The sequence below is a fragment of the Phodopus roborovskii genome, unplaced genomic scaffold (assembly GCF_943737965.1).
Source record: "Phodopus roborovskii unplaced genomic scaffold, PHOROB, whole genome shotgun sequence".
In the NCBI taxonomy this organism is placed as follows: domain Eukaryota; kingdom Metazoa; phylum Chordata; class Mammalia; order Rodentia; family Cricetidae; genus Phodopus; species Phodopus roborovskii.
In genome coordinates this window covers 21311823-21425062 of record NW_026126480.1, presented here as the reverse complement: position 1 = coordinate 21425062, position 113240 = coordinate 21311823, and the positions used below count along the sequence as shown (strand labels likewise).

Below are 113240 nucleotides of genomic sequence, written 5' to 3'. Positions count from 1 at the left end.
AGGGCAACAGGCAATGACTGAATTCCATGAATTATTAACAGATGGAGAAATGGGGCTTCAAAAAGATGGATAGAGGAAGAAATCAGATGGAATGGCATCTAGGGTACTCTGATTATTTTACTATCAAATACAGAGGTGTTCTTTATTCAGTGTCAAAACTTACCAGGGCCACTTTAGCTCATGGATTTACCTGGCTATGCGTGGAGGACTTGCTCAGAGCCAGGGCTTAGGATGTGCCCAGGGGGTTCCCAGATGATAGTACCAGCTCTGAAATCATCACAGTAGAAGGCAGGACACAGCTAAACCAAGAGATGACAAAACAGTCAACCCTGTAAGAAGCCCCCTCAGAGTGCCACAGCAAAGTGCCTAGCTTGGAGGGCTGGTACAGAAATGGGTTATTGGGAGGGTGGCAGAGGGACCTGGGAGGGGGAGGGGATGGATGGGATTCTCAATGGATAGTGTGACTGGAAGCCTGAGGCAAGTGTGAGAAAATACTTAGAGATGAGGCTGAAAATTGTTTCATCAAAAACAAAGGAAAAAGCCTATTGGGTACCTATCATGTATCAGCCCATCTCAGTGGTGAATGAGGAAAAACTAGGGCCCCCATCCCAGATCTAACCACCCTGTGAGAGGCCCGAATGCTTAGCTGAGACCACACCTCACCACTGTTAATGGACCTTGGGAAGAGCTGAGCTGAATGCAGCTCTTAACTCCCTGCCTGCTCTTTTCTTGGATTTGGTTCCTGCCAGGGAAGTAGTGGCAGGAGCTGAAGGTCTGGCAAAGGACCAAGCTGCCAAGAAGGGATTTTCCCCCTTGCATGACAAGAAAACCAGAACATTAAAGAGCCCCCCTTCCCCACCAGTAGGTGCTCAAAATGAGATGTTTGGCTTCCAGGCCCTCTGGGGAAGCTGGGAACTGCCAGGCTAACTTCCTCCCCAGTCTTCAGCTAGCATTTGCTTCTTAGTTTCTGTTTGGCAGTCCTTGACTGATGGTCCCTGTATGACTTTTATTATTTCTGTGGCTGTGAATACCTGACAAGAACGACTTAAGGGAGAAAAAGCCTAGAATTGGAAGGGATCGTCCTATCAGGAAGCAGAATGCATGGGAAGTGGGGCAAACCTCAAGGCCCACCTCCAGCCTCACTTCCACCAGCAAGACTCCACCTCCCTGATGTTCCACAACCTTCTGAGGCAGGGTTCAAAGACAAGCAAGTGGTGATGGTGCTTGTTTGAATGAGAAATGTCTCTTATAGTCTTAGACGTCTCAACACTTGGTCCTCAGTAGGTGATGCTGTTTGGGGAGGTTTAGGTGATGCAATCTTAGAGGAAGTATGCCACTGGGGGCAGGCTTTCTTGTATCTCCACAAACTGGCTCTAAGCATGCTACCTAAGCAGTGTGAGTTTGAAAACAGTGTGCTCAAATATGGGGAAGTTGGGGTACTCAAAAGCAGAAAGGGATATTATCTTCCAGTAATTTGGGAGGGGGTGCCAGTGAATTCCCAGTTCTAATCAGGATCAACTCTCTGGGATGGTTAGTAGCAGTAGGCGGCAGGGGTGACATACCTCTCAAAATGCCTTTGCCTTCCTACCTTAATCCTATTGATAGCTGCACTTTCTAAATGATCACACACATCATGAATTCTTGAGCTAATCCAATGTTTTTGGTAGCTTCCAAAAGCCAACTTATAAAAAAAAAAAAAAGAACCCAGGTCTAGGAATGATGGCTGCCCCTGCATTGGTTGCCCTGAAGGAGCATATTTCAATTTCGCATGTACTCAGCTGAGCAGTTAATAGCCTCTTCTGAGTCAAGAACTCCTTTGCAAACTGGATACAAGTCACCTTCTAGCTGCTTAGAAAACACCATGCCTACCATTTTGCATTTGATTCCAGGATTCATGGTATTTTTTAAAAAAAGACTATTAGTGACCCAAGTATGGTTTTGTTTTTCAAAAACTGTATAGAACAGTCTGGATGGAATACTGATCCACACTACTGAACACTAGACTATTAACTTGCAAGTCATAGGTTCGAGAATTATGAGGTGTTTGATGCTGAGCAGAGATGAGACCAGAGGAACACTGACAATTCAATGGCAAAATCCTAGAACCTAGCAGAGGATATTCCTGCATTCCTGAGTCACAGGTCATGTACAGATCTACAACCCACTACACTGCTGTGATGCTGGGCTCTCAAGTAGCTCAGACAATTAGGTTGCCTTCTGCTTCTGACTTTGGGTGTGTTGCCATACTCTCATAGCATGGCTGGCCAACAGTGGCTCTCCTATTTTCTAGCTGGGGCCTGGGATCATCCAACTTCCTAATTGTAGCGTACTTTCCAAGGCATTAACATTCCAGTGTAGGCTCCTTCATTTCATCACAATTACTGTCCCTTACATATATCCCTCCTGTAGGCCTGTTAAATGGGGCATAGCCATGAAACCAGAGCTGTGGGTTTCTTGACTAGAATATTCTTTACCTTAGCCAGGGCCTCGGAAATACGACCACATAGTTCTGAAAGTCTGCACTTGGCTGACACAATTCATCCGCCCTAATAAAAGCTCTTCAAAACATGTGACCCCTAGAAAATGGTCACAATTCAATTCATGTGTCCTACTTCCAGTTCAGAGACAAGCTTCAGGTTCTACCAATTCTCTGAAGCCCAGAAGGGCTGCTCCCCACTTGAGCGACTTCACTGTGAAAAGTTCCCCGCTCCTTGCTTTCATTCACTCCCATGCACTGAGAAACTAGCTCTTAAGCTTTTCAATGAAGCATTTCCTCTATTTTTGGAGTGTGCAATAGGCCGGCATTGACTCATACACAGCAACAACAGACACAGAGCAGAAGGCACACACCAAGGGGAAGACAAATGGGAAGAATTGTGCCAGCCATTAAGGATATTATGCCAAACCAGAGGAAAGGCAAGCAAGTCCACTCTACCGACTTCTGCTTGTTAGACAGCCAGTCCTGGGGCCGGGTGATTGAATCCCAGGTCCCAAGATATTATGGAATATCTTAGTTACACTGAAACTAGAGTCAACACTTGCTAATATTCTCATTACTTCTTAGGAAGATAAAGAGTTAAAAATGTTTCTGAAGAACTTTACTATAAATACACTTCATCAGAGAATGAGATACTTATGCCACACAGGTAACAAAGTGCCACATTTAAAGACAACAAATTCATTCTGTACTCAGATTCATGCCCCCAGAAGTGTAAAGACCAAAGTAACACAGCAACATGAACAAATGTTTTATTGGCGTGTTCATTGTTGTAAACAGCATCTTGCATGAAAAAGTTTTACCAAAACCTTTTTATTGACTTTTATAAATTAGATAGTATTTCAAAGTTTATGTAGAATTGTGTTCTTTGAAGTTGTAGTTAGCAGAGCAGAAGCCTGCTGACTCCAGCACACTCTGCAATGAATCATGTGGCACCAAGTCTACACCAAGGCCCCAGAGAAACTTTATTCCATATTATGGGCAGATGGTTCCCCAAAGTTACACTATAGAACTACAAATTGACTCTTAAAAATTAAAATGGGACTTTACAAGCATTCTAGAAGACTCAAACTTGAAGCAATTCATTGAAAATAAATGTACAAAGAAAAGACTGAAGCTACTGAACAGAGAACCCTCATTAACTAGCAAATACATCCTATGGCGTCTCACTGAGGAGTACATGGGCAGACTGCTGAGCTTCAGTGTACACAAATGTACATGACAAATGACAGGCAAAGAACCATGGCAAACAGCTGAGCTGTAGCCAGGAGAACTCAACAGGACCCCTTTATTTACATGCTGAGTGAAGGAGTGAGACACTTTCTACATCCATAGCTTAAGTACAGTTGGTTCTAATCACAAACCTGCAGCAGCCATAGTGCACCTACTGGGAGTGGCCTAAGGGAAACAGATATTGGGCTGTTTCGCTAAGGTTCTTAATACTTTATAACAAACAAAAATAAAAACACACCTTCCTAATTCCTCTGTGGGCTATGCTGGTTCTAAGAACTCCTCCTTCAGCTCCTCTTTGCTGCTTTCCAAGAGTCAACACAGTTGCATTTGCTTCAGAACTGTCAATGAGGTAATGTGTGTATCAATGAAATAAACAGAAGATTCATTCATTCATGGCCTTTGCACAGCTTTTATTATTAAGCTATGAGCATCCTGTTTGAGGCTAGTTTTACTAGCGGCTATGTGCACATTTGTCCGAAATCAATGAATCTGCTCATCCCCCTCCCCTTTCATAGTAGCAGGCTTTGCTTGTTTCTCTTTGCACATCCTTGGCTTTACAGTACATCTGACCATAGTGCACAACATGATTCCAAGTCAAGACAGTGGCCCACTGGGCACTGAGCTTCTGATTGGTGAAGGGCAGTCCAATCAGTGCTGGTGTCATGGGATTACCCCAACCATGTCCGGCCAAAATGGCACTACCCAGAAGTAGTGAGCCATCTACTTAAACCAACCCTCAGGGAAAAGGCTACACTGGTAGTCAGTCTTGAGCCACATCTTTATTTGGAGCCCCATCCAGGTAGATCTTGAGTGCCTTTTCTTTTCGAGGGGAGTATGTTACACGATGTCCAGTCTTCTGCAGTCGGCTGCTTTCCTTTTTCATCAGTTCATTTCTTTGTTCCTCTGTCAACTCCATTACTTCTTCTGTTCTATCCCTTTATGTAAAACACAAATGTGTTAGTCCAGTTGATTACTTACCTGTTCACTTACGTCTGATTGCTACCGTGTTCCTCTTCCCACTCTCATACACTCATACACTGGGATGTACTAGGTTAATAATGTGAATCACATGTGCACAGAACTCATTTCTTTCTTTCTTTCTTTTTTTTCTTCCCTTCCCCACGAGATAGGGTTTTCTGTGTAGCTTTAGAGCCTGTCCTGGAACTCACTCTGTAGACTTTGCTGGCCTTGATCTCACAGAGATCTGCCTGCCTCTGCCTCCCGAGTGCTGGGATTAAAAGCATGCACCACCAATGCCTGGCCATTACAGAATTCATTTCTTAAAATGGCACAAATCATCTCATGTGAGTATTAAAAGTGTTCCAAAGACTATTTTCCTTTGTATGTGTACTGTCCATCATGGTAGGTAGGTCCACACTGAGCCATCCTGGGAGTGTGATACACTGTATCTCTTAGACATCTATAAATGAAGAATGTAAGCTAACCCAAAATGTCAGTGACATCTGTAGTAACATTTTGTATGTACTGGTTTAAAATAATATTTTGCAATTATAATTAATCTCAACAACGGTTACTTTTTCGAATTTATTTGTTGTGTGCTATTGTGAAGGGACATATCTGTGTCATGGCATGTATGCTAAGATCAGAGGACAACTTGGGAGAATCGGTTCTCTCCTCCCATCATGTGAGGACTGAACTACCATGTTACCATAGTTGGTGGCAAGTGCCTCAGGCCATCTTGTTTGCCCTCCCTCACTTCTTATTGTTGTTATTTTTAGAGGAGAGTTTTAAGATAGGGTCTCACATAGCCAAGGCTGGTCTCAAACCCATTATATAGCAGAAACTGTCTCTTATTCCTCACCTTCCTTATTATTTACCTCTCTGTTGCTGGGGTCATAGGTGTATGTCTAAACCTCAAGCTGTGATATGCAGCACTCACTGTATTTTTACTGCCCAGTGGTGCTATGTCAAAACCACTGTAGAGGTACAACACCACAAATACATCAGCGTTAGCAGCAAAATCATTTACCTATAAAATATGACGGCACCATCATCACAGATATAAAGAGGCCAAACGTTCAGGGTTGAGACCTTGGGATTCCAGTCCAAATCTTGATGGATATCAAGGACAGAAATATCACAGGGGAAGGTTCCCCTACCCTAAGAAGAAAAAGAATGACTGAATGAGTCACACCACAAACTGCATGTGCAGTATACCAGTACTGGGACGCAAATGTTCTCAGGCTTTTTACCTTGGCAAATTCAATGTCCTCCAAAGGAATCCCACTGATTTCACTCAGCTAGAGAGAAAAAAAAAAAAAAAAAAAAAAAAGTCGTATTTAAGTTTATATTAAATTGATTTTTCTTGAGAAGTTACTTATCTTTTATAAAATTAGCTGGATTTAAAAACTAATATGTTTGATTTTAAAACCTTAGAAGCAGATAGCAAATCTGCTTCTTTGCTCATGATGCAAATCCCATGCTCTGGAACATGCTAGCACACTCCTCCCAGACTCAACTCTACACATAACACATTCACACATCTATAAAAGTATAAAGTTCTATTCGGCACAATCTCCACACTCACATCACACAACTAATGCAGAAAGAGAACTTATCAGAGCGATACGATCTTGGCCATCAGCCCCAAAGCTGAACAAGTGTAGGTATTATTTTAATTTTCTAAATCTTCACTGAGAAGAGCTCAAAAAGGGTGTTATTCTTTGCCCACCTTAAGAATAAGCTGCCTATGTCCTTTGTTAAGACAGTGGTTGCATTTACACTAGGGGCATTAGTGAGTGTGGTGCACACCTGTGATCTCAGTGCTGGGAGACACAGGTGGGAGAGCTCTGTGAGTTCAAGGTCAGTCAGGTCTGCAGAATGAGACTCTGATTAAAATAAAACTAATCAACCAATTCCCTACCTCGGAGGTACTGTGTTCCATGTCAATTTCAAATAATTCCCTTTTTTCTTGTCATCTAGCTTTGTTTTTGTAAGCTGTTTTTCTAAATTATTATTTGGTGTCATACAGAGCATTTAAGCTTTTGGGCAGTACGCCTTTCTTATCTGGCTTTTAGCACTATGATCAGAAAGGAAGCACATCTGTCCTTTTCCTTTACTTCTTCTGTACATATAATATACTTACAAGTATTTGGGAATTAAACTCAGGGCCTTGCACATGCCAGGCAACTGCAACTGAGTTACTTCCCAAGTGTGGAGACTGCAGACATGCACCGTGGACATGAATGTTTTACAAAATGCCCACTGAAGTAGTACCACTGATGGAGAGGGCAATTTCTCCTTCCCCTAGACACCTGAATTAATGTAAAATACAAAGTGCGTCTTCACTTTATTCAATTCTCCCTTTCAAGTACCAACCATGCCCAAGTTTGTTTAGCTTCTGTGACCAGATTCTACCAGGTATGTTCAGAGTAGTATGGCCTAGAATTTCCATTCAATTCTCTTTCCTTTGTTCATTTGGCCATATAGCAGTTTAATAACTTCTAACCTTACAAACTTAGGACAAAGTTGCCCAAGTAGTAAAAAGTGAAGGTCTTCCTCTAGACAAATGAAAACAAAGTAACTTCAAAACATAAGGGACCCTAGTGGCACAAGGCATGACAGAGACCAAGAAAGACTCCTAACAACAGAGGCTGGTACTCACTTTCCTACACAACAAAGGAAAAAACGTATTAGCTACTTTTGTTCAAATGACTTACCTTCTCTCGTAGTTCATCAACACTATTGCTTTCCAAAACAAGCTCCTGGAAGGGATCTAACTTCATCTCTGAAGGTCTCCACCGTTTTGATAGAATGGCAAGCTGTGACATAGACTTCATCTTCTCTACACCTAAGGACATGCAGGATCACACTCAGAATTCTATTTCTTTAAAGGCTTATTTATAATCTTACTTTTCTGATAGCTCCTAACCAAACACAAAGGTCTACTACTCTTTTTTTTTTATTCATTATTATCTTTTAAGATTTTATATATGTGTCACTATATGGTTAAGTGTATGTAAGTGCAGGTGCTCATGGAGGCCATAAGTTGCCAGATCCCTTGAGGCTGAAATTGCAGAAGATAGGTGAGCTGCCTGATGTGGGTGCTGGGAACCACACACAAGACCTCTGAAGCAGCAGCAAGATCTTTTAACCACTGAGCCAACTCTTCAGCCCCCTTTAAAAAATTATGTTTATTTACTATGTACAGGTGTTTTTGCCTATACATATTATCTGTGTATACAGTGCTTATATGTATTTCTTTGTCTATACGTATATTTGCCTATATGCATTATCTGCTGCCCTTGGAGGTCAGAAGAGAATATTATATTCCCTGTAACTGGAGTTACAATGGTTGAGAGGTGCCATGTAGGTGCTGGGAATAGAACATGGGTCCTCTGCAAGAGCAACAAGCACACGTAGCTGCTGAGCCATGCCTCCAGCTCCTGTTCTTTCTTTAAAAGGAGGTGTACACACAACCTTCCACTTTTAGAAGACAACTCTAAGCTACCACCTGGCTATCAGTGTTTCTAACTGACATTGTTTCCTTCTAACTCCTGTCTCACACTGCTTTTTTCAGTCACTCTCCCTTTAAGTCTTCAGCCTCCTCCAGTGCTAGTAGTAGCTGGACTCCAATCTAAACTATCATCATTCTATCCTTTACTCCATCCTCTCTATTCACCCAAACTATCATCAATCCCTTTCATCGAAGCCAGAACTCCAGTGTCTCAGTCAAAATTCAGCTCACCTGTCACTTACCTCTCTGGTAGATATATATATATATACAATTTATATTGTGGCTAGCTAGTCTCAGAAACTAGCAACTTAAGAGAGTGGTACACCCGCTGCTCCATTCCTTCTCCCAGACCGTGTACGTGGTGGACAATCTCTAGCTTATTCATGTTTATAGCACCAGAGACTAGCAGCATCTGGTAAATTATGGCTGAATAAATGTTGCTGAATAATGTTCATTTCTTATCCATCTATTTCGATGTTTAACTGTATGCTGACATGATACAATGATGGTACCCACTACCTAGTACCACTTTCTATGGCACTGGCCTATTTATGTGACCTTCATGATCCTGTCTCAGTCTGCTCAGACAAGGCTACTGTTCTTCAGTTCTTAGACATTCAAGAACACCTGTATGCAGCATGTGTCTGGTGCCCTGGTAGTTCTTTGCCTCCCCAGGTAATTAACTGGAAGTTTACCTAGTTAAAGTTAAACTGATTTAGATTAGAAACAGCTAGTAAGAAGGGCTACTGAACTCTTAAGAACTATGGTCCTTTTATCTAGAGTGTAGACAAAAGTGGCACCAAACACATAAAAGCTACCTGTTCACCTCAATGTGACCTCCCCGAAGCCAACTTCCCCCCACTACTGTCTTCTCAGGAGAGAATTTAGTGGGTCCCAGTGCTAAAAGTGAAAGTGGAAATTGTGGTGGACACCAGTGTTGCTTCAGGTCACTGCCATGGGCTCAGCTGCTTGCTCTAACAGACATGGAGTTCAAGTCCAAAAGTAACTCAGAAATAACTCAGAATGTAACATTATTACAGTTATGGAACCAAATTAAAATAAGTGGGTGGACCTCAACTCAAAATGACTAGTATGTTCTAAAAATGGGGAAGTTTGGGTATAGACAAGACCACATACACAGAGACCACCATGTAAAGATGAAAAGAAAGATGGGGTACAATACCTATTTGTAAGTCTAAGGTAGACCCCAAGCTTTGGAAGCTAGGGGAATGGCATGGAAGGTACACCTCCCCAATAAGATAAAAAAAAAAAAAAAAAAAAAAAAAAAAAGAAGAAACAGATCAACTAATGCCTTAACTGCTGACATCAGTAAAGTTGGAGCTTTTGCCATTAAGCTGTCCTGTTAATAGCACTCTGAAGTGGCACTACCCTAGGTCACTAACACAGCTGTTTTCAACATCTTTGACACATTTCCAGTAGATATTCTCAACATAAAATATGGAACAACAATAAAGAAAATAACAAGCATGCCTAAGAAAATACCAACAGAGCTTCTGCATAATGAACCAAAAACATATCAAACTTCTAAATTATAATTTTAATGTATGAGAAAATGAGAGAAAAGAATAACTATTAGAAGGCAAACGACAAGGGATATCTTCTATATTTTTGGTTGTGAGCCTAGTCTGAGCCATCTCTCCAGCCCGAGGGACAGCTTCTATAAATAATGCAAGCAGCTATGTTAGGGACAGGGAAAGAAAGAAGAATCTGAGGGATGGAGCAAGAATTTTATCAGTCCCCAAAGCCACAGCCTAATGTTGACACAAGGAAAACAATACTGCGTACTTCACTCAACTCAATCTGGGATTAGGCCCTAAGGGAGTAGACGTCTATTAGCTCTATGGTCTTTCTAATTGATACTTGATACTTATTTCTCAAAACAAAAAAAACAAAAACAAAAACAAAACCCCAAAAAACAGTGATAATACCATCAAGAACTTCCAAGAAAACTTCCCAGTTGCTGGAAATATTAATATCTTCTTCATAAATATGATAATCCAAAAAGACAGTGCCGGGGTTCTTCCAAGTTTTCTTCCTTAGACGAAACCTAAAAAGGCAATAATACTTAAATTTACATTGATTAGGCACCAAAAATGAACTGTATTCAAAGTACAAAATAAATGGTTATTCATTAAAATTCAGGGGTGATGCAGAAACAATGCCTCTAGTACTCGACATTCTGTACTCTCCAGGCAAATTCAAGGAGTCTAGCACTTCTGCTTACTAGTCCTAATCCACATTCCGGAGGAAAGGCACAGCAGAGTGAAAGGAGTCAGCTCTGGGCCTCACTTACCTGTCAATGCTGAGGTCTAAGCCACACTGCTCCCTGAGTTGAGGAATCAGTTCCTCTTTTGATTGCCGCACAGTCATGCCTTTAGCAAACACAGCATCTAGCAGAAACTTGCATGGCTAGGAATATAAACGCACGATTAGGGCTTGTGTGTCATAGTGAAGCAAGGGTTAAGAAGACATTTTATTTTTCTGGGCAGCGTGACAAGGAAGGGCTGGACGGAGTTTAAGAATCTGTCTCCTTGCTCTCAGTGTTAGCTCCATAACTTACAGGCTCAGCAGCTGTAAGCAGCTTGCTCAATAGCCTATGCCTCTGTTTTCTCATTTGTATATTGGGGACAGTGGCTTCCTTTTAGAGTTATTATGATGATTAACTAGGCTAATGCAATCAAATTTCCATATTTGTCACGAAACTGACAATTTTGAAAGTAACAGACACAGTTCCATGGATTTCAATGAAGGAATGTACATTCAATCTCCAACACATTAACAAAGGACTCAGAAGAAGCATAAGCATATGAATGAAAATAAAATGATAGATGATTGATAAAACATTGTTCAGTTAATGAAGGCATTGTATAAAAAGTTCACAGCTTTCAGGTTTGTCTTAATCACTATATGATATGCATGAGCATCTTGGAAATATTCCTCATCCTTTGGGTAATTAGGCCTAAGTCTTATAAACTGAAATATTCTGATTACTTCTTAAACCAGCCTGCTGAGAGCCTATACAGCATTCAAACTGTGACCCTGAGCAGGTTATCTAACTTCTCTGTGCCAGCTTCTTCATCTACAAACTGGGAATACTAGATAGGACTTACACCACAGAGCTAACTGATGGGGTTTAAACCAATGTCATACAATACACTACAGGGATGGCTCTAAAACCATGATGACCTTGGACATAGAAGATACCTCCATAGGCTAGCTGCTATCCTCTTGTATCACAGTACCATCTTTCCCAGAAGGCAACCATAAACACATCTATCTCCTTTTCAGTGTTGGAAAAGCCTATTTACTCCTGCAATGTGACAATAAACTATGCTTGTTTTGTAAATCTGACTGCACCGGATATAAGTCACTTGTATACTATCATAGCAGAACTGAGGACTGCAGAAGACATGAGACAACTAGAAGCCATCTATGTCTACCAGTAGGTGTTGGTACTGTCCTGCTATCTACTGTCACTCACCTCTTGCTCGTTGACTAAGAGCTGGCACACTTTAACTCTGTACTCTCCCTTCTTCAGTGCTCTTCCCAGTCGGATTGTGATCTGTGAACCAAGAACATTCTTTTAGAAGAACTGCCTCAGCAGGATAGCCCAGCTCACTCTGTTGTTAGCTTCTGATTTCCCAGTCCCCTACCTATCTCATGGGCTTCACCTCTGACTCCCCACCACTTAACTGTAACTGACACAGTTAACACTTAACCATGCATGTTGGGTGAACAAGCAAAAACCAATATAAACACCCAGTAGCCGCCAGCCTCCTATCCTGGGTGCTACCTACTTCACTTTCATTGGAAGGACTACAAGCTACTCTCAAACTTATTGCTTAAAATGGACTAATTCTAGAAGGATTATTGTAATCAACCTTAGTGTCATCTGAAAATGATGAAAGGGTCTCATTCAGTCGGACGCTCTCAAACTCTTGGTTGCTGGTGTACACTCGAAAAACCTTGAAGTGAGAAGAGAGGACTCCAACAAATGGCTCTAAATGTTGTTTGAAAGCTGCCAGGGTGATTCTCTTATCAACATGCACCATCAACCCTAAGTATAAAAACCAAACAAAACAGGAACACAAATGTGAATGCAGCCTTTGAGTGCTGTAAAGCAGACCACATTTCTTATACTTCGGTAATAATACTGAATTAAAAAAAAAAAGACAATATAAATAACCCAAGGGGAGACCAAAGATGTGATAGATATAATCTACCAAACCTCTAGGCCCGTGGTTCTCAAACTTTCTAATGCTGTGCCTCATACTACTACTGTTACAAATCGTAACGTAAATATCTATGTTTTCCAATGTCTTAGGTGACCCCCACTCCTACCACTCAAGGGTCACCCATAAGCTGAGAACCGCTGCTCTAGGAGTCTCTTAAAACACAAATGTTTCTAGTTTCACACAGTACTAGTTCTGGCCATGTGGCTAGGTCACACCATTGCCTCCGCTGCTTACTAGCCAGGAGATACAGGGTACAACTGGCTTCCATGTCCCTGTTTTTGTATAGGGAAAATGGAGATGAAAACATAGTGCCACAGTGCTGTGTATGAATTCAGTAAGCTCATACATTTATGAAGCTTTTAGCACAGTGCAAGATTTATAGCAGCTATTTCAAAATCTGGTAGCAATATCATCTGAAGTAATAATTCTGAGATTTCTACTAGGTAAAAAAATTGGACTAGCATATTGAGAAGCATGTTTATCGTGTGGTTGAACTATAGCAGGATTGTAAGTAAATGATATGTTGTTCTTCCCCCAGGCTTAAACTGAAACTCTCTTGGCATCATGACAAGATTACCTCTCATAAACTATTTTTTTTTTTTTTTTTTCTTCCTCAGCTAGCTCTGGCTGGCTGAGAACTCAGAGATCCACCTGCCTCTACTTCCATGCTGGGACTGAAGGTGTGCACTACCACAACCGGCCAATAAGCTATTTTTCTATATTCCTTCCTAATACCTACCCAGTTCAGCCTTCTGTACCTTATTAGTCACTTATAGAATGCATCTAACTATCTTGGTCTTCATATCCTAGCAAATACGGTTGCAGGTCTAACTCTTTTTGTCTTGTAATAAATAAGGCAGGTACCAAACCCAAGAGCAGCAATGCTTCCAGGCTGTCCCTCAACAGTCCTAAGGCTATCTTGTCAGTAGCCGCCCCCCCCCCCTTCTTTTCAACTTTACAAAAGGCCACAAAAAGTTCTGGTTTACATTCTCAGGCTAGCTCAACTACTGGGTGGATGAACATTATGGGCATGTTTTTCAAATGAATTAATCTTCATAGACTACATACCAGTTATGAAACACCAGTGGATGTTAAGGAGTGTAAACTAGAAGAAAATATGGACAGGGATGAGCTTGAGCTTGGTTTACTATATAATGTTTGAGGAGGCTTGGAGTCTTTTTTTTTTTTAATTGCTTAGAACCCCAAGCTTTAAAGGAATGCCACCAAATTAATCATATGGCAAACAAGTTTACACTTGCACTGTTCGATAAATCACTGAAGATTCCGACGGAGGTGTGTAATGGAAAGTGACTGGAAATCAAAAGCTCAGGGCTTGTAGGCAGGGGTCCAATCTGAGCTTCAGTTCTACCATGGGATCCTGAGCCCAACACAATACCCAACACAAGGCCATTAGGTTCCTCTCCTAGCTTCTGGTAATGCTGTGCACTAAGCAGGCTTGGTTTTAATGATCTCTTGGCTCCTTTATGTAGCCTGTAATTAGACTTTTTTGTACTTGCAGCCTCAGCAAAGACCCACTTATTTGCAGCGGTTGTAACTGTAGTAGGGATGACCATCACACCTTTTTTCCTTTCTGCCTCTAAAATCCACAGGATTCAGTCTCCTCATAATACAACTTGAAGTATTTTTAGCATACCAAAATTATACAAAGACATTTCAAAGCACATGTACTATACCCATTATTTGGTTTCCTTGTTCATACCTAAGAGCTATAAACTGCAACTAGGTCACACCAGAACACTGTTTTCACAGAGGCAATTATTACTCCTTTAAGGAGTTCCTAAAGCATACCAGGTGGCTTAAGGATCAGCATCTTAGATGCAGTTCAGTCACTGCCTAAGTCAGCTGCCAATGTTATGATGTTACGTATGATAAGTCATTCCAGGGATATGGAATTTTTGGTCTGCTAGACCTGACCACTATACCACTGTGAGTAGTCCATCGCTCACAGCCCACTGTATTCCTAGCACTTACTTTCAAGTCACTGAGGACTGCAGTGATTTAAGTCACAGCAGAGAGAGTTGGTAAGCCTGGCTGCTGGCCAACATTCCTCCCTCCATCTCCAAGCCTTTTCTAAACATCAAGATCAATGTAGAACTTTTCTTTGCAAACACGCCTTCTGTATGGTCTCTAGTAGCCTAAACAGATGGGAAAAGTTGTATCCCCTCACAGTCCTATTTATTATTTCAGTGAGAAGACTAGCCTATTACACATTTCCAGAAAGATTAAATTGGTCACTAACCTGCTTTTTAAAGAGTTTATTAACTCTCCAGAGAAACGAGACTTTAGATTTTAACTCCAAGTGTCCCTGCTGGATCTGTGCTGAGGTAGAGGTTACCAGCCAATTGATTTTAATTATTGTTCTCTGTCAACCAAAAATTTCCAAGCTCTTCCTCCAGAGAGTAGCTCTCCTCTTTCTCAGCACCTTTATTGGCTAGTCAATGCAGTTGCTACTTGCTAGTTTTCTTGTCAGGAAAAGTGACAGTGGCATCTAGGTGGTGGCTTATAATCAGGATGCCAGAGTAGAATCCTAGTAGCGTAACTTGATAGGAATATGAGCCCAGACAAGTGAACCTGTTTGAACCATGTATGTTACCAGGGGAAACAGAGGCTTTACACTGCTGCTGAGAGGACTCCATAAAATCATGTACACTAGTGAGCCTTTTGAGGTAGCCCTTGGAAGGAAACTTAAAAAGCACTAATACAATTATATGAAGCAAAATTATAGTGTTTCTATGTCACCATTTTGGGCAACAATCTACATTTTTACATTTGAGTTTCTACAGGACATATATACAGATGTCAAAGGTTTCTGGTGTTAGAACTCAGTAGTTACTATGCACTTTTATTACTGATTTCTTTACTTTCATTTAAAAGGTAGACCTTTCAGTCTACAAGTCATTTCTTTCTTTTCAGAGAGCAGTTTTCACATTTATTAACTTGTCTCTGTATGTGTAGGGGAACACAGAGGGCATGTGGAAGTCAGTGGACAACTTGCAGGAGTTGGTTATTTCCTTCTACCATGTGGGCTAAGGGGATCAAACTTAGGAAACACACCTGATGTACTTTCTCACTTGGCGAAGTCTCCTCTTTTTTTATGTGTACACATGTGTGCAAGTCTGCATGTACATGCATGCTGTCTGCTTATGCAGGCCAGAGAGCACTTTCAGGTATTGCTCCTTTGGAACTCTCTACCTTGTTTTTTGAGACAGAGCTTCTCATTGACCTGGAGTTTGCCAAGTAGTCAGTCTGTTTGGCCTGAAAACCCTAGGAATCTGTTTATTTCTGCCTTCAGAGCTGGGACTACAAGTGCAAGTGTGTGGTACCACAACTGTTTGTTTTTACATGGGTTTTAGGTATTGAATGTAGGTTTTCATGCTTGCAAGGCAAGCACTTTACTGATAGGCTGTCTCTCATTTCTACTTCTAATAGCTATATGGAGCCTAAAACCCAGAAGTTCTCTTCCAATGACAAAGGAAACATGCACATCCAATTAGAAGCCTCAGAGGGACTGGAAAACTGGCTCAGCAGTTAAGAGTGCTTGGTACTCTTGCAGAGGACCAGAGTTCAGTTCCCAACACCCATGCAGGGCAGCTCACAGCCACCTGCAACTCTAGTTCCAGGTGATCTGATTTCCTCTCTGGCCTCCTCATACTGCCCCCCCAATCCCAATATTAGTTAAAAAAAAAAAAAAAAAAAAAAAAGAAGAAGCCTTATACACTGTGGCAGTCTTGCGCTTACTATACAGATGTTATATATTGTTCTTTTTGCCATGCCTCCATCCTCTGTGAGCTTTAGTTCTCAAATATGTTAATGGAGGATACCAGGATTTGCTTTAGTATTTCAGAGGTATTTTGAGAAATAAACATTTGAAAACTAAAAACACAAGGGGAGAGTATTAATCTGTGCTTTCTTTGTGTTTTTTGAGACAGAGTCCTACTATGTAGCCAAGGGTGGCCTAAAACTCACAGAGACCTTTGCCTCTGCCCCTCAGTGCTGGGATTAAAGGCACATTTCAGCAAGCCAGGCTATTACATGCTTTGTTAAAGAGTAAGGCTAGTTAGTAAGTATTTAGCTTTTTGGAAAGCTACTTCCTTTTCATATTTGGGGAAAGAAATGTATGGATTTCTTTCTTTCCTTGCTTTTTATTTTTTCTTTTTCCCAGACAGGGCTTCTCTGTGTAGCCCTGGCTGTTCTTGAATTTAGAGATTTGTCTGCATCTGGCTGGGATTAAAGGTGTGTGCCACCACCACCTGGCCAAAGAAATCTACGTTGACTCTGGCTTTCTTGTTTGCTTCTGGCTAGTTCTAACCTGTGGTTATGTAAAAGTCCTTCTACAGTGTGGTTATGTCTGCTGTTACTGCCTGTCTCAAATGCTTATCTTTTTTTTTTGTTTTGAGATCTGTAACACTCAGAACTCTAGTCTATACCTTACCCATTATCAAATTAACAATTAACCAATCAAAAGGGTTGGGATATGGCTCAGTGGTAAAACACCAAGTTCCGCCCCTAGCAGCACACAAAATAAAAGTAGACCCAGTTAATAAATGAACCCTCACTCTCAAACCCCCTTCTTTTGCCAGTGAATATGGATGTTTAAAGGATGAAGGAAAGGAGTTGTTTGCTTTGGGACATATAACAATTTTTTTTTTTTTTTGAAGCCATCCAAACAATACAGCCTATTGCCACTGTTCTTGGTTATCTGCTATAATAGTAAGACCCTAGTGCTGAAGACACCATATATTTGAGTCATAGGACATGGTACTGACTTGAAATTTTCATCTCCGTTGGCTAACATTCAGTATGCTGGAAGGTTCCATGCATGCTACTAGGGTTGAAAAATAACCATATATCTTACCTAGCTGTGAATCTGGAGAGATAAAATAAGGGCAGGACTGGCAAGACTTGCCCACTGCTGCAATAGTAGCATATATGTTAATGGGGATACTAACTGCTTTGTGACTGGACTTAAGACTTGCTCACAAGACAGGACTCACGTTTGGTGCCATTAACTGGGCCAAAACCCAGTGGCTGGTTAGGTCACAGGCCCTAGGGGAGAACTTAGTACTGTCACTCTGCTACATGGACATAAACTGCCCCTTAAGTACTTACAACATTATGTTATAGAGTAGTACATCTCTCAACCCTCATCAGAGAAGCATCTTTTTGCAGCAGATGACAATTAATACAGAGACCCAATTGGAGAAAGAAGAATCAAGTTCTCCTCAGGGGTGTGGCCCCTGAGAGGCTATTCATGCTCCAGTATATGGTCCTATTACTATGCATATATAGACAGCACTAAGTGGACTCAATGGGCTTACATACAGTACATGAAGTTGGGAGGGAAAAGTCGTAGTGAGGAATAGAGAATGAATTGAAGAAGAGGGAATAGGGGGTAGATTTTATCAAAACACATTAATCTGCATACATAAACAAAATTAAATCTTTAAAGCATCTGGTTTCTTTAGGGATGAGGGTGTATATTACCTTTCAAGTATTCCTTAACATTCTTACCATAGACTTTTCTAATACTGGTTACTCTTCTACTTAGCTAGATACAATTACTGGCTAAAGTACTTCACTGCAGCAAATGAAAGAAAACTCAATTATCTCTCAGTCCATGAAGTTACCGTAAGATGGTCTTAGAGCTAAGCAATGGAATCTTAATCAAAATTTAAGTGAGAAACACACCAGTACCATTTCAAAGAGCCTTTCTCTCAAGTACATACATTTGTGTCCTTCCCCAGAGCCTTCATCTGCGGCGTAGGGGTCGGCTTTGAAGTACATGTATTGCATTTCCCCCCTGCTCTTGCCACTCTCGTCATATTCACTGTCAGTCCCAGAGTCTTCTTCGGCTGTGTCCCATGTCTCCTTTTTCCCTTCGTTTGCCTTAGTTCTTCTACTACTTGTGATACTGTGTGAATCAAGTCCATTGGCCAGAGGAATTTGAGAGCTGTCTGCATTGCACAAAGTGTCGCTGCTGTGACTGGAGCTAAGAATATCACTGTCGACTGAACTTGTACTCCGGTCATTATTCACATCTGAGTCTGAGCGTTCTTCAGACTGAAAGTTTTCTGGGTCAGAAGTCTGAATGTGCTGTTCCAGTTCTCGATTATCCACAGAGGTGGAAGAGCCCCTCTCATTGAGAGGGGACTCAATGTTCTCAAAGTCACTCGTCTCAGTGCTTTTGCTGCTGTCTCCATTGTCTCCATCCTGCTGCTGCTGCAGTGACAAGCTTTTGAGTTTTTCAGTGCTTTCTTCTAGAATAGCATCCACAGATTTTAAATTCCCTGAAGGTCCTTTGACTCTTTCACAGTCATCATCCACATTACTAGAATCGCCTCCAGCTTTCTGGTATGCTGTCCTTTTGGAATATGATCCTGGTGATTGTTCAGGCAGCAAAACAAATAATCGGATTGTATTTGCATGTCGATCCAGAAGTTTCCATAAGTGGGAGTCTGTGAAGGCTGCCTGGTGATCCAGAGTCTCAGAGCTTTCAACAAACACCTAAACAGTGAGAGAGAGTGTCACTCCATACAATGTTAGTGACATTCTTATTCTTCATAAGATCACATCAATACAAGCCAGAAAACAGTATGCTATAAAATTTGTGACATTATAATAAAACTGACCAGGCATGATAGCATACACCCAATGTCAGTATACTTGTAGGACAGAGGCAGGATGACTGTTACAGGCTAGCTTGATCATATAGTGAGTTCAAGGCCAGTTAAGGCAAATATATGACTCTGTCTCCAAAAAAAAAAAAAAAAAAAAAAAAAACAGAAGAAAAATTAACCATAAATTTAGCAATAATTAACAGTATGTTGGGTTTGCATAAAAAGATAAATGTATTACTATTTAATAAACATTATATATTAAGACTATTAGTCACATAAGGAAAAGAATGGGGGAAAAAGAATTGCTCTGGCACTCTTTGCCCTAAATTGGCATTATTATAATTTAAACATTAAAAAATTATATTTAAAAAAATCTGTTAGGCACACATAAGTGTGTATATGGTGTGTGGGTGTGTAGCACATTTGTAGAGTTCACAGAAAAATGAGGTAGTTATTCTCTCTTTCTGCCATATGTGTTCATATGTGTTCAGCCTCGACCACAAGCATCTTGTACCTGATGAGTGTTCTTGCCAGCCCATAGACTACATTTTAAAATTACATGCGCATGGGAATGTGCGTGAGTGTGCGGTCTCCTCCACCCCCCCCCCCCAGAATTAAGAAAATGATATTAAAAAGGTTAAGTGTGGTAAGTATAGATGTACTAAGATGAAAGATTGGCAAATGTGCTGAGCAGAAGGTAGCGAACAAGGAAAAGTCTGGATGCACCATGACACGGGGCAAGTCATGATAATGATGGCACACTGAAGATGGCAAGTCCTAAAACAAGCTTGACAACTTGTCTCCTCCCAACAGGGATGTGAGTAGGCAAAGGGGACAAGGGTGGGAGAGTCTCACGAGACACAACTCTAACTTGGTATGAAGGACTGTCTTGCCAGGGGACTCAAGGAAGGAAATTAGGAAGACAGTTACTGAGGAGGAAGACTCAATCACAAAAGCTTGGACGGTCAGGACAAAAACGAGAGCTTGAAAACTAAAGGGAAGGCACAGAAACAGGAAAAAGTGCTCCCAGGAAGAAGGCACAGGGCAGATGCAAAAGAAGCAGCAGCAAGGCTGAGTCAGGCAGAAAAAGAAGACTGATTGGATGACAAAGGAAGAAAAGTTGGGGAGGCTGTGTGCATTGGAAGGCTACTCTTGCACAGCAGATGGGCATAGTGCTGATTGCTGGAAGTCAGGCTTACAACACTCAACTTTACTCCATTTGTTACCACCAAAGAAGACACAATGAAAAGGTAAAGGCATACCTTGTTACTTCGAAAGAAGCCTTCAGCTTTCAGGGTCTTGCTGGACACATTGAGAAGACGCAGATCATTGTAGCAGCGTTCCAGCACTATCCGCATAGATTCTGATGGTAAGTGTGTGGCCTGCAACAAAAGGTCAGTACAGAATGTGCTACCCAAAGGAATTCTGGCTTGCTTTAGACACTAGAAGAAAAAAAAAACTGTAGAGTTCCTCAAAGCTGATGAGAGCAAGGCCCTAGGTACCAATACTAGCACCAACCCTCAACCCTCAAAAGAAGTGTCAAAGTAGAGATTTAACAATTTTCGGTGACTCAAAGGAAAAATTTTTAGTCATCTCCCTATCATTTAAGCTGTAAACTGGAACAAAGTAACACTTTCTAACTTGTAAGGCTTTTGTTTATGACAAAACTCTGTGACTACCATTGTTCTCTAAACCAACATTTCCCCAATAAGGCTATTAGCTTCATCAGAGAGTAGGCTAACATATTGCATTGTCCTCTTTAAAAACAAACAAACAAACCTCAGGGCTTATATTTTGCATTGGACTGAAACCGTTTGCAGGTGGCACTTATTTAAAATGTATAGAGCCATATGATCACCTGGCATCACATGTGAGCAAGTTAGCCACCAGGTAGGACAGTACAGTGTGATTTGTCTTCTGATGTAACTGCCAATAGTGATTGAAGTCTCTTATGTGCTACTGCTTAAACACAGTGACAGTCACAAAATCCTGACAAAACCCCTGACAACCAGAACACTAATTTCTGATGGTCAATAAAGCCCCAGATATTAAGCTATAAGACAAGACAGATGGTGAAAAATGTACTTCAAACTTTTTTTTTAAACTTGCATTCACTGGACAGTAAGGAAACCTGCAAAAACATTACCTGTTTGTGTGCTTAAGGTACACAGTATGGGACTCTTGAAAGAGAAGTCATTTGTCACACATGATCTAGTCCATTTGTCCAAAGAGAGCTAAATGATTTCATCATCTCACGTCTGCTCAGTCCTTCAGAATAGGCCTATGTTCTAAGCCACTATTTAATCACTCACTATCCTGTCATGTCTGCTTCCCTACTTCACTGTTGCTATTAACATGTCACTACCTGTCATTCAGCACTGAGATGGCCTAGCAGGTAAAGTCACTTGTCACTAAGCCTGAGTTCAAGCATATATACCACAAAATAAATAAATGCAATACAAATATTGAGGACTGGGTATGGTGGTACACACCCAGGAGGTGGAGGTAGGAAGGTATTTGGATTGAAGACTAGCCTGGTTTACATAGTTAGCTCCAGGCCAGTCAGGAGTACACAGTGAGATGCTGACTACAAAATAATAAAAACAAACAACTCACTGTGCTTCTGTCTTTGAAACATAGCAACCTCAAGCCTGGCAGTGTCTGCTTACAAAGGCACTCTTACACTCTTACACCTCACTGTCCCTCAGCTTTGGCCATATACCTTTACCAGAATGATTTGAGCAGTGCCACCCCAAACTCAGCTTTCATGTACCTCAAATGTCAGTTTATTGTTCCCGGCCTTCCCATTCTGTAGCACAGATCTAATACATCACTACAACATTTAAACAGAAAACAGGTCTACTTACTGCTGCACCAATGAGAACCCAATTAGTGCTCAAAGTATTCTGTGAAACAAGAAGTTTCTTTCAAACTACGGTAGTTTGAAAAAAAAAAAAAAATGGCCCCCAAAGAGAATGGCATTAAAAGGAGAGGTAGTCTTGTGCGAGTAGGTGTGGCCTTGTTGGAGGAAGTGTGTCGCTGTGAGGGTGGGTTTGAGGTCTCATATAATTATATATATGCTCAAGTCACACCCAGTGAGACAGACCACTTCCTCTTGCCTGTAAGATGTAGAACTCTCAGCTATCTTTCCAGCACCATGTCTGCTTGCATGCCTCCATGTCCCACCATGATGATAATGACCCTGAACTGTAAATCACCCAATTAAATGCTTTCTTTATAACATTTGCTGGGGTCATGGTGTTGCTTCATAGCAGTAGAAACCCTAACTAAGACATAAACTGAATTCATATACCTAGCATGTGTTTTACCCAACAAACCACAGTCTGTTTCTTCTACTTGAAGTGTCCCTTTCTACTTAATTGTGTTCTGCCTAAATATTGCCCCTTTAGAGCAGAATCTACAACTTTAAAGTGCCACACTGAGCCATACACACAGCAAGAACTAAAAAATATTCATGGTCTAATTTTACCACTTACCTTTGAGATCAGCTGTTTGAACTCTGTAACCGTCTGATTTAAATAAGCACGAACTGTTACAGGAGCAGCAACAGCCTCTGCCTTCAGATCAACAACATGCACTTTCACCATCACTTCTATCACATTGGAAAACATAAAAACATAGCTGAAGGTTATTTTTTCTAAACTGTTTTACATGGGCAGTGAATTCCAAAATATGGCAAAGAGAATATGCTTTTATTATTCAATATAGTAGATTTACTACATCCATCATTAAAAAGCATTTTCGATCGTATTAAATACAAATCCAAATATAATTTTAAAAATGTTTTATTTCCTTTTAAAATATAACACTACCTTCAAATTTTTTTGGCATACTAAGAATATAATCCATTTTCTTCTTGGTCTTCTTTTTAGGATCAAATGTAAAATACATATGTAAAAATATTCAAAAAGAAGGAAAAAAAAAATCACAGCACCAAAAGCATACATGGATGTAGAGACCACAAAATCAATACTAACAGGCCAGATGCAACCCTGACTGTTTATAAATAACCTCCTCAAACAACATACTTCAAATCCCACGGAAAATTCCATGCACAAAATGGTCTGATATATCATTTCTCTTTTGTTTTTAGATCATATTTATAACTAAATTTTAGTCACATGAAATAGAAATAGCCATCAAGAATTACATTTAGCAGTTATTTTGCTTTACCATCAATTTTTCCTTTACATTGTTTACTTAAATGACAATTATACTTTAGTCAGCAGAGCCACACAAAGAAGGCTTCCACAATGAATAGGAAAGGGAAAGAGGATGATAGAGAAAGATGTCAACAGAGATACCCTAAGGAGTTGAGCCAACGACTATAGGCATTTATATCATCTGGCAGACATTACATCATTTAACACTCCACATTAAAGAAGGAAATCCTACTGAGGTGTTTTCTTGTTGCCACTGTTCATTATTTAAATTCTGTGTATAGACATGGTATAGCAAATGTGCCCACTTGAACTTGTGATGTTCCATCTTAGGTCTCCCTACTGCTGGAGTCACAGCATGTGCCATCATAAGCAAGTAAAACTTAACTTCAAACTCATTACTGACTACTACTTAGACTGTCAAAATTATGCACACCTTAAAAACATATAAAAAAATTTAATTCATTCACTTCTATGAACAAAACATTTGCTCATAGTAATTTAAAGCCCACTGTAACTCAAGAGAGTATAAAATTGCTTACCTCCAGGTTTATAAGACTGGAAAATTTGATCGGGCTTTCTAGTCTCCAATAGCAGATCAAACATGTATGTGGACTTGACTCCTCCCAGGAGCAGCCCCATTGGTGTATCTTCTTCTCCCTCATATGATCGTTCCAGGTAATCATGAAACTCATCGTATTTTACCAGGCGACAACAGTCCAGTGGAATCACCTCTTCTAAGTCCATCATCTAACAAACACATTCCCCGACAAGACAAAAACAGTGCTTTAGTCTTGTGTGCAGTAATCCTAACAAGAGATCTTTATAAACAATGAAATCTATATACTTCTGGTTTTTATCAGAGTAACAGATATCAATTTTGAGAAAGACCCACATGTAACCCAGGCTGACCCTGAATTCACTATGCAAAAGAGGATGCTCGGAATACTTCATGTTATTGTCTCCACCTCTCAAATGCTGAGATTACAGCGTATAAGCATCCATGGCTAGCTTAAATATATTTATTGACCACCTTTGATTATTCCTAAAATAACACAAACTATACAATGACATAGTCGTGTCCTTATCACAGTTACTATTGCAGGATAAATTATATCAATATACTGCTGATTTCTTTTATGACATCTAAACAAAATAACTGCAAATCAAAGAAAAAATTTTTTTCTCAATGGATTATAAATTCCATGAGGGGACCATGCCTTTCCTCTGATACTTCTAATGGCTCATACAGAACGCACTCAATCGATAATCTGCTAAATAAGCAGAAAGCACAAATAAATGTGTTTCTAATTCTAATTCCAGGATTCAGACAGGTTAACTGGCTTTCAGATGAAGATGCTGGTGGATGGGGGATGATTAACAGGGTGTCAAATCCATTCAAGTACTTAGATCACCTATCTATCTCAACTATAAAACTTGGGTGCTATCAAAATTAAAATCCAACTGTACATAAGGCATACCTTATAAGCCATTTCCACTGCTTCCTTTAATGTCTTATCCTTATGAACCTCCAACTTATTTTCCATCATTACTTGTTTCACAGGATGCAAACAGAATAATTTTATCTACAAAACAGAACATATCATCATCAACTCACTAGGTCAAGTGTCACAGATGAATTCTTTGGCAGATAGCATATCTCCCCCCCACCCCTGTTTCTCTGTACAGCCCTGGCTGTCCTGGAACTTGCTTTGCAGACCAGGCTGGCCTTGAACTCACAGAGATCCACCTGCCTCTGCTTCTGCCTCCCAAGTGCTTGGATTAAAGGCATGTTCTATCACATCTGGCAGCAGATAGAATTTTTCTTCATTGTCAAAGAAAAACCAATTCTTTCTTTTGGTTTTTCAAGACAAGGTTTCTCTGTGTAGACCTGGCTGACTTAGAACTCAGAGATCTGCCGGCTTCTGCCTCCCAAGTGCTGGGATTCAAGGCATGCACCACCATTCCCACCTGTTTAAGGATTTTAAAGGGAGAACAGAGAGGGCAGCTGGAGAATAACTGAAGTGTGGCCTTCATTTCTGTGCATTTCTCAGTCCTTCCTTCATTAGGATATGGGGAATGCCTGCCTCATGCAGCTAGCTATGTAAGCACTGAGCACCATGCTATATATCACCATGCTTCAGTACAAAATTAGCTCATCCTTTACCACTGGTAAAGCCACACTGCCTAACGACCACATGGGCAGAACCAGTTCTGGGTTGCCACAAGAATGACAGCAGTCAGAGGAGCAAACTTCAACAGCATTTGTCAACCACAATCATGGAGTCAAACCTTGCATGTGTTGCGTTCAATTTCTCGTTGTCTCTTTTCCTGTTCTTCCAATTCTCTCTCTTTCTGCACCAGGTTCTTAATGTGTTCTGGGTACTCATCCACTTCTAGAAATTCTAGGAACATAAAATAGTGTCATTCAGAGCAGCTTCTTATAGTCTTTCTGTTCTACTGCACAGAAGCTTCTTCCAGGCAATAGTGAAGAAGTATTGATAGTGAAATCATATTCAGACTTAGTAAATGGCTCAAATCCTAGGAGAATTCAATGAGATTTCAGGTTTTTTTTCTTTGAGACAGGTCTCTCTGTGGCTTTGGAGCCTGTCCTGGAACTAGCTCTTGTAGACCAGCCTGGTCTCAAACTCACAGAGATCCATCTGCCTCTGCCTCCCGAGTGCTGGAATTAAACTTTTTATTTCAAATTGTGCTATTACCATGGAACCATTTGGCCTTAGGCAACTTTACTTGTCCAGACCTTGGCTGAAAAGTGCCTGGCCTTAGTTATTGCCTTGAATATACTGCAAAAGAGTAAAAGCTACTGTTGCTACATACGTGATTATTACTACACTCTAATAGCATTACTACCTTCCTTTCCTCCTCAATGTAGCCTTTAGCTGCCTTCTAACCAAAGAAGGCACAGGTACAAAACTGTAGCTACACAGTTACATGTGACTTAAAAGCACATAAGAAACAATATAAAATTAAGACACATGAATAAAGCCAATGAATGTTTGTTTGCCTTTAAGAAGAACAATGAGTATCAATATGCCCTATAAAGAGTAAAAATGCAATGTTTCTAGAAATCAGTTCTAGTTCAAACAAACAATCTTCTCTAGTTGGTTGTACAGGACACCTTCCTGTAATCAACTAGCTAAAAAGCATTCCAACCAGGTAACACAGCCATTTGCCCACCCCCTCCCCTAAACCAGGTGTTTACCATAGAACTAGAGTTGGGGAGTTAGCCAAGGGCTGAAGCACTGCACTGCCTACTGTGAAGCACATAGAGTACATGGTTTACAATCCTGGCTTTGTCACCAGTGAATCTAAAGGTCTTGAAATATACATTTGCTGAAATGATGGCTATGTTTTAAGCCTTGCATTGACTGAGTCTAAAAACTAACTTTTGTTCACAAAAAAATAATAGTTGAAACAGATATACCAAGAGCACACCAGCTCCTAAAAATAAACGTGGAGATCAAAGCTAGTGATTGTTTTTTTAAATTATGAAAAGAATATGAGCAAACTCATCATCTGTGTATGCATCTATAGTAAAACACACCCTAATGTTTCTAATATAGTGAGTCAGTAAGAACTGGCAAGAACAACAAACAAACAAACAAAAAACCCCTAAGAACTAAAGAGTTTAAAGCAATAACAATCAAAAATATAAATAACAAGGACAAATATACTTTATACTCAAGATTATTTCTGGGAATTCAGAGGGCAGCTTTGAAATCAGGCCATCAGACTTGGCAGCAATTGTCTTTTACCAGTTGAGCCATCTTGTTGGCTCCTGGGATTCTTAGTAAGATTAATATAATAAAGGATATGTATTAGATTCAGAAAAAAAATTTTAAGATCCTTAATTAAATAAAATGTGATACTTAATTCTCTATTCTAAGATATTTTTGAAGTATTTCAGGCCATGTAGAGTTCTCTCTCAAACTATGTAAATATTAACAAACCCAAAAAGCTTGAACCTGAAACAAGCAGTACCTAATTTGAGCTTTCACTGCATACTAGCTATGCTGCAAAGCTCTAAAGTGTTGTTTCATTCATGTGTAGCAACTATATAAGGTATCATATCATTATTTCCAATCTATAATTCTGCAAAGACTCAGAAAGGTCAAGTGATTTGCTCTAGAACAGGCAGTCAATGAGTTGTGAGTGCTGCATAGGATACAATCTTACTTAAAGTACACACCTAATTCATTTAATGAAGAGAAAGTGTATTACAAAGTATTCCAACCTGTGTGTGGGTGTGCTTGTAAGTGAATGCCTGCTTGTGTGTGTGACTATGTGTAGTACTGGTTATCAGAACTCTGGGACTTGTGAATGCTAATCAAGAACTCTATCACTGAGCTGTGGTCTGAGTTCCTTTAAAATTACTATTTTGAGACAAGGTCTTGCTAAATTATCAGTAGGCCTCAGACTCGTAATCCTCTTGCTTCACTCAGCCTACAAGTAACTAGAGTTGCAAGCTCTACAGATTGTCAAGTTTTCTTTTTCTCTCTTTTTTTTAACACTTAGTATTACTTTATAACAGTGTTAATAATTCCCTCTCCCAGGCATAAAAAGTCCTAGCTGTTAACTGTTCTATCACCTAAAAGCAGTTATCAAGGTTTGCAAGATGTGCCAAAGAAATGACTTTATGATGGGCTAACATACTTGCATTTCTTGTTGGGTCCTTCAGTCTGTATATCAGCATATATGCATTTGTTGAGCTAGGAGAAATATAAAAAAGATTAATAGGTAAATCTTTATTTGAAATACTAGGTTTTTTCTTTGAAATAATCATAAAATCATACCACCATTCACAGACATATTAAAATTAAAACATTTCAGAAAGAAAGGAGACTTCTTCCTTGCTGTTAATGGTGCAATTATGAAAAGGTTAAAACATCTCCTTTTGGTAACACTGTGATGGTGTCACGAAGGCTGTGCACCTCAATGTCTACTACAGCTAAGTCAGGGCTGGGCAAACCGCTTTACTAGGAGGCGGCAAGCAGAAAAAAAAAAAAAAGTCTCAGTCTGTGCTACACCTCAGCTGTTATAGTGGGGACACATCACCCAGCACTTATGAACAGACACCTATGGCTTGTATTCTGCTGACCCATGGGTAACGCTTTACAACTCACTCCAGCACATCAACATGCTATTGCTTACCTTGCAAAAGCACTAGAGTAGTAGCCTCTGCTTCCTGAAGACCCACCGTGTGTCTTCTTAATGTCTTCTTGTGTTATCTAAAAGTTGTAACATTACTCTTTTGTAAAAACCAATGATACCATTACATTAATGTCACATGTAAATATGTAACCCAATATTTTAGTTTTTTTTTTGTTTTGTTTTGTTTTGTTTTTTTTCCTTGAGACAGGTTCTTAATCTGTAGCCCTGACTGAGTTTGAACTCTGGGAAATCCTCTGTCTCAGCCTCACCAGTGCTAGAAACTGCTGGTGAACCACGAACTCCAACTCTAATCCAACCTTGTAGTCTCTGAATTAGATGTATTGTGTCATCTTCAACAAGCACCACACAGATAATTCAGTTTACCAGTGATTGCCCTGTTGAGTGAGGCTCAAAGGATCCTAGTCCCACATCATTCAAAGGAGTACATAAGAAGAAGGGTAAGGGCTAGAGGAAAGGTGTAATATAAATTGGAAACATGTAACAAGTTCTAACAAAGTAGAACAAGGACACTGCTAACAATGGAAGACTGGTTTGGTGGAGATATCATAGACGTCTCAGCTCTGAACAAACACCCTGCCACTGGGTAACTTCTCTACTTCAGGAGTCTTACCCTGCTCACATGCTGGTCATTGAAACTGTACCACTGCTCATCACTGAATGACTTTATGCAAGCGTAATAGTGACCTCCAGCAGCACTCCCTGAATGCACCATCACCGAGAAAAGCTCATACATCAGGGAGTTCTAAGGAGAGAAGAAAAAGAAGGTTGGAAGAGATGATTACAAAACCCTTATTTGAAACCCCTTATTTCCTATGGATGCAGAATTAAGTAATGTGACCACTATTCTATGGTAAGCTAACTTGTCCCTTCGGCAACATTAAAATAGCAAGTTACCAAAAAATAGCATGAAACAGGTTTCATTCAGTATATTTCTTCACATTTTTATTATGCTGTCTTGTGATCCTTGGAACTACATATGTCTATAAGCATATGCTTGCTTGATTATTTACGAAAAAATAGTCTGAAATTTTGTGAAGTAGGTACCAAAGAGAAGGCTATTTTAATTTGCATAGTCAAGATCAAGAAATTACCAACACATTGCTTTTTTATCTTTGAATAAAATTCTGTTTCTGACAGTAATTTGAACTATCTTCTAATGTATTTGTGCAGTATTTTTGATAAGTAACATATTAATGTGGTATTTATATCTATAATGAATCAAAGCCAGGAATGGTGGCTTACACTTTAAATTACAGCACCTGGGAGGCAGAGGCAGACAGAATTCTGAGTTTAAAGCCAGCCTGGTTCACAACAATCACAGCTACACACACACACACACACACACACACACACACACACAAACTTTTCTCTATTTTTTCTTTGTTCTTTTGTTGCTAGTGGAGAGTTAACTCATAGATGTTAGGCAAGTGCTCCAGCACCTGGCTATATGCATTGCTTCTCTTTGTTATTTTTCATTTTGAGATAGGGTCTAAGTTGCCTAGGTGGTTTTGAATCCATCATGTTGCCTAGGGTAGGCCTCAAACTTATGACTCTCCTAGATCAGCATTCCAAGAGCTAAATTTTACAAGTCATGTGCCAGGACACTAGCTTGAATTACTTTTCCCTTTAGAAGCCTTGGTATTTAATGTCCCCAAAACAATTAGCACTACTAGAGATTCCGGCTACCTGTATTTTCATCTCCAAAACCAACAAGGAGCAGTAGTTTAGGCCTGTAATCTTAGCACTTGAGAGGCTAAAGACTGACAACAGCTGTGAATTCAAGGCCAGTCCCAGCTATAAAGTAGTTTGGGACTAGTCTGAACTATAAAATGAGACTGTTTCAAAAACCCCAAACAGGTCAGGCAGTGGTGGCGCATGCCTTTAATTCCAGCACTTGGGAAGCAGAGGTGGGCAGATCTCTGTGAGTTCAAGGCCAGCCTGGTCTACAAAGTACAGCCAGGACTGTCTTGAAACACTGTCTTGAAAAACTAAACCAAACCAAACCAGACAACCAACTACCTAAAACAAACAAACAAAACCAAAACAAACAAACAAACAAACAAAAAACCCCAAAAACAAAAAACCAAAAAACCCAAACATGATAGAGAAGAAGATGTTAACAGCACAGATGGTTTATATGAAATTCACAAGGTGGCTGGAGAGACAGTTCAGAGGTTAAAGGGCACTTGCTGCTCTTGCAGAGGAGATCTAAGTTTGGTTCCCAGCACCCATATTGTAGCTCACAACCACCTTTTTCTGCGCTCTACAAGTACTAGTATGCACAAGGTACACATACATACATACTATATATTTAATCTTAAAAACTCCACAACCACCTAAAAACAGGAATTTTATCAACTAAGAGGCTCAGGTTATATAAGCAGTAGTTAACAAGGTGCTTCAAAGGGAGGCTCTTGTAAGTAGTTACCCATGTTTGGAGTGGGCTTTTTGGTGATAGAGCTGCCTAAGAGTCATCATGCTCCATTAAAGAAGTCCAATAAACTCACTGGTTCACCAAGCTGGACTTGGAAGGAACCCTTTCTCTGGTCTGTCATCGCCATCTCTACCTGGAGTGAATAAAAATAGAGTTCCCAAGGCTGGAGAGATGGCTCAGTGATTAAGAGCACTGGCTGCCTTTCCAGAGGACTGGGGGTTCAGTTCCTAGCACTCACAATCACTTGCATTTCTAGACATCCTCTTCTAGCCTCTGAGGATACCAAGTACACAAATGGTGTACAGACATGCAGGCAAAACACCCATACACATAAAATAAAATAAGAGTCTCCAGGAAAGGTTATGACACAAAAAGACCATTTATCCTAAGCAGATTCTCCAAATGGGCAAGCAAGGTTTTTATTAAAATTTGTTTTTTGAGAAAGGGTCTTGCGCTGCAACTCTCTCTGGACCAGAACAAGCATTGTGAGACCATGCTAGACTCAAATTTGCAGCACAATTCTCTGCTTCTATTCTATATTGTGGGATCACAGGTGCGTTCTGTTGCATGGGCCTGTCAGATCTCATTCATTTTTCTTTAGGAGCTCTCCACTTTCTTTCGGTTTTGTAGTACTAGGAAACAAATCCAGACCTTGGGAATGCTAGGTAAGCACACTTCCATTGTTCTTTCTTCTTTCTTCTTTGCTGAAAGAGTACCTGGACCTCCAAAATCAAGTTCCAGCACATTTCAATTTGTCTTAAATAACATTAAACTGATTATAATTATTACAAAGTGAAACTTCTAGAACAAACTCTGAAAACTTGTATAGTTCAAATTTTATTGCCAAAACTAAGATTAATCAAAGTAAACAATAGGCAGATTTCAAAATTTACCTGTAATCAAGAATTTGTGATGAAAAAAATTATTTTTTTTAAAAACAGCACATTCCGTAGCCCTTGCTGGTTGGAATCAGTTACTCAAAGAGATCCTCCTGCCTCTGCTACCTAAGTGCTGAGATTCCAGGTGTGTATCAGGTGGTTGGTAGTAACATTTTAAAATTTAACTGTAATTAGCAACCCCCATTATGTTTCTGGAAAATTCTGAGGTTGCAAGTTCTAGATAACCATGATTACGAACTCTTTCAGAAATGTACCATTGTCAGAATTCTGAAAATGCAACAAATCAAGTTCAATACTCTCATTTTCTTCTATGAGAAAACTCAGTGAAGACAATGGATTTGGAGGTTTGATAAACACTAAGGCATAACCTAACTTTCAACACAGTATAATCTCCCAAAAATTAGTACTCCATCTGCAAGTAGTATTTCCCAAAATACAATTAAGATCACATCCGTCACAATTTCTTTTTTTTAAGTCTTCATTTTAAAGAATGAAGCACAAAATAATACAAAAGTTCAGAAATTACTATCTCTCTTAATTAAAATATGCAGGGAACTGGGAGTATAGCTCTCTGGTGGGTCACTTGCTTAGACTGCTCAGCACCTAATACCAATAACTTCATAACAGGTACCTTTTCCAGGCCAGGTTTTGTAATCTTCTCAGTCCCACTACTGCTCTCCAGGCATATCCCTTCATCAACAGCATCATCCGTGGAGAAATCATTGCTCATCTGGTCACTGTGGCAACTGCCTTCATTTTCTGCTCCACTATCAGTGCAACTTTCAGTTTGAGGAGATTTCTAATAAGACACAATTATCTTAAAAAGATATTCAAACTTTTACCTATATCTTCTACCATGTTGAAATAGTTTAACATTTTCTGACTAAGAGAAACATTTGTTATAAGTATATCCGTTTTCTCTTAAACTCAGATGTTAGGTACAAAATAATCATTTTTTTCTGCAGCAGCATTTGTGACACCAACTACCCTAAGCTCCAAACTACATCTTCTGTTTCCAATTCGAACAAAATGTTCTCTGTGATTACTGTGTAAGTGTCAAAATAGAAAGAGAACTAAGTCATCTATCTGTCCATGAGAACTTCACAGTCTGGTGTATTCAGGGCAGAGGCTTCCATGCTTGAATGCTTTCAATTCACAGCTACCCAGACTTAAATTTCTACTTGTTAGAAATTCCATTTCTACTTCTTAGAATCTCCAAGAACACACTCCTCTCTTTTCCTAACATTTCACACACATACCTACAATGTTTTATTGACACAAGTTAAGATTTCTCTAAGATGGAAGCACTGCATTTAAGTTCTTGAAACCAAGTAATACACAGCACGAATAATTTTTGTTGTTGTCAATAGCCTTTTCTAAGTACAGCATCTAGTATGCAGTGCAATCTTCTTCCTTCAAGGAAGTTTGAGACAAAATGAAGGTGAACTTCACCTTCTGAAATGCAAGCTGAGTATGACAGCACCAACTCGTAATTCCAGCATTCGGGATACAGAGACAATAAGAACTGCTAACTGCAGGCTAGCCAGGACTGTCTCAAAAACAAATCCAAGGGGTGGGGGGTACCTCCAAACTCCAAGCAAACAGTAAGTAAGCAAACAAAATTTGCATTCCCTACCCCCTTGGATAGGTTTCACTTTCCAACAAATATGTCAGTAATATACAGGACACTGATCAGATTTTCAGCTAAGCAGAAATTTGATGTAGACTATATCACCTCTGAAGTTTAACAGACTTTGGGTAGATTTCCTAACTTTAGTAAAGCAAAATTCAATCTTGTTATTCCTTCTCCATCTTTCTCTCTACAGGTGTGCACATCCAGCCTGACCTCCTACTCTATTAGTTCTCTGCAAATGTTCACTGGCTGTAGTTAAGCAGTAAACATCCACTGAAGCTATAGCAGCTTCTTATAATAGCTACATAGGAAAATGAAGGTCAGAGTTTGGTGATTTACCTAGGATGCTATCAAGTATCCTAGCACGTTATCTCTGGGGCTTACTAGCACTAAATAAAGGGTGCTGCAGGGGCAGAGTGGAGAGTGAGTAAAGCAGTTAACACGAACACATGAAAGCCACATGGCACAGAGACTAGAATTCACCCCCTACCAAGACTGGCACATCACAAATGAGATGCGGGAAAAAAAAATCTGTTTGCTGAATAAGCTCAATGTTTTTAACATAGCCACACAAATATTGTGCTGGCTAGTTTTATGTAAACTTGACACATACTGCAGTCATATGAGAGGAGGGAACCTCCATTGACAAAAAGCTTCCATAAGATCAAGCTGCAGGTAAGCCTGCAGGGCATTTCCTTTCTTTCCTTCTTAAAATAATTTATTTTTATTTTATTTGCATTGGTGTTTTGTGGGCATGTATATCTGTGTGAATATGTCAGACTTGTAGTTACAGACAGTTGTTAGCTGCTATGTGGGTGCTGGAAATTGAACATAGGTCCTCTGGAAGAGCAGTCAGCGCTCTAAATTACTCGCCAGCCCCAAGTTGGGCATTTTTATTGTTAGTGATTGAAGTAGGAGGGACAGAACCAATATGGGTGGGGCCATCCCTAGGCTGGTAGTTCTGGGTTCTATAAGAAAGCAGACTGAACTAGCCATGGGGAGCAAGCCAATAAATTGCACCCCTCCATGGTCTCTGCATCAAGGTTCCTGCACTGACTGAGTTCCTGATCTGAGTTCATCAATGAACAAAAAAACCCCTTTCCTTCCAAACTTGCTTTTGGTGTTTTATCAGAGTAATAGTAACCCTAACTAAGACAAATACTAACTGAAACTTGATGATCATTTATAAATTTGAGCGCCTGAAAGAACATAAATTTTACAATTGGTAATCAGTTGCAATCAGAAAAACAAACAAGCACACAAAACTCTTAGAAGTAGCACGGGTTTATCACCCTGTAACAAGTATCCTTCCTGACTATAAATGTTTCATACAACACAATCAGGAAAACATCATAAAGAATCAAGCAGGATAACACAAATTTTTAAAAAATTAAATAACGCTAGAAAGTCCTGGGAGGTCAATGAATAGAAAGAAATTGATGAATCTTTCCTGTTTTCATCTAAATCCCAAGTTCAAACTATTTAAAGTTTCAAGGTAAAACAAAACAGTAATTTAAAAAGGGAAATAGACAAAACCTCCTGTATGTTTGTCTTTCTGATTTAGTTAATTTAAGAGATACCAAACCTATGTTGGAGTAGCCAAGTACCTTAATTCTTGAAAAGGGAGTGCAAATAGGAGACATTAAGGTCATATGCTACTTTGTTTCATTCACTCACATATTTTTGCTCCATGTGTAGTAAAGATCAGAAATCCAGCTATAGCACACAGTTTCAGTAAGAAAGAAATTATGAAACAAGATTATTAGCCAAATTCAAGAGAAAATCCCAAAGGTGAAAACTTTTTGTCTCTTGAAGAGCTTATACTATTCCAACCAAATAGCAATACTTGAAATGTAATGTACGAAAAGCAATAGTCTTCTCATGCAATATATCATTGTAAAGTGAGGAAAGAGGAAGCTTCTGTCAAGAGGATACTTCAAATGTATCAGTCTTAATTCATATGGGGCTGGAGAGATAGCTCAGTGCTAAGATCACTGGCTGCCTTCCCATAGGATACCACTTTGATTCCAGCCTCCACATGGCAGCTCACAACTGTCTCTACCTCTAGTTTCAAAGGTTACAACACTCTCTTCTGGTCAACAAGGGCACTAGGCACACATGTGACATACAGACATACATCCAGGCACAACACCTATATACCTAAAGAAACATTAAAAAATTAAAACAAAAATTATATAATGAAAAGTAAACAAGAAAATGAATGAAGTATTTACCTCATCTTCAATATCAATAAATGTGCTCATATCCAACTCCTCTGGAAATGACATTCGATCATTCAGTTTAATTCTATGCATGGTTGTATAATCAAAATCAAATCTTTTCAATTGTAAGGTCAGCAGATAAGGAAAATGCAAAAACCGAAGACCCTAAAAAGAAACGTGTGGTTAGGGGTACAAATGGATTTGAATACTGAAATCATCTCAGACAATTACATAATAATATTTATATGCCTCTTACCTTACGAGCATCACACTTCTTCTTACAACGTTCACAAAAATATTGATTTGGGCCATCCAAGATCTCTGGCTGAATAAATGCATGCAATGCTTCTTCCTAGTTAGAAAAAAAGTAACTATCTTATAATCACTTAAAAATTGCTTTAAAAATTACTTAAAAAATATTTAGCTAATCAGAGCTAGTGAAAGATCACTGATTCAAGTCTGACAAATGGGGAATCTGCATAAGACCAAACTAGACTCCCTTAACATAGGTGACAATGGTGTGACTGGGACAATATATGAGGCCACTGGCAGTGGGTTCAAGATCTAACACTAATGCACAAACTGACTTAGTGGAGCCCATGCTCAGCCTAGACACAGGGGTGTGGGAGTGGAGAGGTACCTTGGTCCTCCCTCAACTAGATGATGGGACAGACTTAGTAGACTTCCTATGGGAGGCGTTACCCTCTCTGTAGAGCAGATGGGAGGAGGGAGGAAGTAGAATGAGTGGGAGGAGAGGAGGGAGGGGGAACTGGGACTGAAATGTAAAAATTAAATTAATAAAAGAAAAGTAAATACTGGGGAAAAGGATTTCTATTTTTGTTTCCACAGAAAATGAAAAGCTGTGGATTCCTTCCAGACTAATGTTTGATCAAGCCAGACCGCCTGAAACAGAGTACCAGGTGATCCTACATTCAAAACAGCTGGACAAAGCAGCCTTACAGACTACAGCCAGGATTTCTGCATCTTCTTCGAATCCCCCATGACAGTGCCCCTTACCAGCAGGAAGTAGTTTGGAAAGAACGACAACCAAATTCCCAAATATTGTCTATAAATGTTTGTTTTCATTTAAATGGACTTGGTTATATAAAATAAATAAATAAATCTAAATTTCATTTTAAAAAGTAAATAAAAAATACTATTTAATGGCAATGTCTTAAGTATGAAACACTGAATTACCACAACTGTTATGCATGGAATGGTTAGAAAACTAATCTTAAAAAGTAATAAAATTAACAGCAAAATGTTATAATTATCATTAAAAGTTATATTAAAATTATTTTACTTAATTCTTCATAAAAATTGCTTTGATCAGTATTGCATACCTGATTTCTGACTTTTACATTGTGATGTTGACTGAATAATAAAGAAAGTGAAGTCCTGATCTTTAGGAAGTACTTGCATATATCTTAGAGACATGTCTGTATCAGTTCAACTTTCTTTATAGGCACTTATAACTGTCCTCATATGACCCATCTTTAAAATTCACAGTCATCCTTAATCACTACAGTCATGTCAGCCTGCACTACTGATAACTAAAACCTCCCATTGCCATGTGTTATTGCTCTTGCTGTCAGAGGCATGCAGGTTCTTGGACTTTCACACAGGAGAGCCATATGTTTTTCTCTTCTCAGGACAGTCTTAAGACAGAGACAAAAAGTTGGTAGATACAAAAACTTTAATCACTAGCAAGTCAATTAAAACAATACTCAACATAAGAAAATAAGATGGGTGCATAGTCTCAAATTTCAACTGATGGTATCTTTCCTATACACATGCTCTAACCAGAAGAACTATTGACAACACATTACATACCAAGAAGAGGATAAGGAAAGCATCTTCAATTATGTTTGGTAAACACATTGTTCCCCAAAAGATAAAGAAGCTCAAACTTGCTAAATGGACTTAATTGTAAAATGGTCTGTTTGGCTCACAGATCAACTCTCCACTACCGTTTGACACAGATTACTTTGAAACAAAATAAGAGACTGACAAGATAACCAAGTGCTTGAAAACTCATCTCATCTCCTACGCTTTCTCATCTCACATGGAAGCACCAAACAGGCTGTTTTTAATATACAACTAAACGTTTCACAGGCTACCACAGGCAAGAACACATTTGGAAAAAAAAATTTCTTTTTCTCTCTGAAGCATATTCTAAAAAAAGGAAAAGGAAAAATTCCTTTTAATACAAAGGAAGAAAAAGAAACTTTAAAAACAAAAACAAAAACAAAAAAAAAAAAAAAAAAAAAAAAACAAAACAAAACAAAAAAAAAACGAAAAACAGACTTACAGTTGCTGCTGCTGGTGGTACGCCTTTGATCCCAGCATTCAGGAAACAGAGGCAGGTAGATCTCTTTGAGTTCAAGGCCAGCCTGGTCTACAGAGCTAGGTCCAAGGCAGCCAAAGCTACACAATAAAACCTTGCCTCAAAAAAAAAAAAAAAAAAAAAAAAAAAAAATTTAAATAAGAGAGAGCAACACCACACAACTTTAAAACTTTAAATTTTTATTAAACCATGTCTTGGTCTCTGACAGTTCATAGCAGTGATTTTTTTTTTTTTTTTAGACAGGATCTCTTATATATATTATATATACCTCTGGCTGTTTGGGAACTTATATAACCAGGCTGGCCTCTGATTTGTAAATGCTGGGATAAAAGGCATGCATCAACACATTTGTTTCAACAGATGGTTCTACAAAATTAAGCTTAATTTTTTTAAAAAAAAAAAAAAAAAACGGTTTTTCTGTCTCTGGTATTACATACTTTTCGCAAACCATGAGTTTAAGTTCACATAGCATATATTACATCTTAATACTTGAGTGGGAATTCTGTACATAAGTATAGTTACTAAACTTAGGGAAATTTAATACTGGTAAAGTACTTTTGGCAGTTCATGTTCCAATCCTAGCAATTACTAGAATACAGAATATACTAGGCTGTGTGTTAAGATTTCTTAAACCCACAGAACATTCTCTTAGAGACTAGCTATCTCATGACATTCTGCAGCCTGGGCTGTCTGATGTTCTCTATGTTCAGAATCACTTTCCACATCACTTATTAGTAGATTAATAGGTAAGTAATGGTGAAATCTTTTAAGGGCATCATGGTCACAGGCTATTTGCAGTCCTTAACTTCTTTAATTGCCTAGTCATTTCTCCACTAAAGAGTTTGTATTTTCCCCTTGAAGACAAAAGATTCATAGAGAACGTGCTAAAATCCCAAGTCTTATCAACATTCTATCTCTGGTTTTGAATATTCACTAGCAGTCTTTAACAGGTAACACATGCCTATCTGAATTTACATTTGATATGACTGACATGCTTTGCTTTTATCTTGATCAGTACCATACAACTGCTGTCCCCATATAAATAACCTGTGATCTTACTTTGGCCCTCTCCCTTTCCTTGGTTGTAAAGTGGGTATTCTTTGTACTTTAAGCACAGGTAACACATCATGCCCCTGCCTAAACCATACTCCCACTTCGTTTTGTCCTGTCTTGTGGGTTGGATTCGGCACTGTTCATGAACAGGGTATCAATGAACCTAACTGTTCAACCTTGCCTTTTCATTGCTGTCATAACTGAAGAAAAACTTGGCTTGGATATCTAATATTGGTTTGTACCATTGTTGAAGTTTCTTGAGATTGTTACTCTGCCACCACAATCTATTCTTTGAAGGGGTGACAATAGTACAACTTATCCTTGTGATGTTTAAGAATTCATTAAAATGCCTTTCTGACTCATGTGGAAGTACTTCAAAGGGAGCCTCACCATTGTTTTGATTTCCTGAACATTTCTTCTGGCTTGTAATTTAGCTGTCAGTTCAATGCATGTTTATCTTCACATTTTATACTCGAGCACCTTCCCACAGCCAAATATCTTTTTCACATTTGTATCTCTCATTTTTGTTTAGTTGCCCCTAAATTTCATCCTTTCTTGACCATTCTGATCTAGTCTTCATTTGTGGGATTTATTTATTTATTTATTTATTTATTTATTTATTTATTTATTTATTTATTTAATGAGTTTGATGAATTCAGTTTTCCTGACAGTGGAGAGCCCAGGTTCTGTGTTGCTGGTTTAAGAACTGTTATGGTTTGCTCTTACTGACATTTCTTTCCTCACTGTAAGGCACTTAGAGGATGGAGACGTTCTTCTACAAGCTTGTAGTGTGGGTAGTGTATGGAGTGTCTGGAAAAGAGAACATCAGGTACTCTGAGCTCATCAGCATTGGACAGGAGAGAGGGGGGCAGGCACTACAAAATACTTATGGCTTTATAACACGAGGAGCAAAAATCTGGTCTTCCTGAACCTTCAGGTACAGCACTATTTAGTTTGAGCAGACTTTCCTTATTAGCTTAGGAAAGATCTTGTTTCTTGGACAGATACAAGGGAGAGTATGGTCTCCTTTCGTTTTTGTAGGCAGCTTCTTCTTTTTTTTTTCTTGTTTTCTTCACATTGTTTACCCTGATCCTGAAGAATCAGTCTTCTTTATTCACTTCCAAGGCTGCTATTCCTAATCCTGAGCACTATAAAACCACTTCCCTACAGCAAGCACCATAGATTACCAGCCCCAGTCTATGCTCACTCACTGGGCATGTGTACTTCCTGAGTGTGCTTCTTCTCTTTATAGTTTGGTTTCTTAATATGCAAATTATATGCTTCAGACATACAAGCTAGCAGCAGTAATGGAAAAATCAGTTTAAACTTCATGTCTAGTTTGCTACTTATAAATAGTGCATTAACTTCCATTTCCCAGCAGTGCAGACCCTGTGTTACATGGATTTTACTTTCATTATACCCAGTGTTTGGGCTTTGAGGGATATGTGCAGATATTCCAGAAGCCAGATAAGGATGAATTAATATATCATGAGCTTAATAATGGTGTATCAACAAGGTAATAATAAAATAAAATTAGCTGGCTAGAAAGATTAGTGTCAACTCATCTGTCCATTTGATAAATCATGTAAGTGACAGGCTAAAATGTTTAAAGAGGTTCTGCACTTACTGTGAGGTAGTAACTAAAACTCACACTGTAGTGTATTTTAGGGATCAAAAAGTAATAGGTCCTGGGCAACAAAAAGTGAACAAAATGTTACCAACACTGTGCTGCTGTTAGCACACAGAACAGAACATCACAGCACTGCTTCCTATAAGCTATAGTTTTGTATGTTAATCTGTTAACAAATTATGCTTCTAAAAAATTTGCTCAAAATTGTGACTGTATCATTTTAGCGTGACAAGTTTTGCTATTATAGGCCATTCTCTTCCTCATATACTAAGAATAATTTAACTGCATATACAGTTGTAGACTGTACTTTTCAGAAACCAAAGTAGAACAAGGAGAATTTTTAGATTTTTACTTCAGCAAGTAAAAAGCCAGATCATCACAATTTTATAGCAATACATATAATCCAAGCACAACTGCAAGTGGAAGAAACAGTACCACCCCAATCCTTGACTACCAGCCTAACTGTATTATCCACAGACGCAGTTTTTCTCTTCACCATTTAACATTTGCTTTGTTCAGAATGGGGGAACCAGTATTAAAATGATTATTTTCTACACTGAACAAACAATACAAACTGGAACAAAGTACTGAGCACTAACTCCTGCATGACAGATGCAGTGAGCAATTCTTGCTGGTGACACAGAGCAAAGTAGCATGTTTTTTTTTTTTTCTCTCTCTCATTTTTTTCTCCCTCCTTCCTATGCCCCCTGACCCTCCCTCCCCTCTTACCCTCACCCCCACCCCCACTCCACAGGGAGGGTGATGCCTTCCAGGAGGGATCATCAAAACCTGTCAAGTCATTTGGAGTAGTTACTAGGCCCTCCCTCCTGCCTCTAGGCTAAGGGAGTACCCCTCATGGGGGATGGACTCTCAAAGTCCTTTTGTGCACCAGGAATACATCCTGGTTCCACTCTCAAAGGTCTTTTAGACTGCCCAGGCCTTCTAACTGAGACCCATGTTCAGGGGGTCTGAGTCGGTCTAATGCTGGATAACCAGCTATCAGTCTGGGGGCCCATTAGCTCCTCCTTGTTCAGGTAAGCTGTCTCTGTGGGTTTCTGTAGCCTGGTCTTGAATAACATGTTTCTTTAAAGATGGCAACATTCAACCTTCTCCCTGAGATACTTTGCCATGAGTCAGGGAAAAAACTCTAGATATCTTAACCTAAGCTATTTGTTCATTCATTAATTTTTTCATTTTAATCTCTAAGAATTATAAATTTGCACATACTTGCAAGAATTAATATTACCTAAAGATATTCTGTGTAAGTTGTCCTGTTTCCCAAGGCTGATGCTTTGTAAACTACAGAACAACACAATGGTAATAATGACACTAATATGATCTGTCTTCCTCACTCAAACAGTCCAATTTCACTGTTGGCCCCAGTCTGTGTATTAAGTTCTATGCATATTTATTATCTGTGTTGGGTCCTTTATCTTACAGGACAGCAAAGGCATTAGATCATTTTTATATAAAGAATGGAACTGACCAAATTCATAAGTCTAGTAATGGTCAATCAGTTGTATAGTTCTAAAATGTAGTTATAAAAGACATTTACATGACCAAGTTTATGTAAATAAAATCAGACATTATGCAAACTTTTGCAACTGGCTTTCTTCCATACAGCATCATATCCTACATACTCATTCAAATCAGTGACTGTATTAACCATTTGGTCCTTTTCATGCTTATATATACAGAAATATATTTAATCATTTACTTGTTAAAGTAAATCTCAGCTTACTTCAGCTTTTGAATACTAACAATAAAAATGCAACCAATATTAATGTACACATTTCTATATGAACATGAATTTACTTCTTTTGGATAAATGGTCCAGAATAGAGTTACTGGGACTTGCATCAATCATGTATTCAGTTTCATAAAGATTGTTTACATTTATACCAGCAACATAACCCAGTTTTTCTGCATTGTCAGCAGCTTTAACTGCCATAATTATTTTGTGTATGTGTGTGAATGTGTATGTGCATAGGTGTGTCTACATAGTGAAGTCAGAAATCAGTGTTGGGTGTCCTTCTCAATTGTTTTTCACCTGATTTTTACAGAAAGGGTCTCTTACTGAACATGACTAGACTGGCCAGCTAGCCAACCTTGGAAATCTTCCTAGCAAATCTTGGGTATCTTCCTAGTAAACCTCAAGTATCTTCTTTTCTCCATCTCCCCAGCACTTTAAGTACTGGTTTGTGTCAACATGCTCAACTTCTATGTGAACTCTGGGGATTAAAAAATCAGGCCTTCACACTTACATGGCTAGCAAGGTTCATCTATGTGAGATGGATGTTAATGGTAGACAGTAGGCAGCATTACTTGAATATTCCATCCTACCTTTCTTGAATTATTTTCCTGTCTGTAAAAAACTCAGTTGGGCATATGTGTATGAATTTATTTCTGAGTTTTCTGTTCAATTATCCCTGTGTCAATACCACAGTATTCCAATGATTGCAGAAATATGAAAAGGCTCTTTATTGCTAAGTAGCATTCATTCCAATTTCAGTAGGTCTGTTCCTTCCACTTTACTCTTTTTAGAAGAAATATTTTGTTATTGTAGTTCATATTAATATATGCTATTAAAAGTCTTGGTGGCCCTCAATAAGATCTATATTACAACCATATAATTTTTTGAGAACTGATATCTTTACTATGCTGAATCTTCAATCAATGTATTTATCCATTTAAACACCTTTCCCAGAGTTTTTCTGGTTTTCAGTATAGGAGTCCAATATATGTGGGTTTTTTGTTACTGTTTTTCCATTTCCATTTGTTTTTTTAGGATTAAAAGTAATACTATTATTTTTAATTTCATTTTCACATATTCATTATTAGTACCCTGAAAAACAATGACTTTTGAATACTTATCTTATAGTCTTGTAAAGTTACTTTAGTTTGCTTTATTATCTGCTTGTTTTAAACCTGCCTTAGGATTTCCTATACAATCATGTATATTAAATACAGGAGGAGGTCAGCTTAGTCCTTGCTCCTTCCATTTGACTGGGCCATATTAAACACAGTGCTAAGAACAAATATCTTTGCTTAGACAATCTGGATAGGGAAGGGAAGAAGCCTTGGAAGGAATTTTCCTTTTTTTTTTTTTTTTTTTTTAAGAGATTATGTTGAATTAATATTTTGTTCTTAAAATTTTTAGGACAAGTGTCCTCTGAAACAATTCAGATTTGAAAATTTCTTTTTCCAATTTTTTTCAGTTACGAAGTTTTTAAGTAGCTCACTAGTCATATGACTTTGAAGTCACCTAATTTGTACTTGGTTGCAGTTTGTGCTTAAGTAATTGATGAGTGATTTCTTTTTCATCCCAATGCTGACAATTTTTGTTATCTCTTTTTTGTTAGTCTTGCAATAGGGTTGTAAAACCTCCTTTTTTTTTTTTTTAAGAACAAAATGCTTTATTGACATTCTCTTCACTGATCTCCATTCTTTTTAGAAAGTATTATTATTATATAATTGCTTTCAATGAGTTTCTTTGGCTTTTGTTTTTCCAGGATAGGTAAAACCTTAAGACTACTGACATTTTTACTTTTTAAACTAACCATTCAATATTGTTTTACTTTCAAAATTTTGATACCTGTGTCTTAAATTTGATATTATAATTTCATTTTAATTCAGTTATAAGAGTTCTTAAAACTCCTATTGAGATCTTCTTCTACTTGGTTGATCTATGTTATTTAGATGCTGTTTTTTTCTTGAATGTCCACTCTGATGAAATGCTGGTGATTCGTTTGTTAATTTTCAAAGTGGATTGTGGAAGAAAAAAAAAAAAAAAAAAGCAACAAAATCCCAAAAACTGATGGCTTAGAAATTCTTCACATGTTCTAGATATTCCTTTGTCCAGGTACATGATGTATAAATGTTCTTTCAGCCTTTACTCTCTTCATCTCTTTCATGTGGTATTCTAACCATTTGGTTGTTTTCTGTTTTCTTTCTGCTAGTGGCATTTATGCCGGCTTCACTGTGGTTAGAAATCACATAATGTGATTTAAAATTTTTAAGAGTATTTTTACAGCCCAAGCTTTGGCCTATCTGGCCTATATTTTGTGGCTATTTAAATGTGTACTCTGCAGCTGAATGGGGCATTTGATAAATGTCAATTAGAGTTCTATCAAATGGTGGTGCTGTTTTGATTCTTCTATGACTCTGCCATTTGTGTATAGGTGTTTTACCTATCAACTGGCAAAAGAATGGGATACTGAAATCTCCAACTATAAGTGCAAATTTGTTCATATGTCTTTTCTAAAGAATGCCATTTCTTCATGCAGCTGTTAGTTGTCTTGATGGTATGGAAATATTATAAAATCTTTTTCATCTGCCTAATAATGCACAGCTATTCCCAATTTCTTCTGATGAATATTTGCATGACACATCAGTTCCATCTTCTCACTGTCAAATCACATGTGCATGCATATAATTACTCATGGCCAGCTTATTATTGAATTGTGTTTTTAAAAACCCGTTTCTAAGTTGGTATAATTACACAATTTATATATAATCCAGGTGACCACAGTATTTTCAGACTTTTGTGCATCTTTTGGTTATCATTCCTATTTACTTTGTGCCTTATAAGAGTTACTGAAACACTTAAAAAATACTACAGATTTATTCAAAGTATGTTTTGAGTTCTTTTACTTTTTTGCCCTAGTTACCAGGACTTATCAAGATCATCCTTTTATCACTTCTAATAACCCAACATCTCCTATGTTTTTATGTCCTCTTCCATTTACAGTAAAACTATCTTAAACATTTCTTCTATCTACACTGAAAATTCCATTAGACAGCAAAGTGATTTTGGTTCAAACATCAAATATAATTTAGAAGACTTGTCAAGGAAAGAAAACCTATTACATTTATCAGCATTTGTCCTAAACCTTAATTTGGTACAGATCTTTCACACTGTCCTCAGAATCCTCATGTACCTTGAAATATTAGCAACTGTGCCACAGAGAAAGAAATACAAGTAAGACACCTATAACAAATTTCTCTGATACAGAAATTTCTACTTCCAAAATTTATTTAATCAAATGTGTCTTCCAAAAGGATCTACTGAGTCTTGTCAGAACCAGTGCTGAACTCAGCCTGCAAGCTGCAGAGCAGGAAAATACTTGAATATTGGCTGCTTTTTAATACAATGAAGATGAGACATGTAGTAGCTGCTCTAATGATAAAAGATAGTTTCATAATGCACAATAAAAGACCTTTCTTTAATTGTAAGAGCTCTTAGCATTCATTACTAAGTCTGCAAGCATGCTAAAAATTCTAAGAGGTGATTAAAATGGTGACTGCAAATAAATTGAATAACTGCTTATCCATGTTTTAACCTTAAATACTATTCTCAATTTAAGTATGAAAATATTTAATTACTAATACCACACATTTTAAATTGAAGGAAAATACTTCAAATTTTTAATAGAATTCCATATACTTGTCTAAAAAACTCCTGGTTTACCTGACTGACATATCCTTAATTTTGTGGCTTAGACAAGAGAATACACAATAAACAGAACACATAATCATCAATGTTGTATGTGCACATGTATTTGTAATGTGTAGATTGGTGTGTGTTATCTGTAAATATCTACTAAGACAAAAATAACAGAGTTCACCAATAATGGTATAAAAACAAATTAAGAGTTAAATTAAAATTAAGCCCAAATTTTAAGTATAATGATTAAATGATTCTTTTGACTCAATTTTTACAATCCATATAAAAACAAATTAAGAGTTAAATTAAAATTAAGCCCAAATTTTAAATATAATGATTAAATGATTCTTTTGACTCATTTTTTACAATCCATATTATACCAAATTCCTTTAAAAACATATGAATTAACAAACTACATAGATTTAGATGCTATATGATGCTGTGGCCCAATAAATATAGTTTTTAAGTTCTGTAATCAGAAAATAATAAAAAGTCACTTAATCCAGCTTAAGACTTCTGAAGATAGTATATGCCTTAGAAGCCCTATCTTGGGTCATTTCACCTGCTGTATTTTTCCACAGTACATTCCAACAAAGTCTACAATGTTTTGAGTTCTTCTGTAAGTAAGCCCCATTAGTACATGTTGCAAAAAAGTTGCTCTCATCCTGCATCATAGCTGAACTTTCACTTCCTACTGAGGCACCATTCCCCATATTTCAATGGGAGTACTGTCCTGTCTTTGGAGAACTGTACTTAGAAATGTGTCACTGGTTATTTCACCTCAAGTATCCTCCAAATAACTCTGCCTCTAATATACTCATAGAAATGACAGGAAATCAGAAGGCAAACAATGGAGAGGAGATTTAGCTAAGCAGCTAGCTCTCTCAACATCCAAGTTAGACCAAAAACATCTTTCACAAGAAACATGTTAAGCAAATAAAAAAAGAAAAAAAAATTCATTACTAATCCCTGGGACTTCTACTTCCTCAGTATATATTTACCAGAGAAATGCTAGCATTTAAAAATCAGATAACAATTATCACTAAAAAGGAAATTCTATTAATTTTCAATTTTTTTCAGTATGCCTTTTTTACTTTGATTTGTAAAATAGAGTAACACTGGAAAAATAAGATAATGTAACAGGCCAAGGACAACTCAATACACCTAGAATGGCAGCTAGCAATGATACAACTAAAAATTTAACGCTTACTTTCAATTATCACCAGGAAGCAGACTGTTAACACAGTGGTGCAAAGGAGACTGATCATACACTATCCAGGAAAAGGTCTTTGACCCTGATGCTGGTTTTGATTCCCACTGATTAGACTCCAAAACTTCTTATTCATTATTTCCTAGTGCAATATAAAAGCTAAAGGACTTGGGGCTGGAGACATGGCTTAGAGGTAAAAAGCACATATATTGCAGAGGGCCCAAGTTCAGTTCCCAGCACCCATGATGGGCAGCTGACAGCCTTCAACTGCAGCTCAGGGGCATCCAATGCTTCTAGCTGCCTTAGGTACTTGCATACACGGTTGCAGACTCATACACACTAATAAAATAAATCTTAGAAAAATAACTGAAAAGACTCAATTAGCCTACAAGGTTGCAGGACTAAACCTATCAGTGGTATTATTTGAGAAGATAAAGCAAGAGATAGTTTTAAGTAAATAAGAGATAGTTTGAAAAACAATAATTACAGCTAGTGCCTTGAGCAATAAAATGTCAAAATTCTGCTTTTTAAAGTTGTTTTTGAATGAACTGACAACTTTGTCAATAAAGTGCTTGCCAAGTAAGCATGAGAGCCTGATTTGGGACCCAGAACCCAGCTGAATGCTGGCTGTAGTGGTACATACTTATAACCCAGCCATGAAGAAGGACAGACTGGCTAAGACTGTTAGCTAGCTCACTTAGCCAAATCAGTGAGCTACATGTTCACTGAGAGATGATTTCAAAAATTAAAAAAACAAAAAATGTGGGTCATCTCCGGTTTTATAGTGAGTTCAAAGGCAGCCTGGGCTACATAAGACCCAGTCTCAAAATCTAACTAACTTATTAATAACTAAAGGCTCCCCTGGCATGTAAAAATGTTGAATCAATGTTTTTGATTACTAATTTTAAGCAACAACAACTCTTTCCATGACTTTCTTTTATCAAAGTAAATATACATATATATCAATAAAAATAAGTAAGACAATACAGTAATTAAAATATGGATTCTGAGAGAGATGGGAAAACTTTAGGCAAACCTCCAATTAGAAACTTATCATATAAACAATAGGATATTATCTCTGATTTTCAAGTTACTTGTGCTTGTACAATGCTTGGTTTATTTCAAGGGAAATGGAGGATCTTCTATGTGTCCAACCCAGTTATACACACAATTATGATCATCCTATCTCAGCCTGATAAGTGCTGAAATTACAGTCTCTTATCAATGTATTTTGTAACTAAGCATTCAGAATACGGCCGATCCTTAAAAAACAAAAACAACAAAACAATATAAAACAAAACAAAAAAGGCCTTTATTGTAAAATTTAGAGGTTATTTTCCCAATTAAAATAATAAATAGAAAAAAAATGACTTTTCTATGCCCCCCCCCCAACAAAAGAAGCTAAAATGCCATTTATAAAATAGAGGGATAAGGGCAACATACATACATACATACATACATACATATATATGTATGTATGTATGTTGTGTGAAATAATTCAATCACCTATAGGGGAAAATACTTGTATTCCTTCTATTCATTCTTCCTCTTCTACATGAAACATTAGGATTCACTGAAGGGTTAAAACTGTTCTACATTTTGCTATGTAAAGTGCAGGAATGACTAACAGCCCCAGAAGGTATATCTTAGGATGATTTCACCAGATAAGTGGTTATCCTACTGTGCTACTGTGTACTCTGTAAAAATACCAAGCAGTCAGCTGGAAGGTACATACCACACTAGCAAACGCTTGGCTGGACCCATAAGGTCGGATGACCAGTGGAATATCAAGGTATGTGTCAATTCTCCAGCCCTCATAACCACATTCCAGACATCTCACGTAGTCTTTCAGCTTGCCTTGATACAGCTCATTTATAAGATCAGCCTAAAAATAACATTCACATTTTAAAACAATGTTCCTTACAAGCAATTTGAAGTTATATCTAATGCAATCAATGCTTCTTAGAATAAACACAAAATGATATTGATTTTTAGTATTAAAGTTTTAGAAAGCCAATTAAGATATGTCTAAATTTTAAGGGACAAAAGTGACACTTGAAAAAAAAAATCACCTGAAATAAAAAATAGATTAGCATTAGATTAAAACAGAATGTGTACAATTAACTATTTCAATAACCCAAACCAATAAAGCTAGTAAAATATCAGTGCACTCTATACTCTCTTCCTTACACTGTATGTATCCTAACCCACATTTCAGGAGTGTTGTTACAGAACTAAGAACTGCTATGCTTTGACTACTTTACACAAAATCACTAGTCTCAATACATTCTTATTTATAAAATTCCACTGCTAACTTGGGCAAACAAAAATTTAAAGAATAATAAACATAAAACAATGTACAGAATTTAAGAAATAAGGACTCAAACAATATCTTAAAATTAATCTCCCTCAAAATATCCTTATCAAAAAGAATGCACCTCTCACTTACTTCCCAAACAGTCAACTATGGCTCTTCTAACATAGCTTAGGCAGGTAATTCACTAATGGCCCTTCATTACTTATGAATGTTACATATGAATGTCTTGCCTCAAGATTCTTGTACCAAATTTTAGGAAGTCAGTAGGAATGCCCCAGCTGATCTTAATGAAGTGCTGACTCACAGAGAGGGATGTGAACAAGGAGGAAAGGTAACTTCCCACCTATGAAGAAGAAACAGCCCCTAATATATCTATACAAAATCACTCAAGTCCCATAGGTTATGCAGATAAATCACCAGGAGTTTAAGCAATTTTCATCATCTCTCAAATAAAAAAATAAGTCTAGGAGAAAATACACAGTTTTCTTCCTCATAATCCTATCTGGTGAAATATCCAGGGTGAATCTATACACCTTCAGACTGATCACCAATACCTACTCTAATATAATTGACTTGATGGACCCATCTTCACTTTCCTGCTCCCTCATAGGTCTTCTGCATCTAGTACTTTTCAAAATGGTTCAAAACCAGTGTCCTAAAATATTAGAAATCTAGTATTTCCCCACACACAAAAAGTAATTCTTCTTCATATTTATAAATTCTCTTAATGTTTTTCTATTCACCTTTGAAATTCATCTTAAACCTGATTTTATAATATACAAATGGATTCCTACCTACTGTTTAAAAGATTCTCCTTCAAGCCACCATATCATTCCAATCAGAGGTCAGGTCCTTGTGCTACCTTAGGACTCTTCCTCTTTCATCCCCAGGGTATTCTATTACATCCAGTCTATACTCTCATCCACACTGAATCCCATAGAGCCGAGCCCCTCGGTGAGTTAAAGACCTAAATATCAAAGCACATGACTACACTTGCCTGGTCAAAATGAAGATAAAGCTTGATGAATATACTTTATAATATGGTACAGATCATCACCTATTTAAAAAAAAATGAAAACAACACTCAAATTTATCCCCCCCAAAACAATAGATGTTAACAGAAGGTGGGAGTCTAGTAATTTCATTTCCAAATGTAGCAGGCTGATACCCAAGTTTCAAAAAAATCCAACAGAATAACAGACATTTTAAGATATCAACTATCTTCTTAACACATAGTCCCCTCAGCTTGAGAGAGAGAAGTTACCTGTTCTGTTTGCTTCCACTTCTGTTCCAAAGCATCAAACATAACACGGCATAGTTCTTGTACATCGTGCTGTTGCCAAGCTATGTCAATATGAAACTTAATTAAAAATAGTATCAAACAGCATAATAAAACATTGCATTACTGTTTCAACACAAATAGCAACATGGACAAGTCTACTTTAATAACTGAAATCTTTTTAAGAACACAGGAAGACATTACAACCATGAAAGGACAGTCAGAGAGTAATAATCGAAGCAGTTGCATAAGTAGCTTTCTGGTGCTGGAATACTTGTTAGTTTTCATTGTAAAGAAATATATTAGATACCCTACATTAAGGACAATCCTCTCTGCATCAGAGAGAAACCTCAACCAGCCAAAATGCAGAGTATGTAGTCCAGTTCTAATGGATATATCTATAACATGTTTATAATATCAATTAATGAGAAAAGAGGTCACAAATTTTAAAGAGAGCAAGGAGAGGTATATGGGAGGGTTTGTGTGTGGGGGGAAGAGAATAGAGAAATGATGTAATTACATTATCAAAAGAAGAGAATATTCTTAAATTTACAAAGAAAAAAAAGTTGCTCCTTTCTAGTATTTTTTTCCGTATCTGTTTTTTTATCATGTTGAAAAAATAAAAGAAGTATGTCAGAAAAAAAGTTAAACCTGTAACTTTTTTTTAAAGCTCATTAAAAATATAAAGCTGGGAGGTGATGGCATATGCCTTTAATCTCAGCTTAGCGTGGTCTACAAAGAGAGTTCCAGAACAGCCATGGCTGTTACACAGAAAAACCTTGTTTCAAAACAAAACAAAAATAAAAAAATAGAACATACTAAACTGTACAAGAACCTTAATTAGTTACAATTTATCTTTCAGAGCTTGTATAATTAAAAATAAATGACTTTAACATTCAAGCAAAAAACAAGATGTTTTAGGTAAAGACCATTAAGTTGTTGATGTGCTGCAGATATGTGAGCCCATGGTCCACTAAAGTCATCAGTACAAGAGTTATTACCCTCACTGCTGTCCCATCCAAAGCTCCTTGTAACGTCTGTGGTCTCAATTGCTCTCTTTTTGCTGGTTTGTAACAAGACAAAAAGCCTTTGCAGCTGGTACGGAATGCTTGTCACAGGATCTTCTTCAGATTCTTCAAATTCCCACCTAGGTGGACAAGATGTCAACTACATAAAAAGATTTCACTCTTTAAAACATAATAACAAAATCATTATATAAGATCTTAATTCTAGGTATTCAATACACAAAGCTTGGGTATTAACAAAAACTAGAAGAACTATGTAATCAGCCTTTCTCTAATTTATAAACTCAAAAACCAAACAGAAAGCACAAGGTGGCTCCAGTCTGGAGAATAAAAGGCAAAACTCACTTACATGTAAATGTCAAATCTGAATCTGACCAAACTTTGTACTAATAAGTAATTCACAAAAAATGCAGAGTATTCAACAATAAAACATTAAAACCTAAACTGGAAAAAACGTAAGACAAATAAGACCAGCTTTCAATATATACAATTTTTGAGGGAATTACAAAGGAGAACAGAAGGAGTTAAAAACAAATCAAATCAATTATGAATCATATTAATCAATTATAATGTGTGAGTCTTTTTTTTTTTTTTTTTTTTTTTGTCTGACTAAACAAATGGTTCAAAAAGTTACATGGCCATCACAGGTTAACTCTAACTCTGAGCCATTATATCACAAATGAAATGGAGCATGTCTGCCCAAGTCACTGGGGTGGAACTTTACATACACACCATCAGTTCTCTATCCTCCTAATGCTGTAACCCTTTAATACACCATTCTGACATCATGCGTGGTGATCCACAATCATAAATTATTTTCATTGCTACTTCATAACTGTAATTTTGCTATTGTAATGAATCATAAATATCTAATATATAACCCCTGTGAAAAGGTCATTTGATACCCAAAAGGGTCACAACCCACAAGTGGAGAACTGTTGATATAAAAAGACTAGATTACCAATTAGTGTCATTCAAAGCTGAGTAATGAGAGCAGATGGTCTGGTAACACAATTTCCTAATTTTTGAATGCTTCAAATATTCAACCATAAAACACCTTTAAAAGCCACTTAAGTAAATAATTCCAGTAGAATTTTTATTCTTACGTATTTATAAGCAATCATCTAGCCCTAGCTACAGGGACTCCCTCAACAAGTGAATTCCCCTGATGAAAAACTTCGGATCACGTGACAGAGAAAAGACTGGACAGCCACAGTTAGTTAATATACTCAGGAGGTTTTAAGGTGATGCTGTATTTAATAAAACACAATGCCGAGCCCCAAATATTAAGAACACTATTGATGATGTCCTTTCTGAAACTGGCAATGTTAAGACTACTTCACTGCTCTCAACTTTTTATTTTCAAAAAAGAGGCTTGATTATTACTTTTCCTATACTGTAGTTTACAAATGGTTTTGATTACATCCCACTGTTAAGTGTTCAATATTTTTTCTTAAGACCGAGAGGTTGTACTTCTGTGGCCCTGCACCCTTGCCCACGGGCAAGTCTTTCAGCCTCTAATCTACTTTTTTTCTATACCCCAGCTCTGAGATTACTTGTGCTTTAACTACCCCTCCCCCATCCCAATATTCACTCACCAGCTCTCCTGTTAGTATCTTCATGGAAGGTTTTTAGAATTGGCATTACAAGGTCTCAAATTCTATTACAACCTTAAGAGGTTGTAAATATTGTTGGGACTTGCATTTTCACTGACCTACATTAGACACTTTATTGGCACATTCAATTCTTTCCACATATATATGAAGGTGCCAGTATGTCATCTCATTTTTCACTCAGGAGTACCACTACTACCCAATCTCCATTCTGACCTCATGTATCCAGGCTTGGATTAATGACAGACCCTTCCAAGGATCACTCTTTTAAATTGCACTCCATAAGCTTTCCTAACATTCATATAACATATCATAAGCCTCTAAGTCACCAATGAAGTCTATGTGGGCCACTACTCAAGAGATGAATGTGCAACTTCACCCATCATTGTGGTGCTGTTCCGTGCAGTCCAGTGCAGGGATCCTAGGTCTATACTCAGACATCAGTGCTCTCAGGCTTAGATCTGCCACCTGCTGTAATTTTCACCTACAGTTTCAATAAGGATCCAGTCCTCTTCTTTGAACTTGTATCTTAACCCTCACTGGTTCCCAAGGGCTTCTGTATTTACAGCTCTCAGGCTCCCGTGAAAGCTGTTCTTGTGGGTGTTTCCCTTACTCACCGTCTAAAGCTGTAACCCAGCTCAATCTTTCCTCCTGAAGTTTCTCTCTCTGCTTCATTATCTTCCTGACATACTGGGTTTGTAAAATGAATTTATTTATACAGGTTTTCAATGGAAGCTCTGAAGGAGGGACTTCGTCTTATTAACACTGTGAACTCTGTGTCTAATAGAACTCATGGAATGCAGCCAGTGTCAAAGGAATGCTTGTTACATCCATAGCCCTTGGGTACTCTTCTCTCTACAGAACTGTAAACTTGAAGGTTACCTTCAGAGTATTAGAACCCATAGTAAAGCAAGCACCTGCGACACATATCCCCATACAAAATTTGCTGCAGCAGGCAATTATCTTGGACTACTTAAACTTTCCCAACAGGCTCTGGCCCATCTTTTAACCTCACCTTCTAGTGTGCTGACAGTTGTGCTTATCTAGGGACCTCTGGAACCCACTCCATTCACTGCCATCAGTTACAATACAAGAGCAACAGAGCTTGGGTAAAGTGTGGCCTCAGCAGTATTTGTATCTTTAGGAACTGCGTTTACAAAATAGGGATAAGAAAAGCAGATAATTCACAGGTACTGTGAGAACTGGTTTGGTATATAAAAGTGCTCCCAATAGTCCTGACATATTATTTTGGGAGCATTAAGTACTACTTACTGTGACTTTTAAAATGTTTCCTTGTCTACTATGTCCTCTTTCTTGTCAACCTGGCTAAAACATACCTACTTCATGAGTTATGTCAAGCCCTACCCATTTCACTAAGCCAGTCACTTCTCCATGTTTCATTAGTATCCCTCTGCTTTCAGCTCTTGTGGCATTTAGTTGACCCTAAATATTACTTAAATTATTTCACAATACAGGGATGATTATTATTGACAGATTTGCAAATTACTTGAAAATAAGTAAATGATTTGAAAACTTCTCTATACTCCCAAGATCCTAGAATATAATTATTACCAGGCAACAAATAATGAAAGCATTTCCCCTTCTACAAGCAAATTCAGAGAACAAGATTATAAATGAATAGGGGTGAGAGCATGAATGAGCAATACAACCAATATTACAACTTTATAAAGAATTTAAATACATAATTCTATCATTTCAACAAGATAAAGAAAAACAACCAATTTACTCATACTTTTAAGAAACTAAATTGGGAGGGGTGGCACATGCCTTCAATTCTAGCACTTGGGAGGCATATAAGTTGGAAGCCAGTCTGGTCTACATAGTGAGTTCTAGGATAGCCAAAGTAACATAGTGACACTCTGTCTCAAAATAAAACTAAACAACAAAAAAGCCAACCAAACAACCAAAACCAAAAAAAAAAAAAAATCTCATTAACACATACCTTAAGTATGCTAAGCAAAAGTACATGAACTGTATTATAAGAAAATAATAAAATTAATAGGTGAGTTTGGAGTTTACTAGACATGGGAAATGGTAAATAATTCCATAAAGAGCTTTAAAGTATATGATATAGACTTAGAAACATGCACATACATTTAAACAAACCAGCTATGCTACATTTTAATTAAAGAGCTTATAAATTTAAAAAAAATAACACTGAATTCTTAAATTAAAAGGGAGGAAGAAAATTAATGTACAGATTACATGCCTGGATACTCTCAAAATCAGATTTTTTTTTTTCTATAAAAACAGTAAAGTTATTAATGAGGACATTCATCAGTTTGATTCTTTTCTTTCCAGTCATTTCTAATTTTCCCTCCCTCATGGCTTCCACTTGTTAGTCTTCTAGAAGATTTTAAATTCTTTATATAATATTCAAGAAGACAGTTTATAAAAGTGAGAAATACCCCAAATGTAACAAGTAAGCCTAATAAAGTAATTCAATTTTATTATTTAAAAGCTACACTTTTATTTATAGAACTTTTTTTTCTTCAAATACTCACTTATATAATGCATTCCTAAATTCAGGAGTCATATACAGTGTTTGCAAAAGGCTATTCAGATAGCATGTCATCGCCTGGTTTACTAATCCCACATAACCTTTAAAGAGAAAACACAAATACAGACAAATCAGCACTCAGGCAAAAATACTACCAAGAAAAGAAAATAATATATAGCAGAGAACAACAGTGTTCAGTTGGAAATTATTTGCTTTCCTTGAATAAAAAATGTTTTAAAAATTTATTCTTCTTTCATTTATTACATCCCCACCATAGTTTCCCCTCCCTCCTCTGCTCCTAATCTCCACCTCCTCTTTCCCCAGATCTACTCCTCCTCCATTTCCCTTCAGAAAAGAGAAGACCTCCCAGAGATATCAAGCAAACATGGCATAACAAGTTACACTAAGCTACACACCCTCATGCCAACATTGGCAAGGCAACACAGTAGGAGGAAAAGGGTCCCAAAAGCAGGCAAAAGAGAAAGATAGCAATAGCACCTCCTCTCACTTTTAGGAGTTCCATAAGAACACCAAGCTACACAGCCATTAGATATATGCAGAGAACCTAGGTCAGATCCATAAAGGTTTCCTGATTGTTGCTTCGGTTTCTGTGAGTCCCTATGAGTCTTAGTTGATCCTGTGGAGCATGTTTTTGTTGTGTCCTTGACCCCTCTGGCTCCTACAATCCTTCCTCCCCATCTTCTGCAAGATTCCGCAAGATGTGGGTCTCTGTATCTGCTACTGTCAGTTGCTGGATGAAGTCTCTTTGATGACAATTATGCTAGGCTTGGGTCAAGGAGTAAGGCAGAATATCATTAGAAGTCATTTCATTGACTTTTTTTTGCCAGCCATGTTTTTTGTTCTATCCTAGGTCTTTGACCTATCCAGCCTCTGGTTCCTGGCCGTCTAGGCAGTGTCAGGTGTAGGCTCCCTCTTCATGTCATAGGTCTTAAGTTGGACCAGTCATTAGTTGGCTACTCCCAGAAGTTCTGCACCATCTTTACCCCAGAAAATTTTGCAAGGCAGGACAAATTGTAGGTAGAAGGTTTTGCAGCTAGACTGGTGTCCCAGTTCCTCCATGGTTACAAAAGAGCCAGTTGAGGCTCCATATCCCCCATTACTAGGAGTCTTCACTAGGATTACCCTTATAGAATCCAAGGAGTGTCAAGAGAGGTCTTTGTGGAGCTGCAATCGGAGCCAGCCAAGGGGCCCCAAGTCCATACCTGAGTGGGGGGAGTGTGGATGAGGAAAAGGCTAGCTATAGACAATGAGGAAAAGGCTAGCTGTAGACGATAAAGAAAAGACAAAGACAGAATAAAGGTCAGGAAGGCAGATCAGTCAATACTGAAATGCCATGAATTTATTTTTCACCACTTTATACACCTTATCCAAAAAGGGGAACACAGTATCATGTATATGGAACAGACTTTTCTTCCTCACTCATTCAGTAACCACACCTTGTTCCCTAGCTTTGAGGTCAGGAGTAGCCATACCTCAGATTCAACTTCTCCTTCTCTAGGCTTGAGAGTCAGGAGTAGCCACATCTCAGATTCTAGTCTGTTGTTATTTAGACTAAGATAGCCCAAACTTGCTGACAGCTTTGAACTCTCTGTCCTTGTGCCAATATGGAGTGCAGCCATCTTTACTGGCACCCACAAGGGAGTTTCCATTGCACTATGTTTCTAGCTCATCCCCGAAACGTCCCCTAATTCCAATTGTCTCTCCCAGTATTCTCTCCCTCCATTACTCCCTACCCACTTGATCCCTGCTGTTCATATCCCTACCTGACCCAGTCCACCCACAAAATCTCTATTTCCCCTTCCCAGGGAGATATGCACCGCACCCTCCCATCCATCCTTGTTACTTAGCCTCTCTGGGGTCTGTAAATTGTAGTATTATTACCATTTATTAATTTGTTTACTTATTTTAATTTCATTTTACATTCCAATCACAGATTCCCTCCCACCCCTACACTCTCAGCTCTGCCCATCCACTCCTCCCAAAGGGCTCCCATGGGGAGTCAAGAAAGCCTGGTCAATTAAAGTTGAGGCAGGATCAAATCCCTCTCTGCTGCATTAAGGCTGAGCATGGCATCCCACCATAGGGAATGATTATCTTTTACTTTAGAGCTAATATACATTTACCTCGCTCAGGATGAGGTTTTTTTTTTTTTTTTTTTTTTTGGGGGGGGGGGTAGTTCCATTCATTTGTCTGCAAATTTCATGATGTCATTGTTTTTAACAGCTGAGTAATGCTCCATCAGGTAAATGTAATACATTATCTATTTGTAGTGGTTTGAATGGGTATGGCCTCCACAGACTTATATGTCTGAATGCTGAGTGGCATTATTAGGTGTAGCCTTGTTGGAGAAATTGTGTCACTGTGGGGGGTGGGCTTTGATGTCTCAAAAGCTCAAGCCATGCCCAGTGTGGTACATAGTCTTATGCTGCCTATGAATTAAGATGTAGAACTCTCAGCTTCTTCTCCAGCACCGTGTCTGCCTGCACACCACCATGCTTCTCACCATGAAGATAATGGACCAAACCTCTGAAACTATAATCCAGTCTCCATTAAATGTTTTCTTTTCTAAGAGTTGCCATGGGCATAGTGTCTCTTCATAGCAATAGAAGATCTAAGGCTGAAGTTAGTACCATGGGGTATTGCTTTGATGGGTCTGGCTATGCTTTTATTCGAAGGAAATGTGGACTTTGGTATTTTGAATTAGAAAAGCAGTTGAACACTTTTAAGTGGGGCTTAATGGGCCACACTAGTAGAAGCATGTAAGACAGTGAGCTGAGGGTGATTTAAACTGTGGGAACCTAGCTCAAGAGGTCTTAGAGGAGACTAATGTTAGTATGTGGCCTCTAGACTGTGGCATTTTTGCAAAGGATATGGCTACTTTATGCCCTTGTCTGAAAAGTCTGCCTGAGACTAAATTGAAGAGTTTCTGTATTAGTTCCAATGGCTGAAGCCAACTTAAAAACAGTCTAGTATTGACTATATTGTACAGTTGTTAGTGGTCACTCTTATATAGCGCTAACATAAAAAGGAGCAAGCCCAGCAAAGAAAAACACAAGGTGTACAATTTGATGAGAAAAGGGCACACCAGGAAATAGAATGGAGCTAAGTCCTGTGTGCAAGGAGATAAACAGATAAAGAAATGGAATAAAGGAAGTCACAGCCTCAGGGCAAGACCCCAGTTAACTAAGCTTCCAACTTGTGAAACGGAATGATAGAAAAGTAAAAAGAAATTAAAGAAAAGCTTAGGGTTAGGTGTGCTGGTGCACACCTTTAATCCCAGCACTCAGAAGGCAGAGGCTGATGAATCTATGACTTTTGAGGCCAGCTTAGTCTACAGAGCAAGTGCCAGCACATCCAAGCTTAGGCAGTTGAAGGAATCACAAAATTCAGAAGCTGATGAAGATGTAATTCAATGAGCCCCTGGAAGCATCAGAAGTTGGCAGCTTCAGCCACATGGTTCTGGCCTTAGTGTCAACTATAGAAGAAAAGGATTATGTAGTCTCCCTTAAAGACTAAGGAAAGACACTGAGGCTATGTGTGTATCAGGGGTGTCCCTTCATGGAGGCCCAGAAAGGGGATTGTGTGAAACTGTAAGGTGAAACTTGGATTGCCTTGGATACCCCAAAATGTTGGAGATGCCAGAGCTATGGGACCTGCCAAGGAGAGCTGTTGATAGGGAGTGGAACTAGCTCAAGAGAAAGAAATGTGTTGCAGTCAACCAAGATGAAAAAAGTTGGAGATATGAAGAGCATTTTGACAACAAACATGGAGATGCAGAGTTTGGAGTTGGTTTTTAGTCTTGCTTTGATCCAGTAGTTTTTCACTATCCTCCCTTTCTTCTATGTTGGAAGGATGTGATCTGTTTTTGATTTTGATTTTATAGGGAATTACTGTTAAGAGACTGCATGAATCTCAGAAGACTTTGAACTTTAAACACAGTTGAGATTATGATAGAAGTAGGACTAAATGCATTTTGCATTATATTATGGCTACAATCCTATGGGGGCCAGGGAGTGGAATGTACTCTTCTGCTAACTGTGAATTAAGATGTAGAACTCTCAGCTCCTTCTCCAGCACCATGTCTGCCTGCTTATAATCATGCTTCTCACCATCAAGATAATGGACTAAACCTCTGAAACTGTAAGCCAGCCTCCATTAAATGTCTTCCTTTATCAGAGTTGCTGTTGCCATGGTGTCTCTTCACAGCAATAGAAACCCTAACTAAGACACCAATCTTCAGTTGAGGGACATCTAGGTTGTTTCCTGTTTCTGACTATTATGAGTAAAGCTGCTACAAATATAACTGAGCAAGTATCCTTGTGGTAGGATGGGTATATGCCCAGGAGTGGTATATCTGAATCTTAAGATATATTGATAAACCAATTTTCTGGTACACTGACACACTGATTTCCAAAATGGCTGTACAAATTGCACTCTCACCAGCAATAGAGGAATATTTCCCTTGCTCTACATCCTTACCAGCATGAGCTATCACTTGTGTGTTTGATTTTAGCCATTTTGACAGGTATAAGATGGAATCTCAGAGTTGTTTTGATTTGCATTTCCTTGACAGCTAAGGATGTTAAACATTTCTTTAAGTGTTTTTTTGGCCATTTGAGATTCCTCCGATGAGAATTCTGTTTAGATCTGTATCTATTTTTTTGTAATTGGATTACTTGGTTTGTTAATGTCTAGTTTCTTGAGTTCTTTATATATTTTGGATATTCACACTCTGTCACATGTGGAGTTAGTAAAAATCTTTTCCCATTCTGTAGGCTGCTGTTTTGTCCTATTAGCAGTGTCCTTTGCCTTACAAAGCTTTTCAGTTTCATGAGTTTCCATTTATTAACTGTTGATCCTAGTGCCTATCTATGGGTGTTCTGTTCAGGTAGCTATCTCCTGTGCCAATTGTGTTCAAGGCTATTTGCCACTTTCTATTCTATCAGGTTCACTGTATCTGGTTTTATATTTGAGGTCTTTGATCTGCTTGGACATAAGTTTTGTACAGGGTGCTAGATAGGATCTATTTGCATTCTTCTACATGCCACCATTCACTTAGATTTACTGAAGTTGCTTCCCCCCCCCCCATTGTATATTTCTGGCTTCTCTGTCAAAAACCAGGTGTTCATAGGTGTGTAGATTTACATCTGGGTCTTTGATTCAATTCCGTTGATCAATCTGTCTGTCTTTATGCCAATACCATAGTTTTATCCCTATATCTTTGTAGTAGAGCTTGAAATTAGGAATGGCGATACCTCTGGAAGTTCTTTTATTATGCTTAGCTATCCTGGGTTTTTTGTTCTTTCATATGAAGTTGAATATTTTCTTTCAAGGTCTGTAAATAATTGTGTTGGAATTTTGGTAGGGATTGCATTGAATCTGTAGATTGTCTTTGGTAAAATGACTATTTTTACCAGGTTAATCCCACCAGTCCACGATCATAGGCTATCTTCCCATCTTCTGATATCTTCTTCAAGTTTCTTTCTTTAAAGACTTGAAGTTATTGTCATACAAGTGTGGTGATATATTATTTATAATTTATTAAAGCTTGCCTGAGGATTCAGAAAGAAAAGTCAGCTACAAGCCATAGAAGCCAGGCACACACCTTAACTACCAATGGCCAGAAGTTAGGAAATGGTATACACCTTTAATTCTAGGACTCAGGATTAAGAGGTAGATGGATCTCTGTAAGTTCAAGACCACCTGGATCTATACACAACTGATCCAGTCCTAAAGAGAAACAGCTCACACAAAGATGGGATTATACACTTTAATTGCAACACTAGAGAGGTATAGAAGATAGGAACAGGGTTTTCAGTAGTCAGTATCAGGCATTCATTCTCCAGGCACATTGAGTATTGAAGTCTCAGTATTCTCCAGCCCACTGAAGAAAGGCTGAGGTTTGGTGAAGACAGGATAAACTTTCAGTTTAAGACAGAGTAAGAGCTAGTGACCAGCTGCTTTGTTTTTCTGATCTTCAGCTTTAAGCTTGAACCCCAATATCAGTCTCTGGATCTTTTTTTTTTTTTCCCCCTGTGTTACATACAAGTCTTTCCCTTGCTTGGTTGGTGTTAACCCAAGATACTGTATATTATCTGTGGCTATTTGGTATTGTTTATCAACTGTTAGGAGTTCCCTTGTAGAACTTTTGGGATCACTTATGTATACTATCATATCAAAGAAAGAAGCTTGGCTTCTTTCTTTCCAATTTGTATCCCCTTGATCTCCTTTAGTTGCATTATTACTGTAGTTAGAACTTCAAATATCATAATGAATAGATATGGAGAAAGTAAACAGCCTTGCCTTGTTCATGATTTTAGTACATTGCTTTGAGTTTCTCTCCATTAAAAACAAAACAAAAATAATGTCGAGTTGGAAATTATTTCAGTGATACCTAAGATTATCTATTATGGTGAACTTTGTTTCTCAGAGAAAGTCAAGATACTTTTTTACCAAGATATAAATGAATATTACATGGTATTTAAGAAGATATTACTACCATGTGTCTTACTGGAGTGCAAATAATCTTATCCCCTAAATATAAGTTAAGATGGAAATGTCTAAGCATTTTCACTTTAAGCCATACATAATACAGGAATCCTGAACTAAATCAATTGCCCCTGTCATCAGCCCTGTGAATCAAATTAAGTCAAGAAATAATAACATGGGGTGCTACCTCAGTTCCTCATGTTTATGCAGCAAGTATTTTACAAATTGAGACATCTATCCAGACCTCACCCATATTCTTAAAGAGGAAAGATTAAAATGAGCAAATTAACTAAAAGTGGTTACAATATGAAGTACTGTCAGGGATTCTTAATTGTACAGTGTGACAAATGGCATGCCTTATTTGCATAAAAAAGTAACAAACACTTCTAAAAATCATACCTTAACCTCAGTGAATTGACCAGATAGAAAGCCGAACCTAATACACAGCATTCTATAAATGTCTTATATATATAAAGGGCTGAGTCAATTGTCAGAATGAATAGCAAAAGAATTCAAGAATCTTGTTCCATATTTGTTAAATCTGGAACTTTCTCAAAGCATCCTAACAATCTCAGAACAATCCACACAGTACTTATTTAAAGCAAAATGAAAAGGTTTCCAGCCTGAGTTAGAGGAGTTACGATAGCATTTTGAGAAGTAAATCTTGGAATTTGCATTTTTAACTACATGCCTTTTCTTTGTTTTGTTTTTTTATTTTTTTCTTATTTTACATATTGATCCCAGTTCCCTCTCCTTCCTTCCCATGCCCCCCCCCCCACTTTACAAGGAGGGCAATGTAGTCCAACAAAATCTGTCAAGTCACTTGGAGTAGGAACTAGGCCCTCCCTCCTGCTTCTAGATTAAAGCAGTATCCCTCCATGGGAAATGTGCTCCCAAAGTCCTTTTGTGCACCAGGGAGACATCCTGGTTCCACTGTCAGAGGTCCCTTAGACTGCCTAGGCCTTCTAACTGAGACGGGGTCTGTTCACGGGGTCTGAGTTGGTCCAATGCTGGATTCCCAGCTATCAGTCTTGGGGGGGGGGGTCCATTAGCTCACCCTAACTACATGTCTTTTAAAGAGAGAAATTCTTATGACTTACAAGTAGTTTAACTATGTGGTATAATTAGGGGTAATTCCACATTCTCTTTTACCCTGGGTGGTAAACAGCCAATATCCACTAACAGAAGTCATAAACAAACCAAGATAGGCCCTATTGCATTACCAGAGGAAACAAATTTCACAAGGATTAGCTATGAGAAAATTATTCTAAGCTCTAATTACAAAGTATAATAAATGTAGTATTACAGATCATAGTAAAACAAAACTTAGAATATAACTCTAGGCTTTCTTGTTATTTAAGATAGGTGTTTAAAAGGAAATGTTCTAAAAGCCATCTTAGCATTAACTAGCTACAGAAAAAACTTCTCTGTACTTGTTTCTATTTGTATCAACATGAAAAATACTATTGTAATGGAAAAGGTGTAAGATGAAATATATGACAAATATCTAAAATATATTTACAAGGTAATTAACCACACACACACACACACACACACACACACACACACACACACACACATGAAACCTTCATATAAAATAAAATTTTAATAACCTAGGGCTGGGGAAAGGGCTCAGAAATTAAGAGTACTGGCTGATGTTCTTGAGGAACCATGTGGCAGCTCACAACTGTTTGTAATTCTAGTCCTAGGGGATCAGACACCCTCTTTTGCTCTCAGTAGATAACGCGTACATGCACACATGAAAGTCAAACACCTATACACATCACAATAAACAAAAAAAGAAAACTATAATCTGGGTTTAATTATATTTAGGAAAAAGCTAAGAGATTTTTTAAAAGATTTCTTTTTTATGTACATGTATGTTTTATCTCCATGTGCATGTATGTATGCATATCAGATGTGTGCCTATGAAGGTCAGTTGAGAGATTCAGATCTAGGTGCTGGGAACTAAGCCTAGGTCTCCTTCTAGAGTAAATATCTCAACTACTATGCCATCTCTCTTGCCTTAACATAATTTTTAAATGATCTAATTTATTTAAAACATACAATTAAATTAACAGATCAGTAGACCCAATAAAATTAATATGTTCTGCCTGCTTCATGGAAGCACATTCCTCATAGCCCATCTTAATCTAAAAGAAGAAAAGAAGATTTCATCCCCAGACAAGCTGATTTCTAAAAATGTCAGATTGCATTCTAGAAGGAACATTATCAAAATAATTTTCTTCAAAACACAATATCCAATTATTTTTTTAGTTTGTGGATAAATAAGAATAGTAACAATACAGTAAAGACAGCAAGGGGTGAGGGAAGGAACAGAACACAGGCCGGCAGTACTGACTCTGCTGCTGCTGGCCTGTCATTTTGCTCTAGGTCTCAGTTTTGTACTGATGAAATGAAGAAATTCAATTAGGCCAGAACTTGCTATGATTATAATTGTTATGGAAAACAAAAATAAATAAGTCTTACCAGTTTCTGACTTGTTCAAAATAGATGAGTAGGAGTAGCTTTGGCTGACATAATCACTGGTAGAGGCCACAGAACCTTCTCTTGGAAGTGGACCTATAAACCTGTCATGCATGCTGTCGTCCACATTACTGGAATCCTCCTAAAATGCAACATAAACAGGATTTACTGACTAGCAACAGTGAGAAAAAGTTAAATCATGCTGTGACTGTTCAGACACCTAAGGAGTGTGTGCCTTCCTGCAGGCAGCTCTGAAAGATGTCTCACTTAGAGCACCAAACAATGCTCCTGACCCTTTTCAAATAACATTGTAGATTTTTAAAAAGCCCTCATTCAAATGCTTTATTTACATGAGGAAATATGAGATGTACCACTATAAAGTCCTGAGTGGCACTGGAATATTCACTTTATGTTGTAAGTTAGGCCCAGTAGGTAAGGGACATAAAGAATTACTGGCTGAGATGGAGAATCGCTCACATTGTCTGATTAGAAACTTCCTGTTAATATGTAATATGTTGAAAAGGATTAAAAGGCACAAATCCAGCATAAGCAATTAAGATAGAGCAAGAACAGTGATTAAGCAACTGAAACCACAACTCTTAAACCGTGAATCCAGAAATCTACAAGAATAGCTAATTATGATTTCAGAGTCACCCAAGACCAATCAAAACAAAACAAAACAACAAAATAAGCCTCAGGGTGCTCAAGTGGCACATTCGAGTGCTTTTTCAGCACAGACACACTGCTTATTACCATCTCCTGCTCAAAGGGATGTCTTTATTCGCAACTGAAGGCCATCAAATAGAACATTTTGTCTCAAGCAAGTTTTAGTGAAGAAAGTTCATACTAGTGGACTTTTCCACATTCACTAAGCCTTAGTTTCTTCTGTAAAACAGCTTGGCAAATCAGACCAGATTTTCTTAATTTTTTAAAACCTACATCCTTTGGTATTTGTAACCATCAAACAAGATTTACCTACCATAAAATTTTATGTATATGAGTACACTTGCATCTATATCTATATCTATATCTATATCTATATCTGGGCACCACATCTATGCAGTGCCTGAGAAGGCCAGAAGAGGGCACTGGATTCCCTGGGACTAGAGTCAAGAGTTGTGAGCTGCCATGTGGCTGCTAGATAGGAATTGAACCAGGATCCTCTACAAGAGCAGCCAGTGCTCTCAATCACCAAGCCATCTCTTCTGTACCCACTATAGTTTTTAGTTAAAGAAATAGAATATTGAATGTGTAGCATTTGTAAATTGTTGTAAAAGTCAATTGGGAAAATCTTCTTCCAATTGGGAGTCAGTGGACTAATCTGTAAGGCTAATAGACTGGACAGAAATGCCTGTTTAAATAAGTTTGAATTGAGAAGCATCTAACTGACATTTAAATCAACCCAAAAAAGATGAGGGTAGGGGTGTGTCAGGAGTAGGAATGGAAATGGTCTCCCCTTAAAGAGCTGATGAGTTTTATACTCAACCAAAGGAAAGACCATGGAAATACAGGCCTTTATGGTATTCTAACCTGGGCCTTTCCTATCCTTGTAGAGCAGTAGTCTCAATGTGGCAACAGACTAAACATAATGATGCTGTGGATACCTGATGCACCCATGCCCTCACGTATAACTATAGCAAATCAACACAAAGGAAAAAGAAATCAATTGTACATCTCTTCTTCCTCTGGAAAACTAAATTCCCAGTGCACAAAATTATGGATATTAAATCTTTCTAAATAGCTTACCAATGACATCTGAGGCTGTTCACCATCTTTATCTGTCAAATGCAAAAAGTTTTTCTTTCCTGGCTCAAAATTAGCTTCTAGAAGAGACTTGTCATTGGTGTGATCCAGTGGTACCTATGGGTACAAAAATGTAAGACTATAAGAAAAACTAATTGTAATAATAAAACACCAAAAACATACATATTTTCATGAAAACAGTATTCTTTTTTTAAAAGTATTGACTTGGTTAAGTTTCTTTTCAGCCAGGTTCTGAATGAACTCATCCATCATGAAACCAATTAATAGTGCATATGCTGTGGGCATTCCCAGCATCTAAAACCCTGAACAAAGAAAAAGCTAAGAGACTGATGTTATGGATAATTCTCATCAAATTCAATACTCTGTGTGTGTTGTGTGTGTTCTTTTTCTAAAATGTATGCAAAGAAATATTTTCATAAAAAAAACTACAAAAGCTTATATAACTAAAACTACACAATATTTGATATATAAGAATTCTCAGAGAGCAACACATTGAATATCCAAACCAAAGCAGACATGGTAGCTGTTTACTGCATTCCCAGCATTTGAGAGGCTGAAGCAGGAGGATCACAGCCAAGTTCAAATCCTACTGGGGCTACAGAGTAAGATGTTGTCTCACACTTTCGCCATAAATCACAAAATAATTATACAGCATAACTGTGTGTATGTCCACTAATATAACCCTTTAAGAAGGCTGAACTAGGAAATGTTATCCATTTCCACTTTATGGTCAGGACTCAAGGGACTATGGGATTTGGGGATGGAAATGATCCTTCTTCAATAATCTTCACCTAACTAATTTACTACTATAAAAATAAATACAAAATTGTCTCAGATGGTAACCTAATTATGAGTCAACCAAATCTCCAAACTACATGAATGCCAACAAAAAATTTTAAAGAAAAATCTGGCAACAGTACAGGAAAAGAGTATCATGAACATAACAGAAATTTTTAGAAATTAAAAAAATTGAAAACAGTTATGATTTATGGAAAAACAAATCTAGAGGAAACCTAGAGCTCAAAGTGCCTATAGGATATTGCTGTGGAAGGAAACACATGAAGGTGGTAGGAAACACTAGGCAAAGGTCTAGAGGTGAGGCCAGAAACCAAGGTAAGCAAACAGGAAACGGCATTCTGTCAGTCTGGCCTCTCCTTTCTCTTTTCAAACTAAGCAGTACACATGGAACTTTCTCTCTCTCCTTGCCAAAGCAAAGCATGGGCACTGCAGGTCACCTTTCAACCCCATCATCAGATGGGGCTGACATCAGCATGCTCTATCCCTTCCATAAGAAAATGGAAGTGGAATACTGCAAATTTAATCAGCCACTAGTTTCTTGAATATAAAAATGAACAAAACAAGAACCACTCAGCCTTTGAGATGCTACAATATCAAAGAAGTGAGGCAATGCAACAAATAAAGAAGTAGAAACAGATCACAAAGGAAGCAAACAGAGACAGAGTCTGAGAAATAAAAATGTCCACACCTGAGACTGCATACATTAGAAACACTTCTGAGCTTAAGAGTTAAAATCAAAAATTTTATGTGGTAACACACTATATATGTACATAGAATAAGATGCCCAGAAATACACATAGGTACACAAGTAAAAGGAAATAAGTGATCTTATCAAAAATCTTTATTAAGAACATAAAATTAATTATCTCAGTAAACATAGAAAATTTTTCTTTAGTTGTTATACACAATAGCCACCTTTTTATGAATATAAAATTGATGACCTGATATTATGCAAACTTCAGGACAATTGTTGATTCTACAAGGAAAGAAGGACCAGTCACTGTGTCACACTCAGCCACTACACTTTTGATAACCATATTAATGGCTATGTAATGTCCAGGCTTTCACTTAATCACCACTAACAACTGCAGTAATCATAGCTATGACATTATTATTAGCAGCTTTAAGCAGATGTTTGAGGGTTTACCGTATCAGCAGTACTGACTCCATTTCCCCATGCCAAATCAAAGGTTCCATTTACGTAGCCTACTTTGTTGGCCACATCTTCAAAGAGCTTTCTGACTGGGGTAGATGCTGGTAAATTTAAAGTGATCCGTTCATTCACTGTCTTTGAGTTAGTAGTATCTTGTATTATACATAAGACTCTTGGTTCTTCAGCAGCATTTTCTATCTGAAATTAAAAAAAAAAACAGTTATTTTCAATTATTATTCTCAAATGAAAACACAACTATAATTGACTATTAAATTTTATGACCACTGTTAAAAAAAAAAAAAAAACAACAACAACAAACCCATGAGACAGTATACCCTCTGTACTGTTTTACTCTGTAAGAAACACACCCTAATAGATCACGTCAAACATAAGCACTATGTTTGCTTTGGAAAAGCAGTTATTCTTGTGGATATCTGCTTTTGTCTTTTATGGTTATAAAGCAATAACGCCAAGAAGCCATGAAAAAATTTACATTAAAAATGACAAAGTTTGGGGCTGGAGCAATGGCTCAGAAGTTAAGAAATCTTGCTGCTTTTTCACAGGACTCAAGTTTGGGGTCCTATAAAAGAGCAGTTCACAACCTCCTGAAATTCAACTCCGGGAGACGCGGAGCTCTTTTCGCGGTGCTCTTTTCTGGCTTCCCTGGGCACCTGGCAAGTAGATGGTACACAGACATACATGCAGGCAAAACATATTTCTTTTAATTACCAAGTTTCATCTTTAAAAGTGTGTCATCACATGCCTTTAATCCCAGTACTCAGGAGGCAGAGGCAGGTGGATCTCTGTGAGTTTGAGGCCAGCCTGGTCTACAGAGCAAGTTCCAGGACAGGCTCCAAAACAATACAGAGAAACCCTGTCTTGAAAAACCAAACAGTGTCATTACCAAGTTTTTTCAACTATCAATCTGGAAATTGGACTATAAATTCTCCTTCCTTCTATTATAAATTCTCCTTTCTACCAGTAATTGTCATAACAAAACATTTTTAAAAAGTATCTTTCTCAAAGTAAATCAAAACCAAAAATATGCCCTATACTTCCCCATGTTCTTGAAAATACTGTTTTTCTCTTTCAATCCCTATGGAGTTAGCAGTTACATCAACTGTGTCTGAACACAATGGACTATTGAACAGAAGAAATTTCTTTCTCTTCCTTATCCAATGGCTGCCTCAACAAGAGCCACCTACACCTATCAACGTTTGAAACCAGAGCCAAGCTAAGTGTCTTCTAGTTTCAGCTCTCCTCTTTACCTGCCACTAGTCTACTGTGTCTAGTCTACTTTTAGGTATCCCTTGTTGATCTGTCCCTGTCCTATAACAAGGAGATTCTTACCAAAATTATGGTGACAGCTTCCTGAGAAATTTATATCTTCCTATCTCATATTCCTTCAATCCAAAACAGTATTTTTAATACTAGCTCTGGCGACGACACACTTGCTTTCCCTGGAGGACCTCTGGCCATCCCCATGAAAGGCCATTCAGAAACACAATCTTCACTCTGTGGTGCTCTACCCAAATATCTTGTCTCCTCCTCTCCCCTTCTTGTCTTATTCTCTCTTCTCCCTTTCTTACCTCTTTCCATTTTGTGTCTTAGAGTCTTATATGCTAGCCAATATTAATATTCTACCACTTAGTTATAGTCCCAGTTCCAAGAATTTCTTCTTTGTCTTTAACAGGATCAACTTTAACCTTTGTTATGTCCACATTACCTACTTTAAAAATAAGAATTAGTATCACCAACTAATACTGACAACAGGACAGCCACAGGTTTATATCAGGTGATGTGAAATAAAATCACTGTAATTTGTTTCTGCAATGTCAATTTTGGACTTGTAAATGATTGTGTAAATTAAGGTTAATCCTATTAATGTGGAACACAAACATATTGCTATAAAAGTGTAATGTTTAAAACAGATCTGCTAGCACAACATTTCAGACAAATAAAACATTTAATTACTAACAACATAATTAAAAATGAAAATGAGAAATACCCTCCTATAAAAACTAACTGTAAAGGAGGGCATTATTAATGTACCCCTGAAAAGGAGGAAAAGCTTTCAACTGTGTATTTAAGGTAGATATTAACACAGAGAATAGATTATATTACACACTTGAAATCAAAATTAAGAAACATAAACCAAACCTAAAATGGGGGGAGGGGGACTGGAGAAATGGCTTAGCAGTTAAGCTCTGCCAGAGGACCCAGGTTCAATTCCTAGCACTCACATTGCAGCTCACAACTGTTCATAACAATTCCAGGGTAGCAGACACCCTCACACAGACACACATGCAGACAAAGCACCAAGCACATAAAATAAAAATAATCTGATCTGCAGTAAAAGGTGAACTCAAATTCAACTACTAAACATTTGGGGGGGAGGGGCTTGGTTTATGTTTTTTTTTTATTTATTTGTTTTGCGACAGAGTCTGGAAGCATATCCAAGACCAGGCTGGCTTTGACCCTTCCTGACTCAGCCTTCCAAGTGATGGTATTAAAGGCATGTCCCACGAAGCCCAGCAAATATTTGCTTCATATTCTAACATCCCTTAGAAGAATCTGAATATGAAAAATGCTACAAAATAATATGCAACAATGATGCTATGGCAATATCACAGTGCTATGCATCCCTAGCTGCCAACTTCCTCAAAATGTAGGAGTGAAGTATAAGAACTCTAGATTCTTTTCCTCTCACTGGAACACACACAGGGAAGTTACCATAATAGAATCTATGTGAAGAGCACTGTGCTATAGTAAACACAAAATTTAATATTATGTGTTCCTTTTACTTTCTTTAATGGCAATAATTATTTTTTATCCATACATTTATGCTGCCCTTTAAAAAACATAAGAGGCTGGGCATGATGGTGCATGCCTTTAATCTCAGCAAATCAACAGAAAGAGGTGGGCAGATCTCTTTGAATTTAAGTGAGTTCCATATCAGCCAGAGCTGAACTCTGTCTCTAAATAAAAACATACATAATTAAATCAACTTTCCAGTATTTTTCTTATGCACACACTCAGGTTTCTCAGACAAAGCTACTAAATCAGAGGAGACATGCTATTTTGATTTATAAATACATCATGCAATTCTTTTTGTTAGGCTATAATTTATATCTTCATCTGAAAAGTATTATTTAATTCATGGATTAATTTTATTTTAAAAATAAAATTGATCTATTTTACTGATTTCTAGGTCAGATTTGACTATGCTTCTTTTGGAGGTGCAGGGGTATAAGTATTGAGGATTGAACCAGAGCAATGGGCATGCTAGGCAAGTGCTAGACTACTGAGCTACAACTCCAGCCCACAAACTTACAAAACCAACTATGTGATAAAGCTTTGAACTATTCCGTTTTCTAAAATTTCCAGGCCCATCATATTTTACTCTTGAATTCAATTCTAGTATAATTTAAGTAAATACAATGTTCTTTAAAGGTCTAGACTAGCCCTTTGTAAACCATTACTTTATTTATGCTTAAGTATCTGGTTTGTTCTGTATTTCACCTATAATTAAATCTAACATGTGGCTGGCTATCTATCATACATTTCACCTAACTCTGAAATCCCTGTTTAAAAAAAAAAAAAAAAAAAATTGTCCTTTCCTCACATCAAATTTGGGAACTGGTTTAAAAAAAAAATCTGCATTGGAAGGTATCATAAATAAGATATTGTAATTTTATAATAAATAGCTTTAAGAGCAAAAACCCTCTACAACATAAATTTGTTTTCTAAAACATTTAAAAGTAAAAATATATTTCATAGATTTGAGATAACTGGAATAGCTACCTATTCCTTAAGGTTATACCTTAGAATGGTGGTACTCGTGTCCAAAGAAAAAAGTCAGTATTATCTTCATTCAGGTGAATTACAAAATGCTAACTCTTTGCTACTCTTTTTTCATTTTCGCCCTTCTCATGAATTTGAATTGGCTATGTAACCATGTTTAGGCCCATCAGAATGTATGACACTGTGCCACTTCAAGCTGAGACTTAAGAAACCAGCAGCCTCCACTATGCATCTTAGAATTTCCCCTTTTATAAACCAGTTGCAATGTAAGAGATCCAATTACCCTGGCATCAGCACACTGTGTGGAAGCCCTAGCAATCTACACAGGCAAAAGTGGCCACTGAGTGGAAGCACTGAACTGGGTGTGTGATACATGAGAAGAGCATTCTTGGACATTCCATTCAAAGCCAACTACCAGATGATTGGAGCCAAATCATGATGCTTCAAGGAACAGAGCTCAATAGCTGAGTCCTTGCTCAAACTACATCCCACAGAATCCTGAGTGAATAAACAAATTGTTCTTTTAAGCCACCAAATGCTAGGGTAGGCTGCCACCACCAAGATAACAAAAGCATGACAAGATACAGTTAGGCACATGCAAACTATTATGTGTCAATGATGGACAGAGTGGGGTGGGAGTAGGAACACACCTGAGCATAGATTATGTTTTAAGGAAGGGAACAAAAATCTTTAGTCACAAGAGTTCTAGGAATTTAAGGTGAGAAAAAGCTACAGAGTTCTAAAAGCCTACAGAAGGTACCATTTGGGAAGACAAATACACTTAGAATGAGGTTTCGAAAGAGCAAAATTACCTACATAGAAAGCCTAGACAAGAACAAGGAATGTACAGTCACAATCAAATTTACTTATTTTACACACATACTTGACAGTCGTCCTAAGAAGTGCATCGGAAGTCTACTGCTTGTATATAAACTCACTGTACAAACAGATTTCCCAGTAATTCTGGAAAGGAACCCTGAAAAAGTAAAAATCAGAATAGAACATTGGTGCAAAAAGTAAGTTAGGATAATTGCTGAGGAAATAGTATTTTCTTCTAAAGACAGCTCCGCTACTAGAATACAGAAGTGGCTGACATGGGCAATCCTAAATACAATCTGAGTGTATAATTCTCTCAAATCATCTGTCTCTTTTTCTTGACATTCTTAATTCTTAACAATCAAACTTTGAGGTTACTGATCAAGACTGTACTTTTTACTTTTTGGTTTAAAATCAACAACATAGTTCCTATAGGGCCTACCGTTCCTTTTTTTTTTTTTTTTTTTTTTTTTTTTTTTTTCCTTTTTCTTTTTGGTTTTTCAAGACAGGATTTCTCTGTGGCTTTGGAGACTGCCCTGGAACTAGCTCTCGTAGACCAGGTTGGTCTGGAACTCACAGAGATCAGCCTGCCTCTGCCTCCCAGAGTGCTGGGATTAAAGGTGTGCACCACCAATGCCTGGCTGGGCCTACAGTTCTTAATTCTACCAACTCAAGTGGCCAAGGCATGAAGATTCTAAGTTCAAAACCTGTCAGGCAATTCAGACTGACTCAGAATAAAACATTTAAAAAAGGGGCTGGGTGGGGACATGGGTTAGTGGCAGACTTGCCTAGTAGGTGTGAGACATGAGGCCCTAGAATCAATCCCCTGTACCTCAAAACAATACAAAACACAAGCAACAAAAGTTCTTTTGTTCAGTCATTAAGTGAACAAATAACAAAATTTAAAGTTATCAACATTTGATTTTTCTGGGAGAAAGGAGTTAAAGAATTAAAACATGATGAATGGTCTTCTTTATTTCCACACTGAACAGTCAGCCCATTTTCTCTTCAGGCTGGCATGCAAAGTCCATTTCTCTACTCCTGGGTATAGAAGCTGCTATGAGGTAACAAATGCAGTTTTGGGTCTTTGCTGTGGCCACTCACTATTGATAGTAACTACCCTGTTACAGATTATAAAAGAGAACTGAGTATAAATATTTTTGCTAACTGAAACTTACATAATTTTTCAGCCCTGTTTATATTGTTAAGTAATAATTCTTGGTCTGCTAACTGATGAAAATCCTAAGTTACATTAAAAAGAATTATTTTATTTTTAAGATTTTCTTTACACTCTATCCAAAGCTCTAACCTACTCAAGTTATCTGTGTCAACTTTTTCTAAGTAGTCTCTTGCAACACTTGAGACACATGGAAAACATTAAGAAGAAATTCAAGGGAAATGAAGGAAAGGTTAGAGTGGAATGCACAGGGAAGTTTGGGCTTATTAGGAAGAACACAGGCACTCAAGAAGCTAACAGTTGCATCTAATTCAATAGGATTTTTAGGTAGAGGGCCTGCAAGATAGCTCAGTGTGTAAAGACACTTGTCAAGCTGAAGACCTGAAATTAATTCCTGGAATCCACATGATGAAAGCAGAGAATGGACTTCCCTGACAAGTTGTCCTTTGACCTTTGCATGCAGGAGTGGCAAGCGCTCCCCTCCTAAATAAATCTTATCAAAAATTTCTAGGCAGTAACTTTGCAAGTTATTAAATCCCTTGTACTATTAATAGTTCAGATATATTTATTTTCTGCACTATTAATAAAAAATAGAAAATAATTTTCTATTTTTTATTAATAGTGCAGAAAAATAAATTTATTTTCTAGTTTTTATTAATAGTACAGAAATAAATATATCTATAACAACAAGCAAATACTTTATCTAAATATGAAACAAAGGACTCTAGCATTTTCTTTTAGTCTTCCTCCTTATTCACTAGTTTCAAAGGACTGCCCAGAAATAAAATTCATTTAAGATGACTTCTCTGCTACTAAAATTGGATAGGAATAAAATAGCCAAACAAGCAGAAAATTTAACGCATGCTTTGTTATAAAAAAACAAAAGCAAAAACAAAACCCCAAAAGCATGCTGTTACTGCTCTGCTGACAAACACACTAAAGCAGTGACAACAGCAGGCTACCTGTAAAAATTTCTTCTTCATTTCATCAAAGATATTTTGTCTGCATCTCCAAAACACATCCTATGGCATAGAATAAAATGAATTATGTCCATAAAATAAAGGCATGAGTGAAATGAAAGCAAAAGATATTCTGTGATAAAATACATATAATTACTATATACCATCCAGGATTCATTCATAATTGACATTGCAATTTTAATGCTAGGTATCAATCTTCTATAAGGTTGACATGGAAACTGGCACATTTTAACAAGAGGCATTTTTAAGATAAGCTTCTTACTATAGCTTCATTTTTTTAAAAAAAAACAACTAATAGACACTACTTATATGCAAAAAAGTTACCAATAATCAATAAGCAACTCCTTGAACCCTAAGTCTACAATACCCATGCTTCTTCTATACACATCTCTTGCCCCCTCCTTTGCTTAATAAGGAAAACATACTGAATTAAAGGTCATTTTGCCTTTACAATAGAAATATAATTCCAATAGCAATAATTATTTTTCAAATAGTGACTTCAGGGTTGGGGATGTAGCAGAGGATCAAAAGATCATAGTCTCCTCAGCTACATAATGTGTTCAAGGGCAGCCTGGGCTATAGGAGACAACGTTTAAGCAATTCTAAAATAGCAATCATTAGTAATTCAATATATGTCCTACCTAACCCTTTTCTATTTTGCAGTGACTGAGTTTCTAACCAAAAGGATCATTCTGTTTGGCACAATTTGAATCCTGCTTCTTGTCTTTACTTCCCTGTGTTAGAACAGTAGGTTTAAAAACTAGTTTGGTACAGAATGTTGACTATATCATTCACAAAATAATACTGCCAGGCAATCAACTGTTAAAGCTGCTTTAGTTCTATAGGATGTAACAGTGAACAAAGCTCTTATCCCCTGAAGGATTTATTACACAATGAGAAGCAGGCCATTAACAAACCTGATCAGTCAGGTACCCAACACTCTCAGAGTCTTAGTATTTCTGTTCATGGTCTCCAGAATGCTTTTCCCTTACTTCTTTGGGTCAAGTTTCACTATGGAAGTTTCAAACCATGTGCACCCAATTCTTTGACATAACTCTTAACAAAAGTAGGAACCTAATGGGTTAGAAAGGACTTACACCCCTGCTCCATCTCAGATACATGCCCTTATACTGTAGCTTTCAGGATGGAAAGAACTAAGCAACCACATGGAAAGGCCATGTATAGACATACTACTTACTCACAGCCCCTGTGAGATCCCAGCTGAGAACTAGCATCAATATCACAAAGTCTGAGAATTCCTTCAGATGCTTCCAGCCCTATACTTGTCTAGTTATTGCCACACAGCAGAAAAGTTAAGTGCCACCTCTCTTGCCTGAGCTGTTACTAGTTTGGGGACAGTGGTTACACAGCTGAAGATCCTCAGAATGGCTCATCTCTTGCCATTTTATCATTACAATCTTGTTATCCCTCTTCTTTCCTCTCAAACTTCTCCACAGTTCCTGTAGCCACCTGATCAGCAGTGAATACTTCCCCTGTTGTCTTTATGTCCAAAATTAATCTACTTTGAGACAAGAAAGGACAGACATGAACCCAGCCCCAACTTCACAACAACCACAAAAACTAATGTTCTATTAAAATTGTTATTCACTGCTTAATCTTGGCTTAATCTTTATAAGGAATGAAATACAAAATCAAATAAATAACTATAAAATTAACAGATGCAAATGGCAGCAAGTTCAAAGCCAGTCTAATTTACATAATGAGTTCCAGGCCAGCCTGAATAATTAAGACCACCCTGTCTCCATTTTTTTTTTTTTTTTTAAATAGCTCAATAGATAGAAGACCTAAATACAAGAGCTAACACTATAGACTCTCTAGAATCAAATGCACCTGGGAATTTGATTAGGTAAAAGATAAATTTTTTTGGCCGGGTGTGGTGTATACCTTTAAATCCCAGTACCCAGGGGAAGCTGAGGCAGGTATATGCCTAAATTCTAGGCCAGTCTGGTCTACACAGATTTTCATACCAACCAGGGCCTTTTTAGTAAATAGTTCCAGTATAAGTAGCCATTCATAGTAGGGGAAAATGTATCAAAATATAAAAAATACCTTATGTTCTATATGAAAACAAACTCATTTCAGGTACATTAGAGACTTAAATAGCAATGCCAAAGTTATACATTCTTTAAGAAATTTTACAGAATATCTTTAAAATCTTAGGCTTAGAAGACTTTTAAGTATGTTAAATTTCAAAAATGAACATTAAGTTAATTAAAATTGAAGATGTGTAGCATTAACAAAGCAGAAAGGGCAAAAAGCTAAGAAGACTTGGGAAAAATGTTCAAAAAAAGTGAAACTAAAAAGCATGCTTCCTTGATCTATAACCAGCAAATACCCCAGCAGAAGACAAGAACAGCCCCTTAAGAAAAGAATAGCTCACAAAGAAGGGCTGAAATGTGTGAAAATATTAATTGACACTTAAAAAAAATCACACTTCAAGATTTCTCATTCTTAGTGTGAATGTAAACTGATACCACCTTCAGGAAACTTTAACATTACATTACCTATAAAACAAAAAATGCCCATCATACAACCTACCATTCTCACCATTAAACATATCCATCTGCCCTCCTCCTGCTTGCCTGCCTATGGCTCCATCCATCCATCCACCCACCCACCCATCTACTGACCATCTCCTAGAGAAGTTCCTGCCTGAATTACAGCAGATAGACGTAGAAATGTGCAATTGCCACTGCTTAAAATAGCAAAAACTTCAGATATTCCAAATGTGATTAGATGAATAAACTAATTAAGAGTAGGTACCATTAAAATATGAACCAAGCTATGTACTCTTGGCACTGTACATGTATTTATTTTATAATTTAAATCTTAAAAAAATTGGCAAATTTAACTGACATATAAAGTAAAAAATTTAAAGTACTATTCTCTTATTCTTCCTCCCAGTCATGAGATTTAAAAAAAAAAAAAAAAAAAAAAGAAAAAGAAAAAATTAAGATAAGAGAACAAAAGCAATTTACCTAGCCATCAGAACCCAGGAAAATAATCTAGGAAAATGTGTAGAAATATGTATTTTGCCAGGTGGTGGTGCACACCTTTAATCCCAGCACTGTGGGGGCAGAAGCAGGAGGATCTCTGTAGTTCGAGGCCAGCCTGGTCTACAGAGCTAGTTCCAGGACAGCCAGAGCTGTTATACAGAAACCTTGTCTCAAAAAACAAACAAACAAAAACCAAACAAACAAAAAAAGATTTTTAGTGTGAACATGTAAAAAGAACACTATGCCTACAGGAAATACATGCAAGAAGCAAAAAAGAAAACCAAAAGAGGCTAACACAAATACGATCATGTAATATTAACAGATATCAACACACAGATTACAAGCAGTTGGTATGTAGGAAGAACCAAAGATACCCTGTAATGGAGGTTTATAATAAACCCCAGCTTCTACAATCCCTAAATATACTTTACTTTATTTAAAAAAAAAAAAATGCTCAGAAGAAGCCTTTTCAAGTTTAAACAAAATAAAACAACATTTATTTAAATAGAATCATTGTAACAGCATTCAAGTCATACACAATACTCCAATCTTTAAAATATTTGATACTTTCAAATCAAACAAGTAAAAATTTTACACATAAACAAAAACAAAAAAGAAAAGGCAGGCAGGGAGGGAGGGAAAGCGGGAGGGAGGGAGGGGAAAGATAGTGGTATAATCCCTGGGATTGTGGCTCAGTCATCCTGTGTGAGTGAGTAAAAACTAAAAACTCAGAACAGATCTGGAAAGGAGCAGTCTCACTGAAGAGGAAACTTTTAAGGACCATGCTACCACAGCCAAACACCAAAGAACAAAACTGCCACTGCCCCACCAACTGCCAAGAGGGACACTCACTTGGCTATAATAATGAGTACCCAACCCCTAATCAGGGAGGTGTCCAAAAAGACAGTGTGAGGAGGTGTCCAAAAAGACAGTGTGGGCAGACTAGAGCTCCCTCTTCACTCCTGTATCACGGAAGTCAAGTGGGAAGGCACCAAGTACACCTACCTGTCTTTCTCTTCTAGGCAGGTGTCAGCTAGCTAAGGGCTGAACTTAATCACCACCCAACAGTAACAAGGCACTTGACCAACAGCTGAAGTTTACAGTAAGTTTTCCAAAAATGTAACATCCTATAGTTGATGAAACACCTAGGTCATGGTGATGTACATGAATCCACCAAGAACGACAGGCTCATCAGTAAACCTGGGACCCACCACGGTGCCTCCCTTTGAAAGATGGTAAAACTGCAATCTACCAACACTCCATGTACAATTGTTTCTTCTGTGACAAGACCAAAATGAAGAGATGGGCCTCTGGATCTGGTACTATGATTCCAAAATGAAAACAATGCCTGGCCAGGCCTAAACCTGAAAGACCACTGGAGCTATCATAATTAAGTCTGCCCTTAGAAGACTGAAGTGTTATTTGAAATATACCTAGCCTGCAGTAAATGGGTTGGTTTATATAACAACAAACATAAAATAAAACAAAAACAAGCTTGTTTACAGCTGGCAATTCTAATTCTAGGTGTAGCAACAACAACAAAAACTGAAGAGGGCTAACCAGTAGATATTTGTTTACATCCCTCAAAAAACTACATTCCATTGTCTCTGAAAATACTTTTGACATAAACTTCCAAAATTCATATTAATCATAAATGCTTTCAATCTTATATAGCTTATTTTCAGTTGCTGCAACGAATTATTAAACTTGTAGGAAAGTTTCAAAACTTTAAAGACTAGTGTCTTAGGGTCTCTATTGCTGTGATGAAACACTATGACCAAAGCAACTTAGGAAGCAAAGAGTTTATTTGATTTATGCTTCCGTATCACTGCTCCATTGAAGGAAGTCAGGACAGGAACTCTGTGGTGGTTTGAAAGAAAATGGCCTCCAAAGGGAACGGTGCTATTAGTAGGTATGGCCTTGCTGGAGGGAGTGTGTCACTGTGTGGGCAGACTTTGAGGTCTCTTCTTAGGTTTTTCTTATATAGTCTGATAGTAAGTTGACTTCCTGTTGCCTCAGAATGAAGATGTAGAACTCTCAACTCCAGCACCATGTCTGCCTGCATGCAGCCATGCTCCCCGCTATGATGGACTGAACCTTTAAAATTGTAAGTGAGCCACCTCAATTAAATGTTTTCTTTATAAGAGTTGCCATGGTCATGGTATCTCCTCACAGCAATAAAAACCCAATTGACACAAACTCAAATGGAGTAGGAACCTGGAGGCAAGAACTGATGCAGAGGCCCGGAGAGGGAATGGGCTGGGGTGGGGTGGGATGGGTTACTGCTTATTCTTCATGGCTTACTCAGTCTGCTTTCTGAACCCAGGATCACCAGCCCAGAGGCAGTACCACTTAAAATGGTCTGGGCCCTCCCCCATCAATCACTAAGAAAATGCTCCAAAGGCTTACATCAAGCAAGATACATTATTTTACAATAATAAAAGAGCAAGAGACCCTCAGATGATTCCTAATGTCAACCTTTCTGCTGCATTAAAACTGCAACAAACATCATTTCTCCTGTTTTTTTGGTCTTTCCATTGCTGCCTGCTAAAAGTTCTAGTGTTGGTTATTGTTACCTATGAAAAATGCTCTAACAAATATCAAACTTAACTAACATTATTTTCAAGAGGTGAAACACAAAGTCCTTTACTATTCTGTTATCTGTGCTTCTGATTTTGGTTTAGATTCCTCTGTGAGACGGCTGTTGCTGACAAGAGTGACCCAACTTGTGACACAAATGACTTGTTCATGAGTTTTCAACGTTCTGTATTCTAAAGCTTGTTTATCTATCTGCTGTCTATTATACCACACTTACTTATTTTGTGGTACTGGGGATTGAACTCAAGCCCTTATGCATGAGCGGCACACCCAAGCCCACCATGTAATTTACTTTAATAAACATATATAATAACTTTAATACAAGAGTCTTACAATGGTCTGATAATGAAGTATTCCATTCTAAAAATGTTGCAGTTTTTAAGATTAAAAGCTGTCTTCTGGCTGAAGGGATAGCTCAGCCATTCAAGGCTAGGCTCACAACCATAAAAGCTGTCCATCCCTGACTAACCTTTGACATGAGAGCACTGTGCTAAAGTCAGATCATCTGGCTGGAGTCCTCAGGGTAATTACTGCTTCTGAATGGGTAATCCCTACCCAATTCTACCCAGTTCTGGCTCAGGGTCATATAGATTCTAATAATGTTGTGGAATATTCCTTTATACTGTGTGAAGATGTGTCTCTGTGATTGGTTTAATAAAAATTTAAATGTTCAATCACTAGGTGGGACTTTGGACAGAGAGAGCTCTGGGAAGAAAGGCAGAGTGACCAGCCAGACGGAGAAGCAGCAGGATGGGGAGTACAGAGTAAAGGTAACCAAGGCATGTAAATGAATGTATATTAAAAAACTATGGGTTAATTTAAGTTATAAAAACTAGTTAGGAACAAGCTTAGGCTAAGACTGAGCTTTCATAATTAGTAAGTTGTCTCATTTTTTGTGAGTTGGCTGCACAAAGAAAAATCTGTCTACATACTAGTGCATCATAATGCCACAAGAGTCAGACATCATTATGGAACTACATTTATCCTCTTCAAACAGGTTTAAGAAACACCTAATCCTTGACTACAATACAATTTATGCCGTCTCAAAATGCAAAGGATTTTACCTGTGAGAAGAAAGTAAGAATTTCATCACATTGGGGAAAATGTGAAAAGGCCTTTTGTTTTCATTCATAGGAACTTCTCACAAATGCTAAAAATCAACCTGGCAAGCAAAATTTGTATAGACACATAACTTAATTAGAGACAATATTTATAGCTCATGTGGTCACACTCCCTCATGAGACAGTTGAAAAAGAACCAGTGAAGCATGGTGAGACATACCTTTAATCCCAGAGCTTGGGAGGCAGAGGCAGGAGGACTTTTTGTGAGTTCCAGTGCAGCAAGGTGTATATTATATAGTGAGTTCCAAGACAACTAGGGCTATGTAGAAAGGCTCCATCTCAACAAAACAAGCAAAAAGGATGTAGATAGGTGAAGTAAAACTACTGACCCCTTTTTCTGATTCTGTAGCCACTATCCTTCTCACCAAACTAGGTAAGAGCCTAGTAAAATTATACCAGTGCCATCAAACAGTTGCACTGACTTCTTGAGAATATTCTTTTGTTCCCCACTCTCCTGGTATTATCAAGCACACTACCTACACCAAATATGCAAGATTAGGTTTACTAGGAAACCAAATCAAGCTCAGGCAAAATTGCATTGTGTCATTCATTATTAGAGAGATAAAATCAAAATCATAGAGACACTACTTCATACTAAGAGCTAAAGTATGAACTTAACAAAACAAGCAACAAACAACAAGGCTCTGATACTGCCAAGTAGCAAAAGTAAGCTGAGTATCAGGGAGTCTTGTACTTCCTTAACTAGCAACATCGTGCATGCATTTCAGATAGGTTTGGCAGTTTCTTACAAAGTTAATAGAAACTTTCCATACAAAAATATGTCCTGCAAATTGGGAAGGGGAAGGAAGAGGGAGTTAGGAGAAAGAGAAGGGGAGAGGAGAACATGAGGGAGCAGGAAGATTGAGGCAGGGGAGGAACAGAGGAGAACAAGAAAAGAGACACCATAATAAAGGGAGCCATTATAGGTTTAAAGAGAAATCTGGCACTAGGGAAATGTCCAGAGACCTACAAGGGTGACCCCAACTAACAATCTAAGCAATGGTGGAGAGGCTACCATAAATGTCCTTCCCTGATAATGAGATTGATGACTACCTTATATACCATCCTAAAGCATTCATTCAGTAGCTAACAGAAGCAGAAGCAGACACCCACAGCTAAACACTGAGCCGCACTCCTGGAATCCAGTTGCAGAGAGGAAGAAGTAATGAGCAAAGGGGTCAAGAACAGGCTGGAAAAAAACACAGAGGCAGCTGACCTGAACAAGGGGGAGCTCATGGACCCCAGACTGATAGCTGGGGTATAGGACTGACCCAGACCTCCTGAACGTGGGTCTCACTTAGGAGGCCTGGGCAGTCTATGGGACCTCTGACAATGGAACCAGGATGGATCCCTAGTGCATGAATGGACTTTGGGAGCCCATTCCCCATGGAGGGATACTCCTTTAGCCTAGAGACACAGGGGAGGGCCTAGGCCCTATCCCAACTGACTTGACATAGTTTGATGATCCACATGGAAGGCCTCAACCTCCCTGGGGAGTGGGTGGGGGATGGGATGGGGAGGGTCTGTGGATTGCATGGGAGGAAGGGAGAGGGAACTGGGATCGATATGTAAAATAAAAAAGATTAAACAAACAAAAAAAAATTTGTCTGAGTCAACCTCATTTCCCCACCCCCTAGATCACAATGTGGAAGTTTTATTCAGAATCATCAAAACTGTAGTAATGGCATAGTGGTGCACGTCTGTAATCCCAGTACTCTTCAGGAGGCAAGGAAGGCAGATAGATCTCTGTAAGTTCAAGGCCAGCATGGTCTATGTAGTAAGTTCCAGGTCAGCAAAGGCTATAAAGTGAGATCCTGTCTCAAAAAACAAAACAAAACAACCATGACAACACAGAAATAACCCAAATGTCTATTAGCTGGTAAAAAGATAAACAAATTGTAGCATTCAGGAACAACAACAAACTGAGAAGAGCAACAACTGATCACTCTCCAAAACTTCACATACTGTGTAATTCCACTTAAATGACATATGAGGGAAACAGCAATGCCCAAGGAAAACAACCAGACTGGAGGCAGCTAGCTAGGATCCAGCTGAGACAGTAGCATGAATAGGAGAGGACTTTCCTAAGTTTCTAAAGTTTTCTGAGATATCCTTAGGAATAATTCATTCTCTAATTAAAAACATTCCTGAGGGGGTTCCCAGTAATCATTCTGCTGTTGCCACACTAAAATAACTCTCTAGTCCAGAAAGAATTGAATAACAGACTAGGGAGTATTAGGGTACAGGTGGCTGAGCACCTACATGGGTGCTAGGAACAGAACTCAAGTCCTCTGAAAGAACAGTACCTGCTCCTAATTCTGAGACACCTCTCCAGCCCCGAATTCCCCATCTTACTTATCAGGGCTCACAAAGAAATTCAAGGAGAGCACCCAGAAAACATTCACCATCATGCTCCAACACAGAAGGTTAAGAAAGAACCACACCATCCTGGTCTGTATGTGGCTCAGTGAAAATCAGAAGTTATTATTAAGACACTTCTCACTTGTAAACTTCCTTACAGCAGTAGGTGAGAAACTGCTGAGGATTTCACAAGCAGATCTGGATATATCCCCACCACCAGACTGTAGCTGGTGACATTTTCTAGAGAGAAGGGAGACCTACCTGGATAGCCTACTCAAGATGCTAAGTATGTGTTATCTACAGTCATCAAGTAATTATGTCCAAGGACATTCTAGTAAATAACTCACCACGATGGGAAGCATTTCATTAAGAAACAAAAAAGTATCTAATTACCTTGTTTCAAATGAAAAAGAAACAGGTAAGACATTAGTAAGTATCCTCTCATTTTCATTTATGTGCAAATTTTAACATTGATTTGAATGACATAAAATATTGAGGTAAAAATTGTTCCCATAAGCAAGTTTCACTAACTAAACTGTATAAAATTAAGGCATTTTGTGACCTTCTAGAAAACAAAAATAAACATTTCTTAACTCCCCCTGATGGCTACACAATAAAAATGTAAAATTTTTCTAGATATACAAAGCCCCTGGAACTTTTAGACACAGCTCAGCAGAACTATGCACCTACACTGAACTGTCTCAAGCCTTGACCACAGTGCAATTTTCTGCCATATCCCAGCATGCCATCTTAGAGACACACTCTAGAACAGTGGTCCTCAACCTTCCTATTGCTCAACCCTTTAATATAGTTCCTCATATTGTGATGACCCCCAAATGTAAAATTATTTTTGTTGCTACTTCATAATTGTAGTTTTGCTACTGTTATGAATTGTAAACATCTCTTTTCTGATGGTCTTAGGTGACCCACAGGTTGAGAACTGCTGCTCTAGAACATATCTTAGTTACTCTCACTTTCTCTGCTCACCAGTTGTCATGAGGTTAATGGCTCTGCTCTTCACTTCCTCACTACAGGCCTACAGCAATGGGGACTGATAACCATGGATTGGGACCTTAAGCCAAAATAAAGGTTTCTTCCTTTTCTTATGCCACGTGTATTGTTTCATCAATGAAAGCTGGGGAAATCATGGTTTTCCTAAAGGGAAACCTATCATCTTACCAAAGGTATCAGATTCACTGTCTTTAGAAAGATTTCTCCTAAAAACCCTTAAAATCTTTTCTTCATTATATCATTTGCTCCTCCCCTTTTTAAAAGTTACATCACCTAGCAGCCCTTATTTGTCTATATAATAAACACTACAAGTAATAGTGAAAGCACACTTCCCTAACTGAGAGGCTATAGGTCTTACAGTCAGGAAAAAGTACCCAGTCTAAATCTAAAACATAATACAACCGATAGTGTGTTTTCTGTCCATGTCAACAATCCTACTCCAGAGTTAAAGAAGATCAGAGCATCAACATGAAGTTCTCAACACAGATTGTGATTGGCAATGGCATTCCATACCAAATCCTTATAAGCAAGCTGTGTGGTGGTTTAAATGAGAAAGGCCTTCATAAGCTCATGTGTCTGAGTACCTGGTCTATAGCTGGTAGAATTGTTTGGGAGGGATTAGAAGGTATGACCTTGTTCGAAGTCTGTCACCAGGAATGGCTTTGAGGTTTCAGAAACTCATGCCATTCTCAGTTAGCTCTCTCTGCTTCTTGCTTGTGGATCAGATGTAAGCTCTCAGCTACTGCTCCAGCTACCATGCTCCCACCATGATGGATATGGACTCTTACCCTCTTGAATCCCAGGCCTCAAAATTAAATATCTTCTTTTATAAGTAGTTTTGGACATGGTATTTTGTCACAGCAATAAAAAGCACCTGCTAATCAAGTAAATTACTTTAACAACTACTTAAATATATCAGACAACATCATATCAGAATTTCATAGTTTAATAAACCTTTTCTTTAATTTTCACTATTTGTACTCTGTTACACGTTCCAACTCTCAACTGAATCAATAAAAACAGGTCTTAATTGATCTTACAAGAGAATCTGTCAAATCTAAAAAGTATGTAAAATTAGCACTATGGATACAGAGATAGTTAGCTGATGAGTTGTAATCAGAACTCTACCTTTAAATCCAATCAACAAACATTTATTGCATAATGCACAGCACAGGATGCTGGTACATGGAAGTAGGGGCAGAGGTGCTCTAATAGTCATTACTCTTGTCCTTACAGAAGTTTAAGTAACTTGCCCAAGGTATTTTGCCATTGGTATTTTGAACTAGAATTTTGTCTGAGGATAAAAAGATAAACACAAATAACAATTTACACTAAAGGTACACAATTTCAAATTTTAAAAGATACAATGCTGGGGCTTTAGAGCTGGGAACACAATCAAGTAGAGATAGAATTAAGAAGAGTCCATCTTCTGGCTGAGTAGGACTTGCCACCCTTTCTACATTATACCAATAGAAAATCAGGCATCCAGGCAGGGTAGAGATTGTTTTTAAGAATCTTGATAAGGGGCGATGGTGGTGCACGCCTTTAATCCTGACATTTAGGAGGCAAAGGCAGGTGGATCTCTACGAGTCTGAGGCCAGCCTGGTCTACAGAGGGAGTTCCAGGACTGTCAAGGCTACACAGAGGACCCCTCCTCTCCCTCTCCCTCCACACACAAAGGATCTTGATGAGAACAATCACATCATTTAATCAATCATTTGGTGAAAAAAAAATTTACAACAGAGAACTGCCTCAGATTTTAAGTCACCAATACCCACAAACACTCCACTGTGTAATGACCTGCATAGAAGAACCATGTCTGCTCATGACATCTAGCTCACTCTTAATAATAAGAAATTTTTTAAGTGGAAGATAGTTTTTAGAACTTTAGTTTTTTCTAAGTATCTAACCATATTAATGTTTTTTGTTTGTTCTTTTTGGCAATTATTTTCAGCAGTATCTGTCTTTCTAATGTGGCAACCATGTAGCTCTACCGATCTAGAAATATTTGAACCTCCTCCCCTCCCATTCTGTGTCCTCCTCTAATTACAGTATCTAGACACAAGACATGAAAAGAATACATCACTAATCTAAAAGAGGAAAAAATAAAATTAAAACAAAAAAAAAATCAGGACTTTCATGAAATACCGACTTTCATGAAACATTCAATTTCATCCATTTAAAGTTCCTTAAAACCAACTAACAAAAAGAAATACTTCATAATATTCACTCAGGACTGGGCATAGAGTGACACAAATGCATGGGGCATCTGGGAACAGCAAGTGGGGCAGTGGAATGGGATTAAAACAAAACTAGCATAGTCCAGAGAACCAAACACTAACTTAGGAACTTCTGGTTAAAGAGTATAGATTGGATCCATGAGATTACTTCATGTTTCTCCAACTATATTTAAAAAAAAGAGAAAAGACAAAAATTTCAAGAGCATAAACACACAAGAAATAGAAACATGAGTTTAGAAGTTAGAAAGCAAGGCAGTGGTAGTGACTAGGGCAGACAACTGAGAAACTGCTGCACACCAGCCTAGCAGCAAGCCAGGTACCTCGGATACATTCTTACTTATAGTATAGCAAAGTAAGGTCCTTCAAGAAGTGGTGCAATCCAGGGCTAGGGCCAGAGGAATGAAAGATGAACAGGAGCAGCACTGTATGGTACCAGAGTATTAGAAAGTACTTCTGAACAGAAAGAGCTTCCCTTGGTCCAAACTGCAACAATTTAGTCAGCAAAACAGGTAACTGTTAGTAAAAATCTCAATAATTTCTTAGATGGACAGTGAGGGCACATGCCTTTAATTCCAGCATTCAGAAGGCAGAGTGAGTCCAGCCTGGTCTACAAATTGAGCTCCAGAACAGCCAGGGGTACATGGAGAACCCCTGCTCAAACACACACACACATACACACACATACACACACACACACACACACACACACACACAGAGAGAGAGAGAGAGAGAGAGAGAGAGAGAGAGATAGGTAAGCAAACAAATAAATCTGAGTAACTTCTCTACAGGGGTTACTCATTTGTAATAAGGCTGATTCTGACTTGATAACTGTTTTACAGTCATGGAAATGCTAAGATTAAAAAGCTAAAGGAAAAGTACACATGTACTTTGTATTCTTTCCACATTTCTTCCATAAAGACATTTTTTACAAAGAGGAGCCTTGGGAACTACCATTTCAGATACCCTAGGAGAACAGACTGAAATTTAAGAAGCAATTTGAATCCCAGGTTCCTCAACTCTTTCCTGACAAAGACTGAATATCCCTTGAAAAGCATGACCAGGTACATATGAAGGATGTGTGCACCATTTTGAAAAAGTGGGAAACTGAATGAAATGTTATTTGTATACTTCATGATAAGACTTTAAGGACTTCCCTATTACCTATTCATAAACTTGCCTCCTCTTGGCAAAATAAAAAAGCATTTTCTGTGCAACTCACCTATCAAAAAAAATGTGTTCCTAGATGCTACGGTCTAAAAGTTTCCACACCCTCACATATTACCAATGCATACATTGAGTTCTAATTCTCAATATGATGATGTCTGGATGCGAGGCCTTTGGGAGTTTATTAGCTCACAGGGGCACAGACCTTGTTAAAGAGAAAATATCTCTATAAAAGATGTCCCAGAGACCTGCCTCACTCTCTTCCACTGGAAGACACAGGAAGAGATGCTGGTTTTGAACAAGGAAAATCTTGACCATGGACTTCCTTGTCCCTCAAACTTTGAGATGCAAATTTCTGTTATTTACAAACCACTCAGTTTATTGCACTTTGCTGCAGCAGTCCAAACAGAATAAGCTACTGGGCCTTTGTTAGGAAATTATCCAGACATGTCACCATATAGGGAAAACATAACGGAAAGCATCAACACCAGCTGTCAGTGTTTCTATTCTTCCTTAAGGACCACTCTTAAGTTAGCATAGACCCCTTCAAAGGAAAGCATCTAAACGAAAGACAAAAATCCAACACAACAGAAATAAATTTATAAAAAAATTAATATGCAGACAAGAAAACTACCAGCATTTCCAAAGAGAAATAACTAGAAAGAAAACTTTTTTAAGAAGTTTGAAGAAGGCATTCCTCTACTCTTGTGATGCTGTTGAACACAGCAGCTTCTTCTCTATTATACTCCTTAGTTTAGGTCTATTCTATCTGCAGTGCTAGGTTCTGGCCAGTCCTGTTTACTTTGTAATTTATCTCATTGTTGTGTTAACTTTGCTTAAGTAACTGTTAAATTCTTTGATCTCCTTCCTTTATTTTTTTCTGTTCTCCTTGAGTTCTAACTATGTAGGCCTTGGGGGTGGGTGGGTGGGTGGGTGGGTGGGTGTGTGTGTGTGTGTGTGTGTGTTTTCTCAACTACTTTCTTTCTTTTTTTTTTTTTTTTTTTTTCCTCTTTCTTAGAGAAACTTTCTCTACTAAAGTTTGTTTTTGAGAAAGGGTCTCACCTTGGTCAAAGCTGACCTGCAATTTGTTTTCTATGTAAATCAGGCTGGCCTCCAGCTCAAAGAAGCTGCAGCATAAACAGGTTCATCTGGAGCAGGTTAAGAAGGCCTTGGCACTGTTTCTTACAACAAAAGATGACAGCTTTGAAGGTATGAGGAAGTGTTAAGAGTGTTTATGCTCAAGAGAAGCTTTACATTATATGGCTTCTCAACAGAGGCCCTATTGAAAGCTATAAGGAGTCAGTTCCCCCACACTCTATACCCCCTCCCCTTTCTCTAAGACAAGGTCCTCTCCATGTACCCCTGGCTGTCCTAGAACCCTTTACATAGACCAAGCTGGCCTGGAACTCAGAGAAATCCACTTGACTCTGCTTCCCAAAGTGCTGGGGTTAAAGGAGTGTACTACCATGCCTGATTCTTTGTTCCTTGTTAAGGAGGCTGCCCTAGAAAGACCTCTGGCAGAATACTTGGTTTCTACCCACTAGATCCCTGCTCTTTTCTGTATGCAGCAATACTGCAAAACACTCCCTGAATCCATTAAAGACCACTTGGCTAAACTAATAATATAGAAAATTAAAAAAAAAATTGAAAAATATGAACTCAAGCTGGTTGTGGCAGAGGATACCTTTAATGTCAGCACCTGGGAGGCAAAGGAAGGGCTCTACAACTAAACTAAAACCTATAGTTTAAAATATGGACTTAAGTATCTATCTGCCATCAGTGGTAGTAAGCAAAACTTTAAAACACTAAGGTGAACTGTCATCTGCTTAACAAAGTAACACTAATAAAGTATACTGAGGATGGCTAGAGTTAGCCAGCCTGGAAGCAGAACAACCACTTAGAAGGACACTTGAGTGATAAAATAATTAGATGCAGAGCTGCAAAATGGTAAAGGAACAAGAGACATTTTGTAATGTCTAAGCGAAGAGTTATACATGAGAAAAAAAGGGAAAGGGGAAATCAAAACCATGTTCTGGCTTGAGCAAATAAATAGATGAATTGCAAGTAGAGAATCTAAATGAGACACCTACCAGTGTATAAATCACAACCAAAAGCTGAAGTCATACAAGTGACTGTGCTTACTCAAGACAAATACTCAAATATAGCAGGAAGTCAGAAGAATTAAAAACAATGATACATCAATAATAATGATCAGTATGACATCAAAAAACTACCTAGAAACAACAGACATGCAAAGCTACAGTCAGACAGCCCAATCATTCAGACATACAAAAATGCTAACCATCAGTGCAGAAGAAAACCTTCCTGCTCCTGCACTGGATAGAACCTAGATGTTCACTTTTCTCAACAGAACTGGACTCATACAAAGTCTGCATTTGGTTTCCTTTCACTGCACTAAATGATAACTTTCACGAAGTGCCAGACCTCTACTAATATTTCTGTTTAAGACACTGATGGGTATTCTCTGAGAAGTCTCTTTTGTAAGAATGAACAAAATAGCTAACTCCCCACTCAATAGGCCGTTCTCTGAGTTTTAGGTGAACCTGGTCTATAGAGTAAGTTCCAGGACAGCCAGGGCTATGCAGAGAAACCCTATTAAAAAAAAAAAAAAAAAAAGGAAGGAAATCAACAAAATAATGAATGTGGCACTGCAACAATTCCAAGTAGTTTAACCAACAGAGGTAAAATGAAAAGACTACTCATTTGATATGGCCTTCAGTAGACAGTGATGAAAAGATTAATCCCACAAGAAATAAGACAACAGAGAAACGAACAGTCATTGAAGATCTCTCCTATATAATTGTGAAGCTGCTACCCTTAAATGAATTAATATACACAAAGCATACATGACAGTATTTGGTATCTCAATAAATGTTGGTTATTACTGTTATCTTTAGATGCTAAAACCCAGTTCCAAATGTAAGGAGAAAACAACAACAAAAACAAAACCACTGAAGCATGCAACTTACATTTACACTTATTTTTTTCACTTCTTTCTTATATTTATATGCTCCATGTGCTAGAAGTATCATTTTTAAAACTTATTGCAGGGTGTTATTGATGCACACCTTTAATCCCTGCACTCAGAGGCAGAGGCAAGAAGAGCTCTATGAATTCAAGGCCAGCCTGGTCTATGGAGTAAGATCCAGGCCAGCCAGAACTACATAGAGAGACCCTATCTCACAACACAAAATCCATCAAAACATTAATAAATATGTACCTTACTGTTTATACTCTATGATACTTGATGTGTCTATTCTAACTTTCTCCTATATGGCAGAGTACTCATACATACTATGTTCCAACCCCTTTTAAGGAAACAATAAAACAACCACCAGGCAATAGTTAAAACTGGAGATACTAAAAGCAAGCAATCTTAACACCAAAATCAACAGTTCACAATTAAAAGATACATGGCAGAGTAAAACAGGGGCATTTTCTTCAATGAACACCACCCTCTCCTTTTGCTCTCTTTAGGGGTACTAAAATGCTAGATCATGTTCAAATCAACAAGCAAGGAGACGTGACAGAGTTGAGGCATGTAGACTCCTGATAGAAGGGGTGAGCTCTTCTGTCCCCCTCCTGCATTTCAGCCATGAGAAACACTCTCCTATGGAAATGTTGACCAGTGGCCACCATCAAAAGATGACACTAGAGATCTAGGTTTCTCTCAAAGCAAAAACTTAAAATAACAGAGCTTTCTTAAGAAAAGGATGTTATGGAGATAAGTCATGGATGTGGAAACAGCTTGCTAATTATGCTGTGGAAAACCTCCAAGTGGAGGATAGCCAGTTAGAATTCCAAGCCTCCTTACACCCTTTTAACCATACATATGAATATTTACTAATCTATACTCCAGCAAAGACACTCCCCTAGACTTGTAATACATACGCATACATGTATAAACAAAAAAGAGAAATATGCTGCCTCTGCTGTCAAGGAATTCCATTGAATAACATAAAATGTGGGGACCACAATAGATGTTCCAAAGCACTCTTTATGAACTGCTAAGTGAGCTCTAGTCATAAGCAGAAGCCTACTAAGGAGAAACCCCTGCTTAAAATACTCAAGACTTTTCAGAATAAAGGAGGTTTATGGAGTGTGTACAGAGATTTTGAATGGGTGAAGCCAGTAGGAAAGACGGACAGCACAAATAGAAGTAAAAAGCAACCTGGAGAGAAACCTGTTTGTCTACATTAAAAACTTGTTCCATGGGAAGAGAGATAAGTTGGAAAAAGGCAGGCTGTGGCCAGAAGCAAGTGTACTGGGCCTTGAATATCAAGCTGCACACAGCCTACATACACAGCAACCACTCAACACTGCTGCCACCACTGAAAACCCCATGTCAACCATGTTCATGGATCACAGAAAACTACTCTTCTGAATTTTTTAATTTTAAAAGTCACTAATAATTCAAACAAAAACAGGATGGGAGCTTGGCTACAGTTTGTCAATCTCTGTAAACTAAGATGACATCTCCAGTAGGTCTCTAAGGGACATTTGTCCCAGAGTTTCAGAGACCAAAATAATCTTAACTCACTTAACAACTGTATGAATTCACACATGGACTCAAAAGCCACATTCATAAGGGTCAGAGCATCTCTGAAGCAAAACAAATTCTTCTAAGATTGTTAATATAACCCACTGGAATAGATGTAGGAAGGCTTTTAATTGGGCAATTTATTCTCACTTACTAAATACAAGTACCCAAAAAATTATAGACTACTCTGATTGTCCCAAGGTAACATGGAGTAAACTTAAGAAGACAAGCAAGAGATGATAAAGACTCAAGCTCTAATCTAATTAAGTCCTTTTTATTTGAACAAGTCATTTTCAATCTGATAGCTGTACTTCTCACCCCTGTGGAAATCGAAGTTTAAATTACTAGCTGATCATGATTTTCTTTCAGATTTATAGCTTGTATGATTCAACTACTATTTGAATAACAAAGAAAATAAAACTAATTGTTAAAAGCATGAATAGGAGCAAGGCTTTGGGTAAATCAATGGGCAAACAGTGTTTGTCTTGTTTAAAGTATCTAGTTTATTACATAAAAATTCAAGGAAGAGAAAGGGTGAAGTCCATGTATTTGGATTAAGAGACCACTGGCTCCCTTTTGGAACACAGTCCTGGTAATTCAGAAGCAAATATGAAAGTAGAAGCAACCTCTCAGATGAAGAATGAGTATAGCATTCAAATAAGAAAACACTATCTGGCTAACAAAAGTTTACATCTCAAGAACAGTACTGTGCATGATCCCAGGAAGCAGGAATCATGGATAAAATACTGAAAACCAAGGGACAGGAAATAAAGCATAAAATCAATCCAGAAGGAAAACAAGTTAGGGTCATCAGATAAGGGAGATTTCAAGCTTCCAAGAGGTAAAACAAGCATTGCAATATCAGTTTTTTAAGACAACAGATAAGTTTTTGCAAAGCAGGATATGTGTGTATCTCTATCAAGATTTATACAAACAAAATTACTAATATAATCTTATACAGGGTTTCACTTATGTTCTATTTTCTAACAGTTGGAAATTAAGGATTAATTTGTCCCTTAGAATGGAAACCAGCACTAAATGAACTTAAGGTTACCTTTCTCTTAAAACCGATTACTTCCTTCCTTGTTATTTAGTACAAAGTTCCACCTCCCACCCCTCAGTAATTGAAACTGTTTCAGAGGCAAGATCTCTAATTCATGTTTACTTTCAATACAGATAAGTGATACCTGATAAATACTGACAATAACTCAGCCTTAAAAAAACAACAACAAACAAAACATGGATCTTGGTAGCACACATTTTTAATCCTAGCACTCGGGAGGCAGAGACAGGCAAATCTGAGTTCCAGGACAGATACATAGTAAGATCCCACCTCAAAGAACAAAACAAAACGCTACAAGTGAACTTAACTGTCCATCTGATGAAAACTAGAAATTTAACTGGGCAGGTACAAAACACAAATAAAGTCACTTTTGCATTGTGCCAGGGGTTGTCTGTGTAGCAATGAGTTGCTACAATACAAGAAAACTCTAAACATTTAGGAATCTTAAATCATCACACATGGATATCAAGATCCTACTTTGCTAATTTCAACCTAACACTTGGCATCTATTTAAGGTATATGAGACATAAAAATCCAAAGCATGAAGCCTGACGATCAGCAGTTAAAAATACATGTTTGAAAATGCTGGGGATATTTATAAAGCCAACTGACTATTAATATGTCGAAATCCACTGGCCAGTGCAGGATTCCACCTTTAATCTTCTACTACTTACTGTTCAAGGGAAGCCAAGAAGTCCGGGAGTCTCATGTCACTCGCTTTTAGGAATTTAAGTCACCCAAACTGGCAACACCAGAAAACGATCAAAAATTCAAATAAAACAACATTTCATCTCTCCATATGGTAACATTAACTCGGCTATCTCCTACCTCCCCGTTCACGTCTCACTTCAATACTTTTTCAACGATCCTGGGTAGGCCCATTTAGGCAGGCCAATAGTACTACGAAGTAACAGGAGTTGGAAACAAAACAAAAACAAAACTCTTTAACAGTTAAGTCTTCCTTCCCACAGATCTCAACTTGGGTGCAGATTTCAAAAGCCCTGTAAGCTATACACTGTCAAACCCCAGAAGCAGCACGGTCACCCCGTCCTGCCCACGGGCAACTGTTACAGAATGTTTTCTTTGAATTGATCCCTAACTCTCTCTAGCTCGACGTGTGAAGTCTCGACTCCAAAGGCCACTTTCTCTCCCCAACCCCCTCCTGGGGCAGGACCCGACTCCTCTGGTCCAGTCTTGGATGAGTTCGCCCCTCGCACAGTCTGGGGTCTCCACCAGCTACGTGGCCCGGGGAGCCCGCGGTCTCCAACTGCCCGCCGCGCCCACTGTCCACCCGGCCGCACGCCTGCTCTTCCCTGCCAGCCTCCCGGCCCCGGCCTGCGCGACTCCGAGAGGTCCGCAGGCTTCGGGCCTACTGGCCCGCCGGCCCCTCACCTCCTTCGGGACCAGCTGGTTCTCTTCGCCGGGCACCATCGCTCAGACTCCGACCGCTCGTCTCCGCCCTGCCTGTGGGGGACGGGTGGAGGTGGCGGCGGCTCTGCGTCTCAGGAGAGAATGGCAGCGGCAGTCATCCTCCCAGCCGCCCGAGCTCCGGCAACCGCGGAGGCCTCAGCTCAGGCCTTAGACACCAGCGCGCAGACACCGACCCAGGGCGCCGCCGCCGCCGCCGCCGCCCCTCCCCCGGCCCGCGGCAATCAATGGAAAAATGGCGGCTGCCGCTCTCGCGAGAATTCGGCGCGGTGGGCGCGCGGCCGGGCGCCTGGCGCCTGAGGTGCGCGGGCGGCCGTCGCGAGCTCACGATCTTCTCACCTCTTACTCGGCCCCAGGGTACGCAGCGCTGGTTGAGGGCCAGTGCAAACAATTTTTCATAACTGGGAGTCCGGTCCTTCCATCCTCCGGCTCCCTCTGTTGGCAGATGGAGGGACCAGGCCCCAGAGTCATGGACAGGCTCCAGTTCAAAGTCCCCTTTCCGACCCGAGAGTCCGATTCTTCCTCTTCCCAAGCGCGGGTACCTTTGACCTCTTAGTGGTAGACTACGAGCCTTGTAGAGAAGTCACCTTACTGGCCTTGGCCCTCAGGGCTGCAGCCCTTCTAGTCAGGACTGTTTCCTTGGCCCCCAGTCACTCAGCTCCCACCCCCCACTCTCCTTAGGGTGCCTATCAGCCAGCCCCTGGAGTCATCACACTGAGAGATAGATGCTCCCCTCTGCACCCTTCTGGGTAACTTGCCATCATCATCCCACAGAGTCAATCTGAGGGAGCCTCTGAGAGCAGAGCTGAAATGGATTTCAACTTGTGCTGTTCTCTTGAACATGCTTTTTGGAAAATTTTAATCTCTTCTGACAGTAAGTACCAAAATGTTAAACTAAACAGATTTCGCATTAGTCATTTTCCTTAATCCCACTGCTTCCATTATGAAGACCCAGCGAGGCGTCCTTCATGAAGACTTCCAGCAAACTCATGCTTTTACAGACTGCTGGGCTAATTCTGTCCTGCCATGTTACCAACACCCACAGCGCCAACTCCCTTACCTGTGTTCATGGCTCTCCAAACTTGTTTCTATTGTACACCACTTCCTGAAAAGCTCTCCATACATTATGCAAGCTTTATTAGAATTCTGATAGTTATGGCATTGTAAGACATCTGTAAAATGTAAAAAGTATAGCAAAGACATTTAAAATAATTGAGTTTTTAAACAGTAATGGTATAAAAAAATCCATTAACCCCACTGAAAATATTTAGTGAACTCACTATGACTAGATTTCATTAGTTTTAAAAGCTTTAATTCTTTAAGATACACGTATTTAAATATCTGATTTGGTATCCAGATTATTTCTGTAGTTGGATTTAATAGCTATGGCAAGCTGAAAAAGGTAACCCACAAAGACTTTGATCCTAAATGGAAGAAGTGCATTTTCAGGTGCTCTTACTAACACAATACTCATCTCTGTTTGCTCCACCCTCCAGCCATACAAAGCGTTCAGTTACTAGTTTCCCATTTTTCCTAGTGTCAACCAGAATTTTTTGTTTTAACAGGCCTGGGCTGTGGTCATTGCTCAGTGCTAAAGAACTTTCCTAGCATTCGGGGGCTCTGGATTCAATGTCAAGTACCTTCTTCCAAAATAGTCAAATTCCTCCTCTGAAAACAAAGAACAGAAAAACAAAAATCCGGATACAATAAATATACTGCTCAGATTTCTAAAAAGATGAGAAACGATCTGTCTTCATGTTTAAGTATACATATGATGATTTGGGAAGAGTGATTAGACATTTTTTAAGAAGTATGTTATTTATGTGTATTGAGTGTATGGTCACCACCTCTGTGCAGCTCTCAGGTTGGAAGAGGTACTAGACCCTCTGGAGCTGGTGTTATGGATGGTTCAAGGTCACCAGGGTCCTCTGCAAGAACCACTGACCCATCTCTTCAGCCCCCAAATTTAAACTTTTAAACATTCATTCATCTTGGAATTTTAAGAAATACTGCATTAAGATTCTCTTTGGCAGCCTGGTCTGCAGAGAGAGAGAGAGAGAGAGAGAGAGAGAGAGAGAGAGAGAGAGAGAGAGAGAGAGAGAAGTTCCACGACAGCTAGGGTTACACAGAGAAACCCTGTCTCAAAAAACAGAAACTAAAACCAACCAACCAAACAAAAAGATTCTCTTGACTATTGAAATGTGAAATTTGTTCTAAAAGCGAATAATTAAAGCTTCCCCATAGTCCCCCTGGCTAGCGCAAAAATGATTTGGGACCAAATGACAAACTGGAAATGTTTCCAAATCTGTTCCAAGCATGCCACTCCTATTACTTTACTGAGCTGGCTCCTGTAGAAGCTGGGCTATAAGTGAGGTGCCAGCTAGATAGCCCTCTTTTTTCATTCTTGCTTACACTGCTGTCTCCAGCTTGTGACTACTTTCTTGAAATCCTTTCTGTATTCTTTCATTTTGGTAAGAGTTGATTTAATGAGATAATAATACAACGAGTATCTTAGTCAGGGTTACTGTTGCTGTGATAAAACACTGCAGTAGGATATTTGTACACTGTGTGAAAATGTATTGCTGTGATTGGTGTAGTAAAAAGCTGAATGTCAATAGATAGAAAGAGGTTAGGTAGGACTTCCAGGGACAGAGAGGACTCAGGCAAGAAGGGCAGAGTCATCAGTAGACAAAGAGGAAATAGGAGGTACAGGATGAAAGAAAGGTAAAAAAAAAAAAATCCACGAGACAAAACATAGATTGATATAAATGGGTTAATTTAAATTATAAGAGCAAATGTCATTGTTTGGGGCTGACAGCAGAAAAAAAGTCTATACAAAACATCATCACCAAAAGTAACTTGGGGAAAAAGGATTTTTTTTTTTTTTTTAATTTGGTCCACATCTGCCTCGTAGTCCTTCACTGAAGAAAGCCTAAGCAAAAGCTGGAACAGGGCAGGAACCCTGAAGCAGGGACTGATGCAGAGCCCCTGGAGGGGTGATCCTTACTGTCTTGCTTTCATGGCTTACTCAAACTGCCTTCTTATAGAACCGGGACCACCAGTCCAAGGATGGCACAATCCACAGTCACTGATGCAGAAAGTGTCTTACAGTCTGATTTTATGGAGGCATTTTCTCAATTGAGGTTCCCTCATTTCAGATGATTCTAGCTTGTGTAAAGTTGACATAAGCTAGCCAGGACAATGAGTAAATCTGCTTAGCTCATATACACTGGAATAAATCTCAGTATACCAAGAAGCAATAAAGGGAAGTACCTCCTGAATTATTATCCACATTGCAGCATACATACATTTTACTCAAGAATAATGAGATGCTAATATTGACCTATGAACTAAAAATTGTAGAATAGATGATCTTAGAGCAGTGGTTTTTCAACCTTCCTAATGCTGCCTCCCATTAATACATGTTGTGGTGACCCCCAACCATAAAATACTTTTATTGCTACTTTATAACTATAGTTTTGCAGTTATGAATCGTAATGTAAACAACTGATATGCAGGACACCTGAGATACATTTTATAGTGCCACAAAGGGGTTGAGACCCACAGGTTGAGAACCATTGACTTAGTGCTTGTTAAATTAATTGATGACTTAGCTAAAAAGCAAATCTTTCTGATTACTCAACAGCTGTGCTTTCTTTGTGTTATGTTGTTGACTATTCTGTTCTTACATGCTCTCTCCGTGAAAATGACTAAAGTATTCTATGTGAGACAGCACTTGGATTTCAAGGTGAAAGAATAAGGAGGCATCTCATAAAATTGGTGGCATGGTACTAATCTTTTTTTGTTTGTTTTTGGAGACAGGGTTTACTTTAACAGTCTTAGCTGTCCTGGAGTTCCCTTTGTTGACCAGGATGACTTCGAACTCACTTCAATCCACAAGGCTCTGCCTCCCAAGTGCTGGGATTAAAGGTGTACACTACCACAACCCGGTGCATGGTGCTAGTCCTTTTGAAATGATTTCATAAACTCTTGGTGGTAGAATAATATTTATAAGTTTGGCATTTGAAAAGATCTCAGTTTTCCTTGAGTATGTATGATAATACTTTATAGCATTCTGAGAATTACAGGTAATCCTCATGAAAGATGAATATTTTATAATAATAGTTAAACAAAAGAGAAACGTATAAAGAAAATAAGTTTATTAAAATTAAATTATTATACCACTTATATGTAATATGCCATAATATATACTATTAATAATATTATTAGTGTAGTATTTGTTATAATAAAATTAAATTGTTAAAATTAAAATTTTAACTTGCATGTAGAAATATATTAATATAAATTAAAAAACAAAATACCAGTTAAAAATTTATAACAATAACAAATGGTAAATTTTTTTTCCAGACAGGGTTTTTCTTGTGTAGCTTTGTAGATCAGGCTGGCCTTGAGCTCACAGAGATCCACCTGCCTCAGCCTCCCTAGTGCTGGGATTAAAGGCATGTGCCACCACCACTTGGTCAAATAAGGAAACCATGAATAGCTCAATGAAATGTTTGAAATGTTTTATTAAAGATGAACTAACTACAAATCATCAATAAACATCTGAAAAGATGGTCAGCTTTACTCACAATTCAGTGAAAAGCAGATGAAAACAAAGCAGTACTTTTAGTTTCAGATTTAAAACACTCTTGGGAAAGCAGGATCTCTTTTTCTCTCCCTCCCTCCCTCTTTCCCACCTCTTTCCCCACCCTGACCTTTGTCACTTTTACTGCTTAGCAAGCTGGGTGATTGTTAGTCTCTAGACCTTTTTAAGATATTAGCTAATAGGCTTTGATACTTTACATTTTAAAAGTTCAGATGGTCTTTACATGTTTGAGTTTCACCAGATAAAATAACCCATTTCTCCTCAATCTTTGTGACTATAGTTACTTAATGCTTGTGGTCTTCCTAGAAGATTATCAGTTTCTCTCCCTAAAAGTGAAAATTTTCCTTAAAAAATTTTTTTTAGTTACTGTTCTTTCTTTTTTACTCCCTCTTTCTTTGTTTTATGAAATGGGTGGGGTGGTTTTTTTTTTTGTGTGTGTGGCCCAATTTCATCTATTGTCACTCAAGTTCTTTTACAGAATAATACAAGTGAGGAAATACATATTAGTTTATATAAACTTTCTTGATGACAAAATTAAAATTAAAATTTAGATGCTAGCCATTGATAGAATTTATATATCCATTCCAGAAACTTTATCATCTCAGTTTCTAAGCTGAAGATAGAGAGTGCCTCTGAACATCAACCATCACCCCCATTTTGACACACAGTGAAAATTTATGGAGGCCCTCCTGTTTCTATTGCACTGTTGTCTATGAGGGATCATAAATTCCATGATAGCTCATTTGATTCAGTTACAGATGCTTTAAAGTGCCTTTAATCCCAGCATTTGGGAGGCAGAGGCAGGCGGATTTCAGTAAATTCAAGGCCAGCCTGATCTACAAAGTGAGTTCCAGGACAGCCAGGACTGCAACACTGAGATACCTGGTCTCGGGTGATTGTGGTGGTGGTGGGGTGGGGGCTAGGGAGTTTATTATGCATTTAAACACTACAAACATAAGTATCCTTGGAAAGATAAAAAAAACAATTAAGTAAAATTTAAGGTTTTTTTTTTTTTTTTGCTAGTTTTATTTTTCTTTACTTTTTTGGTAATTAAAACTTTATTGTAAGGAACTTGCAAATAAAAAACATCACACGTCAGGATTAAGCAGAACCAAAGTCTCCACATCTCAAAGGACTTTGGGAAAGTTAGAACAACCATTCTGGAGCTGGGGCTTCACATTGGATTCTGTGCTATCACTATAAATTGTATTTTTATGTTATCTAACACACACACACAATTCACAACAGAGTTAAAACTAGAAAAATATAGCTTTATACCCTCTTTCATGACTCGTGTATCATTTACTTGCATTCTATCTTATCACCTAGTATTTACCTTTTCTTGTTATCCTTTCTACATGTTATACTACACTCACATATACATTTGTTTATATATTATATATAATAGACTAGGAGCATCCTGTGAGGAAGGACATTGGTATCTTTCTGAGACTGTGTGACCTCACATTTTAAGTATAACCATTTTTCATGAAAGCTTTATGACTTCATTTTTATTTAGAGCTGAATAGTATTCCATTTTATATATATATCAGCAGTCACTTGTTGATAGACAACCATGTTGGTTCTATTTCCTTACTATAGTGAATAAACTAATAGTAAGCATAGAGTACTTTTCTGTCTCTGTGATAGAACATCATCTCAAGTCAGCTTTTAAAAAGAGTTTAGTATGGTTTATGGTTTCAGATGGTCAGAGTCTATGATGGCAGAGAGAGAGAGAGAGAGAGAGAGAGAAAGAGAACAGTTGAGGTCCTGATCCAAAACCATGAGGCAGAGATTACTGTGAATTGTATGAATCTTTTGAAACTTCAAAGCTTAATCCCTGTGACATACATCCTTCAACAAGACCACACCTAATTCTTCCCAAACATTTCCAATATCTAGAAATCAAGTATTCATATACATAAGCTTATGGAGCCTTTCTCATTCAAACTATCATATTCCACTCCCTGGCCTCATAGGTTCTTGGCTATATCATAATGCAAAATGTACTTAGTCCAACTTAAAAAGTCCCCATGGTCTTTCACAGTCTCAACACAGTTTAAAAGTCAACTGTCTTTTCTGAGATTCAAGGTAATCTCTTTAACTGTAATCCACTGTAAATTCAAAAAGCAGGTGTTGAGCACGCTATCCTAACTGCTGTGAATTGTTATGTGAAGCTGTGGTGCTGTGTCCAGATGCACTGTTTCCTTATAGCTATCCACTGCCTCTGCCTCTTGGACTCTTGGACTCTCTGCTCTGAGATGAACTCTGAGCCTTGGGAGCAGGTGAGATGTCATTGTCCTATTTAGGGCTGAGCATTCTGCACTTTCTGAAAGAAGGTTAATCTTTAAGTAGTTTAGAAAATGTGGAGTGTCTTGAGAGCTCACTAGGCAGAGTACCTACTAAGCATGCATGAGTCCCAGCAATGTAGCATACACCTGTAATCTCACCATTTAGGAGGTATAAGAGAATCAGAAGTTCAAGGTCATCCACAGCTACATAGTGAGTTTGAGGCCAGTGTGGTGTACAGGACACACCCACCCACACCCACCCCCCCCACACACACACAGAGACAGAGACAGAGACACAGAGAGGGAGGGAGGGAGAGAAACAATTATTTATTATGGTCAGTTCCTACTAAGTATCTCTAAAGCATTAAGGCATTGGTCATTCTGCTATAGGCTTAAGTGTAAAGGGAAAGAACTGATATTTTCTGCATCATTGAATAAAGAAGATGAAAAATAATGATGTCAGAATTGTGTGTCTAGAGTTCAATTCAACAGATATTTGTTGAGAATTTTCTTTTTTTCTCCCTTCCTTCCTTCCTTCCTTTTTTTTTTTTTTTTTTTTTTTTTTTTTCCGAGACAGGGTTTCTCTGTGTAGCTTTGAGGATCAGGCTGACTTAGAACACAGAGATTCACTAGCTTCTGCCTCCCCAGTGTGGGATTAAAGGTATGTGTCACCATAGCCAGGCTTGTTGAGAGTTTTCTGATGAGGCATGCCACTAGGGCCTGTGGAAGATTAGTGACTAATAATGTTCTCCACTCACAGGCCGCTCACACTAGAATAGCACTAGACAATGTGTAAATCTGGAAAACTGCATCAGGGTTCACAGCTTAATAAGCAAAGCCTGGTCTGTGAGAAAAGGGGTGTTCTTTACCTGTGATTGACTCAGTCTGGGTCACATGTGTGATGGAATTGCCAAGGTTAAACTGAAAGCTGACAGTTCCAATAGATACACAAAGGGAGGCATTCCTGGAGGTGGGAGCTGCTTAGAAGAGCCTAAGAAACAGATCATGAATGTTATCCAAAGTCTTCACTGCCATGCAAAAAGTCTTAGGCACTTTTAGGTCATTAGAATAGGTTATTTGAATAGTTTTAAAAAATGTTTCATAGTAGTTTAGGAAATTCTTACATTGTTTACAAGTAGAAAGTGGCAATTTTATCATAAAACTGTTAACCACACAGACTCTCATTTCCCAGGAAGAAATGACACCAAAAATTTGGAGCATAAGATTGCTGAGCCCTCACAGAAAGTTAGTCAACTATCTGTTCATGTCTCGGGAAACAGTCTCCAAATTTATTGGATCTGTTATGTATTTGGGAAAGCATCTATACATGTTGATTTCTTTGTTAAATCATTACATGTCCCAAGTTTTGCCTTCCTAGTTTCCTAAGATGTCTGAGCGAGACAGTGAACTAAGAAAGAGAAATATTTGCTTATCATTTTTTTGGGGTGGGGGCTTCCTTATGTTCAAAGGCAGCAGAGTGTTGTGGTGACAGGCACTGAATAAGGATAGACCATGCCAGTGCAACCACTGCTCTGCCACTAACTTAAATTGATTTCCACTTTTCTAAAGGCTCAGTGGGAATCAAAGTGTGGTGTTCATGGTGGTGATCTGGGAGAGATGGGAACTTCGTGCGTGGCATCCACTGAGCACAAATAAGTCCTTGATACTGATGAAATTATGTCCAAATTGGTTTTCCAGGTAAGAATCTTTAAAAGTTGCTTTTTTATTTGTGAGGGCAAACTAGTTAAAACCAGAAAATGTAATCTGTAAATCTACCTCACTGAACTCTCAATGACTCTTTCACTGAAGATGAGTCTTTCTCTACTTTCCTCAAGGGACCTGGGTACAGTCCAAGCCAAGAGGCCACCAGAGAGGTGTGCCAAGTGAATGTGGTGATGTTGATCCATGCCAGCAATTCTTAATGTTTCTTCTTTTTAATAAAAAGTAAACATATGTTTGTGTATATGTGTGCATATGTATTCAAGTACACATAAGTATATGAGCATATGCTTGTATGTGCATATGTGTGTTTGTACATGTAAGTATGCATGCATATGCAGGTACACAATATGTCTATATATGTACATACATTTATAGACACAAGGATATATTTTTGCATATATACCCATTTGTCTATAAGTGTATGTGCATGCATATACTTTAATGAATCCAGACATATATACATCTGTGAATAGATACATATGTATGTATTTGTATACATGTATATACTGACATATCTATGTATTATATATACATAAACATGCACAAAGTTTGTGTGTGTATATATAAAAAATATATATGTATATGTATACATACATACATACATACATATTTGAATCCAAGTACACTAATATCTTCTTACTCCTCATTGGATTTTCTGTATTCTTGTGATATGTTCAGTCACTTTTGTTTTGTGAAAAGTTTAACCATGCAGTCTTGGCAGGCCTGTTGCAGAGACACACCTGTTTCTGACGTCAAGTGCTGGAATTAAAGGTGTGTGCCACAACACCTAGCTGATGTGTTTGCTCACTTTGGAGGGCCCTGTGCTCAGAAATCTACTGGTAAAATCTGCCTGAGCCTTGGGTAAGAAAAAAACATAGGGACAGGAAAGGGCAGGCAGAGCAAAGGGAACCTGGCCAAAGCCCAAGAGGCAGATAGCTGTAGGCAGAATCTTGCTGTGAGGGCTCTTCCTACACAAGTTAACGAAGGCTTGAGTTTCAGATACAGTGTGTTCCAGAAGCACAGATCCACTTGGCAAGGATGTATTTATTGGCCACCACTCTACTCAGCACTGTGCTAAGAATGCTGGCACTAAATGGTCATTTGTTCAAGGAGTTAATAATGTTCTGATAGAAATTACTAACACCAATAAATTTTCTCAATCAGAATTATTTTATATTTGTAAACATATGGATATACATACAATTCAAGCATAAGTAGTATTAATCCAAATATAGAAGTCTTCAGAGGAAAGGATTACTGGACAAAGAAGATAGTACTTGAGAAAAGTATTGAAAAGAAAATTTGTTTGCTTAGTTGAATGGTAAACAAACAAATGCCTCTCTTGAAATGCTTGTTAAGATGTTGTAAGTATAAATGGGGTCACTGCAGACATGAGTATATAAGTTCCATGAAGATTTTTTGTGGGTTCTTGTTCTTGCCATTGCCTGATGCCTGCAATAATAATTGATACATAGTGAGTTGTCATTTCTTAACACACAGTGATTAAAGAGACTGCATGTGTAATGTTAGGTGGGAGTCTATATTTTCCTTTTGAGTCAGAGTGAGCATCATGATGACACTGAGCTTAATCTAGTGCCAATTCCAGAAAAACCGAGTAACCACCTGGAGGCAGTCAGGAATCCAGGCTAGAACTGCAGTGGGACTCCTGTTTCCTGACTCTTAGCCCAGTGCTGTCGTCATGACCAGTGGCACCTCCTCAAAAATACCAGATGGCCACAGTCCATCCTCGATATTCAGACCTTCTTGAGAGCCAGAAATGAATCTGACTCCAGAAGGCTGCAGGAAATGAAGACAACTAGCTATTCTTCAGTCCAACTGCTTTCTGTGCTGTGGTTGGCATCACTTGAAACCAGTGGATACAGTTGCTCTGAGTTCCCCTTTCTTTGGAGAGAGGAAGAACAAAGCAATGTATCCCAAGGTGTCACATACCTTACATAACATAAATACAAGCTGTAACCATTTCACTTCACAAGCAAACCAGATAGGATGAGAGTAGCCCGGTCTCAAGCACAGTATTTAACAGAATTTGATAGAGTTTGTCATAGTCTTTTTTTATTCCTCTGCCCCTCCTTCTGTCCCTCCCTCCATCCCTCCCTCACTCCCTCACTCTCTCTTTGGACTGCTGAGGATGAAGATTAAACCTAGTGCCTTGTATATTCTATTGCTGACTTACATCACTATCTCTGCTATTTATTTTATTTTGAGGCAGGATCTCTCTAAAATTGCCCAAACTGACCTTGAATTTGCTCTGTAGCCCATGTGAGACTCTAATCCTTGCCTCAGCCTCCTAAGTATCTGGATTTAGAGGCCTCTGCTATGACTTCAAGATGTCATAGTTCTGAAGGGCATACTTTGAATAATCATAATAAATACTTGTTGGACATGTATTCAATTGTATATTTTCACAATTGTTGCATTTTTTTATAAATGTGAGGCTCCAAGAACTTAGAATTCTATAGTTACATTTATACATAAAATAGGTCTTTCCCAAACCCTATTCAGTCTCTGCATGAGTATCATTGTTTCAAAGAAAATTACTCTGTCACCCATTTAAAATAGAGAATTTCTTGAGTTTATTCAGTTATTTTCACCTTTTAATCTTAAATTCACATTTAACACTGACTTTTCAAGCCTTAGTTGGCAATCTGACCTACTCAACTTACCTTAGAACAGCCCACTTTTTAAGCTTTATCAGCACAAACTAGGCCAGCCTAATACCATCCCTTATTAAGACTAAGACTAAGTAGTTTCCTATCTTCTAATAACTATCCACATAACAGTTAAAATGTCTTTTTTTTAAAGAAAAATATTTGGGGCTGTACAGATGCCTAAGCCACTAAGAGTGTATACTATTCTTGTAGAGAACCTGAATTTTGGAGCCGAGCACCCACAGGTGGGTGACTCACAACCACTTGTAACTCCAGCCCCTGGGGAACCCAACACCTCTGGTCTCTTGAACTCCCATGCAATAACTTCATAAGACACATACACATACTTTTTCAAGTATAAAAAAAAAAGAATGAAGGAAAGAAATAAAAATCATGTATTAGTTACCTTTCTCAATTCTGTGATAAATACTTAAAGGGAAAGAAGGGCTTATTTGGGCTTACAGTTTGAGGGAATACAATCTGCCATGGTGGGGAAGCCATGGTAGCCAAGGATGAGGCAGTTGGTCACTCAGGAAGTAGCCAGAGCACAGGAAGCAGAGTTGCCCTATACAATCTCAAGGCTTGCCCCTAACAATCCACTTCCTTCATCAGTCTCTCTCATTAAATTACAAAAACCTCCCAAAATAGTGTGACTGGGGACCAAATGTTAGAAGCTGGTGTGGGGTCTTTTACATTCCAATCAGTCATCTCATCACCATCTTTCAAAAATTTCTATGCCTCCTCTGCTAAAGAGCAAAGTGCTAGCATGGCCAACAAGTCTCCCATGACCTGTTCCCCCCCCTAATTCTCAGCTTCCTTGTGGGTACCCACCTCCTTCATATTTACATTTCAGCTCCATTCTTTAGTTCTCCGAAGAAGCTAGCTTTTGCCTTCCCCGGGGCTCCTGCACTGTTGTTTCTGTTTCTGGAATGTTTCTTCTATGGTCCTGCTCCACCCATCTCCTTTCCACAGTTTTTCTTTATTTTAAAATAGGATATATTAAACTTTTGTACAATAATTACAAAATAATGGCCTGCTCCACCCATCTTTTTTCCACAGTTTTCTTTATTTTAAAATAGTATATATGAACTGTAGTACAATAATTACAAAATAATGGTTCCATTAGGACATTTTTAGAAATGCCTAAGTTGTAGTTTGATTGTTTTCACCACAACTACCACCACTTCCACACACCCCCCCACACTCCTTCACAACAAATTTCTTCTCAGCTCAGTCTGCATGTCCTCAAGGAGGCCTTTCTCCCACTTTACATGAGGTCAAGTGCCTTATTGCATACGCTCTTATGAACTTGTTTTTCTCCTTCTAAGCACGTAACACAACTGTAATCAAATAACTGTGTTATTTGTTGTTCAATGTTTGCTCCAACAGAATGTAAGTTCTATGAGAAAGACCTTATTCATTGCTGTTGCTGCATTAGCAGGAAATAAAAAATACTTGTTGAATGAATAAGAAAGAATATTCTTTAAAATTTAAAATCAGCCTCCTCCCTCCGTTCTTCCCTCCCGTGTGTGTACGTGTGTGTACGTGTGTGTGTGTTTCTGCATTCGTGTACATTCATGAGTGCATATGGAGGTCAGACTGAGACAGTTTGTAAAAGTTGGTTTTCTGCTTCTACCATATAGGCACATGGAAATTAAGTTAGGTCACCTGGCTTGCACCAAGCTCCTTTACCCACTGAGCAATCTCACATGGTCCAAAAGAGTAATTTTTGGGGTTGAAGCAATGGCTTCATGGTTCACATCCTAGCATCCATTTTGGGTGGCTCACAACAATCTGTATTTCCAAGGGATCTGATGCCTACTACTGTCTTCCAAGAGGACTGCACTGACATCTACATACCACACAGAGATAGATACAAACATACATTAATTTTTAAGGAAAATAAATAAAAAGTTTAATTTTAAAATAACAGAGATGCTTTAGAAAAGATAATTGGGGCACTTGATGGGCCTAGCTATCAACTGAAGAAGACACGGCCTCATCCCTGTCAGGAACACTGGGTTTTTGCTTGTGGGGTCCTCTACATTATCTGTCAGGGAGAGAGGAGCAAGAGAGACTGTGGGCATGCATGGTACAGAGGTAGAAGAAAAGATGAGCTTTGGGAGGCAGGGTTGGCAGCACTGTGCCATGGAGGAGGGGGTCTGTGAACTACAGATGAGAACAACACATAAGATGCTGTGATGTTTGGTATCTGGGGATAGATCAAGGGAGGGGATGAGTCCTGCTTCTTGAGTTCTATGTAGTTCACCAAGCAGTTGGTTGGATGGAAAGGGCCTAGGATCAAATTCTTCTCATACTCTTAGGTTCCTGGTATTTAAGTGCCACACACAGGTTGGTGGCTTGGGAAGTACAACTGGAAGGTTTATCTGTTAACTTACTGCTATGTTGTAAGCTTTCATTATATATTGAAATTGATTGCCTAGAGGATATTGGAGATTACACAATACAAAAGCATATGGGCAGCTATTACAAATCCACATTTAAGAAAATACCAACTGCCTATCATATTGTGGCCTTAAAGTCATTTCTTTTAAACCTGTAGCAGAGTGGGAGCCATATGATGGTCTTATTAAGAACTTAACCAGTTGACAGTGAATACTCATCCTGATACTGCTGCACTATCTGAATAATCACATATAAGGAAAGATGGATGACACAAAAGATGCTTGACCAAAGGCAAGTATTCAAAGTGTTGGGGGTAGGTGGCTTGACAACTTCACTGTGTGTGAATTAAAAGACCATGCAATTGATTTACCCTGAACATCTTTATTCTCCTCTCTTGACCATTTCATTTATTCTCCTCTCTTGACCATTTCACAGATTCTGTGTATGGAGGCAGCAAGTGTGGAGCTGCTAGGAGCATACTGAAAAACCCTTCCTAGGGGCTCAGTATAGGAAGGTGGAAGAAGATGGAAGTGGACTAGAAAGGAGAAGTCAAAAGGAGATGCCCTTTGGGGTGTTGCAAAATTGTAAAGATTTTAGTGAAACAGCTAGTACAAAAAAAAAGAAGACTAGACCAAGAAATAATCCTTCTGGGCTATGTAGGTTTTGTTTTCTTTTTTTCTATTGAATAATTTATTTTTTATTTGTTTGCATGTATGTGTGTCTTTTTGAGTGTAGAAGCAAGCATTGGGTCCCTTGTAGGTAGTTACAGGCAGTTGTGAGCCACCCAACATGGGTGCTGAAATCAACACACAGGTCCTCTGGAAGGGCAGACAATGCTCTTAAACACTGAACCTTCTCTTGAGCCATATTTTCTTTATTTTCCATTTTATACTGAAATACCCCATAGAGATAAGCTAGCTAAATTCTATTTCTCATTAATCATGGGAAGGCTTACAGGATCTCTATGCATATTCGTCAGTGTAACATTTGTGTTTAAGAATGTTTTTAAAATAATAGCTCCAACTGGTTGAACTGGACATTGTATGTTATGCTGTTCTCATTCAACTAATGCCAGGTGGATGCTTTTAAGTTCTGTGACTTACAGCAAATGATAACCTAAGGCTTAGGAGGGCTTAAGTCACTAAGTAACAGCAAGTAAGTGGTAGAGCCAAGAAACAAACCATAGCCCCCCACCCCACAGCCCATTCTGTGCTCCCATGCTGCTGCTCCTCTGCATTACTGAGTAGACAGAATGCACAACATTTCCCAAAGTTAGATTAATCATATTTCCAGACAAATTATCAGATACATAATCATGTTATATGCTAACATGTGGACTTCTTGGGTGGGGAGAGCCATCCCCTCTTTGTGCCCACTGCTTGGTACAGCTTCAAATATTCTGTGCATAATAACATAATGCTTATAGGTACTTCAGCAGACAGTTGTGATGATTATCTTCATTCTACAGGTAGAGAAGTGGAGCCACAAGGATGAGGTAATGCTTCTGAGGCATCTTCAGGCTGTTCATCTTTCCCTGCATCTTTTCCTCATAGGTATGCTGGGGGATTCACTTTCCTACTCTCTCACAGTTAGGTGAGATGGCCTTGTGACTAGTGATGAACAACAAGGTGTGAGTAGAAGTGGGTTATGTGATTATTTCTGTGTGGTGGGTCACTTCTCTGCTGGAGTAGTTAATTGCTACTATGAGCTTCTGTGATGCTTAAAACAGATGAAGTGTATCTATGGCCACCAAATGCTGGAGTCTCCCTTACCCTGGATTCCTGAATAACTTTGTGGAGTAAAATTCCACCTTCCATCATGATGGAAATGAGCAGGAATAAAATACAAACCTGCATTCTTCAGTATTGCCATACCCATCCTAACTCCTCCTGACTAACACACAGGGTCAGAAAGCTAGTAGGGATGGCATAAAGATTCAAATTTAGACAATTAGGATGAAAAGCTCATGGCATGCCTTAACTCTACCTTAGAAATGATTTGTGAATGCTGAGAGTTTAAGGGAATGACAACCAACTTGAGGCCTGTGTTACCCACTCACACTTAACCAACTGCACCCAACTTTGGTGAGGGGCAAATATCTTTCTTTTTCAAAGGATATCATTTGTTTTCATCTGAAGCATTAGATAATCTTAATTTTTAAAAAGATTTATTATTCTTAATTATGTGTATGTGTGTCTATATTTATGGGTATGTGCACATGGGTGAGTGCAGGTGGGGTGGAGACAAGAGAGGCATTAGATCTTCTGTAAGTGGAGCTACAGGTGGATTGTGAGCCATCTGATGTGGATGCTGGGATATGAAGAATGGTCCTCTGCTAGATCAGCAAGCTCTCCTAACTACTGAGCCATCTCTAGATGTTTATAGACCGGTGAGTATATCCAGGTGCTACAATACTCTTTTTGAACAATATGTGTTTATGTATTAAATACAAACTTTCAGATTTCATCAAAATTAAAACATTTCATTTGTTTGATGTAGTCATTTTTGATTTTGAACATTTAAAATGACAGTAATAGAAGTTAAATGAAACTTTAATCCAAATTGGAATCTTTAATAGCAAATAAAAGATATAGTTAGCTGGTGAAAGACAGTTCTCTACTAAAAACATCCAAAGGTGCTTTGAATTTGTTTTAAAAATTTATAAGCAGAGTATCTTACAACATTCACAAAATATCAGGAAAGAGATTCATATTCTGACCATCTATTATAATTATTTTCAATTTATATTACTTTTTAAATTTTTGTCACTTTAATTTGTTATTTGAGAAAATACACATACTTTTTGCAGTTTCCCTAAGCCACTATCCACATTTTTATAGACAAAGCATCAACATTTATTAGTCTCCTATTGTTGCATATATAGATTCAGATACAATTTATTAAAGAAATCTTGACTTTACTGCGTGATATTGAGAGTCTTATTTATTTTTATTATTTGGGGCTTGTAAGACATGTACAAGCCAGGAATGTTGGTGCATACATTTAATTCTAGTCACAGAGGCAGGTAGATCTCTGTGAGTTTGGGGCCAGCTTAGTCTACATAACGTGTTCAAGCCAGCCAGGCAGGGCTACATAGTGAGACTCTGTCCCCAAACAACAACAACAAAACCCAAATTAAAACAAAAAAAAATACATACAAATAATTAGGTTTTAGATTCTACTGTTTTCTGTGTTGATAAGACTTGGAAGGAAATGTAAAGCTGGTGTCATCACAGTTTTCCTGATACAATTACACTCTAAGCCCTCATGTGTTAAAAGTGACTACATAGGGTTTATAGATGTGTTGTGTATGCTGCTAGCCAAATACTCCAGACTGAATGTCTTAAACAACACAGATTTACATTCCCTCAGTTCAAGCCATCACA

General features: G+C 38.2%; 1 protein-coding gene across 2 annotated transcripts; it reads right to left on the bottom strand.

The window, feature by feature from the left end:
• Positions 1-4119: 4119 nt before the first annotated feature.
• On the bottom strand, positions 4120-96384 carry Usp47 (ubiquitin specific peptidase 47). Of its 2 annotated transcripts, XM_051192689.1 has the most exons (29): positions 96122-96384; positions 75576-75635; positions 68811-69014; positions 66848-66961; positions 65105-65243; positions 56109-56205; positions 51947-52092; positions 50931-51010; positions 49085-49234; positions 35920-36015; positions 35676-35828; positions 32440-32607; positions 29086-29217; positions 28455-28531; positions 27957-28012; positions 25575-25687; positions 24764-24868; positions 23825-24032; positions 22599-22714; positions 20364-20483; positions 18211-18988; positions 12110-12285; positions 11710-11790; positions 10522-10637; positions 10157-10275; positions 7411-7541; positions 5944-5991; positions 5721-5851; positions 4120-4665 (listed from the first exon to the last, which is right to left on the bottom strand). In XM_051192689.1, the coding sequence occupies exons 1-29, from the start codon at positions 96158-96160 to the stop codon at positions 4491-4493; spliced, it is 4128 nt and encodes a 1375-aa protein (XP_051048646.1). In that variant the 5' UTR covers positions 96161-96384; the 3' UTR covers positions 4120-4490. The 2 variants fall into 2 exon arrangements, with proteins under 2 accessions (XP_051048646.1, XP_051048647.1); XM_051192690.1 differs by lacking the exon at positions 75576-75635.
• Positions 96385-113240: the final 16856 nt, after the last annotated feature.

Coding starts and splice junctions, on each gene's coding strand:
- Usp47 (XM_051192689.1), bottom strand. CDS start 96,160: ATGGTGCCCGGCGAAGAGAACCAGCTGGTCCCGAAGGAG. Junction 25,688..27,956: donor GGACCCAACAAGAAATGCAA/GTATGTTAGCCC, acceptor TTATGTTCCTAG/AATTTCTAGAAGTGGATGAG. Junction 20,484..22,598: donor TCAAACAGCTGATCTCAAAG/GTAAGTGGTAAA, acceptor CTTTTGTTGCAG/GCCACACACTTACCATCAGA.